Source organism: Emys orbicularis, chromosome 3 (assembly GCF_028017835.1).
Source record: "Emys orbicularis isolate rEmyOrb1 chromosome 3, rEmyOrb1.hap1, whole genome shotgun sequence".
NCBI classification, from domain to species: Eukaryota; Metazoa; Chordata; order Testudines; family Emydidae; genus Emys; species Emys orbicularis.
This window is the reverse complement of record NC_088685.1, coordinates 91,281,058-91,418,781: the sequence shown is the minus strand read 5'-3', so window position 1 is coordinate 91,418,781 and position 137,724 is coordinate 91,281,058. Positions and strand designations below refer to the sequence as shown.

The window sequence follows — 137,724 nt, the reverse complement described above, 5'->3', positions numbered from 1 at the left end:
ATCCCCTGAGAGTGGTTACACCTAGACAACTCTCCCCTGAAGTTCAGAGGAAAAGGCAATATAGAATGGGGTTCTATTTCCTTCTCCTAGTTAAATGCATTTGACTGGTGGGAGTTGATGAGGGTCATGGTATGACACTCCAGGGTGCAATCCAGACCAGTGAGGGGCTGTGTCACCCCTGCACTACAACCTAGGGTGCCTCACAATGCTTTCCTGCTGTTGCTCCCACCTGGCCTGCTCACAAACAGCTTGCAGGTTATGTTCTGAGGGTCTGTGTATAGCTGCAGCCTTCCAGCCACACAGTCACACTTTGGCTTCTCCCCCCTTACAAAGCTGCAGGAGGGTTGGCCACTGGCTGACCCGGAAGCAGCAGATCAGATTCCTCTTTCCTGCACAGGGGCATCTGCCACCAAGTTTTCTTTTCCCTTTTTATGTACAGTTTCCATGTCCCTGTAACCAGTGTCTCAGCTAAGGAACTCTGGCTGCTCCAGTTTTACACTTAGGGCTGGTCTACACTGGGGGAGGGGGGAATGGATCTAAGATACCCAACTTCAGCTACGAGAATAGTGTAGCTGAAGTTGATGTCCTAGATCGACTTACCTCGCGTCCTCACGGCGTGGCATCGATGGCCGCGGCTCCCCCGTCAACTCCGCTTCCGCCTCTCGCCCTGGTGGAGTTCCGGAGTCGACGGGGAGAGCGTTCGGGGATCGATTTATCGCGTCTACACGAGACACGATAAATCGATCCACGATAGATCGATTACTACCCGCCAATCCGGCGGGTAGTGAAGACGTACCCTTAGAAGCTTTCATAGTCTGGCCTGCCTGCTGCCTCTTTGAGCTTTGACAGCACAATTCCCAAGTGTTTCTTGTGATCAGACCAAGAGTTGGTGAACCCCACTAGATCATTGACATAGGCCTTTGCAAAGTCCTGTAACCCTTTCAAAACCTCTTAAAAGTAGCGTCTCCATTAATTAACCTAAATGGTAACATTGTGAACTCACTGTCGTATATTAGTAACAAAAGAAGAGTTTTTGTCTGCATCATCGAAAGCAGGGGTGGCCAAACCATGGCTTGTGAGCCACATGCACCTCTTTTACAGTTAAAGTGCAGCTTACAGAGCCCCCTTCACCGCCCCATTCTCCACCTACCAGACTGGACGGGGGGAAGCTCAGGGATTCTGCCCAGCGCAGCAAGCGCATGCCTGGGGTGGCAAGCCGCAGGGGGCGGCAGTCAGGCAGCCTCCGGTGGCACGCCTGCGGGAGGTCCGCCAGTCCCGCGGCTTTGGCAGCAATTTGGCGGCAGGTACGCCGAAGGCGCGGGACCGGCAGATCACCCGCAGAAACGCCGTTGAATCCGCGTGACCAGCGGTCTGTCGTGCTTGGAGCGGCAAAAAACATAGAGCCGCCCCTGGAGGCGGGGGCACAATTAAAGGTTTGGTCCCCCCAACAATTTGAGTCATGTCCCCCCAGGGACACACCCTTCTTATCCTCAGCGGCCCCTCCCTGCAGCTCCCAGGTGTTAGCTCCATGGGGGAAAGGCAGCAGCAAAAGCAGCATCTCTCCCTGCACCTCCCAGCTGTTTGCCACTGCCACTCCCCACAGCTCCCAGCTTGCCAGTTCCAGCAGCTGCCGTGCAGGTAGGGGGCCCAGCATCCCCTTCTCACACCGTGCACTTCCCACAGCGAGTCCACACAGGTGGGGCTCCTGGGGAAGCCAGTGGGCCCTGCACCCCAATTCCACAGTCAGACGTGACTCTCAGCCAGCCAGTAAAACAGAAGGTTTATTAGACGACAGGAACACGGTCTAAAACAGAGCTTGTAGGTACAGGAAACAGGACCCCTGAGTCAGGTCCATCTTGGGGCCAGGGAGGCCAGAGCCCAGTCTGGGCCCCCGCTCCATTTCCCCAGCCAGCTCCAAACTGAAACTCTCCAGCCCCTCCTCTGGCCGTTGTCTCTTTCCCTGGCCAGGAGACCACCTGATCTCTTTGTTCTCCAACACTTTCAGTTAGCACTTTTGCAGGGGAGGGGCCCAGGCCATCAGTTGCCAGGAGACAGGGTGTCGGCCATTCTCTGTGCAGACAGCATCACACTGGCCCTCTAAGGCTCTGCAACAATCACACACCCTTATCCCACCACCTAGATACTTAAGAAATGCATAGGGGCAACTGAGGCACCCATACAGTATTCAGAGAAAACATTCCCATTTCCTCACATATCCATCATGTCTTTTAACTATTTTCTGAACTTCTGTACATATTCAGTTATTGGCTCTCCCTCTACCACAGTGTCCCTTTCCCAGGAGTCTCTGATGAGATCTAGTGGTGCCCTCACTTTCCTCCCAGATAGAAGATCAAATGGGGAGAACTTGGTTGATTTTTGGAGCACCTCCCTATAAGCAAATATGGTAACATTTTGTCCCAATCTTGAAATCTTTTATTTGCATACATTCCCAGCGTAGCTTTTAGGGTTCCACTGAACCTTTCCACCAGGCCATTTGTCTCTGGGTGATATAGGGCAGCTGTTGGTTGTTTCACCCCACACAATTTCCATAACTCACTGAATGGCTGAGACATGAAATTTGACTCACTGTCAGATAAAATTTCTTTAGGGAAACCCACTCTGCTAAAAATAGTAAAAAGGGCTTTTGTCACAGCATCGGCCACTATGTTAGTCAGAGCAACTGCTTCAGGCTACCTAGCAGCAAAATCCACTACCATCAGGATATATTTCTTTCCCCTTTGGGTGGGATGTGGCATAGGGCCCACGATGTCTATTGCTACCCTATAAAATGCATCTTGCATCACACGCAAAGGACATAGGGTAATTTTCTGGGGCTCTACAGGTCTTTTCCTTTTTTGACATAATTCAAAAGACCTGCAATAATTCTTCATGTCATTCTGTACCTTTGGCCAATAATTTTTTTAAACATCTTGTCGGTTCTCTATGTCCCCCCGTGACTAGCAAAAGGACAACTATGCGCTAGCAACATTAATTTCCCATGGTGCTGGGCAGACACAACCAGCTGCTGTAGGGTTTTCCAGGGCTTATTTTTTTCCATAGGAGTTTCCCTTCCCTTCCTCTTCAATAAACCTTTCCCTGTTTCTCCTCACTGGAGCTCCCTCTTATGTACTCTAGATTGGGGTCTGCCCTTTGTTCATCTGCAAAAATGCTGGCAGTTGACAACTGGGACAGTAACGGGTTAATTCCTCACCCCCAGTCCTGAGGCCATGCCACTTTCCTCTGCTATATGGGACCTGGCCTCAGCCCCTCCCACACCTAGAAACACTAATTCTTTTTGCTGCAGTGGAGCTGGAGGGACCTTCCACTGCCTCGTTAGCAGTTTCTGGGTCTTTACAATTTTCCAGCACAATATTCTGGGTTACAACATTAACAATCTTATATGCAAAATATCATTCCCTCGAGCATTTCCACAGGGATGCTTTTCAGCACCCCACCTTTCAGTCATCATCTAAATCTTCCCATTCCAAATTAATCTTAGCAAAAGGCACAGGAATTTTATGTTTCCCCATTGCCAGAAGCTTTGTCTCCTGGCCCGGTAACGTGTCCTTTTGGACCATGCTTTCCATGACCAGAGAGATCTGGGCACTAGTGTCTCTCGACCCTTTGCATTCTTTGCCATTCTCCTTGGTGATTTTAATAGGTTCCAGGTCTATCCCCATAGGGGCAGACCCCACACAATTCAACAGAGGACATGAAGGTATCTCTTGTGATTCTGTGTTATGGATAGCTGCATTAATATGGCCTAGATGGGGTGTTGTCTTAATTTCTTTTAGCTTAGGGCATTGATTTCTCACCTTCCTGGGCCATTTTCCTGGGTCTGTGATGGGGATTTCCAGGAGGAGAATGGTTCTGAGAAGGTGAGTGCCTAGGCTCCCAGCCTCCCTACCTCTTCCCAGGTGTAAAACTGGGTTCCCCTCTTACACCAGGTTTTGCTCTGCCTTCTGTGTCCTGCATTCATTAGACATTTGGGCTTGCACAAAGAAATCAGCCAGGATACAGTTATTTCCTGTATAGAATTTAAAGATTTATCCCATAATACATCTCTGACCTTCTCAACACATATGCTTAGGTAATGTTCTGGAGTAGAGATCAAACAATTGATCATAGTTCTCAGCCCCCTTCCCCTTTGCCCATTTTCTCATTAGGTCACACATTTTATAGGCATACTCACTATGACTCCTGTTGGCACTTTCCCTGAGATTTCTAAATTGCAACCTATACACTTCAGGCAATAGGCACTGACTTTTAGTTTTCCCCAGGGGTGCTCCAGCCCCACTCCGCCCAGAGGTTCCACCCCCACACTGCCCCTTCCCTGGAGGTCCCGCCCTTGCTCCACCCCTTCTGGCCCCTGCTTCACCCCCTCCCAAGGCCCCACCCTTGCTCCACCTCTTTCTGCCCCATCCCACCCACCCACTGCTCTCTGCCCTCCCACAAGCACCACCCCCAGGTGCCAAACAGCTGATTGGCAGCACCAGCGAACAGCTGTGGCTGGTGCATGCTGACCACCCACTATTTTTTTCCCTGTTGATGCTTGAGCCCCGGAGCACCCCTGGAGTCAGCAGCTATACTTCAGGTTTCAAATTACCCCTTTGAAAGACAGCTTTTTAAAATTCAGGATATTTCAAAGCCTCACCAATTAGCATTTCATTAAATAGAGTTTTGCAATCAGGGTGGGGACTTTCTTGCCTCTGGAACCTTCTGAACCCCACATAGCCTTTCAAAAGTGGTAAGTTATTCTTCAACACAGTCTATTTCATTTATGCAGGGCACAACTTATCCCAGCTGAGTGTTCCTTGGATGAAAGGAGTGTCCGTGCCTTGCCATCATGTCCAGATTATGCAGTCACTCCTCCTTTTCTAAGGCTTGTTTGGTTTTCAGCTCCATGGCTCATTGATGGGCAGCTGCTTCCTTCTCCTCCCTCTGCCTCTCAGTTTCCAGGGCCTGCTGGTGTGTGTCTTCCTGATGCTGCCTTTCTGCCTCCCTTTCCTTGGCTCTCATATCTGCTGTTCACTTTTGGTGATCACCCTCTTTGTCATTCTGATCTCTCCAGCTTGGCCAGTTCTAGCTTCATATCTGCTTTGCTGGTGCTTGTATATTTATGCTTTACTATTTCTATTTCCCATACCCAAAATAAGCAAACAAAACAACAAATGTAGCCTTTCTATGATTGTTCCCAGCCACCACACTTGAGACTCACTTAAAATTGTTACACCAGTGCTTAAAGTGTAAATCTCAATTAAAATAGCAAGCTGTGTATACATCCTGTTTAGACTATGCCACTATGACATTCAGGGGTACAATCCAGACCAGTGAGGGGCTGTGTCACTTGCCCTGCAACCATGGGGGTTTACCCTGCAACCTCTGGTGCATCACAGTGCCTTGCTGCTATAGCTCTCACCTGGGCTGCTCACAAACAACCAAATAGCATGCAGGTCACACCCTGAGTGTCTGTGTATAGCTGCAGCTTGCCAGCCACATATCAGCCCACTCTGGCTTCCATCAGTCTGGGTTACCACTTGCAGAGTGACCCCAACACACTCCCAGTCCTGAATTTCCCCCCAAAATGTGAGTTCTCCACTGTCCAGCCCAGATATATTAGGTCCATTGCCCCTTTTAGGGATCAATATACAACAGTCTGCTACCTTAAATGATATTACCCAAACAATTCACAACACTGGATTAGTTTTAATTAAAGGCTAAAACAAGTGTATTTAACTACAAAGAGATAGGTTTTAAGTGAGTACAAGTATAAGACAGTAAAGTTAGAAATGTTTGCAAGAGAAATAAAATGTTTCTAAACTTAAGCTAGTCTGGGTTCAAGGTGAAATTCTTACCACAGGTTCCCAACAACATTTCTGACCAAGTTTTGGGTCAGGATCTGCTCCTAAAGTCCATAGACTGTTTCTTTTGTCATCTTAGCTGAAGGAGAGAGAGATGGATAGGGAGAGAATGTGGGGTGTTTTTGCCCCTCACTTTTATAGTTCAGTCACCCTTTGAAATGCATTTTTCTGAGGGTTTCCCCTAGATGAAATTTTCCTGATGTGAGATTGAAGTGAAGGAGCCTGGTGGTGAAAGAGGTTCTATGCTGTTTGCTGAGATGCAGATCTGTTTTTCCTGCCCTCCTTCATTGCCAAAGAATGGCCACTTGATAAGTGATTGCCCATCAGCTTTGATGACACCTAGCTACTAGGCATTAGCTTGTCCTTAGTATTTGAGAAACAGCTTTACTCACTTCCCAGACTTGTCTGGCAAACACACTTCAGTCATAGTTTCAGTTTACATATAATGTTACTACACACATTTTATCATGATATTATTGACCAGTGATTTATTAGTTTTCAAATGATACCTTTCAGAGAACTATCTGCAAAGACTCCAACATCTCTTGCTTGAGTGGTAACAGCTAATTTAGACACCATTTTATATGTATAACTGGGATTATGTTTTCCAATGTGCATTATTTTGCATTTATCAACACTGAATTTCATCTGCCATTTTGTTGTCCAGTCACTCAGTTTTGTGAAGTCTTTGTAACTCTTCATAGTCTGCTTGGGACTTAATTATTTTGAGTAGTTTTGTATCATCTGCAAATTTTGCCACCTCACTGTTTATCCCTTTACTAGATCATTTATAAATGTTAAACAGTACTGCTCACAGTACAGACCCCTGGGTGACACCACTATTTACCACTCCATTCTGAAAACTGACCATTTATTCCTATCCTTTGTTTCCTATCTTTTAACCAATTATTGATCCATGAGAGGAACTTCCTTCTTATCCCATGACAGTTTACTTTGCTTAAGAGCCTTTGGTGAGGAACCTTATCAAAAGGTTTCTGAAAATCTAAGTACACTATATCCACTGGATCCCTCTTGTCCACATGCTTGCAGGGGTGCCGTTTCAGATTTTGGTGGTGGTGGTGGGGGGGCAACTTTAACTCTGATTCCAGGGACTATTTAGGCACCTGAAAACTCTAGATTTTTTGCAAATAATAATTTAGAAATTAGCTGACAGGAGCACTGTATCTAATTCCCATATAAAAAAGAGAATTAAATAAATAGCATACCCACTTAGCTCTAATGCTAACATGTTCTCACATCTTGTGTCAAGTCACTTAAGGGACACTGGTTAGGTTTAAAAATTTAATGTATATTCTTACTTTGTTACTAACTCTTGAATACAACAATAGAAACTATTGTAGACAAATCTAGATTACTTTCTGTCACTTTTTTGCAGTTCAGCAGTGTGGAATAAATCATTTAACTTTGGAAACATCTGACTACGGCAAGGCACTGTGAGTTTATACTGCACCTGTCTGGGGCTCTAGGGGTGTTACCTCTCTACAAATAATAGACTAGAAAGTAACCTTAAACAGGAGTGAAATTGACACTTTCAAGTCACTTTCACAGTATTGCCAACCTCCAATGCTCAAAAATTATGAATCAGGCTCACCAAAAATCATGAGATTGGCTTTAAAATCATGAGATTATGTAAAATAATAGATTTGGGGTTCTTTTTATTGTCCTTCTGCTTTTTGAGCCTTTAGGGTGGACTGGGGTCACATTTTGAAGCTTTCTCCACAGCCAGGAGGGCTAGAAACTTCATTTTTCTTTAAGAATAAAGGCTGAAATAATCACATATCCACTTGACTCAAGGAGCTTTAAGGAAAACAATAATTATCATGAGACTCATCACAAAATCATAAGAGTTGGCAACACTGCTTTTACTTCTATTTAAAGGCTAGTTACTTTCCAGAAGGCTCTTAAACAAAACACTACAGTGATTGAGTTGCAGTTCTCACAGGAGAATATTTAAAACCAAACACCAAGAAAATTTCACATTTTAAAGTTGAGAAAAAAAATGAGACTTTGAGGTATATCAGGGCCACTGAAAGCAGGAAAGGAAAATAAACAAGCACAGGAGCTCTGGACAGCTATTCCTCTTGAGAGAAAGTTGGAGGGTCTTCTAGTCCTTAATTCAGGAAATCTTTTATTGCCATCAATGCCTCCACTCCTAGATATTAACATGTGCTTAATAACTATACACTTCATACTTAAATATATGAGCCATCTTATCCAGGGCTACATATTTGATACACATTGGATCAGGGACTACATTTTCTGACATATTCTGAACAGTGCTGAGCATACAGATGGTGCCCCATGAATAATACAAATCATGGCAATAATCATTGACTTTATGGACTCTGTGGATGCAATTTCTGTTCTTTGTTCTGGAATTGGCCAAAATACAGATGAAACCCTAAGAATTTGAGGCATAAACATATCTGAGATGTATAAGACACTGTCTCATTCCTTCCTTTTCTCAAACTCAAACAAAAAATGATAAAACAAAATGGTTTTCAGTTAAAATGTAAAATTGCACAGCAGCCATTTGCTCTACAACCCAGCCTGGGGCAGAACCTGCCACCCCTTGGGGGTTAAGTGATCTCCTCTTATCTGGCTCTCATTCTCCATCCTTCCTGACCTCTGTGCTGCTTTTCATGCTGTCAGCTATGACATCCATCCCAATTGCCTTGGATCAATTGCTGGAGTCTCAGAGAACTGGCTGCCTTGTTTTTGCTCCCATCTATCAGAGTCCTCTTTTTTTTTTTTTTTTTTTCGCATCATGCAGCAGAGAGATAGGCTGGTCTGCTGGATAGGGAGCTAGCCATGAAAGACCTGGGTTCTATTCCCCCCCATAGACTTTCTGTATGACCTCAGGCCAGTGCCTTAGGACAGAGTTTCAAAACCTTTTAGGCACCCAAAGATGCAGCTGGGCATCTAATGGGGTTTACAAAGCACCTAACCTTCTAGGCACTTTTGGAAATCCCACTAGGTGCCCTAAATACCTTTGAAAATCTGGCCCCTTAGTCTCTCTATACTTCAGTGCCCCACCAGTACAATGGGGATAACAGCCCTGCTCTACCTCACTGAAGGGCTGTGAGGAGAAACAGGTTAGACCTTGTGAGGTGCTCGGATACTATGGTGATGGGGCCACATAAGTACCATAGGTAGAGTGGTAACTGCTCTATACCACTGCTAGCCTTCCCTGGATTTTGGCCCCTTCTTTTCACCTACACCCCCAAATCTCCCCCTTTTCTCAATGTAACCTTGGCTCAGAGGGCTTAGCTGTATTTTTTTGAGTCCCCTGTGTTATCTCTAAAACAACCCCTCCTCCCCCTCCACAGAGGGATTCCTGTTTTACTGGCTAGACTTCCAGATCCTTAATTAAATCACCTGCCCTTTCTTATCTTAATCACCCTGCCTCTGTTTGTAAACAAAATACTGACTCCCTGCTGGAGGGGCACATCTCCCCTGCAGAACTTGCATTTCACACTAAGGGCATGTCTACACTGACAGAGTTACAGCACTGTGAGTTACAGCGCCGCTCAGAGAGCGCTGAAGGGAAACCGCTGTTTTGTGTTCACACTGTCAGCTGCCTGCACAATAGCGTGTTCACACATGCAGCACTTGCAGTGGTATTCAGAGCGTTGTACTCTGGGGAGCTATCCCACAGAGCACCTCTTCCTCTTCTGCGGCTAAGAGTTGTGGGAAGACAGAGTGGGTCACGGGCGTCCTGGGTCTTGTCCCAATGCCCCGTGATGCATTGCTTCGCATCCCAGCAAACCCTGTGCTTCCGTCCACATTTGGCGCCATCTTTCAACGGTTTGTGTACAGCACACTCTGCCCCTTCGGGCTGAAGGAATGGATCCCAAACTGTTGACCAGTATGCTGCTCGCTCTGACCAACACATCACGAGTGGCAGTGGAGTTATTCCTTAAACTACATTCATGGGACTGTGTGATGAGCTCGCCCCAGCCCTGCGGCGCAAGGACATGAGAATGAGAGCTGCCCTGCCATTGGAGAAGCGCGTGGCGATTGCACTGTGGAAGCTGGCTACTCCAGACTGCTACTGATCGGTCGCTAACCAGTTCGGAGGGGGAAAGTCGGCCGTTGGATTCATGTTGATGGAAGTGTGCAGGGCTATTAATTGCATCCTGCTCCGAAAGACCGTGACTCTGGGTAATGTGCATGACATTGTGGATGACTTTGCACAGATGGGCTTCCCTAACTGTGGAGGGGCGATAGATGGCACGCACATTCCAATTCTGGCACCAGACCACTTAGCTACCGAGTACATTAATTGCAAGGGGTATTTCTCAATGTTTCTCCAGGTGCTTGTGGATCATCATGGGAGTTTCACAGACATTAACACAGTCTGGTCCGGAAAGGTGCATGACACACGTGTCTTTCAGAACACTGGCCTGTTCCTGGACCAGAAGATCACCGTAGGGGAAGTCAAAATGCCCATTGTGATCCTGGGTGACCCGCCTACCCCTTAATGCCATGGCTTATGAAGCCATACATGAGGCAACTTGACAGCAGCAAGGAGTTGTTCAACAACAGGCTGAACAAGTGCAGAATGACTGTTGAGTGTGCTTTTGGCTGTTTAAAGGCCCGCTAGTGCTGCCTCTATGGGAAGCTGGACCTGGCCAATGACAATATTCCTATGCTTATAGCCACGTGGTGTACGCTCCATAATATTTGTGAAGGGAAGAGTGAAAGCTTCACTCAGGGCTGGACCTCTGAGGCTCAGCGCCTGAAGACTGAGTTTGAACAGCCAGAGACCAGGGCTATTAGAGGGGCACAGCATGGGGCCATAAGGATCAGGGATGCCTTGAGGCAGCAATTTGAAGCTGAAAGCCACTAATATTTGTTGCTATGTTTGAGAGTGCAGTGCTTGTAATGCTAGGAGGTGATTGTGATTGGTGCAGATGATGGAGTATGAAGGTTTAACATAATTGTCTGTTGCTTTGCAGGGCTCTGTTTGCTTTCAATTAATAGAATAAAAATTGCTTTCAAACCAACACAATTCTTTTATTAAAAAACAACAACTGGAGGAGAGAGTCAAACAAAACAAAAAAAACCACCACATCAGCAGTGAGGGTGATGGGGGAATGGAATGTCCCAGGAGGAGGTGGGGTCCCAGGACAGCTAAAGATTTGTGTACGTCCAGGGATCATATCCAACCTTCTCCTTTGGAGTACAATGCAGTGGGTACTGTACTTCAGCAGGGCCAAACTGCAGAGGGCTGGGTGTTGAGTGCAGTGGGTAGTGGGATTCTGCAGTGCCGGACTGTGATGGGGGAGGAGTGGAATGCTGCAGGTATAGATTGGAGCCAGGAGGTTGATAAAAGTGTGTTGGCGGTGTCTGGGGGGAGCATGGGAAAGAGTTTTGCGACAGCAGCTGCAGGGGAGAGCACGGAGCTGCTCATTTTGAAGAGCTAGTATCGCCAGGAGCGTAACTGCTTGGTGTTTAAGCGTTTAAATGTTTGGTGTTTAAGAGCCACTCGGTGGCTTCATTCTGGCATGCCATGTTCTCCTTTTGGTCCCTCTTCTCGCTGTCCCACCACTCCTTCAATTCCTGTTTCTCGACAGCGGAGTGCATCATAACATCACACAGAAAGTCCTCCTTGGTTCTTCTTGGCCACTTTCTAATTCTGCACAGCTGTTCAGCCACCGATAACAAAGAGGGAGGCTGGGCTCCCAAGGTCATCTCTGTGAAGTTTAAACACAACATTTTACATAAGCAGTATTGTTTGCAACACAGAGAACACTGATTCAGTGATCTAAAACACAGCCAGTACTCACACACCTGTCACTAACTCGCTGACCCCCGGCAAGCACACATGAGCCACAAGACCCCCTAAATGGCGAGTAGCTGCAGGGGCAGGGTAAATCACTCTTCCTGGACCCTGCTGTACTCTGGGCATGTGGCTCTTGGGGAGAGCAGCACTGTAGGAGGGGCCTGATAATTATTCCTGTCCAAACACTTTCCACAGGATGCGATCATTATGGAAGATATCTCGCTGCTGAGGGTGAGCAGGGAATCAAGGGAGGGTCTTCTCCAAGACTGCAGCTTCCGCCCTGGCCCCTATGCGGCTCACCTGTGTGCAGCAATGATTGCACAGTGGCGTGGGAAAGTTACCATTAATGGGGAAAGAAACAAAGCAGCTCTGCCAAAGAACCTGTGGCAGCGGATTGCCGAGTATCTCTATGAGTGTTTCCTGGAGATCTCTGAGGCAGATTCCAGTGAAGTGAGGGAGTCAATCAACAGCCTGTTCTGCCGCTCAGACTAGGCATGTGGTGGGAGACAAGCCTGCTTTCTGCAACCCTCCTGCCCCCAACAACTCGCTTCAGCGATTCCAAAAATCAGATCCACTTATCAGGGGCCTCCTCTCCTGTTTGCACTTCGCCAAGCTCTGACTGCTCTGACTGGCTAGCCTCCTCCGGGGTAGAGAAGAGCTCCTGGCTGCATGCATCTCTGACCTCCGAGTCATACTCTGCATCTGGGTCCCCCTCTCCCTCCACATCCTCATCCAAGATTTCCTCCTCCTGGCTCGGTTCACTCTTGACTGGCACACGAGCTACCGAAGTATCCACAGTGGTCTTTGCAGTGGAGGTGGGATTGCTGCCGAGTATCGCGTCCAGCTCTTTGTAGAATTGGCAGCTCATGGGTGCAGCACCGGAGTGGCAGTTTGCCTCCTGCGCCTTGTGGTAGACGTTCCACAGCTCCTTCACTTTGTCCCTGCACCGCAGTGTGTCCTGGTCATGGCCCCTTTCTGTCATGCATCGTGAAATCTGTCCGTAGGTATCATAAGTTCGATGGCTGGAGCGCAGCTGGGACTGGACAGCCTTCTCTCCCCAAATGCTGAGGAGATCCAGCAGCTCGGCATTGCTCCAAGTGAGGGATCGTTTGGTGCATGGAGCAGGCATGGCCACCTGGAAAGCTGTGCTGAGACCATTGCACACATCACCAAGCAAACAGGAAGGGGACTTTCAAATTTCCAAAGGAATTTACGGGGTGGGAATGATGGTTGGTCACCTGAGGGCAGGGCAGTAGAGTTCAAACCGATGACCAGAGAGGTGAGAACAGGCATTGTGGGACACCTCCCGGAGGCCAATTGCAGTGCTGTAATTGACCATGGTGTCTACACTGGCACCACAGCGCTGTATCCCTGGCGCAGAATGCTCTACGCCTCTTGTCGGGGTGGATTTTTTTACGGCGCTGCAACTGCGCTTTCTGCACACTAAGTGACTTGGCAGTATGTACACCTCGGGAGCTACAATGCAGAAAGCTGCTTTACTATGTAGAAACTTGTGTAGACAGGGCCTAATGATGTGCTGTAGTTAAGAGCGCCACGTGGGAGCTTGCACACCTCCTGTATGAAACTCAGGGAGGCTTCTTCCCCCCGCCCCACAAATGGCACCCTTGTTGTTGACTCCCTCAAAGAATTCTAGTAGATGGGAAATCATGCCTCACCATTTACAAAAACCATATTAGCTCTTCCCCAACACATAGTGTTCATTTATGTGTCTGATAATTCTGTTCTTTACTATAGTTTCAGTCAAATTGCCCAGTACTGAAGTTAGGCTTACTGACCTAAGTAAGTGTCAGGATCGCCTCTGGAACCCTTTTTAAAAATTGGTGTCACATTAGCTATCCTCCAGTCATTTGGTACAGAACGTGATTTAAATGATAGGTTACATACCACAGTTATGCACAGTAGTTCCGCAATTTCACATTGGAGTTCCTTCAGAACTCTTGGGTGAATACCATCTGGTCCTGGTGACTTATTACTGTTTATGATAATAATAATAAACATAAGGATTGATTGCCCTTGTAGCTTTTATCTGACCTAGTATCACTGCATGTATCCTTTACCATGGTATTTAAGGATAAAGTACCATATATACTTCATTATTAATTTGACAGTTATATAATTAAATATAATATCTTAGCTGTGGAGTCAGAATGTAATTATATAAGAAAATGCAAATGAACAGAGGACAGGAGGAACACACCCAGTCACTAATGTCAATTCTCCAAGACAAAATGGTTACTAGAAGGGAACTTCACATTGTGACAAATATACTGGCTATGTGCTTGGGAAATACCCAGATTTGAGGACCAACTGACAGTTCTGACCTACAGCCAGTAATTTGAACCAGGGCACCTCAAACAATATATCTAGAGAATTTTGTAACAAATCTAGTGGATGCTGTAACAAAAATCATTCTACAACATGTCTCTTGTGAACTCTAATATTGACTTTACTTTCTTTATCTGTGCACTCAGTTGGTCAGAGAGATTTAATAAATAGCTCACAGGAGCCAATAAATAAGCAGCCAAGTCAGTTTCTATGCCTTTTGGCACAAAAGGGAATTGTAAAAAAAAAAGGGGGGGTGGGGTGGGGAGGACCAAAATCTGTTTGCAACTCACAATGAATTTAATTGTTTGCCAATATTTGACTTTGGAAGAATGACCTGGAAAAAGTTAAATATATAAATAAGGATTGCTATTGTTCTGTGTCTCTAAACAAACGTTAGGAGGCATTTGTTACACTGGGCATTGTGGTATTGCTTTAAAGTCATCCTATAGCTCTATTTTTATCAACCAGTTACCAAGAAAAAAATTCTGAGGAACATCCTCCTTAGTGGATAAGGCTGTGTATTAGCCTCAATTTCTTGTTTTATTTGAAGATATCAGAGATGGGAGCTACCCATTCTTCCAGATGAGGATTTGGTTGCTTCATATTCAGGACTGAATCCTCAGAGCGGATCAGGAAAAAAATATTCCAGTTTACTGTTATTAAACATTAAATGTCAAAATCTATCTTGACTAATGCCCTGTTTGTGACTATTCAAGTTAATTGGCTTAAATGGGGTGAAAATCAGGACAGATTTTGGCCTTAAAATTTAGGATTTTTCATGTGAAAGAAACACTCTCATGTGTCAGTGTTTGCACCTGTGGCACATCTAGCTCCCTCCTGTCTCTTCTCAGGGGTTGGAGTGTGCCAATAGCTAACCAGCAGAGAGAGAGTGCAAGGCCTCTGTAGGCCTAGAGTGTTTAGCTTGCCCGTGGCTGGTGGAGTTGGGGATCTGACCCCTGGCAGGCACAGACAAGGTTTCCTCATGCTAAAGGTAGTTGGTAACTAGGAACCTTATAGCCTTGGGTACCCCCAGGAAGTGTAACACTGGTTTTTGAAATATAGTTTTCCCCCAGGGAAACTGACAAAAAATAACTCACTTGGTTATCTGTATATATCTTACTCTTGACACCCCCACCCCCACCTCCACACACCCACCTCACCTCACCTCACCTCACCTTGTATCTCTCATATACCTCACCTTGTATCTCTCATATCCTGGTACCAACACAGCTACCACAACACTATATATATATATATATATATATATATATATATATATATATATATATCTTTTATTGGATATTGTTATGAAATTGATCCAATAAAAGATTACCTACCTGCCTTGCCTCTCTAGTATAACAGTTATTTATCCTGAAAGGCTGGTACAATTCAACAATGTAACATGATTCTATGGCTAGTGTGTTTAATTTTTAAGTCAAAGAATGAGGAAGGAATTAAAATCTATTACTTTCACTGTAACAGACAAATATTTATTTTTCCTTTTGTAAAGTGCCAAACCTAGTTCAAGAACTTCAGGCACAGTAAGGGGATTTCTAAAGCCCTGACATAAAAGCAATGTAAGCTTGCATGTTGAAAGCAGCAGCAGTTGTGCTCCCAGGTGGGGGCACTGGAGGGACACTGGGAATCCTACTCGCATACCTCTGAGAAGAGAAACCAAAGCAAATGAGGAAGCAAATAAAAATATTCAGGCAGGCCACGTCTCAGGCTGTGAAAACAACAGGCTGGCCAGGTTGGTTATTCATTATCAAGAGCTAGAATGTGCAGAGAGGTTCACTGCTGATCACAGAGCAGGCACCCATATGGGACAAGAAAAAGAATTATCAGAAGCAGTACAACTTGGGAAGAGTCAACACTAAGATTTTCTAATGATTCCTAATTATTTTTACATTTTTTTTCTTTTGGCAGGACAAAAAGATCAATGATTGTCTGTTGCTCCCAGATTTTGGCCCAAACACTTTCTTTTTTTGTTTTCTTGATCAGAAGAGGAAGCAAACAATTCACCCACATGCACTATTGCACTTTAATGCTCAGGTATAATTCCTGAGTCTGAAGCTGCCTGAAAGGAGCTCTCATTGGGGCTCTGGAGAGAAAAGTTTCCAGCTGCAGCAAAATTTATTTAATCCTGTACCAAAGGAGGAAAAATATCCTGCAAAGAACTAAACGGATGATAATGCAAAAGTATGTATAAAGGTATTGCCACTTGGAAAAGAAAAGAGACATAAGGAAGAGAGAAGAAGCCACAAAGAAACAGAGGAGCAGCATGGGGAACTTTTGCCGGAAACATTGCACTTGGATGCAGCGGTGTGCCCCTTGGCTCTTCCAAGAGAGTGATGGCGGACAGGGAGAGAGATATAAGACGGGGATGGGCCAAGATAACCTGGGCTGGTCGGGAGATGACTGCCAGACAGAGAATACTTCTCAGATAACAACAAAGAAAGATGTGACTAGAATTCCTTTGCCCAAGCCCAAGAACCACCACAAGTTTGTAGCACTTTTTGATTATCAGGGCCGCACTAAGGAGGACCTGAGCTTCCGAGCTGGAGATAAACTCGAAGTGCTGGATACATCTCCGGAGGGCTGGTGGTATGCTAGCCTCCTCCTGGACAGTGGATCAACACGGCCTGGACAGAAGCTCCGTGGCTACATCCCTGCCAACTATGTAGCTCCTGATCAGAGCGTTGAGGCTGAACCGTAAGTAACACACATCTAATGCTCAATCATTGTTTCCCTTGTTTTAACACAAGGATCAGATTGCCATATCCTTTGTCACACTGAATAGTACCTTGCTCCACATGTAGTCTCAGTGGTGCAAGGCACTATTTAACATGAATAAGGAGATCATAATCTGGCCCCAAATAAATAAAATAAGGCAAAGTATCGAGATGTTTGTTTCAGTCTTCCCTTCCCCACATGCCCTAATCACTTCCTTATAAAGTATGTGGGAGTATTGGTAGGTCATAGCAGGTAATTATTATGATTATTATTTATATAGCAGTAAAAGTATGCTAGGTGCTTTCCAAAGAGTAAGACGACAAGGTCTCTGCCCCCAAAGAGCTTGCAGTTTAAATAATTACAAGCTCACTACATTATTTAAGAGGCCAGGAAGCTGTAAACATACCCTAATGTTTTGTGGGTGAATTTCTAAGGTATCTGTGATTGTTTCTACCTCATCATAGACGCAATGCATGATGCTGTATAAACAAATCCCTGCCCTGTAGAGCTCAAAATTTGGCTTAAACCAGGGGTCTCAAACACGCGGCCCGGGGGCCGCATGCGGCCCGCGGAGCTCTTCCTTGCGGCCCACCAAGCTCCCTGTGCCCCCCCCAGTTACTTCCGGTCACAGCCAAACTCCCCTCACCCCTCCCCCGAGTTATTTTATGTGGCAGCTAAGCTCCCTGCTCGCTGCTCCCCAATGTTTGGGGCCGGGTCTCTCCCCCGGCCTCGCCTGCCGCCCCCACGCACCTCCCCCGAGTGTCCCCCGGCCTCACCTCTGCACCCCCTCCTAACCCCAAACTCCATCCCACAGTCTGCACCTCCACCCCCTGCCCCAGGCCGGAGCCTGCACCCAGCACCCAAACTCCATCCCAGAGCCTGCACCCCAGACCCCCACCCCCACCCAAACTCCCTCCCAGAGCCTTAGGCAGGTGGGGGTGGAGTTTGGGGGGCAGGTTCTGGGCACCACCAAAATTTCTACACACCTGCCACCCCTGGAAGAGGCAGAACAGTGGTGGTGCAGCCCAATGCAGTGGGGGGGCTTTAACAGAAGTAAATCTAACTAAGTGCATGTTTTGTCCTTTGAGTGAGGTGCATTACTGAGTGTATATATTTTATTAAAACCGCTTGGAAATGACTTGTAGGAGCAGCAGTGATCTGTATGCTCTGTATAATGCTTAGCACTTTCCAGGAGGGAGGGGGAAGGAGCACCCTCGGGGGAGGGGGAGGAAGAGACGGGGCAGGGGCAGGACCTCATGGAAGGGGTGGAGTGGGGGTGGAGCCGGGGCCAGCGAGGAGGGGTGTCAGTGATGCGGCCCTCGGGCCAATGCACTAGTCCTCATGTGGCCCTTGTGGTCATTTGAGTTTGAGACCCCTGGCTTAAACTATGGTCCGTAAAAGGAAGAATGAGTGGCTGTAGTAGCAAAGTAACATACCTTTGCAGTCTGATATGGTTTAACTGTCTAGAGTTGCTGTAACAGCTTTATACCAGCTGAAGATTCTTTCATGTTGGGAGAACCCTCAAGTGACCAGTTAGGACAGGTGTAGGGTCCCTTTCTACCCCGGAGACCTTAATGTTCAGGATTTGGCCCACTGTTGCTATCCCTATAGTCAATCAGACAGCACTTCAGATCCATTCAGATTCAAAAGCCTCTCTTCACGACCATCTGCAGAAACAGCATTTGTCTGGGGCTATCAGGGAAGTGCTTGTATGCTCTAATTCAGCTCAGTCTGACCTCTGCTCTCTTTCAAGAACTGGTTTTCTGGCAAGATTTCCAGGATTTCTGTTTTTTTGTCACAGCTGGAAATACTGTGGAATCAACTTCAATTGTTTTTCAATTGAATCTCATTTATCCAAGTCCCTCGTATCTTTGTAATCTCCTCCAGCATGCATAATTTGCATTGAATAGCCCTTATTTGGAGTATCAAGATTTTTTTCTTTTACTGTTTTTTAAATTTTACCTCTCCACTTTTTCAAAAGAGAAAGAACATCAAGTTTTGTTATCCCTGTTTCTGCTTGAGGAGCCATGGAATAGTGGAGAACTGCAGGGGGAGGTTTTTCAGCTCTCAGCTGAAGAGTCTTTCCTCCAAAATACTAGTCAGTCACTAACTTCCTTCTTAGCTTTTTTAATTTGTATTTTAATCTGGTTTACCTATCACTTGCTTATGGAGTTGTGCGCGGATGGGTATTTTTAAAAACTTTTTCTATTATTTCTTCAGAGATTAGTATTTTCAAATCTCAACTTTGTAAACTAGTTTATATAATTTGATTCAGGCAAGAGGTGCATCTAAAGAGGATAACAGAAGCATTTTTTAAAGTTGATCTCTGTTTGTGTAAGTGCTAACTACAGACATCTTTTGGGGCTTAAGCAGTGATCATTCTATAAAAACAATGAGAAGTACAAGTTTGCCTTGCCAGTATTAAGTTATCAGGTTGACCCATATGAGTCTGAATAGCATGTCAGCAGTTCGGAAAAGGTGAAAGACTACTGGTCTTTCCTGAATATGCACAGGGATTACAGGGCATAACTAACATTCTTTAGAACATTCTTGACAAAGGGCAGGATACCCCTACCTATAGCAATGGAAAGTTATTTTCTGTTACACAAATTCAGGTGTCAAAATGTTTCAGATTGGCAAGATGCTATCAGGCAGAAAACTATCTGACCTGTGGAGTGTGGGAGAAGTCTCAGAGTGTAGGAAAAAGAGCATATAGCATATCTCTTGAGCACACTCCTTAGCAACCAACTGCAACTGAGTGGCAGTATGGATTTGGAAAAGGCTGCTCTGTCTTTCTGCTGCCACGGACATTCCAGTATGTCCGTGTGTATGTATTCGTGCCCCATGCAGTGACCTTAACAATTGGTACAGGAAGGGTGGGACATTTTTCTGGTGTCATAAGAGTGTGTACTCATGTGGCCATCATATCAGTTTATAAAATATATACCTATGTGCTGTATACAGTACATTGAATTGTCTGTGCTGATACCTTGAGATTTATCAGCAGCCTTCGTATTACTGACCACAAAGTATTGTTGTTTTAGCCTTTGTCAACACTTCAAATTTTTCTGACCAGCCATATTATAGACCCAGTCAGAGATTGACCAATTCAGTCTAAATGGTGCTGTTCTTTCCTTTCTGACAGAAGGCAGAGTTGGGTAATTACACATCTGTCATGAGAGATCTCTTGTGCAGGTAACACAGGACTCCATTCTCTCCTCCTTCCTGTATGTATGCGAAACTATCCAGAGAGGTAGGCTAGGTGAACTTTGGGGCCTTCGGTAGGACATTTGGCTATAGTTCCCCTTTTTATTGGGTCCAGACAATACAGTTGACTGCTTCTTCCCATGTCTAATCAAGATTGCAACTTGGATGAAAGCTAGCTGGCTTTAAATCAGTCCCATTGAGTCTGAGGTAATGATGCTAGGATGGAGTAAATAACCAGGGGAAATAGCAGAGATTATATACGCTTCCTCCAATTGGAAGAATTGGCCCACATTTTGTGACTCATTTTCACAAAGGGGAGCCTCAGCTATTTTAAGTGCTTAAATTGCAGGAATGGCCAAGAATGCCTTTTTCCATCTGTGCTTCTTTCCTAGCAGCAGACTCCTGCTTAGGGTTTTAGGATATTGTGTGCAGGGGAAGAGTCTTAGATAAATTGTACAGCTCAAGAATATAATCAGATTAAGAACATAAGAATGGCTATACGGAGTCAGATTAATGGTCCATTTAGCCCAGTATCCTGTCTTCCTACAGTGGCAGGTGCCAGATGCTTTGGAGGGAATGAACAGAACAAGGCAATTATTGAGTGATCCATCAGCTGTTGTCAAGTCCCATGTTTTGACTGTCAGAAATTTAGAGACTAGCAAAGCATGGGGTTTCAAACCTTGACCGTCTTAGTTAATAGCCATTGATGGACCTATCCTCCATTAACTTATCTAATTCTTTTTTTAACCCATTTATCATTTTGGCCTTCACAACAGCCCCTGGCACTGAGCTCCACAGGTTGACTGTGCGTTGTGTGAAGTAGTACTGCCTTATGTTTATTTTAAACTGGCTGCCTATTAATTTCGTTGGGTGACCCCTGGTTCTTGTGTTATGTGAAAGGGTGAATAACACTTCCCTGTTCACTTGCTCCACAGCAGTCGTGATTTTATGGTTCTCTATCATATCCCCCCTTTGTCATCTCTTTTTCTAAGATGAACAGTCCCAGACTTTTTAAGATGTGCTCATAGGGAAGCTGTTCCATACCCCTCATCATTTTTGTTGTCCTTCTCTGTATTTTTTCAAATAATCTATCTTTTTTGAGATGAGGCGACCTGAACTACACACAATATTCAAGGCATGACCATACCATGGATTTATACAGTTGAATTGTGATATTTTCTGTCTTATTTTCTATCCCTTTCCTAACAGGCCCTAACATTCTGTTAGCTTTTTAGACTGTGCTGCACATTTCAGAGAACTATCCACAATTACCCCAAGTTCTCTTTCTTGAGTGGTAACATCTAATTTAGACTTATATATATAGAGAGAATTATATTTTTCAATGTGCATTATTTTGCACTTATCAGTGTTGAATTTCATCTGCCATTTTGTTGCCCAGTCATCCATTTTTGTGAGATCCTTTTGCAATTCTTCACAGTTAGCCTTGGACTTAATCAGCTTGAGAAATTTTGTATCATCTCTGAACTTTGCCACCTCGCTGTTTATCTCCCTTTTTCCAGCTCATTTATGAATGTTGAACAGCACAGGTCCCAGTACATATCCTTGGGGAAACCCCTCTGTTTACCTTTCTCCACTGTGAAAACTGGCCCTTTATTCCTGCCCTCGGTTTCGTATCCTTTAACCAATTACTGATCCATGAGAAGACCTTGCCTCTTATCCCATGACTGCTTACTTTGTTTAAGAGCCTTTGGTGTGAGACCTTGTCAAATCCAAGTACATAGATCAACTGGATCACCCTTGTCTACATGCTGGTTGACACTATCAAAAGAATTCTAACAGATTGGTGAGGCATGATTTCCCTCTACAAAAGCCGTGTTGACTCTTCCTCAACATAGCTGTTCTTCTATAGTTTCAATCAATTTGCCCTCTACTGAAGTTACCAGCCTGTGACTGCCAGGATCACTTCTGGAGCCTTTAAAACAAAAAAGTGTTACATTAGCTATCCTTCAGTGATGGTACAGAGGCTGATTTAAGCGATAGGTTACATACCACAGTTAATTCTGCAGTTTCATATTTCAGTTCCTTCAGAACTCCTTGGTGAATGTCATCTAGTCCTTTTGACTTATGACGGTTTGATTTATCAATTTGTACCATAACCTCCTCTACTGACACCTCAACCTGAGACAGTTCCTCATATTTGTCACCTGAAAAGAATGGCTCGGGTGTGGCAATCTCACTCCCATTCTCTGCAGTGAAGACTGATACAAAGAATTAATTTAGCTTCTCTGCAATGGCTTTGTGTTCCTTGAGTTCTCCTTTTGCACCTTGATTGTCCAGTGGCTCCAATGATTGTTTGGCAGGCTTCCTGCTTCTGATGTACTTACAAAACATAACAGAATTTTTTTCCTGTCTTTTAGTAGTTGCTCTCCAAATTCTTTCTTGGTCTGTCTAATTATACTTTAATACTGATTTGAGATATACATTTAGTTTGAGACACTATTATAGTGTTTTAAAATAATTTCCATGCAGCCTGCAGGCTTTTCACTCTTGTGATTGTTTCTTTTAATTTCCATTTAACTAGCTTCCTCATTTTTGTGTAGTTCCCCTTTATGAAGTTAAATGCTACTGTTGAGGTTTTCTTTGATATTTTCCCCCCTACGAGGTTGTTAAATTTAATTACATTATGGTCACTATTACTGAGCAGTTCTTGGACCGATCCTGTGCTCCACTTAGGAGTAGAACAAGAATTGCCTCTCTCCTTGTGGGTTCCAGGACAAGATGTTCCAAGAAGCAGTCATTAATGGCATGTAGAAATTTTATCTCTACATCCCATCTTGAGGTAACATGTACCCAGTTAATATAGTTGAAAGCCCCCTTTATTATTAGTTCTCTGTGTTTGTAGCCTCTCTACTCTGAGTATTTCACAATCACCATCACCAACCTACATGTCAAATGCTCCATGGATGACTGTACTGTTTCACTGAAATCTGTTTTTTTTTTTTTTTTTTAAAACAGTCATTTAGAGATTGACTTTGCCACTCTTATTCATGCTGAGTGGTATCTTACCACATAGTTAATCCCCATTAAATCTCATCCTTGACAGACAGGAAGGATGGTCCAGTGGTTAGTGCCCTAGCCTTGGACTTGGGAGACCTGTGTTTAAGTCCTACCGCACAGTCTTCCTGTGTGACTATGTATATTGTGAGGTGAAATACATTGAAGATTGTGCTTAAATACTATAGTGATGGGCTCCATATAAATACCAAAGATAGATAGAAAGAGTGGGGCCCTTAAATTTTATATGGACCTTTTTATTTAACCCCTTCATTACTGATCTTCTACTTCATGTGCAGTGCTCCTTATACTAACAACATTCTGTTGCTGTCAATGGAATATTAGGGTGTACCTGGTATGTTTGGAGATGGGTGTGTTCTACTAGGGTGTACCTGGAATGCTTATCAAGTAGTTAAAAATAAACAAATGCCTATTAAGACACAGTTGCACATGATCCATACGCTGCTGGTAGCACAATAAGTTACATTATCTCACTTCATGAGGAGTTAAATACGTAGCAGTGTAAACATTACACCAAACTTCTTATATAGTAGGCCAAGTCCAGGAACACTGCCTGAATAGCAGGAGAAGTGATGGGGAAAAAGATCTAAAGTACCCTTTTGAAGCTCCAATACACTCTTCCACTTGGGGAGGATCCAAACTGTGGCTGATCCTCTGGCCTCAACTCTAAGGAGCTGAGCTTTGTACTGTGTAGTGTGTATGCATCCCTATTTCCCCCCCAAAACAGTCTCTCTACCTTCTTCTGCAGGAAGAATGCACTAGCTCCTTTAGCTGGGGGAACCTCCATGGCTACGGGACTGTGCTGGATTTGCCATCTCATAATTAACAAAGCATAGGGATTTATTATGTTAATATGGGTTAGTGTCACCGGGTGCTCCACTCACCGCTTGGTCCACCCCACTCACTCCTGGTCACTCTGGGGATTGGCTCTCAAGGTGGATGCCCCCCTTCTGCTGTCTGTCTGTCTGTCTCTCAGGTCTGTGGCCCTTCTCTCGCTCCAGACACTGCAATGTCCTCTTCATGACTTAGCCCTCTGGCCAGGTTACTTAGTGTTTCCCCCCCCTTCCAGGGTACAGTCCTTCAATTCTCTGTCACCCACACAGTGACCCAGGCAGTCTTCCTGTTTATGGCCTGTGCCTGGTCTATGCAATACCCTTTGTGGCTGGCAGGGGAACCCAGTCCCACCCTCTACTCCAGGTTCCGGTCCAGGGACCCTCAACCTAGCAGATATGGGTATCCTTTCCCAGTCCTTACTGATCCTGCCTTGGACTGCTTCCTAAATCTCCTGGTTCCCCTCCTTTCTCTGGGAGTACCAGCTCCCAAACCCTCCTCCCTCTTCCTAGGGGGTGACTTCCCTTTCCTAGCAGCAGCCCCCTTTCTGTTATCAGCTCCACCTGTTCCCACACAGCTGAGCTTCCCCTCATTACGGTTTTCCTATCAGCCTTCAGTCCAATAGGTTAATTGGCCCACCTGGCCTCCATTAAACCCTTCAAGGCGAGTGTGAGGTGGACACTCATTCACAGTCAGAGAGAGATTTGTGTTAACATTTCTGCTAGGTTCTGTGCCTCTAGCATACGGGTGTGTGCGCCCAGTGCTAAGTTTGTTTTCTTTGGGTTGTCACTTGATTTTTATTAAAAACACCTGTTCTTGTAAAAAGATGGGAATTCCTCCAACATTTTGTTTGGCTGGAGAGTCACAAAACAATCAGTGCCGCAGGCAGCTTTTAAAGGGAGGAAACTGTCTAGTTATGTGGCCCACGCCTTTGAAAATGCACAAGGATGGACCCATTAATTTGTTTGTGTTTGGGGCACAGCAGAGTGGAATTTCCCCTCCATGTCAAAATGATCCAGTATTCTAGCCATCTGATATCCATTAATGGGAGATGAGCAAAAGTCTTCAAAAATTTAAGGGTCATGATTATTGTATCACAGTTCAGCAATTGCTGAGAAATTGTAAGCAGTGCCCAATGAAGAGTGGAACAGCTACTCTGGGCCTGTGACCTGAAGGGATCCACAAGGTTTAGAGCATGCAGTCGCTTCCCTTTTTTCCTGTCTCCTTCCATTCAGGCCCTTACAGTTGTTTGTTTGGTTGCTTATTTGATCATTAGTCCATTTCTGATTAGGAGGCTAGAGGGCTTTCCAAAGTAGGTTTTTTTGAGACCTTGATTTCACTCTGCCTGAGTATACTTTGTATTACGAGGTAGAGCATGCTCTCTAATGACAAGTCACCGGCTGAAGTGCTTGGATAAGCCTTTCAGTATTTTTCTTCTTTGTGCATCTCAGTCTATGCTCAAAATAACGATCTAGCCGGGGTTTCATATTTGCAGTGGGAATGTGCTGGAGAGAAGTTTTTTCTACTCTATCTGATCAAAGTCTTCACCCTGAACGTTACTCTTCTGGGATTCAAGAAATGAGACATTAAATAAATTTTAAAAACCCAGAGATCTAGTCTGTCTTTTTAAAAGAAGGTCCTACTTGAAGCTGGATGTCAACTGAGCAGAAGAAAACAGCTATTTGAATAGATTTCTAGATGGGAGACCAGAAAGCTGAACTAAAGTATAGAAATGTCCCTGACAAAGAGTATATTCTCTCTCTCTCTCTCTCTCTCTCTCTTTTGCGCTGTGTTGACTGTTTTTCTGCACTGTAAACAGGAGCCATAGTAACACAAATTCACCTGCTCTTGTTTCATTAGCACCAGTTGTTTTAACTAAACAAGAAAATGACATAGTGAAAATTATTATGGACAACAAATACTGCCCAGCTGTAGAGTTAATTTTAATGATCCAAAAAATCAAGCCGTGTGAGTGACAGTGCTACAGAGAAACCTTTGTTTCTTAGAAAAAGGCTGGAGTCTCATTATGGGTCTTCCCTACTCCCCTCTTTCTCATAAAGGGTCCAATTCACTGTTTATCTAACATAAATTGTATTATATCCATTCATCCCAACACCACTGACACAACGGAGTGCTATGTTAGGGGAAATAAATCCAAGCGCATGCAAAGGAACAGATCTAAGAAGTTCATTCCAATTTGAAAGCTATTACCAGTTCCACAGATATTGCCTATACTGGCTTTTCCCAAACTTTTGAAAGCTGAACCCATGTTCCCCCCACCTTCATCTGGATAATGAATCCAGTTGTGCATCCTCGCACTTAATCCCACCCTGTATTGTTAAAGGTCTACCCAAAATGAGCAACCTCTCAGAAATGATTTTGCAGATTTTCATAATATGGTACTTTCCCTTTCTTAGATGATGTGAGCAGTGAAATAGTTAACAATGTTAAATATCATTATCAACTGAGTTAGCAAACGTTGAAGCAAGTGGGGTAGATCAAGATTAGAACTATTGTTTCAGGATCTCTGGAAACTCAGGCAGATATCGGTGCCTTGGTTAGACTTGGATCACAAAGTCTGCACAACAAAACCAGCTAGAGACTCTCTTTGAAATGGAAGCTGAGACACTGCAGAAAAATTGAAAAACTTGTCTGTATTCCCCCCCAAAAACCTGGCTAGTCCTTTGCACCCCACACTTTATAAAACACTGCCTTATACTTAAAAAGGGGATGCCACTAAAACCAGCAACGTTGCTAGAGCTGAAATGATTTTTTTTCAGTGTTCATATTATACCTATGCCAGATCTAGTCTCCTATAATGTTTATCACTGTAGTAAATATTTATAATTGTAAAGACTGCATAAAAGTTCTAAAATCTTAGTCCCTTGCTCCAATCATGACATACTTTAAATACATTTGGTAATATAAAGTCTGTGTAAATTTAAAGCTGAGATGATGAAGCTTGACAGATCTATGAAAGAATTAGATTAACTTGAGCAATAAAGCATGGCAGGGTGTGCACTGCAGAGCTATAATCAGATGCTTTGGGAGTGACTTGCCATTGTGCCCTCAATCAACTGAAACGTTTGACATTTGGACCACCATGCACGGCTTTGAGTGCCATACTGTGATAAAAATGGGACTGTGGTAGAAAAAGGCCCCTAAAATGTCCCAGGTTGCTGTTTCCATACAGGTGGTTTTGGAACAAATTGATGAATTAAACAGTAATAAGTCACCAGGACTAGATGGTATTCACCCAAGGGTTCTGAAGGAACTCAAATACGAAATTGCAGAACTACTAACTGTGGTATGTAACCTATCATTTAAATCAGCCTCCATACCAGATGAATGGAGGATAGCTCCGTACGCCGCCCACGCCCCGAGCACTGGCTCCACAGTTTCCATTGGCCAGGAACCATGGCCAATGGGATCTGCAGGGGCGGCGCCTGCGGACACAGGCAGTGCGCAGAGCCCCCTAGCTACCCCTGCACCTAGGAACTGGAGGGGGGACATGTTGCCACTTCTGGGAGCCACGAGGAGCCAGGGCCAGCAGGGAGCCTGCTTTAGCCCCTCTGCGCCGTGGACCGGAGGCTGCCTGAGGTAAGCACCGCCCGGCTGGAGCCTACACCCCAACCCCCTCCCACACCCCAACCCCCTGCCCCAGGTCAGAACCCCTTACATACCCTAACTCCCTCCCAGAGCCCGTACCCCAACCCCCTGCCCCAGCCCTGAGCCCCCTTCCACACCCAAACTCCCTCCTGGAGCCCTAACCCCCTCCTGCACCCAACCCCCCTGTCCCAGACTGGAGCCTGCTCCTGCACCCAAACCCTTCATCCACAACCCCACCCCAGAGCCTGCACCCCTAGCCCAGAGCCCTCACCCCCTCTCACACCCCAACTCCCTGCCCCAGCCCAGAGTCCCCTCCTGTACCCCACATCTCTCATTTGTGGCCCCAACCTGAAGCCTGCACCCACAGCCAGAGCCCTTATCTCCTTCCGCACCCCAACCCCCTACCCCAGCCTCATGAAAGTGAGTGAGGGTGGAGGAGAGCGAGCGATGGAGGGAGGGGGGATGGAGTGAGCAGGGGCGGGAACTCAGAGAAGGGGCGGGGCAAGGGTATTTGGTTTTGTGTGATTAGAAAGTTGGCAATCCTACTCTTAAGCAAAGTAAGCAGTCATGGGATAAGATGGAAGGTCCTCTCCTGGATCAGTAACTAGTTAAAAGATATGAAACAAAGCGTAGGAATAAATGCTCAGTTTTTACAGTAGAGAGGTAACTAGAGAGGTCCCCCAAGGAACAAACATATAACAAAACCCCTTTATAATTGGGGGAAGGGGGGCTTGGTAGGCCTAGCTGCCTGTTTTTTTCAGCTTCCATAGAAACTGGGTGTTGTATTACATTAGCTTCAGTGATTATGTATTTTGGGTGATATCAATGATAAATCCTTATGCCAGATATTGAATAACAGCAGCTACTGTGACTCAGTTTTTGTCTTTGATGCTATGTTTTTTGTTTCACAAGGAATAAATACATACTGAAAAAATTAACTAAATGAAGACTGTAGAAACTGAAGAGTCATTCTTTTGTTTATTACTTCAAGCCACCTACTCATTCACAGACCAGAAGGCGGGAAAGACCAAAGGCAGGCTGGAACATTGCAAAATGATTTATTCCTGCTTGTGGGTACAGGCCAAGATTTTTAGAAAATGTGTGTATAAATCCTAAGTCCATATTTTAGGCAGCTAAATACGTGCCCTGATTTTTCAAATGTGATGAGCAGCCAGCAGATCCCAGGGGTTTAAAAATCTTGGCCCAAATAAATTAGGTGCAGGCAATGAGCAGGAGTTTCACTGGGATTGTAGCACTTCCTGTGTAGCTGTCACATGTGGGATGAGTGTGCCTGCTGTTTTGCAGGCCACACTTACTTTCCTCAACACACCGTAATAAAATATCTGACATCCTGGCTATGGGCATGCCCTGTTACTCTAGAAATTAAATTGTTTTTGGAGTGGAGGGGAAAGATGATAGATTCATTTTTTGTCCCTAGTACGGGGCATAGGATGGATCAGAATATGGCTGACACTAATTTTACAGATGTCATTTTATACATTATATGTACTAATGTATAGTTAGGATACAGGATTAATGGGTACTATAAAATCATTTTAGTGCATCATATTACATCCTTTTAATTGTCTAGATATTGCAAAACTGTTCTGGACTTTAACCTGAAAATAGACTAGGAGAAGATGTATTATTAACTGTAATTTCTATTTTGTTGATAATCAATATTTCTTAGTTGTGTTTATAGGAATGCAATGGAGGTACTGAAGAGATGAGTGCTTTGCTTGGTGTGTTTTTATATATATATATATATATATATATATATATATATATATATATATATATATATATATATATATATATATATATATATATATAAAAGAGAAAAGCAAGATATCCACTAACACATGTAAAAGTTATTTTAAGATAGAGAACACACTTTTGAGTAATTATTGAATGATATTCTACAGTCTCTTTTATTCAGTGACCTTTGTTGTATTAAGCGTTAATACAAGGTAAATGGTTTAAAGTTAAAGTTTATTCTACAACCTGAAGATTTTGTAAAAGAAAAGTAATGTTAAATATTCAGCATTCAGATTCAGGTATAATTGCAAAGGATTGAAATAAAAATTACCAGGAATTTAGAAGGAAAATTGCAATAAGCTTCTCAGTTCTCCATACTATAAGTGAGAAGAGTACTGTATTTTGAATTTTTATAAGATCATAAACATTTTTTCCAAAGGAAATAAACCCAATTTCAGGTAACAATCAACTGAACCCTACCTCTCATTATTTGTTTAACCTGGTAGAATTATAAAGAACCTCTCTGTATTGGTAACACACAATATACCAGTTATGAGCAGTTAAAATTGTGAACTTGAGTCATTGGCTGACTTTTCTAAATCTCCACATGTGGTTATTCTCAGGACCTGACAGCAGAGTCCTTTTGTGCAGAGAGATCTCCTTTATTTCACTGGAAGGTACTGCACAATTTGGCTTAGTCATTACGCCTATTTAATTATCTGCATTCCTCTGACAGAGGAATTTCCTACAGTAATTCCAGTTAATATGCCCTCACAAAAGCAATTGTAGTGTATTAGTGTTCCCCAAAACACTGCATCTCCTTATACTAGCACTGTAAATGATACGCTAGCCCAACTTTTCAAACCTGGTTGCTGAAAAACAGATTCCTAAACCCATATTCAAGGCCTTTAAATAGAAGTGTCATGATTTTCACAAGTGCTTAGAGCTCACAAATCAGAGAGAGCCGCAGGTGTTCAGCACCCTTAGAAGCCTCACTTTGGGCCTCTAAGTTTGAAAAATATTGACCTGTCTGGTGATCATAAAATCTAGCTCTTCTATAATGCTTTTCCTCAGTGGATCTCCAAGCGCTTTACAAAGGAAGTCAATATCATTACCCCCATTTTACAGATAGGGAAATTGAGGCATAGGGAGGGAAATGACTTGGTTAATGTAGGTGTGGGGAGGGGGCTCCTTTTACACTTCTTCCAAATAAGAGAGCGAAAGGATTTCCTATTGTTTTACCTTTTCCAAAGTACCTACAGGAATATGAATGTTAACAGCTGAGAATATGAAACAGTTGTAAACACAGATGAACAGGTACCTTATTTATCCAGAAAGGATTACTCATTGTTTTCCCACATTACTACCTGAATGACAATTTGAGTATCCATGAAAGATAATTACTACTTTTGTGAATATTCACCCAGGGAGACAATTATATCTTGATCATAGGTTAACATTGTAATAATCTGACAAATCAGACATTTTTTAATATCAAGATACCACAGACAATCGTCTCTTAGTTTTATTATATAGCTGTTAGGGAACCTGGAGTGTTAGTTGTCTGCTGGAGAACCTGGAGGCCAGTCTTCAAAATCAGTTAGGGTGGCCAATTATCTCATTTGTGAAAACTGGACATGGAGCAGCAGAACCTCCCTTGCTCCATCTCTTTCCCTTGAGGCTCCACCCCCTACTCCTCTTCCCCCCCTCGCTCACTGCTCTCTCCACCCCCCTCCCCTGCCAGCTGAGCAGGGCTCTAGGGGTGGAGGGGTGAGTGGGGCAGGACATTGGAGAGAGAGAGCAGCACTCCGGGGTGGGGGGTGAGTGGGGTAGGATGGGGGAGGGAGAGCTGTGCTCTGGGGGAGGGGGTACTGCTGGTATCTCAAATGCTCCATGGTTCCTCCAGCAGCAGCTGCTGCTGCTTCCCCATCCCCCCCCACACACACACCGACCCAAGACAGAGGACAGTTACTGTAGGTAACCAGACTTTTAGTGTGTCAGCACTGCTAACTGGACACTGCCAAGTTCCCCTTTCGACCAGACTTTCGGGTCAAAAACCAGACACCTGGCAACCCTATAATCAGTCTGGAAACCACCCTTGTAGAAACACTGCTTTCTAACAGATAACTTATAAGGCTCAGTTTGGAGTTTGTCACTGAGTTGAGGAAATATGCTGTAACTCACTGGACTGGTGGAAGAACTGGAACCAGGGCCGGCTCCAGGCACCAGCTTGGCAAGCAGGTGCTTGGGGCAGCCACTCCGGAGAGGGGCGGCAGGTCCAGCTATTCGGCGGCAATTCGGCGGACGGTCCCTCACTCCCACTCGGACCTTCCGCCGAATTGCCGCTGCAGATCGCGATCGCGGCTTTTTTTGGGCTGCTTGGGGCGGCCAAAACCCTGGAGCCGGCCCTGACTGGAACTGCCTTGAATTCTCAGATTGCACAGTTCTTCCTTGATAACAGAGATGAGAAAAGGGGTGTTCTGATTGCCAGGGTGCATAATTCCTCCATATTGTATACTGGATGATTATTCTAGTGGGATCTGAGAGGGGATCTGAGTCTGTCCATGCTACTGGAAATAAGACTAGAAAGGGTGTGTATACAGGGGGGAGTTCTGCATAATGACAGATGGCAAAATCTGACTCAACAAATTATTTAATACAGTTTCTGTGTGTATAAAGTCACTGTCATATATGTACATAATTCTTAGCTCTTACTGCTGGGTTTGACAACATGTATTGCTTTTTTTAAATTTTTTTAAAGCAACTAGATGTTGACTTCTGTTTTTTTAATCCCCCAACCTTGTAAATGCTCTTTATGGTTTTAAAGGAATCTTTATCAGCAAGGGATTTACCTTCATGCTATTCTGATATCTCTACTATAGAGACATCAGGGAAAAACCTTACCCCCCCTCCAAGGGGTGTGGCCTCTCGTCGGGCAGCACTTACCTCCGGCGGCTCCCAGTCGGTGGCGCAGTAAGGCTAAGGCAGGCTCCCTGCCTACCCTGGCCCCATGCCACTCACAGAAGGGGCCAACGCGCCCCTGTAGCCTCTTGGCCGGAGGGGGGAGGCTGGAGGGGGCATGGCTCCACGTGCTGCCTCTCTCTACAAGCACTGCCCCCACAGCTCCCATTGGCCATAGCTCCCGATCCAGGCCAATGGGAGCTACGGGAGCAGTGCTTGCAGGCAGGAGCAGCGCGCAGAGGGAGACTCCTGCCCCCCCCCCCGCCCCCGGGGCCGCGCTGGCCACTTCTCGGAGTGGCTTGGGGCCTGGGCAGGCAGGGAGCCTGTCTTAGCAGCAGCCCTGCTGCATCACTGGAGATTGCGATCAACTGGGAGATCCTCTAGGATCAAGCAGTTGATTGCGATCGACCGGTTGGCGACCACTGGCCTAAGGCATCCATCTCTTTCCATTTACTGTATAGGAGCCTAGATGCTAACGCAGGCTTTGTGAATCCCAGTATGTTCCTGTAATTTTCTAGGTGCCTAAGAGTTAGGCACCAAGATGCTGAGCATCAGAACACCTAACTTCTTTTGTGCATCCAGGCATTAATTCCCCACCCCTCTTCCAAGGAAGAAGGGCCTACAACAATGAACTCTATAGGAACCTGAATACTACAGAACATTTGAATGTGTAAATATTCTCCAGTGCTTAGGATATTATGTACATAAATACACATTTATTAATCATTAAAATTTAATTCGAACTGCACTTTTTAAGATGAACTGAACAATCCAGCTATTTCAATATCAGTGAAGCTAATAATTTAAAACTAGTCTGGACAATGCATTGAAGATCATACCATAGGAAACAATCTTACATTGGGAAGTACCGTCCACTCAGTTCCTTGCTGAAAGTTTCCTTTAAGATGCAAGATTCCAATTTCAGATGTTTCTTTTTTCTGTGCAGTAATAGATTTTTCTGTTATCTTAAATTGGTAAGGTTACAAGTGACTTACCCAACCCTACTTTGTGCAAGGATGCAAGTGTTATTTTGTACACAGTTTTTCTTCTTCTTCAAAAAGTGAGGACTTTAAAGGAAATAAAATTACTTGAAATGACAGATGAATTATATGAAAAATGAATGGAACTGTTAATTAGTCAGATGATTGCAAATATAGTTTAAAGAACAAGATTGATTTATGGGAGAGGATAACATTCCAATTCAAATTAATTGCAAGAGACACTTGGACTTGGCTGCTGCTTCTATGAATCATTTGTGAATTTCTATGAATTATGATGATAATGGGATAAACTAAACTATACTGATTTACACCAGCTAAGGGTCTGGCCTTACAACAGTATTCCTCGCCACAGCAGAGCAGAAACAACTCTGTTATGACTCTTGTATGAACACCAATATCATGGGCCAGATTCTGTCCAGATTTCTTCTCCATGCAATCCCAGTGAAGAAGATTAGGGCAGAATTTAGTCTTAAATTGCTAATTGCAACATATATTATTAATGTCAGCTAATGAAAAGTATGGCACAGCAGTGTTTCACCCAGGGCCGGTGCAAGGATGTTTTGCGCCCTAGGCGAAACTTCCACCTTGCGCCCTCCCCCCTCCCCGAGCCCTGCGGCAGCTCCCCGCCCCCCCCCCCCCGCCCTGAGGCACCCCCCCGCAGCAGCTCCCCACCCACCCCCGGCCTGGGGAGCCATGCGGCAGCTCCTCACCCCAGCTCACCTCTGCTCTGCCCCCTCCCCGAGCCCTGCGGCAGCTCCCCACCCCCCCCCTCCGCCCTGAGGTGCCCCCCCGTGGCAGCTCCCCCCGCCCGGGGAGCCGTGCGGCAGCTCCCCGCCCCAGCTCACCTCTGCTCCGCCTCCTCCCCGAGCACACCGTCACTGCTCCAGTTCCCCACCTCCTAGGCTCGTGGCGCCAATCAGCTGTTTGGCGCCGCAAGCCTGGGAGGGAGAGAAGCAGAGCGGGGCGGCGTGCTCTGGGGAGGAGGCGGAGCAGAGGTGAGTTGGGGCGGGGAGCGGTTCCCCTGCGTGCCGCCCCGCCCTTACTTGCTGCAAGCGGCCCTCCCCGCACCCCCCTGCCCCAGCTCCCTCTGCCGAAATGCCGACGATGACCGGGGCGGCTGAAGATCCGGCCGCCGCGGTCGCCGCCGAAGAAAATGCCGCCCCCCAAATGCTAGTGCCCTAGGCGACTGCCTAGGTCGCCTAATGGGTTGCACCGGCCCTGGTTTCACCATCCATAATCCCTTACAAATAAGGTCATACCTTGTGTTGCATGGCTAAGCTTGTCATAAAGCTCATCAAAATATTTTTAACTAGAGAACTTGCTGTCTTAGCTCTGAGGTGTCACACATATGGATGGAATAGTATCCATGTTGCCAATTAGTTTTTGTATTCTTCAATGACAGTAGATTTATTCAATGATGTAGCAAAAATATTTATGTGCCTATTCAGGTCTGGATTCCATCACCTTTACTCATTTACACTGAGCATTGCTTTACTCAGATCCAGATTCTGATACCCTATGTAGTCTGAGGAGGTCCAGCAGTTTAGGGATAAAACCATCAGACACACCCAGCTCTACTTTAGCCTTCAAGCAGGTTTTTTGTTCTTCTCTTGCAACAATGCAAACAATATGGAAAAGTAACAATAGTGATAGACCTGGCCTGATACCACAGGGTCCGGTACCTCCCAGTAGCTCCAGAGCCACAGCCCTTCCTCAGCCTCAAGGCCTACTTATCCAGATGTAACCTTCCAGCAGTTACTCTAAGAAGTATTTAGCTCTCTGTCCCCTCCCCCATTTTTTACAGGAGCTGGGTCCTTACATATATCTTCCAGCTGGAAGTCTGAGCCAATCATCAACTTCTGCTTAGCTGGATCAGCTAATACCTATCTGCTGGGCTTCTTCTTAGCCAGGGCTTGCTTCTCCTTGGCTCTGCAGATCCTTAAAGGGACAGACTGCCTTGCTACAGCTCTATAGGACTGCATATCAAATAGTTCCTTACATTACAAGTGGTCCGGTGGAAATCAACAGGCTCACTTGTGGAATAAGATGGTACTCAATAAAAGGGGTATTAGAATCAGGCTCTAAGGCCCAGATCCTGAAAGGTATTTAGACTCCTAACTTCCCTTCAAATCAATCGAAGTTAGGAGTCTAAATACCTTTACAGATCTAGGCCTAAGTGAGTAGTGGGATTAATAGGACTACCTGTTCAGAAAGGAACTACGCAGTGTAAGTATGAGAAAATCTGGACCTCTGTCTCTGGGGTCTTTTTCCAGCAATGAGCAATACTTTTCCATGCCAAAATGAAACAATATCAAAGGTCTGCATAGAAATTAGTCAGTGGTGTATCTGCGTGGAGGGTTTATTAAATGTTCAGTTCCTGAGGAGTATCTGTCTAAATTCTCTGATATGTGTTCATTTGGTTTACAAACCAGTGGTGTGTAAACATGTATATGACAAACCTCTTCCGACAAAGCAGTGACTAGCCTGTGGTGCAGTTATAGGATGAAACTGACTCCTCTTAGCAGAAAGCCCACACAAGACCTATGACTGTTCACATCTCACTTAAACCCTACTTTGAGGGTCTAACTGGGACTTAAGTGGTTCATAAACCTTGGGTGGGCACTCCGGTCACATGTCAACCGCACCCAGATACGGTCATGTGTATACTAGGCTGATCTTCACTAGTGTTCTCCTCCTCATATTTGAAAGTGAATATTTATATATGTAGGGTATAGCGTGGTATTAGATTATACAATATCTGTAATAAAACCTTAGATTTCTAATGGAATACCTCTCCCTCAGAGCCTTATATTTGTGAGGCCTAGCCCCTCAAAGGTATGTAGCCACTTAACTCCCATTGAAATCCATGGGAGTTAGGCACCTTAATACCTTTTGGGGTCTGGGCCTTAATGCTTAGAACGTAAGGGATAAGTTGCACTGTATTCTGCTACCGGGCCCTTATTTACATCTCTGCAATCCCATTGGCTTCAGTGAGGCTACATGGTTGTAACTGAGGGCAGAATTTAGCCCACTGTGTGCAAATAATGTGCAAGCTTTCCTGCACTCTTCTGTTAATACATCTCACTCCTGTCCTACAACATCCCTGTTACTTCAGTCCTTTTTCTTTCCTGAGCAGAGATGCCATTACTATCAGATATGACGGCTTTGATTTTGTGATGTGTCCAGTTGTAGAATAGGATGAGACCATCACCATCTATTTTCATGTGTGACCTAAGTCAGCATTTCAATTCAGATAATCAAAGCAGGAAAAGCTGCTGCATTATCCAACCCTTGCTGGAAAAGAAACTGACAAAATAAAGACCCATGCTGTAACTGACCCTTGCACAGGTGCATGGGGCTAGATGCACAGTGCTTGGTCGGAATATAGGGATGTTCCGTCTGTGTGTATGTCCTGGAAGGTGCACATCACTCCAATAGGAGTGGTGAATGCTGGAGGAAGAGGCAAGATTTGTAGAGCTTCCCCTAAGGTGGTGCTGTTTGGTATTCTTCATTAATCATGGTTGTGACTACCTGGTACAAACTAGCCCTAATACAAATCTGGGGCTTGGAGAAGTTGCTGATATAAGATTTCAAGGTAAAAATAATTTGCATCTCTTATTTCTTTTTTATACTTTCTCATATATGAACCTTTTTAGTGTTTGTTTTCCGATGCTAGGTATAATGTTTCCAGTGCCTCCTATTGTATTATAAGGCAAAAAGGTAACAATAATGTTTTAGGTAAAATAGTTTGCATCCATTTCTTTATCATTGCTCCCAATATTTTTCTCTTGAAAAACACAATCTGGAAAACAGACCAGACAATTGGTTATACCTACTAGTCCTTGCATAGTGTTATATGCTACCATGGAGTGTTTTGCTTAAAATATACAATGTGTTTTATGCCTTGGTGATGTGATTAATCCCTGACTCGTAATCTGTTTGTACAATAATTGGGGAAACTGTCAGATTCAACTTTGTACAAATGCTGATACAAAATTTAAACCATATCCCGATAGCTAAAATGGTCACCGCCTATCCCCTTGGGGCTTATCAATTCTTACCCTCTAATTAGGGAGAAAAAGGGGTCTCTGTAACCACAATCTGTACATACCATTCTGTGAAGAGATCTTCTAGTTCCCCTTCTGACTCCTACCTACACTCCTTTCCACCATGAGTAGGAGGTCATCATGGGGAGTTTCTGGGAGGTGCATAGGGAGTGAGAGAGAAATCACAATGGGTAGGGGAAAGGTAAAAGGGTGTCCTGATCTGTATCTGGTAGCCAATGGATACTAACAATGGATATCCAAGAACCAAGTATCCAATAAAAAATGGATTTGCCATATTCCTAACAATTATTCCCCAAATAACTGTGTAAAGCTAAACCTCAGTGTTAAGGGAGAAAAATAGCAAAGCTTCTTCCTACATTCTCATGGTTTCTATGTTTCCTCACCCTGACACTAAAATAACCTTCCTTTGGCAATGAGATCCAGTAGGTGTCAGTGACTAAGAGGCTTTTAAGAGGCTCTAGGTTCCACACATCAAGCATAGCAATACCTTTCATTTATCATCATAATTAGGTTCTTCATCAGCATGAATCTGAGCAACAAGCATGACTCAGAACTTTCCATTCCGAGTGTAGTCATTGTGTTTAGCTAAGGTTAAATGATGTTGACCTGAACAGCTATCTTCAAAACTTGTATTTCTAGTTCCGTTCAGGGCAAAATAGTTTCTGATTATGGGAATTAAGCAATCAGTAGAGCTCTCTATGGCTTGTTTGTGTATTTTAAATGAACCCTTTTCTTAAGTTTTGTCTACATTAGACATTTTCTTCAATGTTTTGAGCAGGTTTTAATTACAGTTTCTGAAATGGCTGTTCTTGTCTATATTTTTGCTTAAACCATACTCAGAACCAGTTTCTCTCTACCTTCTGCTGAGAACTAGTTTTGCTGGAGTAAGCATAGCTCTGGATTGTGGAGCTAGTAGGGAGCTTAAGTCTACACATATGTGAAGAGTGTAAACAACAAGAATAGAGAAGAGTTATCTAGGGAAGTACAAGAGAGAATAATTATGCGCTTCCTGCAAATGAAATCAGTGCTATGAAATCGTTCCCCCAGGGTGGCTGTGAAATCCCTGCTGAAAGCAGTACTTACTAGGCACAGGGCAAAGATTCAGTCGGCAGGCACAGTGGCAGCATTAACTTAGAGCCCTAAGACACTGGTGATGCCAGAGTATACCTCTTCAGCTTTTACTTTCAACAGTCTTTCTCTTTCCCTTCCTCCTATTGGCTATTACAGGGGTGGGCAAACTTTTTGGCCCAAGGGCCACATCTGGGTATGGAAATTGTATGGCGGGCCACGAATGCTCACAAAATTGGGGGTTGGGGTGCAGGAGGGGGTGAGGACTCCAGCTTGGGGGGTGGGCTCTGGGGTGGGGCCAGAAATGAGGAGTTCAGGGTGCGGGAGGGGGCTCCGGGCTGGGGCCAGGGGGTTGTGGTGTGGGTGGGGCGGTGAGGGCTCCGACTATGGGTGCAGGAGGGTGGGACCAAGGGGTTTGGAGGGGGGAGGGGGCTCAGGGCTGGGGCAGGGGGTTGGGGCACTGGAGGGGATCAGGGGTGCAGGCTCTGTGTGGCGCTTACCTCAAGCAGCTCCCGGAAGCAGTGGCATGTCCCCCCTCCGGCTCCTACGCAGAGGCGTGGCCAAGTGGCTCTGTGCACTGCCCTGTCTGCAGGCGCCGCCCCATGGTTGCTGTCCAATGGGAGCTGCGGGGGCGGCGGCAGCATGCGGAGCCCCCTGGCTGCCCCATGCATAGGAGCCGGAGGGGGAGGGGGCATGCTGCTGCTTCCGGGAGCTGTGCAGAGCCACGGCACACGTGGAGTGGGGCAAGCCCCAGACCTGCTCCCCGGCAGGAGCTTGAGGGCTGGATTAAAACGTCTGAAGGGCCAGATTCGGGCCCCGGGCCATAGTTTGCCCACCCCTGGGCTAATAGCTCTGACCTTCTTCCTCCCCCCTCCCTAACAGGCCATTCATTCCCCTCCTATATGCTTCTCTGCAATCTTCCCTCCCTCTTCAGTCCCTTCTTTCCTGTCTGCTCCCCCACTTCCTACCACTCCCTCAGTGTCACTGTCCATTCCTTTGTCATTATTATTAACTCATTCCTCTCGCCCTTCCTCCTGGCCCCTCTCCTGTATCTCCATCCTACATTTAAAATAGAGATGTTTGTATATACACATAAAAACCAACTCCCTACATGCTGCTGTGCAAGGCATCCCTGTGAAGATGGGGTTCATGTCCACAGGAGTGCAGCTCCATAAATTCAACTCTCCTCTCACCTCACACCGTGGAAGTACACAGGTTCTGCTGCCACAGGGTCATCTGCCACAGGGACATCCAGAGATGGCCCTTACAGGGCTCTTGGTGTTTCCAATATGTTGGCGTGTACATCATTGTTGTTAAGGCTCATTGTCAGAAGGTAGCTGGCCCTCTGAAGGGTCAGGGGCTCAGCCTACTTCTGACAGGCTCCACAAGGGATAATGAGGCAATTCAGGTTCCCCTCAGACTAATTAATTACTGAATAACTGGAAACCAGTTAATTGGGTAGGGATGATGAAAGGGACGCTGTTTCCAGTGCAGAAGGGAGTTAGGAGAAGCGTGGATCCTTGGGAGAGGAACAGTCCCAAGCTGCAGGAAATGAAAGTTCTCATAAAAAAGACTTTTTTGGGGGAGGGTTGGGGGGGTCACCTGCAAAGGAAAGGCAGGGAGAATGCTCCTGGGTCCTTCTGGTTTGGTCTTCATGGGGGATGTTAACCCAACAGGAGGGATTCTTTCCTCAGCCAGTGCCAAGAGCTTCTGGCTCTAGAAGAGAGTTCTGGGTCATGAATACCTTGCTGGTAAGGGACCATGGACATAAATGGGGTTGATGGACTCAACCCAGCGCTTAATTTGTGCTGGGGCTTGCTGGGGCTGAGCCTTGGCACCTCCAGGCTTGGCAGTAAAGAAGGCATGGGGCCACGCATTGAGCAATGAGAATAAAACAATATTTGAATAGCTGCTTGTTCATTCAGTTAGCACCATCCATCATGTGCACTAAGGATGGGGAACATGTGACCTAGTTATTAAAGAGGGCATCATAACAAATGTGCACAAAGGGGCCTAATTCTGGCATTTCCAACTTTTGAGTTCTTGATTTTGCAACCTTAACATTCTTTTAACATAGGTTTTTTGAATATCATGGTATATAAGTTATATATTTTTAATAGTATTAAAGCTTTTTTTCATTCAAACCAGACATTGCAAGAGCTTTTATAATTATATAATATTATATAATTATATAGCTTGAAACCTAATACTAAATATTTATATATTTAAATTTTAAAGTACGGTATATATAGTAGCGCTAGGTAGGAAATAGTTTTACTGTCCTGAGATATTTATTTTTTCCTATTTCAAACTGGGACAAAAAGTTGAAATCTCAATTTTTCAGAAATTCATAATCTGAGAAAAATTTCTGATTGGGTTGATTGAAATGTTTCATTTTTGATAATTTCAAAACATTGTGATTTGATTTCAACCTTTTAATGTATTTAAAACCTTTTTTGTTGTTGTTATCCATTAACTAAAATTTTGGAATGAAAGGTTGTTTTGAATCCAAAAACTAAATTTTTCATTTGAAAATGTCAAAATGGAGCATTTCAACAATTTTGAAACTTTTTTAAAAAAATTCAAATTAGGATATTAATCAAAAATGACTCTTTCTGGATAACAATTCCTGTTTTGACGAATCTGCAATTTCCAACATCAACACAAATATTTAGCTGGAAAATTCCCAACAATCTCTCATATGGAATCATCCCAAAAATTCTACTTTGGACTTACATGTTGCATTTCCTCTCCTGTTTTAACAAATCACCACCTTTTATTCTCCTTAATCAGAGCAAGTGAGACTACTGATTTGGCTACCAACTGAATCAGCAAAATAGTCTTGTATCTCCATGTAGAGTCCCATGTAGAGTCCTAACCTCTGACACCTGGTAGCCTCCAGTGAGCCCTGCCCATATGAAAGTACAGATTGAAACTTCATATGAATCACTACTTAAACATTCCAGTGAATCTGATGTGTGACATTTGATTTAACAATAAAGCAATTTAAAGTAACTAGAAAGTAATAGTCACCTGAAGTTAAGAGCATAACAGACAGTGATTGACTTGCTTGTTCTTCCGTTAAAGGGGTCTATTTTGATATAATCTTCCTTTTCCCTTATAACCTCTGCTCATGCTAAGCAATTATGTTGACACATTAATACCCTCTCTAGGGTGCACTGTCAATTTAAGATCAACAAAAGTAGACTAGGCAAAATACTAAACCCCTTTTTTCATATAATTTCATTACTAACATTTTAAATGGGCCTGTTGAGATTTATGCTAGGAATTTAAACATCAATTTAAAATGAAAATACCACTTTGAATTTGGGTGTGTTTTTCTAAGAACTTAAAGTGGATCACAACTAAACATGTATCTCAAGGGCAAGGATAATAAATGATTATCTTAGTATTCCCTGACATTGTGCCTGGCACTGGACAATAATGACTGCATGCCCAATAACTCTGTATTTGGACCCCCTTTCTATCAGTATTATTCAGCTAGGCTTTATAGGGGGATTTGGGGTTTCCCATTTGCACACAACCCTTTCTGAATTGCATTAAGCAAATCATATACAGTTGTGGTAGTGAAGGACTACAAGGGATGTACCCACTGTTTTCCCTTCCAAAATAGTAGTTTCAATTATATTTCCCCTTCTAGTGACACTTTCTTGGTCTCCCTTGCCTTCAGCCTACTTTGAATCTTTAAGAGGGAATCTTTCCAACTGCCATTATGCTACATTGAATGGGCACCTACAATTTCCAGATTCACTCTAATATCTAGATGTCATATTACTTTGTATGAAGTGGCCCAGCAGCCATGAAAAAGACCTTGTAATCAAAAGTTTTAAATCAGTATTCCTGAAATGAGGACCCTGACCACTTGTTGTCATTAAATATACTATGGTAATAGCACATATAGCAAATTTTTATATCCATAAAAAGAAGTAGGTCAATAAAGTCAAACAAACAAACAAACAAACAAAAACGCCAACAAAACAAAATCAAAACTACCTGTGGCCCCCATTCAGGAAATCAAGACTATTCAAAAAGTGCACTTAAATGTTAAGCATATTTTAAAACCCACTGAAGTTAATGGGATTTGAACACATGCTTTAGGTTGAGTATGTGCTTAAACTCTTTCCCATATCAGGGTTTATGTTAATTTAACGTTATGGCTGAGGTTTACATACAGAAGTGTAATGGAATTAGAAAATGTGGGTCCCAGTTTAGCCATAAATTGGCTCCCACTTGCATATGCTGTACTTTGTATTACGGAATATGTTTTTTACTTTAATACTTTTATATCTATAAGAATATATAATTAGGGATTATCCATTTGAATTTCCTAACTATTCTGTATGTAAAATATCAACCACAGAGCTACATTGCATTTTGTTTGCATTTGATTTCCTCAGTTTATTCTAGTTCTATTTTGTTTTATAAACAATAGAGGGCTGTGTGTTTACCTTGGGGTCATTAGATTTGTAGTAGTAGTTATTTGTGCTGCCAGCCAAAATGTAACTAACACCTTTTTAAGATAGGAAAAAGTAATATGAAATTAAACTCCTGTTTTTATGCCTTTTCTGCCTAAAAATACTAATCTCTCTGTTTACCTTTACTGGAGTGAAATCCCACTGTCCATAGATTTGAAAGGGAAATAAATGTAGTTTACATGGTTTGGATGTGTGATACTCTATTTGGAACCAGTATTTAGAATTTTGAGTGGTCCGAATCTCTTTTGCAGGGATGCCCCACGTTTAATGTGGGATTTCAGTACTGAACTGAACTGGTGCCTTGTCTCCTCCTTATTGGTTTGATCAGTGTTTCTGTCAATCAGGGGATTTGCAAATGTATGGGTTAATTTGTTTTTCCAGGGTCCATCAAACCAAACAATTACTGTATCTCTAACAGACTGAAGTATTTTACTAATGCATTCTAGATATTGGCTTTACATTCAGATTCCCTCCTTTTCCAAATGCATATCAAGGCCTTCAGGTGGTTAGAATGATCAGAGAGTTGTACATAACACTCGTTAATGTATATTTAACAATATATAGTTAACCAAAGCAAATATACAGTTTAGCATGAGATCAAAACTGGCCCATCTGCATTTGTCTTTTTTTAGTTCCTCTTCCTTCATGCTAGAAACGTTACTCACACTGTTAATGTTTGACTTCACTATATATTTTTATTTAGTTCCTTAATTTCTTTGGATTACTCTAAGCATTCCAGGTACTAACATAATTTGTTGAATACTCTTTCTGATCTTTTCACTGGTAATTGGCAGATAAGGTATTTTGTTTAATTGGCTAATTATGCATAATATAATAAATTGATTCCTTCTGGAAAGTTGTATGGCATGGTTATCAATAATTTATTTAAGCGGAATTCTTGTGTACATTGACATAAAAGGGAACACAATCCACTTTTTGATAACTCTCTATCACCTTTTAAATCAAAGGCGGGGGAGAGCGGTAATCTTAGAGAGAGGTTTTTTTGTTTGCTAGGAGCTCAATAATCCCAGTTGAAATTGATGAGCAGTCATCTCATTTTTTCATCAGGTACATTCTTGTCAAATAACAACACAATTAGCTAAACTTCATTTTCAGCATTCCATCTGAATTGTTATTTGAATAGTTTTTGAAAATCAGAGGTGTTATGCGTGGGTGGAGTGCTATACAACTGCTTTTAAATGAGCTGATTTTCATAGCACATAGTCAGCCATTCAAGCATTTTCTGTGACATGAGGTAGGCATTGTTTTTGCTCATCTATCTCACTGCAGCAGGCCTGAAATGACTGCCAATTAGTCACTTCATAAATCAGCAAGGAACTGGAATTGTGAAGAATCTGTTCAGCATAATTTAGTTAATTAAAAATTAATTTATTTCATTCAGTACAGATAGCATTCATAAATTACAAATCAAGGTTAATCATAAAAACATATATCCCTCTGTAATTCAAAGGAGACTTGGCGTCAATTATTTTCAAAGGGCTATTTAAAGATAGTCCTGGTGAGTCTATTTTTTAGTAAGGACTCTCTATCAAGCATAAAATTCTAGCACCATTGAAATCAATAGGAGTTTTGGCATTGACTGCCATGTGCTCAGGATTTTACTTCAGATGTTTAAATAGACCTCTACCCCGATATAACGCTGTCCTTGGGAGCCAAAAAATCTTACCGCGTTATAGGTGAAACCGCGTTATATCGAACTTGCTTTAATCCACCGGAGTACGCAGCCCCGCTCCCCCCGGAGCGCTGCTTTACCGCGTTATAGCCGAATTCGTGTTATATCGGGGTAGAGATGTAGTATCTTCTAATAACGTGTGTTGTCCTGTTTGCTTGTTTCTTTCAATAATCTAATACAAGTTGTATCAAAATTCCCCTTTACTTGTTTGCAAAAATAATGTATGCTATGTTGTATGCTTAGTAGACACAGTGTAACTGTCTTTTCTGCTAATTATTGCTGACTGGTAAAAATTAATGCTAGAATTTTCTGTCTTTGTTTAGATGGTTTTTTGGACCAGTCACGCGAGCAGATGCAGAGAAACAACTGTTGTGCCCTGAAAATCAGGAAGGAGCTTTCCTAATCCGAGAAAGCGAAAGTAAAAAAAGCGAATTCTCCCTTTCAGGTATCACAGTTTTTTACCTTGAGAAATATTGTAAGAGTTTTTCATTTGGCCTGTTTTTCTTTTCTTATTTTCTAGAGTGATAAACTGCATGCATGAGAATGAAATCGAAATCTATAATAATCTCTTGTTCCCAAAGTATCTCCCAAATAATCTCTTACCAAAGTTGGTAAGAGCCATAGGTCTTTACTAACTTTTACTTTTAGTGCTTTATTAATATGCTCAAAATTCAAATTAACTTTCTGTGCTTATTGCTTTTCATTGTTCCAGCTGCCTTGAAATGAGAAATGTTTTCATAATTAAAGAGCCACAAACACATTAGAGTTGTACATCAATGCACCTATTGGTTCAGATTGGAAATGAAACACATGTTGGCACTTGGCAGATCTATACAGGATATGAAAACAGTAGAATCTCTAGGATATATCCTTAGTTTTAAACTGCTCTTTTTGTGGGATTGGTTTGCAAAACTAGACTTCAGAAACACATGATCAATCTGCAGTGAAAAGTTAGTTGTATCTATGGTGGTAGGTTTAATTTTTTTATTTAGTCAAGATCCCTCATTCTGGCTTCAGGAGATGTGATGAACTTCCTAGTAAAATTTGTACCTGAAATAGACTGATTACCTACCAAATAGGGAAAAGCATGATTTTACTTACAGGAGCCAGGGCCGGCTCCAGGCACCAGCTTAACAAGCAGGTGCTTGGGGCGGCCAAGGGAGAGGGGCGGCACCTGCGGCAATTCGGGGGCGGCAAGTCCCTCACTCCCTCTAGGAGCGAAGGACCTGCCGCTGAACTGCCGCCGCCGAACGCGGCTTTTTTTTTTTTTTCTTTCCAATTGCCGCCGCCGATCGCGGATTTTTTTTTTTTTTTTTTTTTTGCTTGGGGCGGCAGAAATGCTGGAGCCGGCCCTGACAGGAGCCAACCTTACTTCTTTTTAACGCTAGTCCTAATAGGTAATATGAAATATTATCCCATGATGGATTTTCTTGGACACCATTCACCAGATCTGTGATACAAATATAAGCCAAGAGAATTATAAGAGAAGACTGTCAGTGGGGGTATAATGTTGTATACCTGGAGATGTATTGGAAGCAGCTTTCAAAGTTTTTGCTCACAGAGCAGTCTAGTGACTCTTCAGTACTTGCATTGAATTAGGATGGTTCCACACACTCGATTACATTAGCCCAGTAAAGCATTTTGCTGTTACTGGAATAGAATGCAGTAGAGGTGGCAGTATTTTTGAGGCATGTGTCAGCATGCTAGGAAAGTGAACAGCTTGTAATCCACATACATTCTGACCGTGGTAAATCACCTGGAGACAGCTTAGGCTTTAAAGCACAATCAAAAAGTATCTCACATCCCTGTCAAGGCTGACAAAGGCAACAAAATACTGCAACTCCAGCTAGTATTTCCTAGCGATATTTTCCATTTCATTGAGGTTGCTCAGACATCGAGATCAGTGTAAAACAAGAAGAAACTGCACCCTTATGGATCATCCCAGACTTATGCTTTGGCATGTTTATAAAGATGTATAATTACACACATACATAATTCTATTCATGTAATATGTAACCAGTGAATTATAAGAGAGGAACCTGAACCAAAGCCTAGAATCTGAGAACCCCCGCACTTTGAAAAAAGCATGGGTCTGTTTCAGAAGTTTGTGGTTCTGACCCATTTCTATTAATTATGTGATAGTTCAGTATTGTATAACAATACTTCTTTACTGAAGACTTCTACAAAGTGGGATTTGACTATTGCAGGGGAGGAGAGGTGTCAGTTTAGACCAGGGCCAGCTCCAGCTTTTTTGCTGCCCCAAGCGGCGAAGCGGGGGGAGGGGGGGGCGGGGAAGCCGTGATCGGCGGTACGTCGGCGGCAGCTCAATTGCGCTGCTCCATTCTTCGGCGGCAATTCGGTGGCTGGTCCTTCGAGCCCTCTCTTTCTCTTCCGCGGCATTTCGGCGGAAGCTCAAAGAGAAAGAGAGGGACTGAGGGACCGCCGCCGAATTGCCGCCACCGACCCGGATGTGCCGCCCCTTTCCATTGGCCACCCCAAGCACCTGCTTCCTGCGCTGGTGCCTGGAGCCGGCCCTGGTTTAGGCATAATTTTGAGTTACCTGGAACAAATGTATTTATATTGAGTGGAAACCATGTGGAACTCCCAGTGTTTTCAGCTGTTTGACTTTGGTTTGGAGTTTAATTTGTACCTGAAGCTCAAAGCAAAACCCCAGAGGATTTGACTCTGCGAAGATCAAAACAGATACATATTTTTGTCCAAGCCCCTGTAACCTGAAATCTGTGAGGTTCACACTAATATATAATGGAGCCAAAGATATAAGAAGGAGTGATTAATAGGCAAATCTACTTAGGTGGCAGGGGGGAAGAGGGAAAAAAAACCCTGTCTTTCATTAAAATGAGCACATTTCATTTCTAATGTGTCATTGTGGAAAAAACCTCACATTTCGTAAATGATTTAGAAGGCAAACAAGACTGTTAGAATTCAACTTCAATTTTTAATTTTAAAGAGAGGTTTTTGTGGGCCACAAATGGTTAAACTGAGATCGCATCAAACTTTAGATAGGCCACAGAGATCTGTTGCTATCATCCTAACTGCTTGATGTTTGTCATATCTTTTTTTTATTTTAAAAATGCGTATGTTGCAGAAGGAATTTTATGTTGATGATTCTAGCATCTGGTGTAAAAGGCATTAATTTTTAAACATGCTTCTGCCATCAGAGGCATTGCCTCTTTTTAATTAAAAGCCATAATTTAGATGTGTTCAGCTTAATTGAGTGTCACTGCCAATAAAAGCAAGAAGCTTGTCTCTTATTCTTGAATAATGATATCTGCAAGATTTACTGCATTAAATGACAATGCATTTAAGCACCTGCTATACTTCTATACATACGTTTAAAACTCAGATACGCCTGTTGCTACAACCTTCTTTTTAAACTTTAGATTACAGAAAGCAAATATACCTATCCTCAGTAAATTGCATGGAGGTGTTGAATCTGAGTTTGTTGTTTGCCTACAGACTTGGGCCATGTGGGCTGCTACCCCCTCTTCCTAGGGATGAACATAGAACTCCCCCTGATCCCAGTGCTGGGAGTGGAAGCAGTCAAGATACATTTGGCAATTATGTGTCTTTTTTGTGCTCCCAGGACAAGGCTGTGTGGTTTCCTGTGGGGCTGGGGGAGAGAAGGAGGATGACATTTGGGTGGAGCAAAGAGTGGGAACGACAGGCAGCTGCAGACAGCGCAGGCTGGTGGGGAAGAGAATGGTCAGACAAAGGGAGAGGGAAGACGTTGCGCTGTAGTTTTTGAGGTCTGTCCTTTTGCCAAGTTGCTTTTTGTTGTTGTTGGTCTGTATTTGTGAGGCTGTCTTGGTTTAAATTAGAAAGACAAGGTGTCAGAGGTCATAGGTGCTGACTTTTATTTTTCCCTGTGGGTGTTTCACCCCGCCTCCAAAGGCCCTGTCCCTACTCCTCCCCTTCCCCTGAGGCCCCTCCCTTGCTCTGCCTCTTCCTGCCCCCACTCCGCCCCTCCCCCAAGACCCCCGCCCCCCGCTTGCTGCTCTCCGCCCTCCCCCAAGCACCTCCTGCCAGCAGCAAAACAGCTGATTGGTGTGGCTGGTAGGTGCTGAGACCCACTATTTTTTTTCTGTGGGTGCTTGAGCCCCGGAGTACCCACGGAGTCGGCGCCTATGGCTAAGGTAATATCTTTTATTGAACCAATTTCTGGTGAGAGAGAGACAGGCTTTCAAGCTAACATGGAGTTCTTCTTCAGGTCCTTTGGGCAGGTACTGTCTTTCTCTTCCATGTCTTTACAGAGCCTAACACACTAAGGGCTTGTCTACACTTACATTTTATAGCGTTCTAACTTGCTGGCTCAGGGGGGTGAAAAATCACCCCCCTGAGTGCAGCAAGTCTGAGCGCTTTAAAGCACTAGTGAAGACAGGCTCCGAGCTCTGGGAGCAGGGCCGGCACAACCCATTAGGCGACCTAGGCGGTCACCTAAGGAGCTAACATTTGGGGGGCGGTGACCGCGGCAGCCAGATTTTCGGCCGCCCCGGTCGTCGGCGGTATTTCAGGGGCGGGACCTTCCGCCACCTCTATCAAGGGCGGCATTTCGGGGGCGGGACCTTCCGCCGCTTAGGGCAGCAAAAAGCTGGCGGCGCTCCTGTCTGGGAGCCATGCTCCCAGCACTCGGAGCTAATCCCCTCGTGGAGGTGGATTACCAGGAGCGCTGGGAGAGCTCTCTCCCAGCGCTCGTGCGCGACCACACTCGTACTTCAAAGCACTGCTGTGGGAGTGTTCCCGCGGCAGCGCTTTGAAGTGTCCAGTGTAGACATACCCTAATACTCAATCCTGGGGCCTTTAAGGTGCTACCAGAATACAAATAAATAACTCCTCAAACATGCAGGTCCTCCACACGAAAACAAATTTCATCTACAGGGAATAGGAAGTCAGTTAAAGTAACAGGACGGGCAAAAGTATTGTCTTGCTTCCCAGTGCAAGAAAGCATTCTCTGGACCCCCTGAAATAGAGAAATAGAACCATAAAAGTAGGAATGGTGATACTTTTCTGAAATGTTACATATAAATCTGGTCCAGTGAAATTGGTATTTCACATTTGTTTCCTCGCTACAATCTCTTTATAGGGTTGTGAATGACGATAGTTACCACAGTGTTCTGAAAAGTGGGCATCTCCCAGATCTTAGTTTATAGTGTATTCGGAAGGTGTCAATGCACCTTCTTTCCCCTCTTTCTATGTTTTGTTTTCTCTGTTTTGTTACCGAATAACTCTATTTAAGTTCTTTCCTTCAACCTGATCCCAAATTATGCATCACTAAAATGTATTCAGTATTTTAAATACTATATTAGAAAGAAACAACTTTTGAGGCTCATTCAGTCTACTTATTTTTATGATCTGGAAATATACCTACTTCTGACCCTTACATATAGAAAATCCCTTGTTTTAAATGGCACCTATGCGCCCTCTGGTGGCAGTTGTTGGCAATCGCATGCGACAATACGAATATGTATTCCTGCATAAGGAAGTGTGGGGGTGCAGGCGATGGGGGATATTCTATTCAATTAAAATTGGATTAATGATCAGAAAAACTCCACCGTATGCTAACCTTTTAATTGACAACATTTTGAATGATTCTAACATTGCAGGAACTTATATCAAACGTACACACGTGCCTGTGTGTGTATGTATATATAATATAATGAGGGTATGATGGTGTGGTATGATGCAAAGGCTTTATCAGCATGACAAAAGGGGAAATAAGAGTCTTCCCAATATTTAGATCTTCAAATTAGAGATGAGTCCCATATACTGTACTACAAGTACACACATTAGGAGGGGAGGGGAAAGGGACTGAGATATATATTAATTTGTTTTCCCAGTTAAACAACAATAAAAAAAAAAGAGGCTCCACTTGTCAACAAGACTACATTATATCGACTTGCTGGAATTGTAGTTCCTAAAAAGTGTACTGAGCCTACAAACGGACAGATTTTCCCACCATCAACCCTCAGATTCATTCTGTGGGAAGGTATTAATGGGGAGGAAACTGTGTGAGGTCACCTAGCAGCGGCAAGGTGCCCAAAATAACTGATGGGGCTGCAGGTAGCAAGAAACCCACCCATTTCTGCTTTCCCCCTCCTTCCTCACAGGCTGACGATATTTTCCAAGTCAAAAACAGGGACACCCCCATTGTGGTGGGGTGGGCAGTAGGGATTTTGGTGAGGGATAAAGGAGGATGACAGGCAAATGGGAATTAAAGAGGGACATCCTCCAGTGGCAGCCAGGTCAACCATATTACACTATGTCTACAGTGTAGCCGACAGCTGTGATATTACTGGTGGGACTTACACCCATTAGCCCTTAATGAGCAGTGCTGCTTTCTCCCTACCCCCCCCCCCCCCTTGAGAAGTTCATCTCAAATCATTCCTTTGGAAGTGAAGGGAGAGTTGTCTTGGTCATGGACAAATGTGCAGATCCATGTTAAGTTTCTGCTTCTGCACCAATTCTTGGTCCCTGACACTCACTCTTCTACCCCCTCAGATCATGGTCCTGGCTGACTGACATTCATTTATAAAGGGAGTTCCTAACCTGTCTGTGATGGGCAACAGAAATGTGAATACATCCCTGTTCTTCCTTGCACTGTAGATTGGAACAAAACTGCAATCATGGAACTAAATACAGGCTACACATTCCTCTCGCCTTTCATCCAGAACCACCAGAGAGTCCTCTGTGGGATCCTAGGAAAAGGGCAACAGTGCCATAGAACACACAGACCCTCCCACGACCACCACCATCATCTTCCACCCTCAGAACTCGTGGTCATAATTTACAGAGCAACTGAAGAGGAGTTGTCAAGGCTGTATCCCCACTTTGAAACGTAGGGTACAAATGCCTGCATGAGGACTTCTAAGCTTAACTACCAGCTTAGTTCTGGTCTGCTGCCACCATTCCCTACCCTGGGAAGCTTTTAGAAACTTTTCACCAATTCCCTGGTGAATACAGATCCAAACTCCTTGGATCTTAAACAAGGAGAAATTGACCCTTCCCCCCTCTTTCCTTTCACCAACTCCTGGTGAATACAGATCCAAACCCCCTTGGATCTTAAAACAAGGAGAAATCAATCAGGTTCTTAAAAAGAAGGCTTTTAATTAAAGAAAAAGGTAAAAATCATCTCTGTAAAATCAGTATGGAAAATAGCTTTACAGGGTAATCAAACTTTAAGAGCTCAAAGGACCCCCCTCTGTCTTAGGTTCAAAGTACAGCAAACAAAGATAAACACTCTAGTAAAAGGTACATTTACAAGTTGTGAAAATAAAGTAAAACTAAGACGCCTTGCCTGGCTTTTTACTTACAAGTTTGAAATAAGAGAGACTTGTTTAGAAAGATGGGGAGAACCTGGATTGATGTCTGGTCCCTCTCAGTCCCAAGAGCGAACAACCCCTTAAAACCAAGAGCACACACAAAAGCCTTTCCCCCCCCCAAGATTTGAAAGTATCTTGTCCCCTTATTGGTCCTTTGGGTCAGGTGTCAGCCAGGTTACCCGAGCTTCTTAACCCTTTACAGGTAAAAGGATTTTGGAGTCTCTGGCCAGGAGGGATTTTAGTACTGTACACAGGAGAGCTGTTACCCTTCCCTTTATAGTTATGACACGCCCCCCAAATCACAGATAGTGTTGGACGTTCGGTTCCACACTGGCTGTGATTTCTTCCTGGAGTTCTAGGAGAAAACAGAGTTAACAAGACACATGTACCTTTAGACATACTACTGATTATATAAAAACTAACAATATGTTTCATTCCAAGAACAATTGTTAATCAGTTAACTCTGGGAAACTTTCCCGGGAGAGTGCATCAGCCACTTTGTTAGAAGCTCCCGAAATGTGTTGTATTTCAAAATCAAAATCTTGGAGAGCTAAACTCCACCGAAGAAGTTTTTTGTTATTTCCCTTGGCGGTATGAAGCCACTGTAGCGCAGCATGGTCTCTTTGTAGTTGGAAACGCCGTCCCCAAACATATGGACGTAGCTTTTCCAGCGCGTACACAATGGCGTAGCATTCCTTTTCGCTGATTGACCAGTGGCTTTCCCTCTCAGACAGTTTCTTGCTGAGAAACACGACAGGATGGAATTCTTGATCCGGTCCTTCCTGCATTAAAACTGCTCCTACGCCTCGCTCGGATGCATCTGTGGCTACTAGGAACGGTTTGTCAAAGTCTGGGGCCCTTAGCACAGGGTCAGACATGAGTGTTGCCTTAAGCTGGTTAAAGGCCTTTTGACACTTATCAGTCCACTGAACTGCATTTGGCTGTTTCTTTCTGGTTAGGTCTGTCAGCGGGGCGGCGATTTGGCTGTAGTGTGGTACAAATCGCCTATAATATCCGGCCAAGCCTAAGAAGGATTGGACCTGTTTCTTTGACCTTGGAACCGGCCACTTTTGGATAGCATCCACTTTGGCCTGTAGGGGATTTATAGTTCCTTGACCCACCTGGTGCCCCAGGTACGTCACTCTGTTTTGGCCTATTTGACACTTTTTAGCCTTAACAGTTAGTCCTGCCTGCCGGATGCACTCAAAGACTTTTTCCAGGTGCTCCAGGTGTTCTGTCCATGAATCAGAAAAAATGGCCACATCATCGAGGTAGGCAACTGCAGATTCTCCCAATCCCGCTAAGAGACCATCTACAAGTCTTTGGAAGGTGTCGGGTGCATTTCGCAACCCGAAAGGGAGTACATTGAATTCATACACCCCTGCCTGGGTGACGAAGGCGGACCTTTCCTTTGCGGGTTCATCTAGTGGTACTTGCCAGTACCCTTTGGTTAAGTCTAAAGTAGAGATGAATTGGGCATGTCCCAATTTTTCCAATAGCTCATCTGTGCGTGGCATTGGATAGTTGTCAGGACGAGTTACAGCATTTAGCTTACGGTAGTCCACGCAAAAGCGTATTTCCCCATCTGGTTTGGGAACTAGAACCACTGGAGATGCCCATGCACTGCTAGAGGGGCGGATTATACCCATCTGTAGCATGTCCTGGATCTCCCTTTGTATAGCAGCTTGGGCATGAGGTGACTCCCGGTAGGGTGGGGTTCTAATTGGGTGAGCATTACCTGTGTCAATGGAGTGGTATGCCCGTTCGGTCCGCCCTGGAGTGACTGAGAAAATCGGTGCAAAGCTTGTGCACAGCTCCTTGATCTGCTGTCACTGCAGACGTCCCAGGGTCGTGGAGAGGTTCACCTCTTCCACGCCACCATTCCTTTTTCCTTCGTAGTAGACACCTGCAGGCCACTCCGCGTCATCTGTTTCCTGGGCTGTAAACTGGCAAACGTTTAATTCTCTGGAATAAAAGGGCTTAAGAGAATTAACATGGTATACCTTAGGCTTTATGTTGGAGGTGGGGGAGGCTATGAGATAGTTAACAGCTCCTAGGTGCTCCTGGACCGTGAATGGTCCTTCCCACGACGCTTCCATTTTATGGGCCTGGAGCGCCTTTAAGACCATGACTTGGTCTCCTACTTTGAAGGACCGTTCTCTGGAATGTTTATCATACCAGGCCTTTTGCTCTTCCTGAGCATCCTTTAGGTTTTCTTTAGCAAGGGCTAAAGAGTGTCGGAGGGTGTTTTGTAGGTTGCTTACAAAGTCTAGAATGTTAGTTCCTGGAGAAGGCGTAAACCCCTCCCATTGCTGCTTCACCAACTGTAATGGCCCCTTAACCTCGCGGCCATACACAAGTTCAAATGGTGAAAACCCTAAACTGGAATGTGGTACAGCCCTGTAGGCAAAAAGCAACTGCTGCAACACTAGGTCCCAATCATTGGAGTGTTCATTTACGAATTTACATATCATGGCCCCCAAAGTTCCATTAAACCTCTCCACCAGACCATTGGTTTGATGGTGATGAGGGGTGGCAACCAAGTGATTCACCCCATGAGCTTCCCACAGGTTTTTCATGTTCCCTGCCAGGAAATTAGTTCCCGAATCTGTAAGGATGTCGGAGGGCCACCCTACCCTGGCAAAAATGTCTGCTAATGCCTGGCACACACGTTTAGCCCTGGTGTTGCTTAAGGGTACAGCTTCCGGCCATCGGGTAGCAAAATCCATGAAAGTCAGTACGTACTGCTTTCCTCTGGGTGTCTTCTTTGGGAAAGGACCCAGAATATCCACAGCTACTCGCTGAAATGGGATCTCAATTATGGGTAGTGGCTGGAGAGGGGCTTTAACCTGGTCTTGGGGCTTTCCCACTCGTTGGCACACCTCAGAAGACCGGACATAATTAGCAACGTCCTTGCCCATTCCCTCCCAGTGGAAGGACTTCCCCAACCGGTCTTTGGTTCTGTTCACCCCAGAATGGCCACTGGGATGATCATGGGCTAAGCTCAAGAGCTTTACCCGATACTTAGTGGGAACTACCAACTGTCTTTGAGGATGCCAGTCTTCCTGGTGCCCACCAGAAAGAGTCTTCTTGTATAAAAGTCCTTGTTCTACAACAAACCGGGATCGGTTAGAAGAGCTGAGAGGCGGTGGGGTGCTCCGTGCCGCCGCCCAAGCTTTCTGAAGGCTGTCATCTGCTTCCTGCTCGGCCTGGAACTGTTCCCTTGATGCTGGAGACATCAGTTCCTCCTTGGACTGTGGACTGGGGCTTGGTCCCTCTGAAAGCGATGCAGGTGCTGGGGCTGTTTCCATTGACTGTGAACCGCTGTCCGCTGGTGCACTATGTGGTATTTCAGGCTCTGGCTGAGCCTCTTGGGTAGGGTTATCTGCTGCTTCCACCAGTTCAGACTCGCTGGTGCCCTCTGGTATTGGAGTTGTAGACGGGTTTGCAAGCGCTGGACTCAGTGCTGGCAATGGTTCTGGTGCTGGCTGCGTTGCCAGTTCCGGTTCTGGGACTGGCTTTGGCTGGGTCTCTGGGATTGGATCCACTACGGCTGTTGCAGTAGTTGGCAGGGGATCCGGTTCCACCACCTTTGTTTGGGTCTCTGGTAACACAGACGGGGCCCTGGTGGACGGCTCAGGAACAGGGATGGGGGTGGAAGCTTGCTTAGCCTGGCTGCGGGTGACTATTCCCACCCTCTTGGCTAGCTTCACATGGTTGGCCAAGTCTTCCCCCAGCAGCATGGGGATGGGATAATTGTCATAGACTGCAAAAGTCCACATTCCTGACCAGCCCTTGTACTGGACATGCAACTGGGCTGTAGGCAAGGTTACAGACTGTGACACGAAGGGTTGAATTGTCACTGTAGCCTCCGGGTTGATGAGTTTGGGGTCCACTAGGGATTGGTGGATAGTTGACACTTGTGCCCCAGTGTCCCTCCAAGCGATAACCTTCTTTCCGCCCACTCTCAAGGTTTCCCTTCGCTCCGAGGGTATGAGAGAGGCATCTGGGTCTGGGGATCTTTGGTGTGATTGGGGTGTAATGAACTGTAATCGGTTGGGGTTCTTGGGGCAGTGAGCCTTTATATGCCCCAGTTCATTACATTTAAAACATCGCCCTGCTAAGGTATCACCGGGGCGATGTTGGTTGATGGAGACTGGTGTGGTGGGGTGAGAAGGCGTCTGGGGTTTCCCTTGGGATGTGGGTGGGGCCTTGGGTTGTCCCCGGTGATAAGGTTTTGTTTCGGCTTGCCCCTTCTGATATTCGCTCCAACTGCTACTGGTTTTTTTCTTTTCTGCCACCTCCACCCATTTGGCTCCAATCTCCCCCGCCTCGGTTACAGTTTTGGGCTTCCCATCTAGGATGTACCTTTCTATTTCCTCAGGAACACCCTCTAAAAACTGCTCCATTTGCATTAGGAAGGGCAACTCTTAACATTTGCTCCTGATATCCAGGCATCCCAATTTTTCCCAATGTGGTAGGCATGTCGGGTAAATGACACATCGGGTTTCCACCTTAGGGCTCTGAACCGGCGACGGGCATGCTCAGGTGTTAGCCCCATTCTGATTCTGGCCTTGGTTTTAAAAAGTTCATAACTGTTCATGTGTTCCTTAGGCATTTCAGCCGCCACCTCTGCTAAGGGTCCACTGAGCTGCGGCCTCAGCTCTACCATGTACTGGGTTGGAGTGATGCTGTATCCAAGGCAGGCCCTTTCAAAATTTTCTAAGAAGGCCTCAGTATCATCGCCTGCCTTGTAGGTGGGGAATTTCCTGGGATGGGAAGTGGTACCTGGAGAGGAGTTGCTAGGATGGTCTGATGCATCCTGCCTAGCCCTTGCTGCTTCCAGTTCATGCTTCCTTTCTTTTTCTCTCGCCTCCTCTTTGGCTTTTTCCAGCTCCATCTCTCTCTTGTGGGCCTCCTCTTGGGCCTCCTCTTTGGCTTTTTTCCAGCTCCATCTCTCTCTTGTGGGCCTCCTCTTTGGCTTTCTCTTCTCTTTCATGGGCCTCCTCTTTGGCTTTTTCCAGCTCCATCTCTCTTGTGGGCCCCCTCTTTGGCTTTCTCTTCTCTGTCTCTCAGCTCTATCTCTTTTTCTTTCAGCTCCATAGCTCTCTTGTGGGCCTCCTCTTTAGCTTTTTCTTCTTTGGTAGTCATTTTCCTGTTTTCTTGTGCTGGGTCACCCCCTCTGCAGTTGACTGAAACTGGGATGTACTTAGCTCTGGCTGCTGCTGAGTTAACAGAGACTTTCTAACAAGCTACTCCCGAGGATGTAAAAAGGAAAAAAAAACAATTCAGCTTGTAAATTGCCTTTACCAGTCAAAGTTTGCTCGCTTTGAACCCTTCTCTTAACAAAGGCCCTCGTTAAAAAAAACTTAACACCTCTGCCTTCAGGCAAGGAGAGATAAGATATGCATCTACCTTCAGCTCTGCTTTCCAAGCAGCTAGAAGGAAAAAAAAAATCTTTTTCTGGCTTTTGGGTTTAAAACGATCTCCACCGCTGTGCCACCATGTCAAGGCTGTATCCCCACTTTGAACTTTAGGGTACAAATGTAGGGGCCTGCATGAGGACTTCTAAGCTTAACTACCAGCTTAGTTCTGGTCCGCTGCCACCATTCCCTACCCTGGGAAGCTTTTAGAAACTTTTCACCAATTCCCTGGTGAATACAGATCCAAACTCCTTGGATCTTAAACAAGGAGAAATTGACCCTTCCCCCCTCTTTCCTTTCACCAACTCCTGGTGAATACAGATCCAAACCCCCTTGGATCTTAAAACAAGGAGAAATTGACCCTTCCCCCCTCTTTCCTTTCACCAACTCCTGGTGAATACAGATCCAAACCCCCTTGGATCTTAAAACAAGGAGAAATCAATCAGGTTCTTAAAAAGAAGGCTTTTAATTAAAGAAAAAGGTAAAAATCATCTCTGTAAAATCAGTATGGAAAATAGCTTTACAGGGTAATCAAACTTTAAGAGCTCAAAGGACCCCCCTCTGTCTTAGGTTCAAAGTACGGCAAACAAAGATAAACACTCTAGTAAAAGGTACATTTACAAGTTGAGAAAATAAAGTAAAACTAAGACGCCTTGCCTGGCTTTTTACTTACAAGTTTGAAATAAGAGAGACTTGTTTAGAAAGATGGGGAGAACCTGGATTGATGTCTGGTCCCTCTCAGTCCCAAGAGCGAACAACCCCTTAAAACAAAGAGCACACACAAAAGCCTTCCCCCCCCCCAAGATTTGAAAGTATCTTGTCCCCTTATTGGTCCTTTGGGTCAGGGGTCAGCCAGGTTACCCGAGCTTCTTAACCCTTTACAGGTAAAAGGATTTTGGAGTCTCTGGCCAGGAGGGATTTTAGTACTGTACACAGGAGAGCTGTTACCCTTCCCTTTATAGTTATGACAGGAGTAGTGGAAGCCCTTGCCCTCCAAAGAGGCAAACTATTAAAGTGCATGCTGCCCTTTGTTCGAAGTGTGATTAGCAAAGCATTTATTAATAGAAATGCCCATGTCTATGGGCAGCCAGTCATGCATGCCGAACATCAGGAAGTAGGGGGTGTACTACGTGGAGGTGCACATCATGTTGTTATACACATAGGTCAGCTGTAGCAAGTAGGAAGGCCAGTCTCTCTGCCACATCTCTGCCAAGGGCCTTAGCCCTGCTAGCAGCGTCTGGTTGGCTTGCTTGCAGAGGGCTTTGTATTTTGGGTGGTAGGCTGTCATCCTTAGCTTGTGGCTGCCATACAGAGAGCACAATTCCTTAAATGTCTGTTACTCAAAGGGCATGCCTTGGTCTGTGATCACCGCGGAAGGGTTGCCATAGGGCTGGGCAAAGTAGTGCCAGAAGGCTTCTGTGGTTGCTCTGGCCGTGATCTCCCTGAGGGGCGTGGTGACCAGGAATATGGCATAATGATCCATCATGGTCAGGAAGTCAGATGCACTGCTCTGACTTGGCTCCACCTTCATGTGGTCCAGTGCTAACAATTCCAAGGGCACGCGGGTCTCCATCGGCTGGAGGGGGGCCCAGTCCCCCACCTCCGGGTTAGGCACCTGGGGGACTTATGGGTGGTAGGCACTTCTGAAAATTAGGTCCTTAAATATACATTTAGGAACCTGACTTTGGTTACTCTGTTTTTAAAATGTTGGCCATAAGCTATATTGTACTACTATATATATTTAGTAGCTGGGAGCTTATATCTCAATTTATTTTTTAGTCTTTGATGGAGCAGTTGTGAAACACTACAGGATCCAACAGGAGGCTGGAGAAGGCTTTTTTCTTAGCAAAAAGAATATTTTTAAAACATTGAATGGTTTTGTTGACCACTACACCAATAACAGCGATGGCCTCTGTGTAAAGCTCAGGAAGCCCTGTATAAAGGTAAAGTTAATTTTATATTGTGCAAAATATATATTTTCAAACTAACCTGCTGATTATCAGTCATAAGGTGCTAGGTTGCAAAATGACAACCTGATTCTTTGATGAAGTTGCATGGACCGCAGCTCATTCTTGGAGCTGACACATTCATAATAAAATACCCTGACATTTTGAACAAATAATTGTGTGGCTGGAGGAAAAGAATGTGCCAACTTGTGATTTATGAATAGCTCTGTATATTGAGATAAAATCGCCAAGTTCATAACTCTAGCTGTCTATAAGTATTACTGAGACAAAACCATCAGGTTCATGCAGGCAATATTTCATTGTCCAAAAAAGCTTGCAAGGGGGGTTGATTTTTTAAAAATTTAGGGCTCTTTGACTAGTTGTAGCATTTTCAAGACTTATACAATATCAAGTAACTGCTGCTCTTTCATTTCGAAGTTTTATTTGAAGCTCAACTAACTTTTTTGTATTAAGAGGTACCCAAGATGTGGATTTGTAGATGCTTTTTACATTCTCTTTTGTGTTTTATCTTTATCATCTGTGTGTTCTGTAAGGAAACTTCATTCCTCATAGCTGCAACTTTAACTGACATATTTTTAAACAAAGATTTATTATACACTTTGCTGAACAAATAGCAAAATATCTAATGTTTGTGTTTGGTTCTTTACACCAGAAAAAAGTTCCTGCTCCTTTCGATTTGTCATACAAAACCGCAGACCAGTGGGAGATAGACCGAAATTCTCTGAAACTGTTGAAAAAATTAGGTTCTGGTCAATTCGGTGAAGTGTGGGAAGGTCTCTGGACTAATACCACGCCAGTGGCAATCAAAACATTAAAACCAGGTATGTCACACATCACTTTGAATTGCTAATATTGTCAGGCCATGGCAAGAGCCCACTTTCATGTTTTGTAAATACTCTTTATAAGAAAATCAGGGTATCTAATCATCTTCAAAGACCTGCATCTTCTGGATAATAGGTAAAATTGAGTTTGTTATTTTGAGACCCTTAAAGATTCCATGGTACTTTGTACTAAGGTTTTATATCCTGCTTATCTAAACTCACTGCTGTTTCATTTGTTCTTTGTTCTTCAATTTCACACACACAACACAAGCTCCCCGCCCCATCATATAATGTTGCTGGCACAGAATGGCTTACATGTTTCACCCTAAAGGTAGCTGCATTTCATCAGTAGGTGAAGTGATCATTTTATCTATAATCTGTAGGCTGTAAAAATCCTTCTGGTGGATAGGTGCTATATTGCTAAGTTTTATTGTTATAGGATCTGTATTTGTATAAATCTCTCTGTTGTTATTCAGAGCAGTAATACAGAGTAAAACACTCTAAATTAGTGATTGGAAATGTGATAACACTTTGCATATTTATGACATACTCTACTAATTGCTGATGTTTATCTACTGTATATCCTTGTGTGAATAATGTGACATCTGTTTGATTTTTTCTTTACTTTTAAAATTCATTTTAAGTATCCTTTGCATTGTAAAACGACATCTACCAGCAGATGGCACAAATCACATAGATAACAAAACCCAGCATAGGTGATATAAACATTTTTAAAAAAAATAGGGATATCATAATATGTTTTCTTTCATTCAAAAAGCATTTGTGAGGTTCTAATGACTCTGATTCAGGAAAGTCCCATTGAGGGACTTCAGTTTTTAGCCTGTGTGGAATCTCTGTCTTTATTTTTCATTTTTTTTTGTTTTTTGGAATGGCCACATACAATTTCTTTCCTATCCGTCAAGTGCACATAATCAGTAGGCTCCTGATGATACACACTGGCCTCTCTGATTATTTTACGAGTATGATCCGTTATCAGGACCTTTTGCATTGTGATCCCAGGATCTATAGAAGGCAACTTATAAAACAAAATTGAAAACAAAGTTTAGAGTCCCAAATGTAAGTTATTCACCTGAAGGAGCTTCACTGGGGTTTGAGGAGAGGATGATGTCATGTTACCTTCACTCCCCTCTAAGAGATTTTGGGCCATTTTGACAGATATTCCACTTCTCTCACTCTCCTGCATTTAACAGCAGAATGCATAATGTGGCCCCTATATTTGATTTTTCTACTATTTTAACTCAATATTTCATCTCTTTTTTCTCTTTGGCAAAAGAGATGAAATATTGAGTTAAAATAGTAGAAAGCCATCCATTTTACACAGACAAAAATTAAGGTACAGCGAGAGTAAGACTAATCTCTCTCTCTCTTGTCTTTAAAGTGACCAATGATCTTGAATGCCCTAACGGAATGCCCAAGCTCCAAGGTGCTCAGCGTCCCCAGCCCCACAATGGGAATGTCAGTGCTCAGCACCTTTGAAAATCAGGCGGAAGGTATTTTAAGTTGAACACCCAAAATCAATGGCCACTTTGGGCATCCAAAATTTGCGCCTTTTAAAAAAACTTTTTGGCCTTCCTCTCTCTCTCTGCTTCAGTCTCTTCCTCTGTAAAATGGGAATACTATTTTCCAACCTGGAATCAGAACTGATAGAGCGACATAGAAACACATTGTCCCCCTAGTCCTAACTGAACTCTCCCTACTAATTTTTTAAAAAGCTATCAGGAACGATAGGTCATTCAGTTATTTGGTTGGCTGATACCAATTCCATTTGGTACTACTTAAATTGTACAACAAGGAAGGTGAGAGCCCAGATAATCAGCCCTTATTCCTTCATGAAAGAGATTGATTTTCACATGTGTTCAGCCACACTACTCCTTTCCACTGAGATCACTCCCTTGACTATTGCTCAGTTTGTCAACCCTAGCTACATCCCCATAGGTGTCACTGGAAAGCTTGAGAAACACAGCACAGTACTACCGCATTATCACAAGGGAAGAAAATAAGGTATTTCTGCTTCAGTTTTTATGTTTACGGTTGGTTCCTGGGCTGTGGAGATTGGTTAAACACTTGCAGCTTCACATTGCTGATTCATCAATCCCAGAAGCCATTTATTGCTACATAGATAATAAGGCAATAAAAGATGATCACATAAATAAACTGCAGTAGATTTGTTAGATAAAATTGAAAATTTTACACTGTAGTTAGCAAAGAACCATAGTTTATGTGGCGACTCTGGCAATAACAGAAGCATAGCAGTGTGGAGTGCTAGAAGACTTTACCTCTGATATTTACAATTAGATTGGACAAAGTCATAGATAATATACTATAGATATTGTTCTACTCTGGCTCAGGAAATGGATGAGATGGTTTAATTCATCTTCTCCATCTCTATTTTCTGTGGTGTGATCCAGCTCTTGTTTAAGTCAATGGAAGCAGTCCCACTGGCTTCACAGGGGGTGGGTTTGGGCCGTGTGATTCTATTCTTGATATACCTTATAAAATATCACAATATTCTACAGTAAAGACAAAGTATTGTGATAACAAGATTCTGTGTTCAGAACACTACAGCATATTTTTCTAAGGGATTAACTTTTTTTGTAAAATGCCCTACCCCCACTGTGAAACCTCCACATTTTAATCTCCTAGCACATTTGGGTTTCCAAAGCTTACTTTCATAATTTCAGCAATCTTCGTCAGACATATTGATTTAAATAATTTTAAATACCCTAATCAGAGTAATAAAAGCTTAGTTTGGTATTAATAAAAATGCAACAGAAGCCAGATGTTGTAATTTACTTCATCTTAATATAAAGGCAATCGGGGAATGGCCTCTGTAGTTCATGAGTTTTGACATTAAGGTTGTTATATTCTGGGGCACATACTGATTCTTCACACTTAGAATACAGAGATATAATGATCTTCATAGACACATAGCATAAAAAGCCAGAATTGGCCATTATATCATCTGGTATTTCCTCTTATATATCATAGGCCATTAAACTTCACCTAGTTAGCCCTGTACTGAGCCCAATGACTTATCTTTGACTAAAGCATAACTTTCAGAAAGGCATCCAGTCATGACCTGAAGGCATCAAATGATGGTGAATCCACCACTTGCCTTGGTAGTTTATTCCAATGGTTATTCACCTTCACTGTTAAAAATATGTGCCTAATTTCTAATTTGAATGTGTCGGCCTTCTATTTCTAGCCATTGTTAAACTTTTCTCTATTCCACTTTCAGACCCAATACCTACTCCAGGTAAAGGTACTTATATACTTATCAAGTCACCTCTCATTTTTTTTTTCTGATAAACTAAACAGATTGAGTTCAAGTGTCTCACTGTAAGGCATTTTCTCCATCTTTCAAATCACTCTTGGGACTCTTTTCTATGCCTACTCCAATTTTTCAACAATTCTTTTAAAAAATCCTTTAAAAATGCTTCCATTGCTGGAAGACCTCCCAGCCCCAGGAAAATCTAATTCCCAGAATGCCGTAGGAAGTGGTATTGGTGAACCTTTCCCTAAGCCAATTTCCCAATATGGTGTTAACAAGTATTGAGATACTGGAAGTCCTGTTTTTTTTTGTTTGTGTGGGGGGTTTTTTGGGAGGGGGGGGGAGTATAAAGCTGATATCCTGTACAAAATCAGTGGGTAGTTAGATTATTACAACCTAAATTCTCCCTGCAATTTCAGTTGGATGCCTTATTCTTCTTCACTTCCTATCAAACTGTTGTCTACTATTGTACATTATTAAAATATTGCTGCATTCCATACCGATGGGCTAGGTTTCAGTGATGAAGGAAGTGGTTTCAGAATATTTAATGTGTACAATAATGCAGGATGAAAGGTGATATGTAAATGTAAGATATTATTATCTTTGTGTTATAATGATTATTATTCCTGGTACTTGTAAACTACCAGTTGATGACTACAAGTGAGCACCAAACTGAGCTTATGCCAAGCTTCATTATGCATCATTTCTTACAGGTCAGAAATATGAAACAAAGGGAGTAACAGTTAATTATTGTGCAACTCCTTAGTCCGGAGTTAAAATGAAATAGGCCTGGGATTAAACAGACAGGTGTATATACTAAAAATAGACAAACCTTAAAATGATTGTTAATGTCTATATAACATTTAAAAGTGAGAAAAAAAGGCAATGGTAAAAATAGAGAATGTAGCGGCCATTAAGCATGGTATGCACAAACAATAAAAAGAATTAGGAGTGGAGTCAAATATACACATTTTAAATCATCCCTTTTATAAATTGTCTTTTTACATAGTAAACTACACCTCTACCCCGATATAACGCGACCCGATATAACACGAATTGTGATATAACATGGTAAAGCAGCGCTCCGGGGTGGTGGGGCTGCGCACTCTGGCGGATCAAAGCAAGTTCGATATAATGCGGTTTCACCTATAACGTGGTAAGATTTTTTGGCTCCCGAGGACAGCGTTATATCGAGTAGAGGTGTATTCAGAAGGATCTATATTTTTACGTCTATAAAGCACTTACACACTTTATATAAAACATAAATAAGAACTTGATGTTTGCATATGCAAGCGGTGCACATATACAAATCTGATGCCATAGAAAATTTGGGGTAAGAGTTCCAAATACACCCATTGACTGACAGTTAGACAGGCTCCTAAGTCACTTTTGAAAATGTTACCCTAGGCCCCCTAGTATGAATGAAACTGTGTTGGGTATAGGAGTGCAGTAACATGTCACAGATCTAGTCACGCTCCTCCTGCTGGATACTCAGACTATGATGAAGGAATCCAAACACTGAATCCCATGTGCTGTAGCTTGCTGGAGCTATGCAGAGTTTAGGTGCTGTGCCTGGCTTTGGGCCTCTAGGAACTCAATCCAGTACTGACCCTGTGTCTGAAACCTATCTTGGCAGTGGGGCCCTATGTGCCATTTTCCTCAAGCCTCCCAGTGACTCCTGCATATTCCACAGAATGCCACCAAAGGTGCGAGCCTTCTGGATTGCAGTTTACCTTCGGGGGTACACAACAGTGAAAGCAGACACAAACTATGCACAGGATTCTAAAACACAATTGCTCTTTACTTAACAGCACGAGCTATACACAGATCTAGATAAAATAATAAACATACCTGTATATACTTTCTCTGCCTCAGTTTCCTCACCACTCTGTAGTTTTTGGGGCTTGGGCAGAATCCTCTGGGGTATCTGGGATCCTTCCCTTGCAGCTCAGTTTCTCCTCAGAATCATGGAGCCTTCTCTAGCACAGCTAGATTTTCTGACCTTGTCTGGTACTGCTGTTACACCAGAGCTCCCTTCTACGAAAGCATGCCTGTTCTCTTCCTCTCTCCTGCCTCTGAAAAACCTTTTCCCTTATTCCTCCTTGCTTTGCCACCTCTGTCCCTTTGTCTTGTTTCGGAATTTTTCATTCTTTTCACTCTCCCCATCATGCAGACAAATTGGAGCAACTAGCTTCAGCTCCTTAGCATACCCATTGTTTGGTCAGAGTACAGTAGTTAAGGTTTCAAAATCACCCATTGTCCCTGGTTTGGTAGGCACATGCTGTACCCTATGTCAGCAAGTGGTCAATTCCACTTCCATATAGAGGAACTCCTGGATACAATAATTTCATAATTATTACTTTGTAACACCAACCAGAATTCATAAATTGTACAGACGAATTCTCCAAATTGTCACATGTCTATTGTTTAGTAATGAAGGGGAAAAAAAGCTATCAATAGAATAAAAGATAAAGAAGTGACAGTGTCTCCAGAGGGAAGGGGGGGAGGAGTTAAAGGTGATAATAGAAATTGCAGTGTTGAACTATTAGGAGGATCAGAAGATGAATCCATATGGATTCTGAATCAGTTTTTCCTGACCATTTGGAAACTGATTTCTGATCCTGCCAATTGTAAGCGGGGGAATGGTCCCGCTATTGTGGAGAACTTTCCTGGCTTCTGCACTACCCTGGTGAAGTGGGCTAGCGAAAGGATCTGAGTCCTCGCTCCCACTCCCTTTACCCAGAGGCCTCCCTGCCCTTGAGGGCTCCCCTTCCACTCTCCTGTCTGGCAGAGTCCTCGTAACCCCAACAAGGCTGAGCCCAGGATTCCTGGGGGGCTCAACCCCCAACCCTGCTGTGGGCTAGGGTGTCCCCACTCCGGGGTACTCTCTCTGCATTGGGCACCTCCCTGACCCACTGATTATTCCATACAATTTAAAACAAATACAAGTTGTTTAATTAACAATTAATCTAAAGAAAAGAATAAGGAAAAATGGGAAAGGTTAAAGGAAAACACATCACCCTGCTTTGTGGCAGGGAACATCACAAACAGTGTCTCTGGACATCAGGGCACTTCGCAGTCTGTTCCTTGTAGGTCCCAGATTTCCGTCTCAGGCCCTGGCTGTGCTGCAGGTATGCTGCGGGTTGGACACTTGCAATGGTGGTGGCCACACACCTCCGGGCTTTGAGTGGTGGGACCCTTCTTCCCAGCGTCAGCCCCCCGTCAGGTTAAGGTCCCCCTCCCGGTCTGGCCTGCAAGGGCCCTTGTCTGGGGGTGTCTTTCTGTGCTGGGCCCTTTGCCCAAGGTCCCCCCTTGGCTGGCCCCACTTGCTCACCACACCTGGCTCTGTGGCTGCAGCTCTGCTCCCAGCACAGGATCTGCTCTCCCTGGGCTGCGTCTCTGGCTCTGTGGCTGCGTCTCTGCTCCCAGCACAGGATCTGCTCTCCCTGGGCTGTGTCTCTGGCTCTGTGGCTGCGCCTCTGGCCCCTCTGGATCTGGCACGGTTCTGCTCTCCAGCTCAGCTTGGGCCCCTGCTTTCTCCTTAGCTCGGCCCCACTCAGTCTGACCCAGGCAATTCCAGCTCACACGGAGGACGGGACCTCCCTGGCCTCCTGACCCTCTGATTAGCCTGTCAATCAGGCTGATCTGGAGCATTGGCCTCTCCCCATTGTTCCTGGGGACTGTCAGTCTCAGGCTCCTGATTTGCCATCGACCCTTTCCCTTTTAGTGCTGGGAGCTAGCCAACCAAAACACCCCCACTGAATGTTAGTAAGGGGGCAACAGTCCCCTTACACAATGGTGGATTATGGAGCCCTTCAAAATGTCAAGATGATTTGTCTATAGTCTTTACATTAACACAGGGTTTCTATTATCCTCACTGAAGGAGTCAGAAGATTCCTATTTAAACTGGAGGCTTTTGATTAAAGCTGGGGTAGGCAACCTATGGCACGTGTGCCAAAGGCAGCACGTGAGCTGATTTTTAGTGGCACTCACACTGCCCGGGTCCTGGCCACCGGTCTGGGGGGCTCCGCATTTTAATTTAATTTTAAATTAAGCATCTTAAACATTTTAAAAACCGTATTTACTTTACATACAACAATAGTTTAGTTATATATTACAGGCTTATAGAAAGAGACCTTTTAAAAACATTAAAATGTATTACTGGCACGTGAAACCTTAAATTAGAGTGAATTCATGAAGACTCGGCACACCACTTCTGAAAGGTTGCCGACCCCTGGATTAAAGTAATACAGAGGCTTATGAAACCTCTTTAATATTTTTTATTAATTCATCACTATTTGAAATTCTTTTCTTTGGTGCCAGCCTCATTTGTGAAGATAGCACAAGCTGTCATGTTATTTTTCACAACTGTTTATACACTGCTTTGACACCAACTCTGCTGTGTTGGCCAGCCACTCCCTGCTATTGTCCAGACCATTTTTATTTTCTTTCCTATGAGATGGCAAATCTATTTCCTGGCCAAAATTAGCCTTGTTCACTGAAAATAGTACTGCCCAAGAGTAAAACCTGAGGAGAACATTTGTCAACGTTTTTCACTTCAATCCTGGTTTTTAATGCAATCTCTCTGATCTCAGAAGGCAATGTATATTGGACAGACAGGAAGACAAAGAAGGTTTATTGGGGCATGACTGAAAACACAGTCACTTAAGACCTCAAATGAAAGTTTTAGCAACACATTCTTGTAACTATTTACATTGTACAGAGAAAGACAAAGTGTCCACTGGGGGCATGCAGGTGCACAAGCATAAACCATCTTGCGTTGAAAAGTTACACTAGGGACTACAAGACGCAGGCCAAGAACAGCAATGTTCAGGCTTCTGGCAATGAGGGTTTTGTCAGCCCATGAATGACACTACAGCTGGGAAATAAGGGTTCCCTTGTCACATTATTGTTTCCAGGCCACAATGATTATGCCGACTTGCCTTTAGGCCAGTCGGCCGAGAACTACAGAATTTTGTTGAAACAAGCAGTAATCACAACAACTCTCAAAGAAACATAGTAGAAGCAGTTTCTTTCTTCAGAGATTTCCTTATTTGCTCCCTTATATGTTTCTTTATCTTTGACTCTGCCTAACAGAGTCTGTGACTTTTTAGGCACTTACAGGGAAAGAGTTGCAACAGATACTCAGCAGGCTTTCTTGCAGAGATGCAGCAGAACACAGTAGTGCCTTCTTGGACAGTGAATGTAGTAAGTCTTTAAGTTATCGTTCACTCCACAGTCTGGTCTTATTGATTCCAACTGTCCATCAGGTATCTGAGACACAGTATACTCCAGTGGGTAGGTCACTAGCCAGGAGATGTTGTTGCTATTCCTGGCTCTGCCAATGAACTGCTGTGTGATCTTGGGCAAGTCACTTTACCTCTCTTTGTTTGTTTCCCCTCCAAACCTTTGTCTTTTTAGATTGTAAAGTCTTTGGGAATGGGATTGTCTCTTACTATCTGTCTATACCTTACTGAGCTCAATGGGCCCTCTAGGCACTACCGTAACAATAATAATAATCCCTCTCAGACTAGTTACCTCCATCTTCCCTGAAACCATTCCTATGATATTACTACCTCATGGACAATTGTCTGCGTCTGAAATTCCTTTTATCCATTTCCTCGGCACACTCTCTTGTTTTATCTTCTTCAGTTCATCCCAACTACTTGACATACAGCATGTCAATAATATTTAGTCTCTGTGATATTCCTCAAAGAAATCCATTGCAATTTATTTACCAGAGGATCCTTCTAACCAAAACTGAGTGCAACAAGCATTTCTGTTTATTTTTATTGGGCAAATTTTACTTTGTTTCTGAGACTTTGTAAATAGCATGGAGGTCACTCTGGTGGTTGGTAGGTGAGCCCCTGTCTCAGCTTCCCCACACCCTGGGCATAAATAAGTCAAAGAAGGCTTTTCAATATTAAAGAGCACCCTCTTTAGAGGGTTTCATTTATTTAACAGGAAACGATAACATGAAACAAAATGAAAGCTTCAATCAGATACTCCACTGGAACTCTGCCCCTGCAATAATCATTTTTATGTTTTAGTCCCTCTAGCTCTGAAGCACTCCCAGGCTAGATTCCCTGCCAGGAGTTTGGGTCTCTACTGGGTGTTCAGCCAGATGCCAGTGTCTCTATCCCCTTGCCCCCCAATGTGTTGTCCTTTGCTGAGCCAGTCCCTAGTGACTCCCCAGGAGGTTCCCTGCCTAGTTCATTCCCTTGGGATGCTTTGGTCCCTTGCCTGGGAACACTTTCTCTCTGGGCCTCTTCCTTCTTCCATGAGCCTCTGTTCTCTAGGAAGACACCACTGGGTGTAGCTTCCTGTCCAGCTCCCTGAGGAGCGTCTCTCCTCAGGAAGTTCTTCTTTTCTGGGTTTCCTGACAGAGCCCTCATAAGCTTGTAGTAGGCCCACGTACTCCTTATTTAATTAACTGTCACCCTGTTACTTAGGTTCTATGTGGGTGAAACCAGACAATCACTACGTTTTTGAATGAACTCACGCAGGAAAATGATAAAAGACAAAGACACCCTATCACCTGTAGGTGAACACTTTGCACAAAACGGTCACTCTAAATCTGACCTGTCAGCCCTCATCCTCAAAGGAAACCTGCACAACGCTTTCAAAAGATGAGCCTGCAAGATTAAATTCACAACTTTGCTAGACACTAAAAATCATGCGCTTAATAAAGACACTGGATTTATGGCTTATTACAACAACCTGCTTATTACAATAACCAACTTACCCCCCTTTTTGTCCTATCACTACAGGGGTGCTAACAGGCCACTTCACCTTGAATGGTCCCTTAGAATATGTTCTAACGACTTATGCTAAACTATCTGTTCCACCTTGTATTTAGCTGTAACACTCTGAGTACCTTTCTCAGACCTGAAGAAGAGCTTTGCGTAGTTCTAAAGCTTGTCTCTTTCTCCAACGAAGGCCAGTCCAATAAAGGATGTTATCTCACCCACCTTGTCACCCAATTACTTAGGCCCATAGGTGGATCTGAGTTGGCTCATTCTCCTTAGTGGAGCCTGTTACAGGTATGCTGGGTGCCTGACCACCCTCAGGGACTAGTCCCTGTGACAGACTTCTCAACTTCTACCTCAGGCAATCTCTCTGACCCTGCTATAGTAGATATCTCAGGTTAGTATATTAATGAAGACAGACTGTTTTTGGCTAAATCCCTACCTGCTTATTATGATTAACTATAATGCAACAGTTACAAGGTTGTGGGGATCAAACAGCAAGGCAGGGCCGGCTTTAAGCTGATTCACCCGATTCCCCGGAATCGGGCCCCGCACCTAAGAGGGCCCTGCTCCGGGGGTCTTCAGCAGCATTTCGGCGGCGGGGGGTCCGCTCCGGGGGTCTTCGGCGGCATTTCGGTGGCGGGGGGTCCTTTGGTGCCGTGGAAGACCCGGAGCGGACCCCCCGCCACGAAGTGATGCTGAAGCCCCGGACTGCCACCGGGTATTGGAATCGGGCCCCGCGGGTCATAAAGCTGGCCCTACAGCAAGGTTTGTTATTATTTCTAAATAAAAATAAAAAGTAAGTCTTAAAAGAAAACAAAAGGAGTATATATAGACAAACCAACAATAGACACTATTTATACTTATTCCAGAGGGATATATATATATATATATATAATAAAATCTAAGCTGTACATGGTTAGCCCTCTAGCAAAGTGGTTCCCAAACTGGGGTTCGTGAACCCCTGGGGGTTCGCGAAATGTTACAGGGGGTTCACGTGAGTTCTGTGCCCCCAGGCAACTGACATGTTTCACTTACTAGTTGTTTTTTTCAGCTGCACTGATTCATTTCTCTGGTTACTCTGAAGGTTTGTGGTGCTGATGTGCTTTACAAAGAGACAGAAGATAATCTTAGTGATTCCCACCTGGTTGCTGGGCCTTTAACATCAGCTGATTTTTTTTCTCTGTTCTTGCCTCAGGTTCAATGGATCCAAAGGACTTCCTGAGGGAGGCACAAATAATGAAGAACCTTAGACATCCAAAGCTTATTCAGCTCTATGCGGTTTGCACTTTAGAGGATCCAATTTATATTATTACTGAGCTGATGAGACATGGAAGTCTGCTAGAATACCTCCAAAGTAAGCAAAAGACTAAAAACTAATTTCAGATAGTACTGTAGCTTGCAGTTTAGTAAATGCGCTAAATAACGGGGAAGAGTGCAGTGCTCTGATTTAATATGAAGGCTGTAATATTTATTAGGATTGGCGGGCAAAAAGGGTTTAGAAACCATTGACTTGCCAAACAACCTAAAAGTAATTGGGAAGGGTGGAGACAGAATTTACATTAGGGTCTTACTCACTTTATAGTGGCCCTGGGGCTTTGTGTTGATGTCCTATGCCTAAGGCTAAGATTTAGTCATGGGCATTTTTAGTAAAAGTCATGGATAGGTCACGGGCAATAAACAAAAATTCATGGCCCCGTGACCTGTCCATGACTTGTGCTATTTCCCGGTGACAAAATTTTTGGTGTTCTGGAGGATCTGGGGACACAGCTGCTGCTCTGGAGGGGGGCTCTGGGCATCCGCTGGTGCTGGGGGTGTGTATCTCCGGGGCACCCGCTGGTTCTGGGGGGGGGGGGTGTCTCCGGGGCACCCGCTGGTGTGCCCACTGGTGCTGGGGAGGGCAGCACAGGACTGCCGCTGCTGGCAGGGACCCACCCTGTTGGCCCAGGACTGCAGTCGCTGCTGCTGGCGGCGGGGGACAGCCCCGCTGGCCTGTGACTGTCACCGACGTTGCTGGCAGGGGGCTCGGAACCACGGCAGCCGCTGCTGATGGAGGGCGGCCCAGGACTGACGTTGTTGGGGGAGGAGGGCTGTTGCAGCTGGTCCCAGGCTGCTCGAGCTTCTCAGGCAGCCCTGGGGTCAGTTGCATCTGCTGGCTGCAGAAGTCACAGAGGTCCTGGAAAGTCACGGAATCCGTGACCTCCGTGACAGACTCACAGCCTTACCTATGCCTTCAGTTCATTGACTTGAGATAAGCAAGTGTAATAAGTGAAAGACCAACCCTAGTCTCCTATGCAGGTATTTGCAGGTGAAACCTCACCATCCTTGATGGAAAAATAGTGAGGAAACTGGGTTGAAACTCATGGAATTTACATGACTCTATCTGGGAATAACCTGTGCAGGAGAGAGTTCTGCCCACTATTCCTGAACATTTAAGAAGTGATGTTGACTACAACGGTAGAGGTTCATCGATAGCCAGGAAAAATAGTAATTTCCAGTGTGTTACTGAGTCTGGCCACATACTGTTGTAAATATGGCATGATGCAGCACAGTGCAAATCAGGCGATCACATTGTCCCTGGCTAAATTCTCCCTCCTCAAAGTGTATTCTTCATTTTCTTTGTTTTAAACCCCTCCCCACCCGTCAAACATTTTGTGCAGTGTTTCCTGCACAGTGGTCTGTCAGGTTCTACCATGAAGGGGGCTGTATTATAGTGATCGGCAAGCAATCCTAATGTATAGTTTATTAAAGTGCTTCAGGATCTTTCCTGATGAACACTGCTGGATACATTTAAAGTATTATTTATTATTATTATTATTAATTGAGCTGTCACCAGGCACATTAATGGAACACAACAGAGCAATATTTTCATATTACAGATATAAATTAAATTGTCTTAAATGTATTATTTGTTTCAGTTGTGATGTGCAGTGGACCTGTTGTTGCAATCTTGATATTTGGTGAGGATTTACCAAATCCTGCAGTCTCAAATGGGGGAAATATTTAATATTGAATTTCACACTGGTAATATGTCTGTCAGTGAGAACCTCTCCTATCTTTTGTCTATTGAATAAGACATTGTGACTGATTGGTGAGATCACGATGCATCCCTGAGCTTTCTTTAATATTTTCATTTCCTGTAGTAAATTCTTTATAAAAGATGGTTTTGTCTAAAATTGTTAGTAACAAGGGACAGGAGGAGCTGTCAAATTTTCCTTACAGGGTAGAGAATAAGTCATGGGTAGGAGCTGTCAAATTTTCCTTACAGGGTAGAGAATAAGTCATGGGTAGATTTTGTAAATTTATTTGCCAGTGCCTGTAGTTTGAGTGCATTGTCTCGCATTAATATCACAAATTTTTTCAAAAGTACTTGATAACAAACCTAAATCAACAAAGGCTGGGTTATACATTTACAATCAGCGATGAGTATGGGGCACTGTGTAGCTGGAAGTGATGAGGAAGGGAATTGTGACTCTCCGAAGAGCATAGAATAATTCCAAAACACATGCATCCTCCTAGTCACTCCACTTTAGGTATCGTGTGCTCCTGAACTGCAACACACTCCATTCATGGATCTATTTTCTTGTCCAACAGACTGAACAATAAGAGTTAGTGTCTGTTGGTATCCACAAATGCAGAACTGCACTGCGTTATATGGTTCTACAACCTGCTGACAGATTTTCATGATGTTGTATCATTAAGCTGTAAATTGTCATGTAGCTTGATTTTTCTCTCTGTTTTAAAGGTCATGGCTGCTGTTAAACACGGGTGTGGGGGAGGAGAAGAGTTTCTGATTCAATAATAGAAGGAAATAATCTCAGTGTTGGATTATCATGACAATCAGTTTAGCCTCAAAGAGGAAGTAGGCAGGGCTAATTTAATCATTAAAATTCAGCCTTTCAGCGGGAAATTCAAGGTTTAGAGCTTGTAGAGTACAGTGGCACACCATACTGCGGAACACTCTTCCTAAAGCACAGCTGCAAGGTGCTCTATATTCAGGCAGATGAACTGCCAGGAGTGAAGAAAGTGATTCAAGGCAGTGCTATCCACTGTCACTATGAATCAGTGGGACATCATTAGCCGCAGCAGACTGCCAACTGCAGCTGATATTTTTTTGTCTTTAATGCCAAGGCAGCTAGGAAGGATAATCCACATTCCTAATATAAAGAGAGCGCCAAACATGACTGGGATAGCAGTATCTCATTGGACTATTCAAATTTGGAAAGTTTTTGGAGAAGTGAAATGCTATGCAGATATGTTTCCTATTACAGTAAAGCACTTGTGCGTATGCTTCTGATGCAGTGAGTCCTGGGTTCAAATGTCACTCATAAGAGTGATGACTGTATATAGCAAGGAGTTGGTCACTCCTTCAGGGTTAATCACCCTGAGTACAGAAGTGTCTAAATTTGTCTCTCCCCCAGCAGCAGTTAATCTGGCCTAATATGCCACAAAAGGCCGGAATCTGAGTTGTAATTTGTAACTCATCAGTGACATCTTTTGGTACCTGCCTTGCCATTTATGGTCTCAAGTTACTCAGGCTCTTTCCCTAATGTATTGAGCCAGCCTGCTCTGTTCAGGGGTCTTTTAACACTTTGTTTGAGCAGCATCTCTGACTGAGCTAAATTAGTATTTCAGGAAGCTGTTGATCTTACAGAGGGCACAGATATTGTTTCAGGAGATTCTATGACAGAAGACATTGTTTAAGGACAACTCAAGGAACCTTATCACTGAGGCAACATAGCTAACAGTAAGAACCACTCAGGTGGATTCTAAAGATAAAACGAAGCTTTTACACTTGACAGTAGCCGGACAATTTTTATGTCAGACTTGTCTGGGGACACTAGTTCTCATGTGTGGCCCTGCCTCACCCTCCATTAATCCTTGGTTGCCAAAAGTGAATACAAATATTAACTGTTAACCACATTTTACGATGGGTGATTTGCCTGTTGGAAAGACAAATACCTACACTGCCACAAAGAGGTAGGTGCCACTTTGTTGGGAAGTGCCTCAACCATCTGAGATATACCCTCAGATCCACTGCTGCATTAGTTATTTGCTCTTTTAAAAGAGCTCCGTCTGGATGCTGAATGGGGGTTGTTTTTCAAGGGGAAACTAACTAACTTCACACCTTTACAGACAATTGCTTAACCTTTACCGTTCTTTAGGACTCCTACTTTATTCCATAGCTTGATGTTCTTGGTTTACAGTGGAGACATGGGCCATTCTTTCCCAACAGCTGACACATTTCAATAACTTGAGAACTCACAGAGACACTGTAAATATTGACAATAATCCCACCTTTTTTCTTCGATACAGATGATGCAGGTTCACAGGTCCATCTGCCTGAACAAATAGACATGGCAGCTCAGGTTGCCTCAGGTATGGCTTACCTGGAATCCCAGAACTATATCCACCGGGATTTGGCGGCCAGGAATGTCCTTGTGGGCGAACACAATGTTTACAAAGTGGCAGATTTTGGACTTGCAAGAGTTTTTAAGGTGGGTTTGGATGAGTTTGGATTTTTGTTGTTATTTATGTATGAGAATTAGCATGAACTCCAGCTGTGCAAAAAATGGTTCAGAAAATTAAGGATGTGTCGACATTGCAAACAAAAGGATGTGTTCTGAACTCAGTTTAGCTAACTCATATTAAAATAGCAGTGAAGACAAGGCATCTTGTCTGTTTGCTCTGGTTAGCAGATTGAGTTCAACCAAGATCTCCTATAGGCTTTAACTCAAATTGCCAAAGCGGAATTGCCATGTCTTCACTGCTGATTTAACCTGAGTTAGTTAACATGGCTGGGATAGCTAACCTGAGTTAAGAACACACCTTTTTTGCAATGTAAACATACCCTACAAAATGATATGTTAATTTAGGACTGGATTGTAACCGTACACTGCAGCCTGGGTAGCAGGCAGTGCTGGATCCTGAAAGTCACAATCCATTTCCTGCTTCCCTCTTGCTGAGGAGAAATGAGGTATGCTAGCATAGACGCCAACTTCTAATTGTCCCAGGGGGTGCTCCACCCCCCACTTAGCCCCAGGCCCTGCCCCACCCCCATCCCCACCCCTTCCCCTAAGCCCCCACCCTACCCCGCCTCTTCCCATCCCTGCTCTGCCCCCAGCCCTGCCCCCACTGCACCCCTTCCCCCAAGCCTCTGCCCCTGCTTCACCCATGGCCCCGCCCCCACTCCACCCCTTCCCCCAATGCCCCACCTCTTCCTGCTCCCGCCTCACCCCCTTCCCACCTCTTTCCACGCCCTTCCCTGAGCATGTCCTGTCCCTGTTCTTCCCCCTCCCTCCCAGCGCCTCCTGCATGACGCAGAATGGCTGATCACGGCAGCTGGGAGGCGCTGGGAGGGAGGGGAAGGAGTTGATTGGTGGGACTGCCGGTGGGCGGGAGACACTGGGGGGAGGAGGGAGAGCTTGGCAGCCGGTGGGTGCTAAGCACCCGCTAATTTTTGTGGTGCTCCAGGGCTGGAGCACCCATGGAATTGGTGCCTATGTATGCTAGCTAGCCTTTTTTTGCTGACAGCTTACTTCTTCCTTTGAATGGGTAGTGGCTGGTTCAGGGGCGGGGGAGCGGGGGATGGACAGAAATGGAATCAAGATTCTTCCCATACCTCATCTACCTGCTTGGGTGGGGGGAGTAGCAGCCCTTTGGCAGCTGTTTCCCTCCTCCCTCCCCAGACATCTGATGCAGTGCCCGGCAACGCAGGTAGCCATCACTAAAGAGCAAGGCCTCTCTAGACGTCCCTCCTCCCTCTCATTCCCACGTGCGGGCTCACAGTTCAAACATGCTACTCTCTGAGTTCTTAGTTCCTCACTGAGATCAGATTTTTCTCTACTGTTTCAGTAAATTGTATACTATGGCATACTGAACATGATGCCACTGGGGGTTAAATTAATAAACAAATGTCTTTTCAGTTTAAAAGGGGATTTTATGAATTTCAATAAGTAGCTGAAAATATCCAAAGCTTTGGTTTTTTTATTTTTTTTATTTTAATTGATTTATATTTTTGCTCTGGGAAGGATAAAAGAACTTTTGTTGCCAATTGGTTTTCATACCAAGTGCAATGGTTGTAGAAGTTGAGATTCATAATAGATCTGGTATTATGCCCTTATTGTGGTATAAAATGTTGAGCTGACACTGAAAGTACTCCTCCTCATTTTTGACTCTACTGTGAATATTTTTAGCCTGAGATATATTTCTTTTTAAACTGAACATGTGAATTTTGAGTATTAATAAAGGATTTTTCTCCTGTATGTGTTTAGGTGGAGGGAGAAATCAACAGTTACTGAAATTTCTTGTTAAACTTGAACATTTCTAAGTTAGTCACCATATAATATATTCCCAATAGTGTTCATTTGGAAATACTCTTATTCGTAGGCCAAGGGATTGTGGATTCAGGTTCCGTACTAATACTTGTGTAGGAGGGCCTACACAAAGTCCTCTATACTCTAAGAGGAAGTGAAGCATAGTAAACATATACATTAACGTAATGAAACCATAGTTTGTTTATACAGATGAGAATGAAGGCCCTGATCCTCAAGGTATCTAAGTGCTTAAATATCTTTGAGGGTCTGGCCCTAAGTCTGTGATGCTAACTGCTAGACATAATCTTATGAAGAAGTGTAGGACATAATAGCAAGGAAATAACATATCCAATTTTTGTGATTACTCACAATATTATTTAAAATCTGCATAATCTGTATATAAGTTTGCATGTTAAAAAACCTGACAGAGGCTAAGATATGTATGATATGCCCTAGATTCCATTTAAACATTGGAAACATCCTAAAATGTTCCCAAAGGTTGGATGTCCATGCAATAAAACTCTGTAGATGTGGGTCTGTGGAAAGTAAAGGATTAACCCCAGAGAACTTCCATTACTAAAAAATATTTCTCCATGTATTTTTTTATATATCCATTGAACTAATATATTAATTTAAAATCAGTTTGGGTCTGTCTTTCAGTGCTTGAAAACTGGTGAAGTGGTAATTAGCAAAGTCAATAGCCCTTCAATGCCATCAGTAAATCACAAAACAGAGGTTTCTAAATGCATTAGTGCTTGCTATCGCCTCCTCTATTTATAGAAGATCAGACCCGAAGCCAGTCTAACCATGCAGTCTCTAGTGCCAACATGATGCTTGTGCTGTGATTTCTGGCAGACTTATGGAATCCTTTCATGCCGGATTCAGAATTCACAATAGCAGGCCATAATTAAGCACAAGCCATTCCAATACTGGGTACTCACTTGAAGTTACAAGTGCCTTAGAAAAGCTTCTGTTGAACAAAGGTGTTTCTCATCTATAAGATCCCAGTTCAACAAAGACGTAAGCACATACTTTAGTCCCTCTGAGTTCAAGTGCTTGACTGAACAGGGCTGAGTTAAGCACCTGCTTAAGTGCTTTTGCTGAATCAGATCCTAACTTGGGTTTGTTTTGTTTTGTATGTAATAGTTAGAAAATGAAAATGTATATGAAGCTAAACATGAAACGAAACTCCCTGTGAAATGGACAGCCCCTGAAGCGATCCGCTCCAATAAATTCAGCATTAAGTCTGATGTGTGGTCATTTGGAATACTTCTCTTTGAAATAATCACCTATGGGAAGATGCCTTATTCTGGTAAGTATTTTATTTCAAAGTAATATTTAGATACACTTCTTGATTATTTTTAATTTTTTTCTTTATTGAATTGGAGGCTTATTTAAGGGTTGAAAATCTAAATATGGAATAAAACATCATAGGTGACCTTCATTCCGAGCTGCTGGATGTCCCAGTCCTCCTGAAAGTTCTCCAAAACCTGTAGTTTCCAGCTATTTAAGACTTGGTTAGTTGGTACCAATCGGTGGTTCAATAGCTTAGCTTGTTGGCTATTCGTCTGGGACACCAGACCAATCAAGTCCACTGCTGGAAGGTACAATGGGAGAGGCTTTTGTGGACCTGTGTTTGACCGTCTTTATGAAGGTATCACATGGAAGGAGAGATTCCAGTGTGAGATGCTGCATAGGCTCAGCAAGGAGAAAATGCATGAAGAGAAGAAGAGGGTTTTTGTTATTTTCCCAATTCTGGGCTACTGCAGGGGGGAACCCACATAAAGAGAAGCATAGACTGGATTTGGGCAAAAAGAGCACTAGCCAAGAATGGATTTAACAATATCAGAGCAGAATATGTCTCCAGTGGTATGGGTAGCTATCAGGGAAGAGTGACTATTATTAGCACAAGGTAGGGTGACCATATTTCCCTATGCTGAATACGGGATACTTGGTAAAATTACTCGTATTCAAGTGAGTTCAACGGCAATCAATCAGGTTCAAATTAACATCAAGTTGACTGAGCCCCTGTTAAAAAGAAATATTGCGTAGTTGGACTCTTTTTATTTACCTTCTTATCTTTAAGGCGTTAGGGGTCACATGGGGAGAGGTCACACACACACACACACACACACTCCTGCACACCTCTCTCACATGGTGTGTGTGTGTGTGTGTGTGTGTGTGTGTGTGTGTGTGTGTGTGTGTGTGTGTGTGTGTGTGTGTGTGAGACCGACCAACCCTCCCCTCCCTGCCCAGCACTCTCCACCCTCCATGCCTGGCTGGGGCCCCGGGATGGACCCGCCTCTCCTGGTACCTGCTACTGTGTCTTTCCGAGGCAATGAGTGGGGGGGACACGCATGGTCACATGGCCCCCGTCCCCAGATTTCTGCCAGGGTTCACACCAGTATGAGGCCAGCAGCAGGTGTTTGGCACTGTGCAGGAGGGAAGGGATGGGAGCTGCTTCCAGCACTGGCCGGAAATGGGACGGGGGTGGAGCCCTACTGGCCGAGACCTGGCATGAAGCAGGGGCTGCACTGACGGACCAGCAAGGGGAGAAGCCAGCCCCACTTGCTGCATCTTTGCCCCCACCACCAACCTTGTGCATCAACCCCCATTGTTGGCCACTGGCCCCCACCCCCCGCTCACCACTGGTGGGTGGGTGGCTGGTGAGCAGGGATCCGGCCAGCAGCAGGACCCACAAGTACTGATGGAGGGGGGGGGGGGGGAGAGGAAGATAGAAAATACAGGACAATTTGCCTGTTTTTAAGAAAAAGTAAGGACACCCGCAGGAGGGCTTAAATACGGGACTGTCCCTTTAAAAATGGGACATCTGGTCACCCTAGCACAAGGTGTCACTAAAATGATAGTTTGTTATTTTAATTTGTTGTTTGGTGAGGAGAACATAGAGGAGGGCAAGAGACAGAGGAGGGGACAAGGAAGGGGAACTTCCAATTTATCTCCCCCCTCGCTCCCCCAGCCTATACCTACACAGCCTTTCGTTCTCTGCTTCAATCACCATGACTTCCATTTCAGATGATCCCAGACTGCCACTCACTGTGCACGGAGCATTTGCAAATTGAGTTTTAGTTTTTTGATGGTGTGATGGGAGGCTTTACTCACTACTGGGCTGCAATGCCTTCTGGTGGTTCTGGGGATTTGCTCTGTCAGCAGGGCCGGCTCCAGGCACCGGCCTGGCAAGCAGGTGCTTGGGGCGGCCGCTCTGGAGAGGGGCAGCACGTCCAGCTATTCGGCGGCAATTCGGCAGATGGTCCCTCACTCCCGCTCGGAGCGAAGGACCTCCCGCTGAATTGCCGCCGCAGATCGCGATCGCGGCTTTTTTTTTTTGGCTGCTTGGGGCGGCCAAAACCCTGGAGCCGGCCCTGTCTGTCAGGCTGACATCCCTTCCAGCAGTCTCACTCCATCACTCTGTCTCTTTCTCTCTCTGTGGCCCCTTTCTTCTCCCAGGAGCTACAGCCTCCTTTTTCATAACTCAGATCTCCAGCCAGGCCACTATGTGGTTCCCCTTCTGGGGGTAGGTCAAAATCTCATTGCCAGCAGTCTCAGGCAATCTTCCCATTCGCTGGCCCAGGTGCCATTTCCTCAGAAGCTGGTAGGGGAACCTGGGACCGCCCTCTACTCCAGGTTCCAGCTCAGGGGTTCTCTAGTCAGCAGCCAAGGTCTGCACTCCTATTCCTTGCTGCCTTTTCCTGAGCCACTTCTGTAAATTCTGTCTCTTCCCATTCCTCTGGGTTAGCCAACCCAAACTCCCTCCTCTGATGGAGTAACCGTAAGTTACCTGCCTCTGTAGCCCCAACCACACCGCTCTTCTCCCAGGGAGTGACTATAGACTACCTTCTTACAGCCTTTTTCTGTTACCAGCCTCCTGGCTTTATAACCCTGGCGCACCTCTGCCCCCAGCTGGGCTTCATCAGCCAATTATTCCTTAGCGCTTTCCTCCAGGTGCAGCCTATAGGTTCATTGGCCTATTTTACCCTTCAGCCCTTGGGAGGAGTGGACACACCGTCACAGATGGGTTACATTCTGTGGAACAAGTAGCAAGGAAAAGACTCCCCTTGCTGAAAATATAAAGCAAAATAAGGCCCATTGTCTTTGCTTTATAAAAGCACACTCTGGTCTAGGGCATAGCCTATGTGAACCTTCACATTTGAAAATGTAAGTCCATGTGCCATAATTGTTTGCTTCCGTGATGTCATTTTCAGGACCATGTCCTCAGTAGCCAGTCGAGAGAAAAGGTCATTATGAAAACCAGTAGATGCTCTGATTGCTTATGGAAGGGCTAGGCAATGTTCCAGATGCAGTAGGTCTCAGTGGCTTTTCTAATCCCTTTACCCAGTGGCTTAGATCTTGAGTCCACTCATCACAGGTCAAAGGTGCTTACATCTATTCTACACACATACTCCTTTTCCATTTCCTCTTACAGCTGCTGGTTAAGCTTTCTCCGTCAAAACTTCAGAGCCAACGGCTACTCGTGACACCAACACTTCAAACAGTTCTACTACTTGGTCTCAGTAACCAAACATTACAACACTGAACAAGGAGTGTCAACACAACAAACACATGCTCTGAAATGAAATTCTCTGTTGAGAAAGTGGATAAGGAAAAGTTATTTACTTATTCCCATAATACAAGAACTAGGGGTCACCAAATGAAATTAATAGGCAGCAGGTTTAAAACAAATAAAAGGAAGTTCTTCTTCACGCAGCGCACAGTCAACTTGTGGAACTCCTTACCTGAGGAGGTTGTGAAGGCTAGGACTATAACAATGTTTAAAAGGGGACTGGATAAATTCATGGTGGCTAAGTCCATAAATGGCTATTAGCCAGGATGGGTAAGAATGGTGTCCCTAGCCTCTGTTCGTCAGAGGATGGAGATGGATGGCAGGAGAGAGATCACTTGATCATTGCCTGTTAGGTTCACTCCCTCTGGGGCACCTGGCATTGGCCACTGTCGGTAGACAGATACTGGGCTAGATGGACCTTTGGTCTGACCCAGTACGGCCTTTCTTATGTTCTTATGTTCTTATGAGAACTTTTATAACAAGAGGTTTCTCACTGGAATCACTTTGTGACTATTTTAGTTGCTTAGCGGGGCCCTTATGGCAATTTTAGAAAGGTGTGGTGCAAATGTTATAAATTCCCACTGAACAATAAGTCAGCAAGGAATTAAACCAGGGGCACCTATTTCCCCCCCATCCTGCAGCCACATTTGGTAACTGCCAGGAGCCTGAGTGCTGCATTTAATTTGCAAAAGGAGTAATATGCAGCCACCCTTACTATAATTCAGAGGTGCAGTCCATATTGACAATAGGTTCTGATTTGTAGTGTGTTTAATCCAAGCAGTTTAGCATGTTGGGAGTTGTAGTTTCCATGGGCTGTACCTGTATATTAAAGGAAAGGATGGCAATAGGCCATATGCTAGTCACTCAGCCACACTTTGGCCATTTTGGGAATAAACATGCACATTTTAATGAGCAAAACTGATACACAGGTAAACATCTGCAAAAAAATAAACAGATTCATAGAACTTTTGAAAATTGGTCTTAAAAGAGATTCACATATGGCCCTCCATTTGTGCATGTGCATTTTTATGCTCACAAATCACTTGCATGAGCTAGTCTTGTGCTCTGTCCTTGTATGTGCACATACACACCCATTTTTACACCCAGTTTGGGTTTTGTGTATGTAGACATTATAATTTTGCATGCACAGGAGATATGTGCATGCAAAGTCGTGCATGCAAAAATTGAGCCACTTGCTGATAATTTCCTCTTCTTTTTTTTTTTTTTTAAATGTATTTCAGGTATGATGGGCTACCAAGTAATCCAGAAGCTGGATAAAGGATACAGAATCCCTCAACCAGCTAACTGCCCAGATAAGCTCTATAACATTATGCTGGAGTGCTGGAATGCAGAGCCCAAAGGACGGCCCACTTTTGAAACATTGCACTGGAAACTGGAAGATTATGATATGGACTCTACATCCTATATTGATGCAAATGCTTTTGTAAAATGAGTGTTGTGGCAGAGACTGAAGAAAATCAAATGATCAGTTAAATAAATATGGTATAAAGGGTAACCGGGAAATAAATTTCACCTCAAAATATGGGGGAGGAGAGGTTTAAATTATTAGATGAAACCAAGGAATTTTATAAATTGCCAAGGCTATGGTGATGCTCCAGGACACTAGAAATTTTAATGTCAGCCATTGTCTTGCAAAATTAAGAAAATTGAAATGAGGGGGCTTTATTGTTTTTGTTTGTTTGTTTGTTTGTTTTTTTGTAAAATAAGCTCTCTTCTATTTATTATTTAAATAATAGACCAAAAGAATGAACAGATGAGATTGTTGCTCAATAAGCACTGTTGCATTTCACGGTTTAGCTACTAGAATGGTTATTTCTTATTCTTTAGATTGCTGAAGCTCATCAGCTTGTTGCTATGAAGGAATCTGATTACTTTGTTGCACAGCAGGACCTGTGCTTTGAGCCTTTTCTTTTCTTTTTAAAATATCCTGTGACTATAATGCTGGCAAAGCCATATTAGATGTCTTGATTGTACATGGAGTGCTCATGCCTTTGCTAAAGAGGATAATGAAACAGATATTGGGAAAAGAATTAAAATAGCAGCAAAACACAAACTTTTTGCTTTGTATGTGCAGTGTCCATCTTATGAAATAATCACAATTAGTATTAGTTAACTAAGTTTAAGACACTGATGATTTTTTAAATTATCCACTGAGGTGCATAGGGACATTTTATAATCCATTAATTTTAAGAATCATGAAGCTGAAAAGATTTTTTATAATGAAATAGACATGGCCTTAATATTTTGGAGTGATTCTGCAAAATTCCCAACCTCAGCTGAGGCATTTGACAGCACTGTGTCTAGGACCATACATAGACTCAGCAAAATGCTTCTTTCCCCCCTTCTCTCTGTTCCAAACGTATCTGATTTATTTTATATAGCATAGGATGACATTAGGGCCAGCTTCCTCTGCTGCAGGAGAAGTAGAGCGCTGCTGATTATATGCGGGTCTGAGCATTGTTAACAACATTTCAAATTTTTCCAATTCTAGGTAAATTAGCCAGGTGTATGGCTTCTGCTAAATCCCGAGACCTCGAAGGCTTTTGTGTGCAGCATAATTGTGAAGTATATTTTCCCCTTCATTTTCAATTATTGAACTATAGAATCCATTGTAGTCTGTAATATTAATACAACACATACTATAGGCTCAAAATAAGTATCTAACTACTATCTCCCAATATCAGAGATACAAGGTGTCTGCCAGGAAAATCCTAAAATAGACATAAATAAATGAAAAGATTCACTAACCTAAAATTTGTATGATTTTCACTGCTTATTCTCTCTGCCATTTCCTTATTTTCTTCTCCTTCCACATCAAGCCTATTTACTCCATTTCAATACCTCCCATTTCCCCCCCCTCATTTGTAATCTATTTTTAATCTCCTCTTTTCTTTGTCTCATCTCTTCTTTTCTTGCAAAGCAGCATCTTCTTCTTTTCTACGTGAACCCCATTCTCTGTTGTCCACCCAAAACTCCCTCCTTTATTATATAGTTTCTTTCCCACTTCCTCTTTGTCCCTTTGTATTCTTGTTTTTCACCCAACTCTCCCCACCCTTACCTAATATTAATTACATTTGTAAAGCACTTTACAACATTAACCAATTAACTGCCATAACATTCCTGTGATGTTGGAAAGCATTACTATCTCCAGAGAAGGAAGAAAAGGTTAAATGACTTGGCCAAAGGCACAGTGGAAGTCAGTGTTGGGCACTGGGATGAAATGCAGCATAGCCTCATGATGATGAGCCATCCCCCTCTTTGTAACAGGAGCTCACACTGACTACTCAGTAGTGAAGCAAGCTCAGCTACTGATTAGTGGCCAGCAACCAGATGGAACTTGTGATGACCATAGCACCATCAGCCCAGGAGGCAGTCCCCTACTCATAAATTCAAGTCTAGGATCCTTACAACCATGGGTTTAACAGGTCCCATGCACAACTTGACTTTTGATAGCCTATTATTTTTCAGGAAAAAAAAAAATCACTGCAAACTTTCAATCCTGATGAGGAGGTTGCATTTCCGGGATGATTGTGACACTGAAATAGGATAGAAACATTTTAATTAAAAACTGATTTCACCCTTGACACATAGAGTTGTAAAATTCAGAAGGGTCCTTGGCTTTGGGCTTCAGTGGCCCCATAGTTTGAGGATCTTAACTCCTAAGGACATTCATGTCATCAAGAACAGATCAAAGGGGACATTTAAGACTTATTGGAATCTTAGTTATAGAAAGCACCTATATTAGATAAACTTTACAGCTGATGATATAAAGGTTACAAGAGTCCTATAGCAAGGGAGCTGTTGCATCAAACTCTTTTACAGAGAAGAAAACCTAACACAAAGAATTAATTGTCATAATTAAAAGTTATATCAAATGGCCCCAAATCCTCTGTGCTAGACAGTATAGTTGGGTTGAAATGGACAGATTCTCATACTATCCTTAAACACCTCAATGAATGACCCAGTATGTCTGAAAAAAGCACATATATGTAGGAAACATGTTCCTAGATCAACACAGGACCATGAGCTCATAAACTTGTAATTTCCGTCCTCTTCCCTCAAATATGCATATATATCGCATTGGCACCATACACAAGTTTTTTCTTCACTGCTGTATAATTACACACTACATAGACTTTTTTATTTGTGAAATTTCTATCAAAAACAGTAAAATCAATATTTTTCTATGACTTTATTTATCTTAGTTTAAGTACACTGTAGGCCTGAGGTGTACGTAGGTGCCTAAAGCTTACAGTTAGTACAGGAATTTGTGCGTTTCATCCCCAACTGTACTGACTGGCATAGAGGATTTTGAAGGTGCTGGGATATAGTGTAATAACCTAGAAAAAGCAAAACTGTGGACACTTCAATACATAGCAACTCTTCCTCCTGAGGTGAGAGGGGTAGCAGTATGGGGACTGTACTGCATTTCTGAAGAGAGGGTGCTCCTGCCACACCAGGAATGGAGATGATTTTGTGTCATCTTGCCAGCTCTGCAGTTAAGTTTCCCTGAGCCAGAGCACTGAATTGAGGATAGCTCGTTTGGCCCAGGGACACTTTCTCAGACACTCCATGTCCTGTGACTGTAAGAGTCTGGAAATTGGAGCACTTCTTACCTTTTCCTTTTTGTTGTAGAGTTAGATACAAGCCACAAAATAAAATCTGGCTCTGGATCGGACTGGGGGAATAAGGTGGGATTCAACCTAAGAGTGGCAGAATCTGCTCCTAAGCATGTGCATTTATTCAACTAAAAGTGACTGAATATAAAGGACTTGATTCTCCACAGCCTTGCACCTTTTGTTGTCATTTATACCTATGTGAAGTGGCTGCGACACATTACCATTCTATTTTAGCTCTGTTTTTCACTTCTAGTTAGAAAGAGCAAGGCAGTGGAGAATTAGGCCCCAAAGAAAGAGTAAAATATGGAGCAGTTTAAAATATTGCTATCTACTCTTTTTTCCCCTCAATTTTTCTATAGGCTGGGTAGACGTAGCTAATCAACTTGTGTGTTGATCAGACCTTGACAGAAATCAAACCTGCTTAGTGGTGGTATAGTGTAGACCTTGGCTGAAATCCTCCTATCAGGGTATGTCTACACTACGAGAGTAGTTTGATTTTACTTAAATCGAATATGTGGAATCGATATTACAAAATCGAACGTGTGTGTCCACACTAAGGACAGTAATTCGACTTTGTGAGTCCACACTAACGGGGAAAGCATCGACATTGGAAGCGGTGCACTGTGGGCAGCTATCCCACAGTTCCCGCAGTCCCTGCTGCCCATTGGAATTCTGGGTCGAGCCGCCAATGCCTTCTGGGTAAAAAAAATGTGTCGAGGGTGCTTTTGGGTAACTGTCGTCATCCGTCCGTCACTCCCGCCCTCCCTCCCTGAAAGCGCCGGCGGGAAATCAGTTCGCGCACTTTTCTGGTCAGTGACAGCGCGGACGCCACAGCACTGCGAGCATGGAGCCCGCTGCGACCATCGCTGCAGTTATGGCCGTTGTCAACACCTCGCAGCTTATCATCCACCTTTCCCAGAGGCAGATGCAGATAAATCAGGCGAGGAGGCTACGGCACCGCGGTGAGGGCCTGAAGTCTGAGAGTGGCACAGACCTGTCAGAAAGCACGGGACCCCGTGCCGAGGACATCACGGTGGCAATGGGTCATGTTGATGTTGTGGAACGGCGATTCTGGGCCCGGGAAACAAGCACGGACTGGTGGGACCGCATAGTGCTGCAGCTCTGGGATGAATCACAGTGGCTGCGAAACTTTCGCATGCGGAAGGGGACTTTCATGGAACTTTGTGAGTTGCTGTCCCCTGCCCTGAAGCGCAATGACACCCGGATGCGAGCAGCCCTGACTGTTCAGAAGCGAGTGGCCATAGCCCTCTGGAAGCTTGCAATGCCAGACAGCTACCGGTCAGTCGCGAACCACTTTGGCGTGGGCAAATCTACCGTGGGGGTTGTTGTGATGCAAGTAGCCAACGCAATCGTTGAGGTACTGCTCTCAAAGGTAGTGACCCTGGGAAATGCACAGGTCATCATAGATGGCTTCGCCGCGATGGGATTCCCAAACTGCGGTGGGGCTATAGATGGAACTCGCATCCCTATCCTGGGACCGGACCACCAGGCCAGCCAGTACATTAACCGAAAGGGCTACTTTTCAATGGTGCTGCAAGCACTGGTGGACCATAGGGGACGTTTTACAAACATCAACGTCGGATGGCCGGGCAAGGTTCATGACGCTCGTGTTTTCAGGAACTCTGGTCTGTTTAGACGGCTGCAGGAAGGTATTTACTTCCCGGACCACAAAATAACTCTTGGGGATGTGGAGATGCCGATAGTCATCCTCGGGGACCCAGCCTACCCGCTAATGCCCTGGCTCATGAAGCCCTATACTGGCGCCCTGGACACTGAAAAAGAACTCTTCAGCTACCGGCTGAGCAAGTGCAGAATGGTGGTGGAGTGTGCTTTTGACCGTCTCAAGGGGAGATGGAGAAGCTTACTGACTCGCTGTGATCTCAGCGAAACCAATATCCCCATTGTTATAGCAGCTTGCTGTGTGCTCCACAATCTGTGTGAGAGCAAGGGGGAGACCTTTATGGCGGGGTGGGAGGTTGAGGCAAATAGCCTGGCTGCTGATTACGCCCAACCAGACAGCCGGGCGATTAGAAGAGCCCAGCGGGACGCGCTGTGCATCCGGGAGGCTTTGAAAGCTAGGTTCCTGAGTGAGCAGGGTAACCTGTGACTGTTAAGTTTGTGTACAGAGAAGCTGAACCTGCCCCCGTTTCTTTACCCAGTTAATGTTGACTATCCTCTCCAGTTACATACCCCCTTCACCCCCTTCCAACACACGTTTAAAAATAAAATCACTTCAATTTTGTTAATGAACACCGTTTTCTTTATTACTGTTTTCGCGGGAATGTTTTAAACCTGGGATGCAGACTGTGGTGGGGAGCGGGTGTAGTGTGGTGATGCAAATGACGCTTCTAAACTCCAGGAATGACAGGCTCCGCAGTGGTGGACTGGTTGTTTCAACGGAGCCTGCCACCCCTCCTGATCGGGACTGTATGTGTGTGGGGGCTATGTGACTTTGTGGCAGGGGGAGGACGGTTACAGATCCCCTGCTGCGTGGCTCTGTGATCCAGGATAAGGACGGCTGCATAAGATCTCTAACTGCCCTCCCCCGCCACAAAGTCACAGAGCAACCCCGCCCCCCACAGAACATGAAAACCACCTCCCAGACTGACCAGGGTAACTAGTGACTGCACTGTGTATGTGCCCTGCTGCTGAACCTGCCCCCGCCTCTGTACCCTGCTAAAGGTGACTGTCCTGTCCAATTACCAACCCCCTTCCCCCCCTTCAGACAGACTCTCCTCCAAAAGAACATGATGGAAACAGTAATTAACAGAAAAGTATTTTTTATTAGCTACTACACATGAAACTGGGGGGTGAAACTTGGACGGGGGCTTGTGTGAGGCGGGAAGGAAAGGACTTGTCAAATTTTGGGGAATGAGAGCCTTCTAGTACTAGAGCAGTCTGCAGGGGTGGAGTGAGAGTTTTCACGGACTCTGCCGCCCCTCCTTCTTTGGACTTTGGGTGAGGGGTGTATGGGACTTGGTGGCGGGGGAGGGCGGTTACAGATAGACTGCAGCGGGGCTCTGTCCTCCTGCCTCTGGTCCTGCAGAACATCCACAAGGCGCCGGAGCGTGTCCGTTTGCTCCCTCATTAGTCCAAGCAGCGTTTGAGTCTCCTGCTGGTCTTCCTGCCGCCACCTCTCCTCCCGTTCCATGTGTGCTCGGTGCATTTGGGACAAGTTATCCCTCCACTGGGTCTGCTGTGCTGCCTGGGCTCGGGAGCAGCCCATAAGTTCCGAGAACATGTCCTCCCGTGTCCTCTTCTTCCTATGCCTAATCTGCGCTAGCCTCTGGGAGTGTGATGCCAGGCTAGGTTGTGAGACAGTCGCAGCTGTGGCTGTGGGAATGGGAAAAAGGGAGTGAATTCCTCAGAAAGATAAATGTAGTTGTGAACAAAGAACATAGTCTTTCTCTGTGAACAAGACCATGCACAGCACCTATCACATGCGCACTCAGGACAAGGTCGAATTTTCGGCCTTCGCATTCAGTGCCTGGGGTCTTGCACTGCAGATCTGAGAAGCGGGGCAGGACACCGGAATTTGTGTAGCAGGCCGACATGGTAAGCCGTAGACTTGTGGCTGCTTAAAACTTTAATAGTAGCACTGGCCTCCTTTCACATTGAAAGCAATGCCAGTCCCTGCTGCCAGCAATCCGGCAAGCATGAACTCTGCCCCTGTCCCACCCCCTCGCGGCTGTCCCAGGGAAAGATCCCTGTATGCTGCCCCTCTCCCGCCTCCACCGCGTGGCTGTAAACCGGCGGTTACAGTTCTGTAAAGGAACGGGCAAGCAGTCCCAATACTAACATTCCCCTACCTAATTCAAAGCAGGTCACCATGAGCGACATCACCCTGATGAGGATCTCAGACACTGATAAAGAAAGAATGCTTCGGGAAAGCCTGCAAAGACCACGGCCGTATGCCGCCATGCTCTGCAGGGCAATGATCTCGGAGTACTTGATTGTCTCCTGGCGCGGAAACCTTTCATACCACGGAGGACCCAATAAGGCCGCTCTCCCCAGGAACCTGATGCAAAGGCTTTCCAATTACCTCCAGGAGAGCTTCGTCGAGATGTCCCAGGAGGATTTCTGCTCTATCCCCGGACATATAGACCGCATTTTACTGTAGCTGCACTGGCAGGGACTAAACAGTAGAGCGGCTTGGGCAGAACAATCATGCGAAACCGGACATTGGTAGATTTTTTTTCAATAGTTGCACTGTCCAGGACTGAAACGTTAAGCGCCTAGGGCAAACTAATCATGAAAAACCCATTGTTGTTATTGTTAATATTCCTGTTCTGTTAAAAATAAATGTTTAGATGTTTAAAACACTTACTGGCTGATCCTTCCCCTGATTCTGTGTCCGGGTTAATGGCTGGGGACGGTTGGTAGGGGATCTCTGTAAGGGTGATGAAGAGATCCTGGCTGTCGGGGAAATCAGCGTTGTAAGCGCTGTCGACTGCCTCGTCCTCCTCATCTCCTTCCTCATCTTCCCCGTCCGCTAACATGTTCGAGGACCCGGCCGTGGACAATATCCCATCCTCAGAGTCCACGGTCAGTGGTGGGGTAGTGGTGGCGGCCGCACCTAGGATGGAATGCAGTGCCTCGTAGAAACGGGATGTCTGGGGCTGGGATCCGGAGCGTCCGTTTGCCTCTTTGGTCTTCTGGTAGCCTTGTCTCAGCTCCTTGATTTTCACGCGGCACTGCGTTGCATCCCGGCTGTATCCTCTCTCTGCCATGGCTTTAGAGATCTTCTCGTAGATCTTTGCATTCCGTCCTTTGGAGCGCAGCTCGGAAAGCACGGACTCATCGCCCCACACAGCGATCAGATCCAAGACTTCCCGATCAGTCCATGCTGGGGCCCTCTTTCTATTCTGAGATTGCACGGCCATCTCTGCTGGAGAGCTCTGCATCGTTGCCAGTGCTGCTGAGCTCACCACGATGTCCAAACAGGAAATGAGATTCAAACTGCCCAGACAGGAAAAGGAATTCAAATTTTCCCGGGGCTTTTCCTGTGTGGCTGGTCAGAGCATCCGAGCTCGGACTGCTGTCCAGAGCGTCAACAGAGTGGTGCACTGTGGGATAGCTCCCGGAGCTATTACCGTCGATTTCCATCCACACCTAGCCTAATTCGACATGGCCATGTCGAATTTAGCGCTACTCCCCTCGTTGGGGAGGAGTACAGAAGTCGAATTTAAGAGACCTCTATGTCGAACTAAATAGCTTCGTGGTGTGGACGGGTGCAGAGTTACTTCGATGTAACGGCGCTAAATTCGACATAAACTCCTAGTGTAGACCAGGCCTCAGATTGCTTCCTTAATCCAACCCATTGGAAGCTAATGATCTAACCAGTGGACCAAATTCGGTGATGAATCCTGTTCATGTGCTACCTGAGGCACGTTGCACATACACTAAGAAGATCCAATCCATTTCAAAACAATTTGTATTTATATGACAGATACCAATTGTAGTCAGAGCTCTTCTCTAAGGCTTGATTTAAATGGAACATCAAGGTTAGAGTTTCCAGTTATAGTGCACACTAAAATGGGTTTAACTTATTGCACTTGATTCTTGAGGCCTTTTATGTTCAAGGTTCTGCCAAAGCAATCTATTGCACTTATTTTTACTTGGCTCATAGATGGAAAATAATGGATTTAGTTATGAGAAACAGTAATAGATTTAAAAAAAAAACCGGACAAATTTCTGTGTTTAGATAGAATAAAGGGATCAGGAAGATATAAGTGGAATTTTTCTACAATAGACTAGCTCTTGAAAAATTCACTTCACATAAATTGTACTGAGACACCTTTCTATGTAATGTTTTATTTATATAATTCAGGTTTTTTTTTTTTATAGAATTAAATCATTTCATGCAGTCCTTCAAAAGCTCATTTTGACATAAGCTTAAAAATGTCAAGTCAGATAAGACGACTCCCCAGTTGTGTTCTGCTCCGCATTCTTCAAGAACCTCTGAAGAATTAAAATTACATTTTCCACCCTAAATATCAGAAAAGCTGTGAACTTTACTTTTGATTCTTATAAAAAAGTCTTTGGACAGATGGCCTGCAGTTTAGAGCAGGGGTGGGCAAACTTTTTGGCCTGAGGGCTCCATCTGGGTATGGAAATTGTATGGCGGGCCATGAATGCTCACGAAATTGGGGGTTGGAGTGCAGTAGAGGGTGGGAGCTCCAGCTGGTGGTGCAGGCTCTGGGGTGGGGCCAGAAATGAGGAGTTCAGGGTGCGGGAGGGGGCTCTGGGCTGGAACAGAGGGTTGGGGTGCAGGTGGGAGGGTGAGGGCTCCGGCTAGGGATGCAGGCTCTGGGGTGCAGGAGGGTGGGACCGAGGGGTTCGGAGGGCAGGAGGGGCTCAGGGCTGGGGCAGGGGGTTGGGGTGCTGGAGGGGGTCAGGGGTGCAGGCTCTGAGCGGCACTTACCTCAAGCAGCACCTGGAAGCTGTGGCATGTCCACCCTCTGGCTCCTACGCAGAGGTGCAGCCAGGTGGCTCAGTGCACTACCCCATCTGCAGGCGCCACCCCTGCAGCTCCTATTGGCTGTGGTTGCTGGCCAATGGGAGCTGCGGGGGCGGCACATGGGGTGAGGGCAGACACCCAGACAATCAGCCTGCACACTTTCAATGCTACTGCAGAAAGAAATTCCAACAGCTCAAGCAGGGAGTGAGTAGTGCATTAGAACCAGTCCTATTTTAACTCTATCCCAGGTCTCACATACAAGATAGACACATTATACCAGATTAGGTTTGGAATGGTAGATCTGCTTTTCAGATCACATGCAAACAGCCTAGCTACATCACCACTTCAATGATCTCTCTTTGTCTCACGTTGCACCAGGTACCTGGTTGTCCCCAAATGGGCCGAAGTTGGTCCAGCCACATCATCATCACGTTTTTTAAGAAAGGTTTTGTTTTTTTTATTTCATGTAAAACTTTTTTCCTCCCTCAGGTGTTCTTCAAATACCAGCTGACTTTTTTGGGGGGAAAGCGCATTACCTAAGAAACTGTATATCACATTTCAGCAGGAAGGGAATTTTTAGTAACAATGTATTGATTCCTAAAAACCAGGGAAGTCTAATGGTAACTTAAACACAGCCCCTGAACAATAAAGGTCAATACTTGAAGGCAGCATTACACGTCAGCTGAGCTCTGGTACTTTCAACACAGCAGGTGTTGAGTTTCAGCAATTCTCCTGAGTTGAAACCAAGAACAAATACAAAATTTCTTACTGTTGCACTGGAGCAAATTAAAAAAAAATGAAGCAAGGAAATAAAATTTGTGACAGTGAGGAAAGGGGAAAGCTAATGAAAGTAAGTCAACCACCATGCTACAAGCAACACTGAGCAAAATATGGCCTGATCCGGCAAAGACTTATGTTTAATTTTATGAACTTTGAGTAGTTCCATTGAAGTCAAGTAAGACAAGTCTTTGCAAGATCAGGGCTCAAGTCTGCACTCAGAATGAAACTGCACATTTTTGCCCAAAATGTTTGAAGAAACAAAAAAGATCTTTCATGATTGAAAACGGCTTTTATCACTCACAAGTCCCTGTTCAGAGGCAGATCTGTGTAACTCCCGACTCAGACAGAATGAAACATAAACAACTTCAGAGGAGGACAGGGACAGTCTTTCAACTAGTGGCAAGTGAAGAAGTTTTAGTCACAAATGAAGCAAATCTGAGTTATGAAGTTTACATTGCAATGTCTGCCTACAAGAGCTAGTAGAGCGTTGGGAATATGGACAGGAAGCAAGCCAGGGCTAGCCACTTGAGAAAACAGTCAATGTGCTCCTTCCTACACATAGACAATGAGCAGGGGGTTTCTTAACATCTTTTTCCTGCTATCCACATTCAGGCTAAGGCTTGAAGAGAATTTTACAAACAATGTAGTCAGTAAATGGAATTGAGAGCTTCTCCCGGGGATTGGGAGGAACTTGAGCTCCCCAACATTTGCCTGTTAGTTTCTGTAGAAAAAGAGAAAAAGGAAATGCAGGTGGGGGCCCTGATTACAACCCATGGAGAGAGTCCGTCGAGGTCAAAAATTCACAAAAATTAGTTAATTGGAAAAAATGATCCGTATGAAAATCCAGCATTTTGCCCAGCTCTAACCAAAGATACTTTATGATATTTACCTCTTCTACATGATTCAATGTAGAACAAGTTGAAAGTTTTCAAACGTCAGCAACAATTTTTATCAAAATTTCAAATTCTGAGGAAAAACTGGAGAGATGAAATATTTTCAATTTTAATCCTCTTGTTTTTCTGACCAGGTGTAATTGAGGCCCATGGTGCATCATTAGTTCAGCTCACATTTTATTTTTATTGGCCTGTTGCTAAAATGAACAAGCAACAAAAATGTAGGATACACCAAGTTACGAATGATATGATATGAACAACGAAAGAAGTGGTTTCATTCTTTAGCTATTCAGTTTGGGTGAAATTCACGGCAGTGAAGAATATCCAGGTTAGGCTATCTGCTCCATTTATCCTCCTCTTTAGCTACACACTAAAGCCCCAGTCCTACAATTGCATCCATGTAAGTGGACCCCTGCACCTGTGGGGAGACCAGGTGACTACACTAAGGCTCCATACATGCAAAGGGATTGGCTTACAAGGATTAGAACCTAAGTGGTGCAGGGGCCTTGCACCTGTTTTCTGTAATGGTGTAAACTTCACTCTTTAGGACTATATCCAAGAGGTGGGCAAGGCCCAAGAATATGGAAGTTGTTTTAGAAGGAAAATATTTTATTCTGTCTGGAACACAAAAATTAGGCTTTTTCAGACTGAAAATCTTCTGAAAATGACTGTTCCTAAGTAGGATTGTTATGAGTGTGTTGGGCTTTATATTTTGTAGAGGCTTATTTATTTTTGATTTATACAGGGCCATAAATGTACATGGATTCTTACACACAAACCAAATAATGTGCCTGTCCGGAGAAACTTACTGTCTGAGGGTGTGCCTACACAGCAACCAGGATCCCACAGCAGCGAGTCCCAGAGCCCAGGTCAGGGGCGGCTCCAGGCACCAGTGCAGCAAGCGCATGCCTGGGGTGGCAAGCCGCGGGGGGCAGCGCAGGGGGCGGCCTGTCGGTCGCTGTGAGGGTGGCAGTCAGGCGGCCTTCGGCAGCGTGCCTGCGGGAGGTCTGCCGGTCCCACTGTTTCGGCGGCAATTTGGCGGCTGGTACACCGAAGCCACGGGACCAGCAGATCACCCACAGAAACGCCGCCGAATCCGCGTGACCGCGGACCGCCCACAGTCATGCCGCTGAAGGCCACCTGACTGCCGTGCTTGGGGCGGCAAAAAACATAGAGCCGCCCCTGGCCCAGGTCTACAGATTCGAGTTTGTGGGGCTTACGCTATGTCATGAAAAAAGCAGTGTAGATGTCAGGCTTGGACTTGAGCTCTGAAACATAGGGAGGGGGATGGGCTTCAGAGCCGAGTTCCAGCCTGAGCCTGAATACCTGGTTAGCTATTTTAGTGCCGCAGTGCAACCCCAAGTCTGTAGACTCAGGCTGTGAGCCTCACGGACATGGGATCCTACTTGATGTGTAGACGTATCTTAAGGGTTTGACTCAGCAGACATTTACTCCATGCTTGTAGCTACTCCTGCATGGCGTTCTATTAATTTCTACGAGGCTCCATGCAGGCATGATTTAGGGCCCACTCCAGCTCCCATTGACTTCAATTAGGAATTGGTTCAGGGCTTATATTTACAGAACTATTTTCAGGATTAGGCCCTAAATTAAGGCATGACCTCTTGAGAGGAATTGACCAATAGGGATGGGGTAGAAATTAAGGGAGAACAAAAGTTACAACAATAAGATCAGTTGCTTTGGTCTTGAGGGTTGTGTGCACATTTTAAAGATACTTTTCCTTTTAAAGAGCATATTAAAGTTTTTAGCCCTCAGCAGACATGGGAATCTTAACCAGAGTCTTAGTTGAAAGGCTGCTTTCTAGAACATTGCTGCTAATTTTAACATTGCTTGACCTGGGTCTTTTTTTGTAATTTAGAGAATGAGCAAACAGTGGAAGTATTCACACAGTGTGCTCAGTTCCTCGTATGCTAACAGTTCTCAAACTCCCCACTAGGTGGGGGCACAGATTGCTACCTAAACTCAACACTAGAATGAAGCAGCTGAAGTGCCATAAACTCTTGGAGAGACTCTGAGAGCAATCATTCTGACCTATCCAGACACCACACTGATTTCTGGCCATACTAACCCAAAATCTGACTATTGAGAACAGTTTACCCGCTATACTTCAGGAACACACAGCATATAGTTTTACTTGTCCCCCCAACAGATTATAACAATTATGAAGAAAAAATGTATTTACTAATTCCTACCCTGTACAACTGTGAGGGATTTCACTGCTTCTGGCGGTAAATCAGTGGATATTGCATATAAAGTTAATCTACGTATGCATCCAATTATAGATCCTGAAGCACTAAAAATCATCTTATGTAGTTTTTCTTACTCATCCTACCTCCCTTGAGACAAGTGATGTGGCTTCAGAAATCAATTGTGATTCAAAATGTTTCTAAAGAGCGAATCTGAAATGCCGAAAGAACTGGTGAATAACAATAATTTAGTTCTTTAATCCCCTGTACAGTTAGATTAGGAGTTATAAGGAGATAATGTACAAGATTTATTTATAATGGCTTTTGAAAGTTTACAGCAGGAAATATACATTAAAGTTATAAATTGCTTATTGCATGGCCCTTCCTTAGTTGGTCTGTGGAATAATTGTTTTCATCATTGCTTTCTTAATGTACTTTACAGCAATATAATTTAAATATAGTACAAGCATCAAATATTGATTTTGAGTTAACTTATGATTGATATCAAAATTATATCATAATGATAGTATTTTTCAAGGCTAAACACAGCTGACCTCTCTACTTTATTATCTTTTATATTTTATGAGTAAAATTAAACTGCTACCTTCTAGAATTAAAATTTACAGTTGCACACTATCATTATAAGTACTTTCTTTGGATATGGAAACTTTCTACAACTTTCAGATGGGTATTGTTAGTCAGAAAATGCCCATTTTCTCTCTGGCAGTATGTTTGCTATTCTTTAGAAAACAGGTTGGTTAATTCTGGGTTAAATGACTTGTTAGCCATGTTCAGCATTTTGGTTTCAATACTGAAGAAAAAATCCCAATTGAATAGTCTTCTGGGAGACATTTTTAGAGTAACTTTTAAAACATTATCATTTTACCTTTTATTTTTATTCTTCAAGACTTTACACTTCATCTTGTAAGTGATTTTGTAAATTTTTTTTTTTGCTTAGGTATAGACCGAACAATGGATTTTTGATACTCTCAATTTTACAGGCCTGTAGGGCTCTAGAGTCAGACAACAATAGGGTCAGCAACAATACAGCACAAAGGTGACAGAAAGGAATCTTAACAAAGCAGCTGAGGGTTTCCCTTGCATAAGGAATCCACACATGGGGTAGGTTCAGCATACCCAGGTAGGGCGGTACAAGTCAAGGTCACAGAACAGACAGGAAAACAACCCAGGATCCTGGCTGCAAATCCTCTGCATTAGTCACTAGACTCCCTTGTAGAACTCATTCTAGTTTTTACTGAACTGATTTTTCAACAATATATTAAGCACCAAAGTGTTGAAAAGCAGGTTTTTCCTCAAGCTAGTTTTACCCACTTGGATTCTTCCAGACATTTGGAAAGCACTGCTAGTCTTTGACCCAATCTCTGCCTTTAAGATTTCAGAGATAAGAATTGGGTTTCCCATCTTTCTGGATAAGGGGGAGATGGAGAAGGCACATGGTGCTGAGGCAGACAACTTGCCAGTCTACCCTGTCTGATTTTTGTTCCCTCAATAGAAGCTTAACAGAGTCCAGAAAAAAGTAGAGCAGAAACATACTGGTGTAAATTATTCAAGTGATGCTGCCATTTCTAGAAGCAGCCCTGACGGGTTTGCCCATAAAACATTAACATGACATTTCTGAGTTGTGACAGGTGGTTTGGGAGAAGAAGGCTTAAGAATAAGCACAACACTGTTTTGTGGGAACAGAGAAATGTGTTCAGCTATAAACAAACACACACCATTGCTGATTTGCACGCAGACTGAATTTAAAAAACACATTAAAGTTTAAGAGATCCTTGTAAGTAGATTAAAGCAGATTTGTTCAATGGTGCTATGCACAATCAAAAGTAGGGACAAAGTCTGTATTCTCTTCCTCCCCTTCTTTTAGAAATGGGAGTACTTAGTTGTCTCAATTAAATTCTGAAACATCCTAAAGGTTTGGGTTTTTTTATGCTTCTGACTGACAATTTGGAGTTTCAGTTCAGTTGTGTCTGCTCAGTTTTCCTAGCATCTGATATAAAAAAAGAAGATGCAAAGTTCTTACTGGTTTTTAACTTCAACAGACAGTACAGGGGTGCCCAAATCCCTTTCCTAATAATCACATTTTTCAAGGGGACAGCCTTAGTGCCTCATAAGATGCCCTTCCATTTAATGTTTGCTGTAGATATCCCTGTTTATTAGTAGTAAAATACTATGTTGGACAGACAGGAGCCAGACTTCCAGGTGGGTAAAACATCTCACAGGACTAGTGCTAGTGAACAATGATCCATGTTAAGAGTGGGATGAACCTTGTGGAATTAAAGGTTTTACGAATCACTCAAAATACTTTTGGTTTTATAAATTTAGTTCAAGTTCTCAAATATGTAGTTCCTGTAATTTAGCCCTGTGGCACTTTTTTAATGCAAGGTTTTCTCACAAAAGCAAGGTTTGCTAGTTAAACAGGTGCTAGGGATAAAAGTAATTTCAAGGAAGCTAACCTGGCACAAGTGGATTCATTCTATATGCTATGGGTAAATATCACCATTTAGTTTTCCACTCAAATTTCTCTCTTTCTTTCCCCCCCCCCACTCCCCTATAGTCTCTTTGTCCACTTTGCCCTGTTTTTCACTGAATGTTTTTCTCTTTGGCCCTCTCACTGTTCCTTTTTCACATCTCTCTTAAGGGGAATACAAACCCAATAACATTTGAGTCAAACTTTTAAAGGCACAAATGTCAGAGTAGGCTTGAAATAAGATCAAGTGAGTTTGCCCACGTCTGTTATAGAGTCTTAAGAATACATTTATGAATCAGTTACAGTGGAAATATTGGGGGGGGGGGACAGATTGGCATTTAGGGGAGGAGCAGGAGCATATGTGCCAGTTGCTGGAGTGGGGAACAGGACAGGGACACCGGCACTTGGACAGGGGGCATTGGCGCCCAGGGCACTAACTGCTGAGGGGCATGGGAAAGCACAGGGCATCGGGCATCAGCCACACAGGAACTGCAGTAGGAATGGCAGTAGGAACTAGTGGGATTCCCCTTCCCAGGCAGGAGCCGCCCCCTCCCAGCCTCAGTAGCTCCCTTTGCTCCCCCTAGAATCATAGAATCATAGAATATCAGGGTTGGAAGGGACCTCAGGAGGTCATCTAGTCCAACCCCCTGCTCAAAGCAGGACCAATTCCCAACTAAATCATCCCAGCCAGGGCTTTGTCAAGCCTGACCTTAAAAACCTCTAAGGAAGGAGATTCCACCACCTCCCTAGGTAACCCATTCCAGTGCTTCACCACCCTCCTAGTGAAAAAGTTTTTCCTAATATCCAACCTAGACCTCCCCAACTGCAACTTGAGACCATTACTCCTTGTTCTGTCATCAGGTACCACTGAGAACCCTCCTATCCCTCAGCCCTTCCATTCAGAGGAAGCTTCCACCCTGTGATAAAAAGTTACTGCCCCTCAGGTAAACCCAATACTATTGCATGCTAAGGAATAATCTGACAGAGGAGATCAGAACTTCATAGCTAATGGGATATTAATGAACGATAGACCCTTAAAATGTACATGGTTTGCATAGTGCATGATTTTTCAGCTGTGTTGCATCTGGATTTGTCCAGTGATTTTAGTTGCCCGTATCTCATAAATATCTGATTTCACTCTTAAGAATGCCAAGAAAGAATTGAATTGCCCCCTAAACTGATGTCTGATTCTCACAAGTCCATTCATAGTAGAAAGTCAATATTATGACAGGTTTCAGAGTAGCAGCCGTGTTAGTCTGTATCCGCAAAAAGAACAGGAGTACTTGTGGCACCTTAGAGACTAACAAATTTATTAGAGCATAAGCTTTCGTGGGCTACAACCCACTTCTTCGGATGCATATAGAGTGAAACATATATTGAGGAGATATATATACACACCCATACAGAGAGCATGAACAGGTGGGAGTTGTCTTACCAACTCTGAGAGGCCAATTAAGTAAGAGGAAAAAAACTTTTGAAGTGATAATCAAGATGGCTCAGTACAGACAGTTTGATAAGAAGCAAGTGTGAAAATACTTACAAGGGGAGATAGATTCAATGTTTGTAATGGCTCAGCCATTCCCAGTCTTTATTTAATCCTGTGTTGATTGTGTCTAGTTTGCATATCAATTCCAGCTCAGCAGTCTCTCGTTGGAGTCTGTTTTTGAAGTTTTTCTGTTTTAAGATAGCCACCCGCAGGTCTGTCAAAGAATGGCCAGACAGGTTAAAGTGTTCTCCCACTGGTTTTTGAGTATTATGATTCCTGATGTCAGATTTGTGTCCATTAATTCTTTTGCGTAGAGAATGTCCGGTTTGGCCAATGTACATGGCAGAGGGGCATTGCTGGCACATGATGGCATATATCACATTGGTAGATGTGCAGGTGAACGAGCCCCTGATGGTATGGCTGATGTGATTAGGCCCTATGATGGTGTCACTTGAATAGATATGTGGACAGAGTTGGCATCGGGCTTTGTTACAAGGATAGGTTCCTGGGTCAGTGTTTTTGTTCAGTGATGTGTGGTTGCTGGTGAGTATTTGCTTTAGGTTGGGGGGTTGTCTGTAAGCGAGGACAGGTCTGTCAAATACTCACCAGCAACCACACATCACTGAACAAAAACACTGACCCAGGAACCTATCCTTGTAACAAAGCCCGATGCCAACTCTGTCCACATATCTATTCAAGTGACATCATCATAGGGCCTAATCACATCAGCCATACCATCAGGGGCTCGTTCACCTGCACATCTACCAATGTGATATATGCCATCATGTGCCAGCAATGCCCCTCTGCCATGTACATTGGCCAAACCGGACAGTCTCTACGCAAAAGAATTAATGGACACAAATCTGACATCAGGAATCATAATACTCAAAAACCAGTGGGAGAACACTTTAACCTGTCTGGCCATTCTATGACAGACCTGCGGGTGGCTATCTTAAAACAGAAAAACTTCAAAAACAGACTCCAACGAGAGACTGCTGAGCTGGAATTGATATGCAAACTAGACACAATCAACACAGGATTAAATAAAGACTGGGAATGGCTGAGCCATTACAAACATTGAATCTATCTCCCCTTGTAAGTATTTTCACACTTGCTTCTTATCAAACTGTCTGTACTGAGCCATCTTGATTATCACTTCAAAAGTTTTTTTCCTCTTACTTAATTGGCCTCTCAGAGTTGGTAAGACAACTCCCACCTGTTCATGCTCTCTGTATGGGTGTGTATATATATCTCCTCAATATATGTTTCACTCTATATGCATCCGAAGAAGTGGGTTGTAGCCCACGAAAGCTTATGCTCTAATAATATTATGACACTGACTATCACTCTTATGGAACAAGGAAAGGCTAAAGAAATCCCATTTGAATTTTGTTCTGCAGGAATGTAACCCCATGCCAAAGTTACAATGCAAATGCCCATTGTGGCAGGCCACAGTTAACTAGGCTCTCCTTATTGTGGTAAACCTTAAGGCTACATTAAAAGGCATTATTAATCCAAAGGAAATGCTTACAGTAACAGTGCAGAACTGCAATTTAAAAAATCCTCTGGTGTTTATTGCTTATGTTTGGAACAGATTACAAGATACTATTCAGTGTCCTTATTTGTTTTCCACATGATTTTGTTACTCTCATATCCTCTCAGGCATTGGCTTCTGCAGCCATACACATACACAGGTGATGGCAGACAGTAAAGCCCAGCAGGCCTTTTCTGGCAGTGTGTAGCACTGGTTGTTGAGCTGTGTGCCAGCACTATGTTGCCAAAGTGCTCCAACTGTTCACTCTCAATTTTTATCTTGGCTCAAGGAACGGCCACCCCCTGCCACGTCTGCTACTTACAGAAGCGGAAACTAGATTCTCCCCATTATCACAATTCACAAGCCAGCTCCTTCTACTACCAACTGCGTAATGGGCATGAGCAATCAAATGCATTCAGTATGCTTGCTTACCATCTTATCCCAGCCTTGCCTTTGACTTGCCAATATTGCACTATTATTCCCATACAAATAAATTTAACACACCATTTTCTTTGGGACGGATGACGGATTGACTAGATTTTACATGTTAGCCACATGCTTGGATGGATGCACCATTTTCTGAATTAAAAATGCCAAGTTATAGCGATAAAACAAAAACATCCCCTACCCTGAGGCTGGCCTGATGCTTGGATGTAGTGAGCTGGGTTAGGCATGTGGGAAAACCAGGATGGGGTTCAGCCTTTTCCTTCCCAATGGATGCTGGGCATAGTGAAGATATAATGTACTGAGTTTTTGGCATGAGTGAGCCGTCCAAATCACTGAATGAATCCTCACTCCCAGCTGCTGGTTGATTGATGGAACTGAATTGGTGATAACTCTGGAGGGAGAGGTTTGCCCTGTCTTCCATCTGGAGCTGCTGTGTTGTGACTCATAAAGATGGCTACTGAACAGGCTGAGTTGGCAGAACTTCCCCAGCAAGCAAGACTGGCAACTGGGGAATAAACAAGTTATCAAGGGGTGTCTGAAATGAGTGGATTTGATGTATCTAATGCTGGTAGCTTTAATAAAAACAATAAATACTTGGAAATAAACCTGGGACTGTAAAGGGAAAAGAGATTGTCTTTAAGACCATGCAACAACTGCAGATTGTGTTTTCTGTTATCTACAATCATTGCTTCCTTAGGGCCAAATTCCACCCTCAGAAATCCACCAGACATTACTGTAATGTACTTTAATTAAGCATGCGAGGGGATGACAGCTGCCTCTGTGTTTAAATTACAACCAGACATTGTTCTGTCGTACTGTAGAATGTTCACATCTTCAAATCTAAAAGTCCTCTTTGTGATTTACTAACTGCTCCCAGTTTGAACCAAAATGGATGCCTTTCGCGAAAAGTTTAAGATAGATGGACATCTGTTATCAGCTGAAACAAGAAGATATTTAATCAATTTTGTGAATATAAGTTACAACTGACCTTAGAAGCATTAGTGTGGTCTATCGAGTCTCTTCATAGTTGTAGCTAATAAGAAGCTGTCTGGCTACATGGCGTTTTACACATCTTTTAGATAAATCAGAGATCCAAAATCAAATTCTAGCACTCAGAGGCGTTATATGGATTTGTGATACTCCCTCAAGGCATGGGGTCCATAAACCAATGAATGGATTACAATGAAATATAAAGTAATGTTTCTTCACCTGTGGCAGATATAATATTAATAACATTTCTCATTTGTTGTATCTCCTGCTGAACACCAGGTCTGAAAGAGAATTCAAAAACATAGAAATGTGATAGCAGTGAAAAGGCACGTCACACATTGAGAGTCACAATTAGGCTGTGATATTTGTGGCAAATATTATGTACACTGAATTTATTATCAGAGTATTTTGGATAAGCAGCTTGGTTCTATAGTTTCTTGACTTCCATGGGATTAGGATCTGGTTCATTTTAAGTATCGTTTGATGGTGGTTTATGTTATATCCAATAAAGCTATAACTAGGAGGCCCTGTTGGGAAGCAGGAAGTGGTTTCCTTTATATACAGGCTTTACAGTTTGGTTCAATGGTTTTCAGCACCCCTACTATATAAATTGTTTCAGTACACCTGGTGCTGACCCATGACAAATATATTAGTGTGGAAAGATGGGAACATGTTAAACATCATTTTTCCTTATGGTCCATTTGTTCTTGATTAGCTAATATAGAAAAATGTGTAGCTATTGTAGAGACCATCTATACAGACTCTGTGTTCTTGTCTTCATTGAGATGGAAGTATGTCTGAGATTCAGTAATCATAACTGGTCAGTAGTAGTCAATAGTGGTCTGTAGTAGATATGGTCAATTTTTTTTTAAATTAAATTTTTAGGTTTCTCAAATGGATGGATCAAATCAAAACTTTGATTTCACAATGAAATTTTGAAACTAAACAACATTTTTTATTTAAAAATAATGTCAATCCAAAACAAAAAAATCATTTCAAAAATGTCTATTTGACATGAAAAATTCATTTTGAAATATTGATTCTAAGTAGAAATATTCATGTTGAAATACTTAGTGTCAGTTGAAATGCCAACAATTTCTGTTTTGACATTTCCAGTTCAAAACATTTGGAGTTTTCATTGTGCAAATAGTTTGGATATTTCAATTTTTCATTCCAATCCACAGCAAAAAGTTAATGGAAAATATTGAAATTACCTGCAAAAGGAAATTTTGTATTTGTAACATAACACCTTTTTATAGACAGTGTGCAACCTCTCATTGTATTCTAGTCACTAGGAGGTGAAATAATTTGGCCGGGGTTTTGCACGTAATATCCACAAAACCCATAAGTCACAGGAAGAGGGAGTCATAAAATCCCAGTGCATATATTTTTACATGTTCACCATTTTATTTTGTTGTAAGCAAACCATGAAATTGGTGTTATTATTATCATTATTAATAACAATAATAATTAATAATAAAATTTAGTGGTCTTTTAGATATGGATGTTAACATGCTTGAACATTTCTAAAACAACTAACCTAAGATACAGTATTTAAGCATCTAACTGAAGAAGATCCATCAGATGAGTATACTGTGAAAACAGAGCAGTCATTACAATTCTCTCAAGGGCATTTTTTTCACTTGCTCACATAATGTGTGCTCATAGCTTATTGTTGATGCTCCTTGGTTGCAGTGTGGGTGTCTCCCACTTACAATGCATTGTATTTTTGTTCTTTTGTAGGGGATGGTTTTGAATTTGTTTCCTATCATTAGCAAAGCGTTTTGCAATGATAAAAAACTAATGTACATAAAAAAATACTTAGCCACTCTTCAAAATGTGGTAAAATGTAATTATGGAAACAAAGAAACATTGGGCCAGATTCACTATGGACTTCAATGAAGTGGGGCGGAATTACACCAGTAGAGAAATTGTTCCTTATGACATTTCAGTGAGTAAAGAAGTTTCTGATCCCTTATGTGGTAGATTTGTCCCATATTTTATACTGCAACCCAAAGTACTAGAATTCCCTCCCATTAACAAACAGGCAAGCAATAAGTCATAGTGAGAGATGTTCACACACAATGAGCACTATCTGGTTGAAGCACAGGCGTTCCTCTAATTGTGATGCACCCAGAAAATGCAGTTATTTAGTAGCTATCAATCTGACATTTAGCCACAGGGCAGGATGACAGTGGTGGTGGCAGTGTTCATATAAAGGGCTGTATCATTAAACATACAGAAAGGTTTACAATGGGCAAAGCATAGAAACTGGAGCACTGGCGCTAGCAATGCATGTAACAGGAGCTAAGGGATTCCAGTGCAGGTAATTGGAGCCTCATTGCCTAACATATGTAAAATGTATAGAGGATAATATCATATTATTCCTATTTATATAGTCCCTTCTACTTATGTTAGGCAATGACATGCCTATTACTGGCATTCAAATTACTTAGTGCTCCAATTACTATACACTCCAAAGTGTATGCTTTGATTTCCATGCTTGGATCACAGCATACCTGTAGGGATAGTGCCTGGCTCAAGGCCAGCTAAAAGTTCTTCCCCTCCCCTCTCTCTCTGTGCTGCATTGTGTTTCTTGGTGTGTATATAATTAGATGGTTTTGATAGAAAAGGGTACAAATAATGCCATGTTGACATTAGGATTTATAGATTGCTTTCTCATCGAGCCTTGTATTTGTTAGGAATGTGGCATGCTGAAAGGCGTCCCCCTAAGCGATACTCACCCCGAGTGAATACTGCATATAGAATATATAGTTTTGATGATTGTAACACACTGTGTAAATGATCTTATTGGTCCAACCATTTTAAATGGCAGTTTATTTGTGACTGTAAGATTGGCGACTGGACGCTTGTCCTGACAGACAATGTTTTGAAAATCAATAGGACTAATTAACTTGACTTTGGTCTGTCTCTACATAAAACCAAATCTGCCTTCCCCATGGTACAAGGGAAAGTGTGTGTGTTGCTTGTAATATGTAATAGTAGTAATAATAACACTGCTCTACAGCCAAAATGCTTCTGAAATAAATGTAGTCAAACTTTACTAATTCTGGGTCACTGAGAACAAAAATGATGCTTAAAATTGTTGATTGGCTCTAGTTTTCAAGATATGCTATTGGGTCAGTATATACGACCCTTGACTTGGGAATGGCGGAGGATAAGTGAGTTATAAAGGGAAGGGATCTCAATTTAAACCAGAAATGACTAAAACACATCTTTGACTGGATCTATGAATAAATCTATGACTGGGTTTGGACAGTACTTGCTTTTTAGGCAAAACAATGAATGATGCAATCTGAAGCTGGTATTGCGTCATACATGATATGAATTGCATCATGTTACTCCTAGAAGTCATGGATGATGCAATCATAACGAAGCTTACATCACTCTGCTGAACAAATTGCCCTATATCAGCTCTAGAAATCATACAGTGTCGTGCTCTCTTATTTGTCAGTGTTTGATTTTGCAAAGGGACACATTTCTGTTTAGCCAAAGTGAGCAGAGATGCCTCGTACGTGTGTGAACAGTGCAGATAACTTCTGCTATGTTTGTGGTGAAGTGACTTTTGCATCACAAAAGCGCAGTATAACCACTATGGTTAAGAAAGCCTATCACCTTTATTTTGGCTGCCAAATTGGAGATCAGGACAAGAGGTGGGCCCCACACATATGCTGCAACACTTTGCAACAAATCTTCGCCAGTGGTTGAACAGGAAAAGGAAATCTATGCCTTTTGCAGTGCCAATGATTTGGAGAGAACCAACAGATCATACCAGCAATTGTTACTTCTGCATGGTGTCTCCAGTTGGGAAAGGTGTGTCAAAGAAGAAAAAATGGACTGTGCATTATCCAAACATTCCATCAGCTATACGCCCAGTACCCCACGGAGAAGGACTGCCGGTTCCTGATGCACCAGAATCATTCTCACTTGAGTCAGATGAGGAAGAGGAAGAGGATGAAACTTCTGGTCCTGAACCATCAATGTCACAGGACCCACATTTTCTCCCATCCTCCTCCTCTGAACCACACCTCATAACACAAGGTGAACTGAATGACCTTGTCAGGGATTTGGAACTACCCAAGAGTTAGGCAGAGCTGTTGGGCTCCAGACTACAACTGTGGAATCTCCTGGCAGGTGATGTTAGGGTTTCCATGTTCCGTGACCGTCAAAAGGAGCTTGTCCCATTCTTCTTCATGGAAGGTGACCTTGTAGCCTGCAACAACATCGACGGTGTGATGGCAGCCCTCAACATCGTTCACGATCCAGATGAGTGGAGACTGTTCATTGATTCATCGAATCATAGAATCATAGAATCATAGAATCATAGAATATCAGGGTTGGAAGGGACCTCAAGAGGTCATCTAGTCCAACCCCCTGCTCAAAGCAGGACCAATTCCCAACTAAATCATCCCAGCCAGGGCTTTGTCAAGCCGGGCCTTAAAAACCTCCAAGGAAGGAGACTCCACCACCTCCCTAGGTAACGCATTCCAGTGCTTCACCACCCTCCTAGTGAAATAGTGTTTCCTAATATCCAACCTGGACCTCCCCCACTGCAACTTGAGACCATTGCTCCTTGTTCTGTCATCTGCCACCACTGAGAACAGCCGAGCTCCATCCTCTTTGGAACCCCCCTTCAGGTAGTTGAAGGCTGCTATCAAATCCCCCCTCATTCTTCTCTTCTGGAGACTAAACAATCCCAGTTCCCTCAGCCTCTCCTCATAAGTCATGTGCTCCAGACCCCTAATCATTTTTGTTGCCCTCCGCTGGACTCTTTCCAATTTTTCCACATCCTTCTTGTAGTGTGGGGCCCAAAATTGGACACAGTATTCCAGATGAGGCCTCACCAATGTCGAATAAAGGGGAACGATCACGTTCCTCGATCTGCTGGCAATGCCCCTACTTATACAGCCCAAAATGCCGTTAGCCTTCTTGGCAACAAGAGCACACTGTTGACTCATATCCAGCTTCTCGTCCACTGTGACCCCTAGGTCCTTTTCTGCAGAACTGCTACCTAGCCATTCGGTCCCTAGTCTGTAGCAGTGCATGGGATTCTTCCGTCCTAAGTGCAGGACTCTGCACTTATCCTTGTTGAACCTCATCAGGTTTTTTTTGGCCCAATCCTCTAATTTGTCTAGGTCCCTCTGTATCCGATCCCTACCCTCTAGTGTATCTACCACGCCTCCTAGTTTAGTGTCATCTGCAAACTTGCTGAGAGTGCAGTCCACACCATCCTCCAGATCATTAATAAAGATATTAAACAAAACTGGCCCCAGGACCGACCCTTGGGGCACTCCGCTTGAAACCGGCTGCCAACTAGACATGGAGCCATTGATCACTACCCGTTGAGCCCGACGATCTAGCCAGCTTTCTATCCACCTTACAGTCCATTCATCCAGCCCATATTTCTTTAACTTGGCGGCAAGAATACTGTGGGAGACTGTATCAAAAGCTTTGCTAAAGTCAAGGAATAACACATCCACTGCTTTCCCCTCATCCACAGAGCCAGTTATCTCATCATAGAAGGCAATTAGGTTAGTCAGGCACGACTTCCCTTTGGTGAATCCATGCTGACTGTTCCTGATCACTTTCCTCTCCTCTAAGTGTTTCATAATTGATTCCTTGAGGACCTGTTCCATGATTTTTCCAGGGACTGAGGTGAGGCTGACTGGCCTGTAGTTCCCCGGATCCTCCTTCTTCCCTTTTTTAAAGATGGGCACTACATTAGCCTTTTTCCAGTCATCCGGGACCTCCCCCGATCGCCATGAGTTTTCAAAAATAATGGCTAATGGCTCTGCAATCTCATCCGCCAACTCCTTTAGCACCCTCGGATGCAGCGCATCCGGCCCCATGGACTTGTGCACATCCAGTTTTTCTAAATAGTCCCGAACCACTTCTTTCTCCACATAGGGCTGGTCACCTTCTCCCCATATTGTGCTGCCCAGTGCAGCAGTCTGGGAGCTGACCTTGTTCGTGAAGACAGAGGCAAAAAAAGCATTGAGTACATTAGCTTTTTCCACATCCTCGGTCACTAGGTTGCCTCCCACATTCAGTAAGGGGCCCACACTTTCCTTGACTTTCTTCTTGTTGCTAACATACCTGAAGAAACCTTTCTTGTTACTCTTAACATCTCTTGCTAGCTGCAACTCCAAGTGTGATTTGGCCTTCCTGATTTCATTCCTGCATGCCTGAGCAATAGTTTTATACTCCTCCCTGGTCATTTGTCCAATCTTCCACTTCTTGTAAGCTTCTTTTTTGCGTTTAAGTTCAGCAAGGATTTCACTGTTTAGCCAAGCTGGTCGCCTGCCATATTTACTATTCTTTCTACACATCGGGATGGTTTGTTCCTGCAACCGCAATAAGGATTCTTTAAAATACAGCCAGCTCTCCTGGACCCCTTTGCCCTTCATGTTATTCTCCCAGGGGATCCTGCCCATCTGTTCCCTGAGGGAGTCAAAGTCTGCTTTTCTGAAGTCCAGGGTCCGTATTCTGCTGCTCTCCTTTCTTCCTTGTGTCAGGATCCTGAACTCGACCATCTCATGGTCACTGCCTCCCAGGTTCCCATCCACTTTTGCTTCCCCTACTAATTCTTCCCTGTTTGTGAGCAGCAGGTCAAGAAAAGCTCTGCCCCTAGTTGGTTCCTCCAGCACTTGCACCAGGAAATTGTCCCCTACACTTTCCAAAAACTTCCTGGATTGTCTGTGCACCGCTGTATTGCTCTCCCAGCAGATATCAGGGTGATTAAAGTCTCCCATGAGAACCAGGGCCTGCGATCTAGCAACTCGAAGACGAGTCTTAAAGCTGTTTTACTGCATAATGGCAATGTTTTGCCATCAATTCCAGTTGGTCATGCAGTCCATATGAAGGAAACCTATGACAACATGAAACAACTTTTGAGGTGCATAAACTATGACCAACATCAGTGGCAGCTTTGTGGCGATTTGAAGGTTGTTGCTCTCTTGCTTGGTCTGCAGACTGGATACACAAAGTACTGCTGTTTTCTCTGCAAATGGGATAGTCGTGCAAGAGATTCCCACTACATCAAGAAAGATTGGCCACTCCGACAGTCATTGGAGCCTGGGAGGAAAAGTGTTCAGCATCCACCACTTGTTGAATCAAGGAAGATTTTGTTACCACCCTTACACATCAAGCTGGTCTGATGAAGAACTGTGTCAAAACACAAGCAGCTTTCAAGTACCTCCGTGGAAAATTTCCAAGGTTAAGTGAAGCTAAGATAAAGGAAGGTGTCTTTGTTGCTCCTCAGATTCGTGAACTTCTTCGAGATGATGCATTTGACCATGCACTGCGTGGCAAGGAAAAGACAGCATGGAAAGCCTTCCAGTTAGTGGCAATAAATTTTCTCGGAAACAACAAGGCAGACAACTACAGGTTGTTGGTGGAAAACCTCCTCAAGGCATACAAAAGCCTTGGTTGCAACATGTCACTAAAGATACATTTTTTGCACTCTCATCTAGATTTTTTTCCACCGAACTGCGGAGCAGTGAGCGACGAGCACGGCGAGCGATTTCACCAGGACATTGCAACAATGGAGAAACGCTATCAGGGCAAATGGAACCCATCAATGCTTGCAGACTATTGCTGGACAGTGACAAGAGATGCTCCATTTAATGAATACAAGAGAGAAGCCAAGAAGCGCCGAGTAGACACTGAATAGGACTAAACTATGTACATAATAGTTTTTTGCCTTTTGTTTCATAATAAATTTTATTTATATAACCCTTTTGCTGATTTTTAAAGTGTTACATAAACAGGACAGGTGAAATATTATCATGTAAAGCAACCATAAACACATGAAAAGACCTAGGATTACAATTTATGATTAAAACTCTACTATCTACACAATATACATAGACATAAAATGTAAAAACTTAAATATCTTAGAAACAGTAGCCAATCAGTTGTTTTAATTGTCATATTTGAATTCAGTACATCAAAATACATAATAAATAGCACATTTTATCTCTGAAGCAGACGACTTCTCAAAAATTGTAGACCAGTGTAATCAATGATAATACTTTGCACTTAAATAGTTTCTTTCATCTGGTGATCTCAAAGCACTTTACCAAGGCGAATAAATATAATTATCCCCATTTTCCAAATGAAGAAACAGAGGAACAGATAAACTAAGTGACTTGGTGGTCCAAGGCCACATAGGGTAAGTTTACACTGCAATTCAAAACCTGCGGCTGGCCTATGCCAGCTGACTTGGGCTTGCAGGACTTGGGCTGCGGGGCTGTTTAATTGCAGTGTAGACTTCCGGGTTCAGGCTGGATCCTGGGCTCTAGTACACTGCTAGATGGAGCCTGAGAGTCCAAGTCGACTGGCACAGGACAGCCACGGGTATCTAATTGCACTGTAGACATACACACAGTATTTCTCTGGTAGATCTGTGAAGAGAAGTCAGATAACCTGACTCCCCGTGCCTTGTTTTAGTTACTAGACACACTGCTTGTAGCATGGTAAGCATGTTTTGTCATCCAGCAACTGCACTGCGAATATACCTTGTGGGTAACATTTCCCAAGTACCATATTTTCATAGTTCCATCATGTGTTCTCTCTCTCATCTGAGTAATTTCTGTGACATAAAAGCCAACAGCAAATATGAATTAATTGATATTAATTAATGAGTACACAATATTATTAACAGTAATGTAACATGTACTCATCAGTTATTATTATTATAAATATGCATTAGGTGGTATTGTGGTATCAAGTATGCTTGCATAGTGACTTATTCATAGACATAGACTTTAGGGGCAGAAGGGACCATAGTGATCATCTAGTCTGACCTCCTGCACACTGCAGGCCACAGAACCACACCCACCCACTCCTATAATAGACCCCAACCTGTGGGTGAGTTACTGGAGTCATAAGACTTCCATCATAAGATCTCAAATTTCTTTAATAATATTAATGAATGAAGCCTCAAAACACTGCCCATGGTAGGAATTATCCTTATATTACAGAAAGAGATTCTGAGGCAGAGAGGTTATGTGATTTGCCCAATGTCACACGATTTGTTTGTGGAAAAGCAGGAATAGAACAAAGATTTCCTTACCGCAAGTGTCATGTTTTAACTACTAGAACACACTGAATCTTTTAATAGTAACCATCATAATTCTGTAATACCATTCACATATTTCACAATTTCAGGATTAGTTTTGAAAGGATAAAACTGAGAAGAAATGCTTGCTGCTTGCTCAGTTTGGTTTTTTCAATCATAAAGTGCATGTGTGCTTTCCATATACTGTCGAAGCAGTGCAGTTATGCTCAACAAAAGAACTGCATGGGCTCTTGTAGTTCAAATTGTGTTTGTTAAAGAGCAGGCATATTTTGAATTTTAAACTTAGAAACCTAGGAAGTGAATTCCTGAAATTATTTCCCCTATGCAGTGCTGTATGATGGACACTTGATGGAGCCAATCAGTTCACAAATGCTTGTTTCCTTCTGTATGGCAACTGCCAGAGTTCGCATTGAAGGCAAGACAAAAACAAGCTGGCACCTCCAAAATGTGATTGGTCTTGTGTTGTAAGAGGTGAGCCAGAATTTTATTATAAGGTGGTTTATCACCAAGAGCCTGCACTCTAGGGCCTGGTCTACACTACGAGTTTAGGTTGAATTTAGCAGCATTATATCGAATTAACCCTGCACCCGTCCACACAACGAAGCCATTTTTGTCAACATAAAGGGCTCTTAAAATCGATTTCTGTACTCCTCCCCGACGAGGGGAGTAGCGCTGAAATCAACATTGCCGGTTCAAATTAGGGTTAGCGTGGACGCAATTCGATGGTATTGGCCTCTGGGAGCTATCCCACAGTGCACCATTGTCACCGCTCTGGACAGCAATCTGAACTCGAATGCACTGGCCAGGTAGACAGGAAAAGCCCCGTGAACTTTTGAATTTCATTTCCTGTTTGCCCAGCGTGGAGAGCTGATCAGCACAGGTAACCATGCTGAGCTCATCAGCACAGGTGACCATGCAGTCCCAGAATCGAAAAAGAGCTCCAGCATGGACCGTACGGGAGGTACTGGATCTGATCGCTGTATGGGGAGATGAATCCGTGCTATCAGAACTCTGTTCCAAAAGACGGAATGCCAAAACATTTTAAAAAATCTCCAAGGCCATGATGGACAGACTATAGGCTGAGCAAGTGCAGAATGGTGGTTCACTCTACTTCCCTGTAAGCCAACCGCCCTCCCCTCCCCCTTTGATCTCTGCTTGCAGAGGCAATAAAGTCAGGGTTGTTTCAAATTCATGCATTCTTTATTACTTCATCACACAAATGGGGGGATAACTGCCAAGGTAGCCCGGGAGGGGTGGGGGAGGAGGGAAGCAACGAGTGGGGTTGTTGTACGGGCACCCCCTAGAATGGCATGCAGCTCATCATTTCTGCAGGATGTCTGGGGCTCTGACCCGGAGCGGCCGCTTGCCTCTGTGGTTCTTTAGTAGGCTTGCCTGATATTCTAGGCAGCACTGAATCTCTATTAGACAAAACTTAAAGAAGAGAATGACCTGGGGAGTCATTCCCATTTTTGTCTAGGCGCCCCCGACCAACCTCACGGAGGCCGGCCAGGAGCACCCATGACAGCAGCAGATGGTACAGTATGACTGGTAACCATCTTTGCCAACTTGCAAAGCAGCAGACGGTACAGTATCACTGGTAACCGTCTTTGCTAATTTGCAAAGGCAAGAAGCTGCAGCTGCTGCAGTGTAGCACTGTAGTACCGCGTCTGTCAGCAGCATCCAGTAGACATACAGTGACCAGGGCCGGCTCCAGGCACCAGCATTCCAAGCAGGTGCTTGGGGCAGCAATTTGCAAGGGGTGGCATTCCGTGTGTTTTTGCCGCCCCAAGCAGCACACCGAATTGCCGCCACGGACGGCAGGGGCAGTCCGTGTGCCATTAGGGTGGCACGCATGTTTCCGTGGTGGCGGCAATTCGGTGGCAGCTTCTATGTTCAGCTGCCCGCGGCGGCAATTCGGCAGCTTCTGTCTTCCAGCTGAAGACAGAAGCTGCCGCCGAATTGCCGCCGCTGCGGAAACGCGTGTACCGCCCTAATGGCACACGGACTACCCCTGCCATCCATGGCAGCAATTCGGCGTGCTGCTTGGGGTGGCAAAAACAGTAGAGCCGGCCCTGGCGGTGACAGTGAAAAAAGGCTGAATGGGCTCCATGCTTGCCGTGCTATGGTGTCTGCTTGGGCAATCCAGGGAAAAGGGCGCAAAATGATTGTCTGCCGTTGCTTTCACGGAGGGGGGGGTTGACTGACGACATTTACCCATAACCACCCGCAACAAATTTTTGGCCCCATCAGGAATTGGGAGCTCAACCCAGAATTCCAATGGGCAGCGGGGACTGCAGGAACTGTGGGATAGCTACCACAGTGCACCGCTCCGAAAGTCGACACTTGCCACGGTTCTATGGACGCACACCGCCGAATTAATGTGCTTAGTGTGGACGCATGCGCTCAACTTTATACAATCTCTTCCCAAAAATTGACTTATGTAAAATTGGAGTAATTTCATAGTGTAGACATACCCTAGGAGTCAGTCCCCAAGTGCAGACAGCAAACACTAGCAACTCACATATGGAGAGTGCCAGGCAAAGTTCTCATGCTTTAGGAGCCCCTCCCTAGGCACAAATGAGTGGGTAAGGGTGGCTGATTCCTCATGTGACTGGGCCAGAAGATTACGTGTTCCAGGCGCACAGCTACAGAACATGCTCCTGCATGCAACTGACCTGTCTCCCAGTTACCAATTCTTCCTGTCTTAATTTAACTACCGACAATGAAAGTTAGGTGATGAAACTGGTTGCTATGCTCGCCTCGCCCCTGTGAAGACCTAGGTTCAAATGCATTAGAACACAGCAGGGGAAGTAACTGAGCTTGCGTGCTCATTTCTGTCTCCTTCACAAATCCACCACACAGTCTGCTACTGTGCACCCCCTGTTCACAGGATTAAAATGGTAGGAGGGTAGAGTGATGCTAAGTATACATGTAGTATACTGGCTGAGCTATACTGCTGAGTTTATTCTGTGCCTGGCTCAGTTCTGCATGATCAATCCCTCACCTTCTGAAGCACTTAGATTTAGCTAATGTATTTAGTTGCTTTAAATTTAAATTTTTATATTTAAAATATATTTAAAATTTTAAATATTTAAAAGTATATAACTAGAAATAAAGGTGCTATCACTAGAATTAATTGGATTGACAAAAGAATATTTAAAATGTAAGCAGTTATTACTGTAAATAATAAGATGGGTGAATTAGAGTACCTCGTATTAAATGAGGATCTTGATATAATAAGCACCACAGAAACTTGGTGAAATGGGGATAATCAATGAGACACAGTAATACCAGGTCGTGCTGGTGGGGGAGTGGCACTATATGTGAAAGAAAGCGTAGAATCAAATGAAGTAAAAATCTTAAATGAACCAAAATGTACCATAGAATCTCTCTGGATAGATAATTCAATGCTCTAATAATCAGAATATAGCAGTAGGAATATATTACCAACCACCTGACAAGGATGGTGATAGTGTCTGAAATGCTCAGGAGATTAGAGAGGCTATTGAAATAAATAACTCAATAATAATGGGGGATTTCAACTATCCCCCTATTGACTGGGTACATGTCACCTCAGATCGGGATGCAGAGATTAGGTTTCTTGACACCTTAAATGACTGCTTCTTGGAGCAGCTAGTCCTGGAACCCACAAGAGGAGAGGCAATTCTTGATTTAATACTAAGTGAGCTTTGTTGTTGTTGTTGTTGTTGTACAACAACTGGCCAGCAAAATTTGAGAAAACTTACCATTGGTGTATGGAATGTTCGTACCCTCAAGGATCGAGAAGCTGTTGCAAGACCTGAGAGAAGGACAGCCCTCATTGCTCGAGAACTAGTCCGTTATAACATCAATATAGCGGCATTAAGTGAAACAAGATTGCCTGGGGAAGGTTTCTTGAGTGAACCAGGAGGTGGTTACACCTTCTTCTGGAAAGGTAAGACTGAGACAGAGGACAGAATACATGGAGTTGGTCTGGCAATAAAAACCTTATTGATGCATCAACTCCCAGACCTTCCAGTGGGTAGCAGTTAGTACGCTTCCCACTAAATGCCAAACATCATGTCACCATCATCAGTGCATATGCACCCACTTTAACATGCTCTGACAACTCAAAGGAACAATTCTATGAAGATCTCGACAGACTGATCAAGGCCACACCTGTAACAGATAAACTACTCCTACTTGGAGATTTCAATGCCCGAGTCGGGGCTGACAGCGAGAACTGGAAAGGAGTAATCGGGCCACATGATGTAGGCAAAATGAACAGTAATGGATTACTTCTTTTGAGTCTTTGTTCTGAAAATGACCTGACCATTACCAACACTCTGTTCCGACAAGCGGACAAATACAAAACGACGTGGATGCACCCTAGGTCCAAACAGTGGCATCTGATAGATTATGCCATTGTTAGAAGGCGAGACATCCGAGACGTACTGATTACCAGAGTAATGCGAGGCGCAGAGTGCTGGACAGATCACAGATTAGTCAGGACGTCTCTTCAACTCCACATCGTTCCTTCTCGGCACAAACGCCCTAAGCATGTGCGACCTGCTTTCAATATAGCCAAACTGAAGGATGCTCAATGTTTCAACAAATTCCAGAAGAGTCTTGATGACAAACTGACATCCCATGGACAACTGATCGGTACTGTAACCGAAAAGTGGGACCAGTTCAAGCAGATAGTGACTGACACAGCAATAACATCTCTTGGACCAAAGAAAAGAACACATCAGGATTGGTTTGATGAGAACCAAGAAGAAATATGCTCAGCACTGGAAGTAAAGAGAAAAGCCTTTATCGAATGGCAGAATGACCCCTCCTCAGTCTCTAAACAGGACCATTTCAAGTACCTTCAGAGCAAAACACAGAAAGACCTCCGTCAGATAGAAGACAACTGGTGGGAGAGCAAAGCCAAAGAAATTGAGCACTATGCTGAGACCCACAACTTAAAGATGTTCTTTAGTGCTATTAAGACTGTCTATGGACCTTCTAAACCAAGGACCACCCCATTGCTCTCATTAGACAACACAATGCTGATTAAAGATAAAGAAGGCATCAACAAAAGATGGCGAGAACACTTTAGCAACCTTCTCAATAGACCATCAACCGTGAATAATAATGTCCTTAATGAAATTCCACAACACTTGACAGATCTTGACTTTCCGCCCACTATAGATGAGATTAAGAAAGCTGTTAGCCAGATGAGTTCAGGGAAAGCTCCTGGAAAAGATGGGATACCAGCAGAGAGATATAAAGCAGCAGGTCCAGCAGCACTAGCAGCGTTCCACAGCATGATCATCAACATCTGGGAGGATGAAAACATACCACAAGACCTTCGCGATGCTACTATTGTCTCTCTTTTCAAGAACAAAGGCAGCAAAGCAAAATGTGGAAACTATAGAGGCATATCCCTCCTCTCTGTTGGAGGGAAGATCATCGCCCGCGTCATCTTGAACCGCCTAATAGCCAGTATTTCCGAGGCAAATCTACCTGAAAGTCAATGTGGTTTTCGACCTGGCCGGAGCACAGTCAACATGGTGTTTGCTGTCAGACAAATACAAGAGAAGTGCATTGAACAGAACATGCACCTGTATGCTGTCTTCATAGATCTGACAAAGGCTTTTGATACCATCAACAGGGAACCCCTTTGGACCATTCTAACACGACTTGGCTGCCCAAGAAAATTTGTCCAGATTATAGGCCTTTTTCATGACAGCATGACAGGCGAAGTATTGTCTGATGGAGCCACATCAGCCCCCTTTAACATCACCAATGGCGTGAAACAAGGATGTGTTCTCGCTCCTGTCCTATTTAACCTGTTCTTTGCATGTGTCCTTAACCATGCACTGAAAGATCTGGACCGAGGTATATACTTGAAATACCGGCATGATGGTTCACTTTTTGACCTCCATCGCCTGAATGCAAAGACTAAGACAGTGCAGAAACTCCTTCTTGAGGCACTCTTTGCTGACGACTGTGCCTTCATGGCTCACACTGAAAATGATCTTCAGCACATTGTCAACAAGTTTGCTGAGGCCTCGCAACTTTTTGGACTAACTATCAGCCTCGGAAAGACAGAAGTTCTCCATCAACCTGCACCTGGATCAAATGCTTCTGTCCCGAGTATCTCCATCGATGGCACTCAGCTGAAAGTAGTGGAGAACTTTAAATATCTGGGTAGTGTCATATCCAGTGATGGATCACTGGATAATGAGATCAATGCACGAATATCCAAAGCAAGCCAGGCACTTGGCTGTCTGCGTGTCAAAGTTTTAAATCACCACAACATCCGGATGTCAACAAAACTGCTTGTGTACAGAGCTGTTGTTCTTTCATCTCTTTTGTACGGGTGCGAAACATGGACACTCTATAGGCGTCACATCAAGCAGCTTGAAGCATTTCACATGCGCTGCCTCCGCAACATCATGAAGATCCGCTGGCAAGACAAAGTGCCCAATCTCGAGGTCCTCGAGAGAGCCCAGATGACAAGCATCGAAATGATGATCATGAAGTCACAGCTACGTTGGACCGGTCATGTCAGCCGCATGGATGCCAACAGAATCCCCCGCCAGCTTCTGTATGGTGAGCTCTCCCAGGGCATCCGGCATATAGGTCGTCCACGGAAACGTTACAAGGACACCATCAAAGCCAATCTGCACTACAGCAGTATCAAACCTAGGGACCTTGAGGACACTGCCAGCGACAGAACACAGTGGCGTGCAACAGTCAGAAATACCTGCATCGCCTTTGAGGAAGACCGCTGCCGGCGTCTACAAGAGGCACGCGAACAACGTCACAGAGCATCAGCAGCGCACAATCCACTGACCGCGAACTTCCCATGCACCATCTGCAGCAAAATGTGCACCTCTAGAATTGGCTTGTACAGTCACCAGAGGGCACACCATAAGACCAACAACTGATGATCTGCACAGATTTGTCATCATCGGATTCGATGGACTACCAAGACTAAGTGAGCACAGGATCTGGTCCAAGAGGTGAATATAGCTGGACCTCTTGGTAATAGTGACCATAATATAATTAAATTTAACATCTCTGTGGTGTTGAAAACACCACAGCAACTCAACACTGTAGCATTTAATTTCAGAAAGGGGGACTACACAAAAATGAGGAAGTTAGCTAAACAGAAATTAAAAGGTACAGCGCAAAAAATGAAATCCCTGCAAGCTGCAAGCTGCCTGGAAACTTTTTTAAGACACCATAATAGAGGCTCAACTTAAATGTATACCCCAAATTAAAAAACGTAGTAAGAGAACCAAAACAGTGCCATTGTGGCTAAACAACAAAGTCAAAGAAGCAGTGAGAAGCAAAAAGGCATCCTTTAAAAAGTAGAGAGAGGTAAATAGTGGTGTCCCCCAGAGGTCTGTACTGGGCCCAGTCCTATTCATAAATGATCTGGAAAAAGGGGTAACCAGTGAGGTGGCAAAATTTGCAGAAGATACAGAACTACTAAAGATAGTTAAGTCCCAGCAGACTGCAAAGAGCTACAAAAGGATCTCACAAGACTGGGTGACTGGGCAACAAAATGGCAGATGAAATTCAATATTGATAAATGCAAAGCACATTGGAAAACATAATCCCAACTATACATATAAAATGATGGGGTCTAAATTAGCTGTTACCACACAAGAAAGAGATCTTGGAGTCATTGTGGATAGTTCTCTGAAAACATTCACTCAATGTGCAGCGGCAGTCAAAAAAGCAAATGGAATGTTGAGAATCATTAAGAAAGGGATAGATAATAAGACAGAAAATATCATATTGCCTCCATGTAAATCCATGGTACACCCACATCTTGAATACTGCATGCAGATGTGGTCCCATCTCAAAAAAGCTATATTGGAATTGGAAAAGGTTCAGAAAAGGGCAACAAAAATAATAATAGGGGTATGATCGGCTGCCACATGAGGAGAAATTAATAAGACTGGGACTTTTCAGCCTGGAAAAGAGACAACGGGTGTGTGTGACTGAGCTCTATAAAATCATGACTGGTATGGAGAAAGTAAATAAGGAAGTGTTATTTACTCTTTCTCATAACACAAGAACTAGGGGCCACCAAATGAAATTAATAGGCAGCAGATTTAAAACAAACAAAAAGAAGTATTTTTCACAAATGCACGGTCAACCTGTGGAACTCCTTGCCAGAGGATGTTGTGAAGGCCAAGCCTGTAGCAGGGTTAAAAAAAACCTAGATAAGTTCATGGAGGATATTAGCCAGGATGGACAGGGATGGTGTCCCTAGCCTCTGTTTGCCAGAAGCTGGGAATGGGCAATGGGATGGCTCACTTGATGATGACCTATTCTGTTCATTTCCTCTGGGGCACCTAGCATTGTCCACTGTCAGAAGACAGGATAGATGGACCTTTGGTCTGACCCAGTATGGCTGTTCTTATGTTCTTATGTACTCTAATGCATTCTATTATTATTTACACTTCTAGCTTTGGTATATAAGCACTTTAAAAACTTGTCACTTTTTAGCTGTATGCCATTACACGACGTAATTGAATGGGACTTTTTTTTCATTTGACTGTTTCTCATCAGATCCTACCTCTATTTTGTCAAGTATCAGGGGGTAGCCGTATTAGTCTGTATCCACAAAAACAACAAGGAGTCCAGTACTCCCTTTTCTTCATGTGCCATTATATAATGCCTGCATCTGTAACTTTCACTCCATGCACTGAAGAAGTGAGTTTTTTTACCCACAAAAGCTTATGCCCAAATAAATCTCTTAGTCTTTAAGGTGCCACCGGGGTCCTTGTTACCTCTATTTTATCATCTTCCATCCTCCCCTCCTTACTAGGACATAGAGAATTTCCATTGATAGATCCTCCTGTAAGGGATGTGTCTGTCCGAACCACATGCTCCTCCGCACCTGTCGGCTTTCCCCCAGCCCTTAATTTAAAAACTTCTCTACGGCCTTTTTAATTTTAAGTGCCAGTGATCTGGTTCCATTTTGGTTTAGGTGGAGCCCATCCTTCCTGTATAGGCTCCCCCTTTCCCAAAAGTTTCCCCAGTTTCTAATAAATCTCACCCCCTCCTCCGTACACCATTGTTTCATCCACGCATTGGGACCCTGCAGTTCTGCCTGTCTAACTGGCCCTGCGCATGGAACTGGAAGCATTTCAGAGAATGTTACCATACAGGTCCTGGACTTCAATCTCTTACTTAGCAGCCTAAATTTAGCTTCCAGGACTTCTCTCTTATCCTTTCCTGTGTCATTGGTACCTATATGTGTCATGACCACCGGCTCCTCCCCAGGACTACACAGGACTACACATAAGTCTATCTAGATGTCTCGAGAGATCTTCAACCTTTGCACCAGTCAGGCAAGTCACCATGCGGTTCTTCTGTTATACAATAATTTCCCCCCATATGTATCCCCCAATCAGTTGGGTTAATTAAAACTAAATGGGACACCTTATTTAGGAAATGAATTGGTAGGAGGATTAGCTAGTTGACTTGATACATAGACTCATAGACTCATAGACTTTAAGGTCAGAAGGGACCATTATGATCATCTAGTCTGACCTCCCGCATGATGCAGGCCACAAAAGCTGACCCACCCACTCCTGGAATAATTCTCTCCCTTGACTCAGCTGTTGAAGTCCCCAAATTGTGATTTAAAGACTTCAAGTCGCAGAGAATCCTCCAGCAAGTGACCCCTGCCCCATGCTGAGGAGGAAGGCGAAAAACCTCCAGGGCCTCTGCCAATCTACCCTGGAGGAAAATTCCTTCCCGACCCCAAATATGGCGATCAGCAGAACCCCAAGCATGCGGGCAAGATTCTCCAGCCAGACCCGCATTGACCATTGATACTAATTACCAGCGATGGCACGTTATTGACCTATTGACTAAAATCACGTTATCCCATCAAACCATCCCCTCCATAAATTTATCAAGCTTAATCTTAAAGCCAGAGAGGTCTTTCGCCCCCACTGTTTCCCTCGGAAGGCTGTTCCAGAACTTCACCCCTCTGACGGTTAGAAACCGTCGTCTAATTTCAAGCCTAAACTTCCCGATGGCCAGTTTATATCCATTTGTTCTCGTGTCCACATTAGTACTGAGCTGAAATAATTCCTCTCCCTCCCTGGTATTTATCCCTCTGATATATTTAAAGAGAGCAATCATATTCCCCCTCAGCCTTCTTTTGGTTAGGGTAAACAAACCGAGCTCCTTGAGTCTCCTTTCATACGACAGGTTTTCCATTCCTCGGATCATCCTAGTGGCCCTTCTCTGTACCAGTTCCAGTTTGAGTTCATCCTTTTTAAACATGGGAGACCAGAACTGCACACAGTACTCCAGATGAGGTCTCACCAGTGCCTTGTATAACGGAAGCAGCACCTCCTTATCCCTACTAGATATACCTCGCCTAATGCATCCCAAGACCGCATTAGCTTTTTTTACGGCCACGTCACATTGCCGACTCATAGTCATCCTGCGATCAACCAGGACTCCGAGGTCCTTCTCCTCCTCCGTTACTTCCAACCGATGCGTCCCCAGCTTATAACTAAAATTCTTGTTAGTCATCCCTAAATGCATCACCTTACACTTCTCACTATTAAATTTCATCCTATTACTATTACTCCAGTTTACAAGGTCATCCAAGTCTCCCTGCAGGATATCCCGATCCTTCTCCGAATTGGCAATACCTCCCAACTTTGTGTCATCCGCAAACTTTATCAGCCCACTTCTACATTTGGTTCCGAGGTCAGTAATAAATAGATTAAATAAAATCGGACCCAAAACCGAACCTTGAGGAACTCCACTGGTAACCTTCCTCCAACCTGACAGTTCACCTTTCAGTACGACCCGCTGCAGTCTCCCCTTTAACCAGTTCTTTATCCACCTCTGGATTTTCATATCGATCTTCATCTTTTCCAATTTAACCAATAATTCCTCATGCGGTACCATATCAAACGCTTTACTGAAATCGAGGTATATTAGATCCACTGCATTTCCTTTATCTAAAAAATCTGTTACTTTCTCAAAGAAGGAGATCAGGTTGGTTTGGCACGATCTGCCTTTCGTAAAACCATATTGTAATTTGTCCCAATTGCCATTGACCTCAAGGTCCTTAACTACTTTCTCCTTCAAAATTTTTTCCAAGACCTTGCATATTACAGATGTTAAACTAACAGGCCTGTAGTTACCCGGGCCACTTTTTTCCCCCTTCTTGAAAATAGGAACCACATTAGCTATTCTCCAGTCCAACGGTATCACCCCCGAGTTTACAGATTCATTAAAAATTATCGCTAACGGGCTTGCAATTTCTCGCGCCAGTTCCTTTAATATTCTCGGATGAAGATCATCCGGTCTGCCCGATTTAGTCCCGTTAAGCTGTTCGAGTTTGGCTTCTACCTCGGATATGGTAATGTCAACCCCCCCTCCTTTATTCCCCTCTGTCACGCTGCCTCTATTCCTAAGCCCTTCATTAGCCTCATTAAAGACCGATGCAAAATATTCGTTTAGATATTGTGCCATGCCTAGATTATCCTTAATCTCCACTCCATCTACAGTCTTCAGCGGTCCCACTTCTTTCTTTGTTTTCTTCCTATTTATATGGCTATAAAACCTCTTACTATTGGTTTTAATTCCCCTCGCAAGGTCTAACTCTACCCGGCTTTTGGCCTTTCTCACTCCATCTCTACATGCTCTGACCTCAATAAGGTAGGTTTCTTTGCTGATCCCTCCCCTCTTCCACTCTTTGTACGCTTTCTGTTCTTTCTTAATCACCCCTCTGAGACGCTCGCTCATCCAGCTCGGTCTAAATCTCCTGCCTACGAACTGTTTTCCCTTTCTCGGGATACAGGCCTCCGACAGCTCCTGCAACTTCAACTTGAAATAATCCCAGGCACCATCCGCCTTTAGATCCATAAATATGTTAGTCCAATCCACTTCCCTAACTAGTTGCCTTAATTTATTAAAGTTAGCCCTTTTAAAATCGTAAACCCTAGTCTCCGATTTAATTCTGTTAATCCTTCCATTTAGTTTAAACCGAATTAGCTCATGATCACTCGAGCCAAGGTTGTCCCCTACAACCATTTCCTCAACGAGGTCCTCACTACTCACCAAAACCAAATCTAAAATGGCATCCCCCCTCGTCAGTTCAGCAACTACTTGATGAAGGAATTCATCAGCTAGCACGTCTAGGAAAATCTGAGCCCTATTATTGTTACTAGCATTTGTTCCCCAATCTATATCCGGGAAGTTAAAGTCTCCCATGATTACACAGTTCCTATTAGTATTTACTTCCCTAAAAACATTAAATAGTTCTCTGTCCATATCCAGGGTAGATCCCGGCGGTCTATAGCACACCCCAAGTACTATCCCAGGGGAGGCTCTAGTAGTTTTTTTACCCAATGTGAGTATTGCCCAGACAGACTCTGTCTTATCCATTCCATCACTTATTATTTCTTTACAGTTTACCTCATTATTGACATACAATGCTACTCCCCCACCTTTACCTTTGTTCCGGTCGTTCCTAAACAGCACATACCCTTCCATACCTGTACTCCAGTCACGACTACTGTTCCACCACGTTTCGGTTATTCCTACGATATCCAGTTTCATTTCTCAGACCAGGAGCTCCAATTCCTCCATTTTGTTACCTAATGGTGTATAAACCATTAGGTGTATAAACATCTTAATTTATGCCGTCTAGCCTCTCTCGCATTAGTTATCCAATTTGGTACGGACACTGTACTGCCAGTATGACCTATTAGTCTAGTATCCATCCCCCCCTCCTCCTTATGTCCAATCTCTTCCCCCTGGCTATATCTGTTCTTATCTCGTCACTCTCCTTCTCAATGTTGTAATCTGGCGTGGAGATTAACTGGACATCTCCCAACCGTCTCCCCTGCATTCCTAGTTTAAAGCTCTTTTGATGAGATGAGCCAGCCTCCCTCCCAGAAGTCTATTTCCTTCCCTACTTAGGTGAAGTCCATCCCGTGAGAACAGTTGTCTGTCCCCGAAAGCCTCCCAGTGGCCATACATCCCAAAGCCCTCCTTATAGCACCACTCCCTTAGCCAACTATTTATCATCACAATCCTGTCAGCCCTTTGCTGCCCTTCTCTAGGAACAGGCAGAATCCCACTGAAGATGATCTGAGCCTCGATTTCCTTAAGCGTCTTCCCCAGCCTGGCATAATCTCCCTTGATTCTCTCTAGCGAGAACCTAGCCGTGTCATTCATTCCTACGTGAAGGATGATCAAGGGGTTCTTACCTGCTCCTTTTAGGATCCTTTTCAACCGCAGGTCCACATCCCGTATTTTAGCGCCCGGTAGACAGCACACCCTTCTGTTCTCTGGGTCCGCCCTGGTCACAGGCCTGTCTAACCTCCTCAGTAAGGAGTCCCCAATCACATAAACCTGCCTTTGCCACTTATAACTTCTGGGATCCATGATCCTACCAAGGAAGTTTCTGTTTTAAGTTTAATTCATATATGACACATTACATGTCATTCTGCTCTGAAAAATGATTGTAGAAATGTCATTTTCTTATTCATGAGACCAGTTCTGTTCTGTGTGTAGTCTGAGTGAACTGCTCACTTTAGAGTGAAAAAAAAGTTTCCCCTGCTCTTTACTTACATTAGCCCTGCAGAACCAACACAGTTAAGAAAGAATGAGCTGGATCCTGTTATTTCTTTTACATACTTTTTAACTAAGTTTCAGCTGTAGGGACAAATTCCACTCTTGTTATTAAGTGATCTAAAGCTCAATTCTGTAGCCTTCACTCACGTGCATGGTCCCTCTGAACTAATTGGCATATGTTAGAAACCATTGGAACAACGTACTTAGGGATATGATGGATTCTCTATTGCTTTCAATCTTTCAACAAAGATTGGATGTATTTCTAAAAATTATGCAATGGGTCAAACAGAAGTGAGGGACTTGATGCAGAAATTATTGGGTAAGGGTCCACAACTTGTGTTGCTGTGCAGAAGGTCAGTCTAGTTGATCATAATGGTGTCTTCTGGCCTTAAAATCTATAAATCTATGAACAAAGAGAAAATAAAGCAGAAAAAAAGAGAAATCCAGAGGCAGATTTATTTATTTATTTAGATTTTTAAAAAATGCTAAAATGAAAAGGAAAATGAGACAACAAGACTTTTTTCCAGGTGATGTTTGAAAATCTTTGCTGTATGGAAGAAGTGATGAAATACTGGAAGGTTATTCCAGATGGCAGAAGATGCAGACGATAAGGTTCTCCATACCAACAATCATGAGAAGGAGTAGAGGGGGCAGAGAGGAGGCCAGTGCTAGATGTGCACAGAGAGTGAAGAGAAAGACAATCCATCACGTACAGGGGAACACATCTATAGGAGGTTTAAAAATAAGGAAGCCAGTTTTTAACTGAATCCTGAAATGACTAGGAAGCTCATGGAGTTGTTTGATACTGCAGTCCACTTTTCTCTGTACGTGGGAAAAGTGGACAGCATCATTTCACATATGCTGGAGTCTAGACAGCTGGGAGTTGAGTAGATATGTGTGCTGCAATAGTCCCAACAAGTAGAAATGAAGACATGAATGAGTATTTCAGCATAGGCAACATCAAGGCAGTGTTGATGTAGACCGGGGTAGGCAACCTTTCAGAAGTGGTGTGCCGAGTCTTCATTTATTCACTTTAATTTAAGATTTCGCGTGCCGGTAATACATTTTAAGGTTTTTTAGAAGGTCTCTGCCTATAAGTCTATATTATATAACTAAACTATTGTTGTATGTAAAGTAAACAAGGTTTTAAAAATGTTTAAGAAACTTCATTTAAAATTAAATTAAAATGCTGATCTTATGCTGCCAGCCTGCTCAGCTCGCTGCCAGCCTGGGGTTCTGTTCACCTAGGCTGGCAGCGGGCTGAGTGGGGCCTGCAGCCGGGACGCCGGCTGGCAAGGGGCCGGCAGCCAGGACTCCAGACCTGGGGGGGGGTCAGGGCAGAGGGCTGGGGGTGTGGGGAGGGTGCAGGGCAGAAGGCTGGGTGTGTTTGGGGGTTCAGGGGTCAGGGCAGAGGGATGGGGTCTGTGGGGGTGCAGGGCAGAAGGCTGGGTGTGTGGGGGGTTCAGGGATCAGGGTAGAGGGCTGGGGGCTGTGGGGGTGCAGGGCAGAAGGCTGGGTGTGTGGGGGGGGTTCAGGGGTCAGGGCAGAGGGCTGGGGGGGTGTGGCGTGCAGGGCAGAAGGCTGGGTGTGGGGGAGAGTTCAGGGGTCAGGGCAGAGGGCTGGGGATGTGTGGAGGTACAGGGCAGAAGGCTGGGGGGGTTCAGGGGTCAGGGCAGAGGGCTGGGGTGCTCCCAGCCCCCTGCCCTGAGCGGCTCACGGCAGGGGGCTGGAAGGGATATGCCCTGTTCCACCCCCTTCCCCAAGGCCCCGACCCTACCTCTTCTCTGCTTTCTCTACTGAGCAGGGAGCATGCTACCACTCCTCCCCCTCCCCCTTGCAAGGGCCATCAGCTGATCGGCGGCAGGGAGAGGGAGGAGGAGGGGCCAGAAAGCACCACACTGGGGGAAGAAGGGGGGGGGGAGGGAAGCTTGGCTGCCGCAGGACTAAGCTTCTGCCTCCTGCCCCCGCAGGAGAGAGCGGTGGGCGGGAGGGCTGAGTGGGGCTGGGGGCCGGGACCGCGGCTGGCAACAGCGTGCCACTCAAAATCGGCTTGCGTGCCGTGTTTGGCACATGTGCCGTAGGTTGCCGACCCCTGATGTAGACAGACAAAGTTGTGGAGATGACTATAGGCAGATTCGTAGTCAGGAAATGTCTTGGTCAAGAGTCATACCAAAGTTACAGTCAGATAACAGGTTTCAAACAAGAAGACAGAGGTTGAAGATATTCCTCTTGTAAAAGAGGAACACTTTGGAGACAATTAGTTGCAGCATGAAGTTGTAAGTTACCTTGATCAAGAAAGAGAGATTGGTGGGAATTACTACATGTGTTCAAAGATATTTACAGCTGAGTGGTAGCTAAAGTTAAAAGGTAAAGATAAAATGAGGAGTGAAATATTAGAGCAGGGGGCTCAGAAATTAACGTATGGGGCTGCTTATAGAAGTAGACCTGGTGCAAAGGGGGATTCACCACAGCACATGGGAGAGTGGTCTAATTAATAGATAGAGAAACATAACAAAATAGTGTTATATAAGGGATTTATGTATCTAACACATACACACATATATGTGTGAGTATGTATGTATATATATGTATGTATGTATGAGAATTCCGCCACTGGGGTTAATTCAAAGATGGGGAAAAGGAGTAAGAGATAGGAATACATACACAGGTGTAATACCAAAAGCAGTGGTTTGGCACAGTGAGCATAATATGTGTGTGACACACAGGAGTGCTGGTAAGAGATTCCTCTTTATTTCCTGACCACAGTCACACGACATGGTCCCGATTATGAAAGTTTATACCTTTGTCACATGACAGGAATCAGTACTCCACTGGCTACTGTGTCAGGGTGAAATTTATCCCTATGTAAAGGGACAGCAGAAGAATTATATACTACTTAAAACAGGATTTAAATGTGAAATAAGGGAATTAATTACCTTCAATGAGGAGCAGAGTACATAGGTAGATGAGAGGAAGGCAACAAGTGTGATTACAATATAATTTCTACCTCGTAACAGGTAGGGGTAGAATCACATCCTCCCATAGACCCAATCCTGTGGAATGCTGAGTGCTTTAAACTCCCATTAGCTTACATGAGCTTGATCCAGCCCCTACTCATTGTAAGGGAGTTCTTCCATTCCTTGAGTGGCAGCAGGATCAGTTCCAGTGGTAACTTCTGATGGCCAGCAACTGTCTGGAGATAACGAGTTTTTGAAGAACCAGGCCACATTTCTGGATGTGTCATCCTGGGAACTTTTGTGATTCTGTCAACCAAACCATGCATGAGGCACCTAATGTGCCAAATCCTCAACTTGTGTATATTGTCACAGCTCTATACAAGTCAATGGAGCAATGACAGACATCTTACACAAGCTGAGGATCAGGTCCTGTGTACCTTAGTTCTTTACCGACACAATGATTTCATACTTAATTATTCTAATGTTTCAGTATGATAGATAATTTTGCTTTATAGCACCACCCATCCCTGTTTAACATATCCATACTGAGCGGTGCTTGGAATTCTGTTGCTATTATTTATTTACATTATACTGCAACATGGTCTAGAAGTTGTCAGGCTGGAGTCAACTTTGGTCTTTGTGTGTGTGGTGTGTGTGTGTGTGTGTGTATCTTCTAAATTGAATTTGATTTACATAAATGTAGCTGGATTTCTGTTATAATATGTAAGGAAAGGAAGAGTATAATTGGTGCTTTGGAATGCTGTTTTGCATTTCTTTACCTTAATTAACTTCTCTAACAAAAGATTACATTATAAAGAATGGAATTTTGCAGGCTCTTTATACCATAGACTAACCCCTTTTGGTGTTATGACAAAAATATTGTCGAAATGGCAGTTTCTAAAGTCTGAAATATGTCTACTTGACACACACAATAGTTCTATAGTATTTCACAATGCTTTGAATATGGATTTCATTCCATATTATACATTGCATGAGTAACATTCTAATGGTACTTTTGTATAGAGATTTGCATTAGAATTGGTCCTTTTGGTGCTGTTACCATGTCACCTTTATGGAAGGATTTTAGTAAGCTTTCTGCACAATGTGTATTATTCTTAATGCATACCTCAGCAGATACAATAATGTGTCAATGGGTGATTAAATGCTCTGCTAAATCCCCACAGAGGTTGGTTTAAATGGAAGAATTGGGACAATTCAGGTCAGGATCCAAAAGGAAAGAAACTTAATAGTTCAGTTCAAATGGAGGTGGATTTGAAGGATTTGTAGTCCTTTTATTTACTTGCAGATATTCTAGTTTTGATACATCCATTCAGTGTCCTGGAATAAATCCAAATCACATGAAAGTAACAAAATTATGTACAGCAACATTATTGTTAATGAGTTCCTTCCCCCCCAAGCTCCACCTGTAATTTTGAACAGCACATTTACTCTACTGATGCTATATAATTAATACATAATAGTAACAGTTAAAATATGTAACCTACAGAATTTAATTCATTTTACTACCATTATAAATAACATTAATTTAAGAAGTTAAATACTACCCTTTATGTTTCAGTAACGTTATGGGGCCAAATATGGCTGTAGGTTATGCACGTGCATATGGCAGAAAAGACATAGCCAAAGGAGGTGTTGTTTAGGGCAGAAGTGTTTTATGTCTTCTACCTCCACCAAAGCCCCTGAAGATGTCACTTTGCAGGCTCTTCCACAGGGCCCGGAGGGTGTGGTCTAAGTAATTTAGTACATAAACACCCTAACCAGATGCCACGCACTCCAGTCTGATGAAGATTTCTCCTGCCTCTGGCAGGGATAATCTGCACATGACATTGTATGGGACTGGGTCAACCAGAACATAGACTCTTTTTAAAAGTGCCACCTGGAATTTGATCTGTGAAAGGTTATTAAGCAGTCATACAGATGATCTCTCACTGAGGCCAAAAGATGTCACTTTTGCGCCTACATCCTGCTTGTAGTTCAACTGATCAAATAACATGTTTCTCATTTAAACCCAAATTCAGTAAAGCACTTAAAGACAGGCTTAATTTTAAACACAACCTTATGTTCACTCCTCTTCAGAAAAATACTTACGTACATGCTTAACTCCCTTTGATTTCAATGGAATTAAGCATCTACGTAAGTGCTTTGTAGAATCAGGGCCATAATGTCTCCCCACTTTAAACATATCTGAACATGTTAATTCAAAGGTGTTTTTAGTATGATTACTGTTGGCCCCATGTTTTATTACCCGTCCCATATTCCTCATTCTTTTGCATTGCTCCACTGGATTTGTTTCTCTGGGTATAAGTGAGGGTGTTTAATTATGGTTTTTTATTGTATTTAATCATGTTTTATTAGGTTATGAAGCTCTCTGAGCTCTTGGCTAAAATACTATATAAAACAAATATTAATACATTCCATTTTAGTTTTGACTTACTTTGGAGTGTATTCCACATATTTACATTACAAAGTTTAGAAACAAAATAAAAAGCAGGTCAGTATAATTTATTGGAACCCTGGTTATATGTTCAGTTGGAAAACTTCATAAATTATGGCTCAGAGTATAAAACCCAATTGCCATTTACAGAATTCTTATTTTTGCCTTCCATACATATAGGATCACAGTGGTTAGTGATGGAACAGACTAACTAAACCATCAAATACATTGTATAGAGGAGATCTCAGATCTTAATTTAATACTAACTTGGTGTGAACCAAAGGGAGGATGCATCAGTGCAGCTGCCTCAGTGGCTGGTCACCAATGGCTGGAATTGGGGCAAATCCTCAGAGTAGACAAGACCTTCAGCTCAGGTCCTTTGAGAATGGTAATGGAAAATTAAAATGGAAGAATCCTGTGTGGCCCACTCCCTAAAAGTAAAGATAATTAAATGGCTGAAACATAGAACTACAGTCTCTCTATAACTTGCTTCTGCCCAAACTCTTGCTTCTGTGGTATACATTTTTTTATTTGAATATGATGTAATGGGATGAAAATTATGTCTGAATGAGCTCTCGCCTGACAAACTGGGGAAAAAAGACTTCAGGAGCAGACCATATTTGCACAGACACACTTACTTTGCCTAGGTGCTCAGCAGGTGGAGCGGCTTTGCGAAAGTCATCAATTTTGGCTGGTTTTGAGATACCAGTATGGGGGGGCACCAGCTAAAGGGGAGGACATGTGACCTCCCCATGTGTCTCCTCCCCATCCCGCCTCCAGCTTGGGGCCCCCATGCTACCCCTGCCCTCCCTCCACCCCATGTTACCTGTGGGGGGGAGGGGCTCTGTCCTCCTGCTGCGCCGGTTCCCCCCCAGCACGTTCAGCTGCTCTCCCTGACAGCCAGGCCCAGGTGGGGAGTGGGATGGAGCCGCTCCCAGATGCTGCCCGGTGCAGCACAGCAGCTGCCTAGGAGAACGCCTGGTGGCAGTGGTGGCAGACATGCCCCTTGCCCAGGCTCAGCTTCTGGAACAGGGGCCAAGTGAGCCAGAGCCCCTCCTCCCTGCCTCCCAGCATGCTCTGTATGCAGCAGCAGCTGGCTGCCAGAGAGCCTGGCTGGGGAGGGGTGGCAGCAGCAGCCTGCTCCCTGCCCAGGCTTGGCTTCCGGGGACAGGGGCTGACTCCGAGCATGCTAGGGAGTGAGGGGGAACTCCAGCTTGCTCCACCGCTGTCCCTGGAAGCTGAGCCTGGGCTGGGTGCAGCCTGACAGCACAGCCAGGCGCTCTTCCAGGCAGCTGCTGCGCATCTCAGCATGGCCAGAAGAGGCTCTGGCCTCACCCCTTTCACTCCAGGTCTGGCTCTACCCCTTCCACTCCCCATCGGGGCTGGCTGCTGGAGGGGGGGGGGCACTTGACCCTCTATGTCCCCCTGGGGAGTCGCATGCTGGAAACTGAAACTCACTTTGTAAGCAGGAGTAGGAATACCAAATCCCAGTGAAAAAGAGAAGGTCTGGGGACTGTTTCTGTGGGGGTGGTGTGGCCTCTTCTGAAGAAGTTCTAGACACCCATTGACTCTCTCTGCTCCAGTGTTTGAGGACACAGCTGGTTAGATGCAGTGGAGAGTCTATTGTTTCTGTTCAGTGATTACCTGAGTTGAATCACTGATAAGCAGGTCTAGAAGCAAAAGCTTAGATGGGGGGGGGGGGGCGGTGTTGCAGTAAAAGACAACACAGAGGCTGCCTAGCAGTTGGATTCCCTGCACCCAGTGAAATTGCTGAGAGCTGAAATTACTAAAAGCTTGGCTAAATGGTCGAACCTCAGAACACAGCATGGCAAAAGTGGCAGTGAGCGGCAAGCAGCAGCAGCAGAGGAAACAGCTGAAGCAGTAGCAATAAGCCAGATGCAGAGGTGTGCGGGAGCAGCAGAAATTGCTCAATGCCCTCTCCTACCTTTCAGAGGTGGGAGGGGAACCCGCTTGAATGCACTTCTGAACTCTGGGTCTTTGCTGACCAAGGAAAACCAACTGTGAGTGAGGTGCAGTGGAGGGAAAGGGGACATGTTTAGTATTTCATTTTAATGTCCCCATTGTTTGCTATAAGCATGGTAAAGGGACATTCATTCATTAGACTTTCACAATGCCGCAAGGTGGGAAACTGAGGCAAAGGATGCTGTCCAACGTACTGTGGGGTGGGTGTTTGCTTATGGTTACAAGCTTTTGAATTTTGGTTGTGGTTTTTTCACAAATTAATGCTGGGTTCACTTTCCCTTTTAATAAAAGTGCTCTTTTGTTATACCTCGTCTCAGTGCTTGCTCCTAGGGGTGGTGTTTAGTTTCCTCAGATTACCGGGTGGGGCCTCAAGCTGGTTCTGTTTTTAATTGTTAAGAGGAACCCATAGATATTGATCCCAGCCCTTGTTGCTGCTGACACCATCTGCCAGAAGGGCTACAGTTATGTTATTTTATTATGGTAACATCTAGAGACCACATCTTGTATTGGCCCCATCGTACTAGGAGCTATACAAACATACTAAGAGACAATCCCAGCCCTGAGGCATTTGCAGCATAAAAGAGACAGGAGGTGGGAGGGCTAAATAAGGGCACAGAGGTGAAGTGACTTGTCCAAAGTCACACAGCACGTTAGTGGGAGAACCAAGAACAAAAGCCAGCTCTGCTGAGTTGCAATCTGTTGTCCTACCCACTAAACCACACTACCTTTCAGTGAAATGTAATTAACATAAAGGGGGGGGGTAGAAACAGTGCTGTGAAATCCTTTTTTAACAATACAAAGCACTGGATGGTGCTTTGAATTACAACAGGAAATGGTATACAGTATCTGGTTAGTTTTTAAAAATTGAGTTTAGAAAAATAAAGTACTTGTACTATTATCGCTATCAAAAAAGAGTAAAAAGCACACTGGCACTATACAGTATGTTAACAAATGGCTCACAGAATTCTTCACACAGAATGGCTCACTCTAAATTTAGAAATTTAGTGATAGCAAAGCAAGCGAAAAAGTTTTGCTGCTTTATCAGCATTAGAAACGACTATCAATTTCAAACATAAAATTCAAACATATAAAGCAAGCCATATTGTTGCCATGCTTTAAAATATCACCCTGAGGTGGTTGTTTTTTAGCCAGTCATTAAGAGTTTAGCATTTCATTTAAATGCCCCCAATTGCTTGCTGTAAGCATGGGCAAGGATGTTAAACTTACTGGGAGATTTCTTTTAATGCTGTGATTCATCATTCATCAGGTTTTTTTTTTTAATTATTACGCAACTATCTCTGATGGGAAAGGCCACTTTACTTCTGACTCTGAACTCAGCTTCCTTTAACATTTTTTCTTATGTGGGCAGAAATTACAGGTATAAAAGTGTATTACAATTTTTTTCCACTCCAGATTCACTTAACCATTATAAAAATGTTTGAGTTCAACCACAGCCTCTCAACGTTAGCAACTGATTTATAGCTTTTATATTGCTGTGTCTCAACGTGCTAGTCTTAATGCCCACTACAATAAATAGCAGAGTTCAGCAAAGCACAAAAGCTGAAAGTTCAGGGAGAAAAATGTCCATTATTAGGAAGAAGGACAGAATATTCAGCGCTAATAGGTGACTCTCAGCGTAACAGCAGGGCAGCAAAGCAGCTCTGAAACGAACTCATTTAAAGGCTACTGCCACCGAGATGTATGATGTAGCTGTATCACCTTGGCTGTGATCGCATCAGATAGCAGTAATAGCAGAGTTGGATTTGGTGGAAACAGAGTAACTAGAAACATACAAGATGCTGCAGGAAGAGTCATAGATGATTCTTTAAGCTCTCTGAGGGAGTGATCCAACTCCCATTGAAGGCAATGGAAATCTTTTGTGAGCTGGATCAGACTCTGAGGGTATAGACTCTATACTAGAGATGGAGGTATAATTTCCAGGTCAGATAGACATACCTGTGCTAGCTGTGATCAAGTTAGCGTGCAGTGGGATAGGCTAGCTGCCTGAGTATATACCTAGGACTTGCACTCAGATGGCTAGTCTGTCCTCCTGCTCATGCCACCGCAGCTACACATCTATTTTTAGTACACGAGCTAGCTCAATCAGAGCTAGCATGGATATATCTCTCCAAGTTGGAAATTACACCTCCACCGCCAGTGCAGACAAACCCTGAGTTAGGAGTGAAGCAATGCCTCAGCCTGGTGTTAGCAGGCACTGTGTTGTTGGAGGAGCTGTTTTCCATATGCAGTGTAGAACTGACAGTTGCTTAATTTGTATTATTTAAAAAGCTGAAGCATTGCTGCAAGGCAGGGGTACTGCAGCTGATGATCTGACCAAATTCAAGAGCTGGAAATTACGCTCTTCCCACAAGTCCAGCAAGCCAGTGAAGCACTTAGCCGTCAGTGGGGGGGGGGGGGGAGGGGGGTGATGTGGCCAGACAGACTTGTGCGTCATTGATCCCTGGCCAGTAAATCTGTTCCCCTAGGGGACAGTTATTGCCAGGATAGTGGTTGCTGAAAGTTACATTGGGACCGAACCAACCCATATCCAGCCCTAGGCCTGGGGAAGCAGAGAAGTGTCTTAAAAGCCATCTTTTCCTCCCTGGCCCTTGTATCCTGCAGCAAGTGCTGTTGGGCCAGGCTGGAGAATCTGGCCCATAGATTTGTGCCCACAAATAGGCAGACATCAAAGTACCCAGTTAGCACACAACAAATTCAGTTTGTAAATGCATGTCTGAGTCTGTGCTAGAACAAGAGTTTAGCTATGGACAACAGTGGACGTAATTTTAGAAGCAGCTTGATGCTCATTTGAAGATTTTGAAGTCACTTATGGGAAAGAATGCATTCATAGATATATATAGAATATATGGCCAGAAGGGACCATAGTGATCATCTAGTATAACACACGGCATGGGATTTCCCCAAAATAATTCCCGTTTGAACTAGGTAAGATCTTTTAGAAAAGCATGCAATCTGGATTTAAATACTTCCAGTGATGGAGAATCCACTACAACCCTTGATAAGTTGTTTCAATAGCTAGGTACCCTCACTGTTAAAAATGTGCATCTTATTTCTAGTCTGAATTTGACTAGCTTGAACTTCCAGCCATTGGATCTTGTTATACCAATAGTTGTAAGCTGAAGTCAGACAAATTCACGTTAGCTGAAGCTAGATGAGACATAAGGAGAAATGGAATTGAACATGTGCAGGAAATGCAAGGATATTTGCTACACGAAACCAAGAAATTAAAGACTTTCTTCTTTCAGCTTCTTTCCTGTACTGATTTTATGAATTTCTGCACTTATCTAACCCTCTATAGAACTAGTAGCAGTTATATTATTATTATGGTCGTGTTAATAAATGAACTAAGTAAGCAATAAATGTGCAAAAGAATGATTTGCTTGCTACAGTAATCTATTCTTCCCTTCAGAGCAATATTCCCTTCTCATCATTGACATTTGTCTCTTCCTCCTTTCCTGTCCCCATACTCCTTGTCATTTGTGTTACGGTATTGGCCTAATTGAGACTGCAGATTCCTTGTGGCAGGGATCTTGTCTCTTTATTTCTTTAGAAAGTGCCACACAAACTAATGGCACTACAGTCATAATACATAACAGTGTGATAATAAGAATAGGATGAGGCGGCTCGTGCTATAACAGCGCGGAGATGCGTCAGCCCTTATCCTACATCACTGCACCATGTGAGACTTGATCTT

The 137,724-nt window shown here is 43.9% G+C and overlaps 2 protein-coding genes across 2 annotated transcripts; both read left to right on the top strand.

Moving 5' to 3' along the window:
• The first annotated feature begins 16,297 nt into the window (after window positions 1-16,297).
• On the top strand, window positions 16,298-83,413 carry FRK (fyn related Src family tyrosine kinase). The gene is made up of 8 exons (XM_065401419.1): window positions 16,298-16,728; window positions 44,800-44,921; window positions 59,016-59,179; window positions 59,856-60,024; window positions 71,264-71,422; window positions 75,382-75,563; window positions 78,528-78,693; window positions 83,202-83,413. The coding sequence occupies exons 1-8, from the start codon at window positions 16,298-16,300 to the stop codon at window positions 83,411-83,413; spliced, it is 1,605 nt and encodes a 534-aa protein (XP_065257491.1).
• Window positions 83,414-116,534: 33,121 nt separating this feature from the next.
• On the top strand, window positions 116,535-119,590 carry LOC135876218 (uncharacterized; the record flags this gene model as incomplete). Its single annotated transcript, XM_065401418.1, is given in 3 exon segments — window positions 116,535-117,033; window positions 117,036-117,744; window positions 118,297-119,590. Coding segments are annotated over 3 exon segments (2,502 nt in total), but the record flags the coding sequence as incomplete, so codon positions are not given.
• Between the last annotated feature and the right edge of the window lie 18,134 nt (window positions 119,591-137,724).

Bases quoted from the DNA above. Each gene is read 5' to 3' on its own strand.
- FRK (XM_065401419.1), top strand. From the start codon at position 16,298: ATGGGGAACTTTTGCCGGAAACATTGCACTTGGATGCAGCGGTGTGCC. The intron at 59,180-59,855 runs GTAAAGTTAATT...TCTTTACACCAG, and splicing joins TCAGGAAGCCCTGTATAAAG to AAAAAAGTTCCTGCTCCTTT. The intron at 75,564-78,527 runs GTGGGTTTGGAT...TGTATGTAATAG, and splicing joins GACTTGCAAGAGTTTTTAAG to TTAGAAAATGAAAATGTATA.